This window comes from Natator depressus, chromosome 9 (genome assembly GCF_965152275.1).
Source record: "Natator depressus isolate rNatDep1 chromosome 9, rNatDep2.hap1, whole genome shotgun sequence".
Taxonomy (NCBI): Eukaryota; Metazoa; Chordata; order Testudines; family Cheloniidae; genus Natator; species Natator depressus.
The window spans coordinates 97,144,099-97,288,277 of record NC_134242.1 but is presented as its reverse complement, the minus strand read 5'-3'; the positions used below and the strand labels follow the sequence as shown (position 1 = coordinate 97,288,277).

General features: G+C 43.2%; 3 protein-coding genes across 10 annotated transcripts; all 3 read left to right on the top strand.

The window, feature by feature from the left end:
• The first annotated feature begins 16,457 nt into the window (after positions 1-16,457).
• Positions 16,458-21,998, top strand: CCDC160 (coiled-coil domain containing 160). 6 transcript variants are annotated; one of them, XM_074962741.1, is made up of 3 exons: positions 16,458-16,531; positions 17,665-17,744; positions 20,289-21,998. In XM_074962741.1, the coding sequence occupies exon 3, from the start codon at positions 20,307-20,309 to the stop codon at positions 21,276-21,278; it is 972 nt and encodes a 323-aa protein (XP_074818842.1). In that variant the 5' UTR covers positions 16,458-16,531; positions 17,665-17,744; positions 20,289-20,306; the 3' UTR covers positions 21,279-21,998. The 6 variants fall into 6 exon arrangements, with proteins under 6 accessions (XP_074818842.1, XP_074818845.1, XP_074818844.1 ...); XM_074962744.1 differs by having other exon boundaries at positions 16,502-16,531; positions 17,681-17,744; XM_074962743.1 differs by lacking the exon at positions 16,458-16,531 and adding an exon at positions 16,892-17,035 and having other exon boundaries at positions 17,681-17,744.
• Positions 21,999-42,515: 20,517 nt separating this feature from the next.
• PHF6 (PHD finger protein 6) lies at positions 42,516-78,396 on the top strand. Of its 3 annotated transcripts, XM_074962737.1 has the most exons (12): positions 42,516-42,676; positions 43,082-43,204; positions 48,724-48,906; positions 49,124-49,225; positions 52,903-53,036; positions 53,313-53,356; positions 67,475-67,641; positions 67,813-67,956; positions 72,018-72,122; positions 73,342-73,475; positions 75,787-75,916; positions 76,202-78,396. In XM_074962737.1, the coding sequence occupies exons 3-11, from the start codon at positions 48,769-48,771 to the stop codon at positions 75,914-75,916; spliced, it is 1,098 nt and encodes a 365-aa protein (XP_074818838.1). In that variant the 5' UTR covers positions 42,516-42,676; positions 43,082-43,204; positions 48,724-48,768; the 3' UTR covers positions 76,202-78,396. The 3 variants fall into 3 exon arrangements, with proteins under 3 accessions (XP_074818838.1, XP_074818837.1, XP_074818839.1); XM_074962738.1 differs by lacking the exon at positions 76,202-78,396 and having other exon boundaries at positions 42,519-42,676; positions 67,478-67,641; positions 75,787-76,140; XM_074962736.1 differs by lacking the exons at positions 43,082-43,204; positions 76,202-78,396 and having other exon boundaries at positions 75,787-76,144.
• Positions 78,397-97,734: 19,338 nt separating this feature from the next.
• HPRT1 (hypoxanthine phosphoribosyltransferase 1) lies at positions 97,735-127,877 on the top strand. The gene is made up of 9 exons (XM_074962735.1): positions 97,735-97,866; positions 104,962-105,068; positions 106,727-106,910; positions 113,342-113,407; positions 116,520-116,537; positions 120,002-120,084; positions 122,794-122,840; positions 125,682-125,758; positions 126,370-127,877. The coding sequence occupies exons 1-9, from the start codon at positions 97,840-97,842 to the stop codon at positions 126,415-126,417; spliced, it is 657 nt and encodes a 218-aa protein (XP_074818836.1). The 5' UTR covers positions 97,735-97,839; the 3' UTR covers positions 126,418-127,877.
• Positions 127,878-144,179: the final 16,302 nt, after the last annotated feature.

Below are 144,179 nucleotides of genomic sequence, written 5' to 3'. Positions count from 1 at the left end.
AAAGGCCCCTGATTGGATGGACAGGCAGCACTCTCACTGGGTACCTGGACAATATAAAGGTCTCAGTAGGAAGAGGATGCTGTCTGAGTTACAGACCCGAACCTGCTGGTTGCTCCCCAGATTGCCCTGCATTGCTGTCTTGCCTCCCCAATCCTTGACCTGGCCCCTTGGATTGGATCTTCTGGCTACTGAGCCCTGTGAGAACTCAGACCATTGCCTTAAGCTGCCTCTGAAACAGACTGACCTGTTAGCCACCCAACCACCCGTGCACACTTGGCTACTTGTTCTAGACTGTGCCCTAATCCGCCTCGGCCACCAGGTATTACATTAGCACAATGAAGAATAGGAACATTTTATCTGAGCCTACTGGAAAATTTCCTTTCTTTGCATAATAAGGTCCATAGATTTAGCCCAGCCTGGACACAGAGATGGAAATTGACATCCAGAGATTCAGATTTATTTTATTAGTGGAAATTATCACCTTCCTCTGCAACAGGAGAGGCTGTTTTGTTTTTCTATGTAAAGTGACACAATCTCTAATTTAGGAAAGTAGGATGAAATTGTCCGGCTGCCTGTAGAAGTTGTCTCTATAGATGGGAACTTCAGCAGGTGGGCTTCAAAGTCTTGTTCTGAGCCAACCTGCAAGCAGGGTGAAGTGCATCATTAAGAAAAAAGTGCAATGCATTCCAATCATTAAGTGACATTGAGCATTTTTTTTCTTAGTAAATACCTCAGGAGAAAACATTTTGGATATAAGCTCTCGGTGCCGAAAGGATTCCCACAAAGCTGGGGTACATGGAACTCCATGAGCAATACGGGCGATGGAGTTCAACCTCCAACCTGTGAACATGCTGCAGGGCTGTAGTACAGCACTTCTGCAGCAGATAGTTAAAACTATTGTCTGGAATAGAGGCAACAACTCCTCTGCATCTCCTTGGGTAGGTGTCCCCAGCCACTGGGGCCATATAAGTTCAGATACAGTGCACTCCTGTGGTCTGTGCTGATCTGTTCAGAGTTGGTGTAGAGCCTTCCTGCTCAACATTCAGAGGGTACAGAACCGCCTCCATCAGGTGGAGAGACTGGCTGCCATCATTCCCCGCACAGCCCCATCCTGAGACTTTAGTTGTGAGGATGGTCTTGGGCAGCCCCTCAGTGCTTGTATGAATTTCATTCATTTTGTATTAATAAACCTACCTGTCTTATTTTAAAACTAATTAAGACTTGTACATGATAATCTTGTTAACCCAAATAGGACTGGAGTGATGGGATTTATTTGGATAAAAAGTTGGCTTTTAATTTAAGTGATATACAACAAAGACCATGTAAATTCCAGCGATTGTTAAAGGTGGGTTTTACGTACAGTATACTAAATTTGTTTCTGTTGATAGTTAAAAATAAGCTGGATGTGGCTAGCCAAAGCTAAGCTGCAAGTAGCGTATGGAAGTTATGAGACTTTGTAAAAATGGTTTTAAAAAACATTTGATTATTACATTTCAACCACTGAAACAAATGCAGATACATAGTATAAAAATATATTTTTTAAACATAAGATTTTGCCCTCTTATACTCCAGTGGATAAAGCAGTGGATAAAGATTATTCCAAATGTATGAGTTCCTCAGAAGCAGTAATGTTACCTACTGAGAGTTATTGCTTACTAGAATTAATAAACCAATCAACTCATTCGCACGTCTTACGATTATGTATTTCTCTTAAGTAATGTAGTTAGTGAAGAAAAGTCATATGAGAATAGTTTTTGCTTAGAATCTCATGGACACTCTGGACCAGTCCTGCAAACAGTTAAACACATAAGTAACTTTATGTAGGTGAGTAAAGATGGGACTTGTCATGTGAATAAAGTTAATCACATGAGTAAGTGTTTGCAGCTTTGGGACTTAAGTGTGTAATTTATAGCGGCTTCCGAAATTTCAAATTGTTCAATAAATAAACAACTATAAAAGGTCTGTGTATATAACTTTCTATATTCCAGCAACTACAGGTTAATTCTTGGCAGTACTGAGTCTCAAAAACATGATACTCAATAGCTGCAATGTTTTCATGCCTTGTAAAAATAAAGGGAAAGATTTGTTGACCTCTGCTTTCTACATGATTCATAGAGAAGAATGTTAGGTTAAGTATTACAGGGGTGACCCAAACTGAAAATGTCATACATTCTGCAAAATACTTAATTATAACCGTCAAACTTTACTCTTAGAAATACGCCATGTTCTAATATTTCAGTTAACTGGCAACATTTTATGTTTTCTTCCAAGCAATCATTAGAAGGAGCTTAAAAGAATCAAGAAAAAAATAATTTAAAATGAAATACTCATTATTAAATTTAGCAAATTACAGTTGCTGATGATTTTGAATGCCTCATAAAACATTTTAACACTACTTAAAGATAATGGCAGCAGCAATTATTAGCAATGAAATCATGCTTATCATAGTTGTGAATAAGAATAAGTTTATAGCAAATCATAAGATTTTATGGATCCTGCACAGCAGTGAAACTCTAGCTGGAATATATATTATACAAAACAAACTCCTCACCATTTCAGTAAAGAAATGCTTTTGAGGTATCTTGTGGCTAGGCACTGGGTCATGACCTAGGTCTTGAGAAGCTTGAGTTAGTAGATGTTAGGTCTTTGTTTACCATGGACTTAGACATTTTGTATTATTAAGAATCTGTGGCTTATGAGAACATTCTATTTATCTTACCAGTCTTTTTTGATGGAAATGCCTGAATTTTCTTGGAAACAGGGATTTTATTGTGGATTCTTGGTGCCCCTTGGAGAGGCTTATTTTTCTGGACAATAGTTTTCCTTAGTGTCACCACCCTTTTGATTTCCCAATGGTCACAGGCTCCCAAGGTCGTGCAGAGTGCATCCTTTTGTTATAATGAACCTAGAATTGTATATAAAAAAGCACCAAAAAACTTTCGTTAGTAATTTAAATATATTTACAGTCATGTATCTCTGTATTAGAATTTTGCTGGTCTGACTAAAAACCTGAAAAAAAAAGGAAAGGTGTGAGATGTAAAGGCAAATTGCAAGAATACAATTAATATAGCTATATCTTAAAGTCACCATATGTGCTCCCATATGTAACTGAAATGAGAATTCCGAAATAGGACTTTCTAAATAAACTTCTGTACCATGTAAAAGTTCAGTGTAATCAGTGATACTGTATCTTAAACATATTTACAATGTAAATATTAAAACAATGTTCCTTTCTTTTTTGTTTTTTTCTTCTTTTGATTGTTTTTACCCCAGAAAATGTGGTCATTTAAATGATGCTTCTTCTTTTAAATCCTTGTTGTGGTTGTCTGTAGTACAAAGTGTTGATCATTGCTGTGGCTCACTGCATTTTATGAAGATGCTTAACTTGCCTAGAAGATGAATGGCTTCTCTCAGTGCTGATCGGAAAAAACAGAACTCTATGAAGGTTGAACACTCAGTGAGATTAATAAGAATTTTAACTTGAAAATTTCCCTTAAGATTTGCCTGTGTTTGCAATTTCCTTTTGACCTCAGTAGCATCAACTCTTGATTAAATGTGAGAAAAGTGTGTCATCCTTCAGGAGTATTTCCATTCTTTATCTTTTCCTTACCCTTTCTAGCAAGATTACATAGAATTCTCTATAAACTTTTTCTCTGCTTAGATGGGAAGTATATTAAATCTACTAAAACACTATCTGAAAAGATGGCTAGCAAAAGGTGTAAGCACAGTTCTTCTTTAATACATTTTTTGCCTGCCAAACCAGATTAAAGTGTCAGTTGCTTAATAGGTCATTTTTGGGTATTATTACTAAGTTTTCATTAATTATGGTAGACTGTACTTTCATGTTATTTCTTCTGTTTTCCATAATCAATTCAACCATTTTTGTATACTGTAAAATGGATTGCCAAATAAATATAATGCCATTCCCTAATCTGCAACAGAAGAATCACCGCCATCATAAATACAAAGAATTCCTGTTCCCAGGACAGGGGTATGGATTTCACCTTTAAACTAACAGTTTTACTTGTTTCTGCAGAGATGGCCAAAAATTACAGCAGAGTTTATAAGTGTTTTTTGCAATGTCTTTTCCTTGGCATTGTTCCTCAGAAATAAAATTAAAATGACCATAAATTATTTTTGTGTATTCTTTTTAATTTTTATGATTACGTCTATGTTGTGTAAAGGGAAACTGTCAGGTTTTAAATCATGTGTTTCAAAAAAATACCTTTCCATGTCACCCTATTATGTAAAACTAAAATATTTTATGACTACTTTTCACCAAATATACTTTTGTTTACTTTTTTGCTATTACTTCACTAGGCTTTGAAACTGTGAAGACAGGTTTCAGAGTAACAGCCGTGTTAGTCTGTATTCGTAAAAAGAAAAAAGAAAAGGAGTACTTGTGGCACCTTAGAGACTAACCAGTTTATTTGAGCATGAGCTTTCGTGAGCTACAGCTCACTTCATCGGATGCATAGCATATTGTGGAAACTGCAGAAGACATTATATACACACAGAGACCATGAAACAAAACTTCCTCCCACCCCACTGTCCTGCTCCTAACAGCTTATCTAAAGTGATCATTAAGGAGGGCCACACTAGTCAGTTTCACTTTTGCTTACAGCATCAGATAATTTTCATTTCCTATAACTAGTGAACTAGCTGTTAAAGCTGGAGGGGACTGTTTATATCCAAATAAAACTGTTTTAATTTAACATTTTTAGCTGTAAACATTTCCAGGAATAGATTTTTGCTTCATTTAAATAGAAACCTAAATTTGATGCATAAACTACCTGGCAATGTCCCTTTAATCATATGGGTCTTATCCAAAGCCCACTGAAATCAATAGGAGTGTGAGTATTTCCTTCCATTGACTTCCACAGAATTTGAATAAGACTCTTGAGAAACAATTTTGGCAGGTTACGCTGTAAGATTTTCAAAATGACAACACCTACTAACATATTTTGAAACTACACAAAACGGTGGCTTATTCTGTGAAAATGTAGGGTGGGAGTCACACTGATTTCTTTTTTTAAGTAAAAAGAACAGGAGTACTTGTGGCACCTTGGAGACTAAGAAATTTATTTGAGCATAAGCTTTCGTGAGCTACAGCTGCATCCAATGAAGTGAGCTGTAGCTCATGAAAGCTTACGCTCAAATAAATGTGTTAGTCTCCAAGGTGCCACAAGTACTCCTTTCCTTTTTGCGAATACGGACTAACACGGCTGCTACTCTGAAACCTTTTTTTAAGTATGGCTCTTGTTCCACATTACTGCTTCTTGGGTCCAATTTTGCAGTCCTCTATGAAAAAAAAAGCCATTGGTTTCAGTGGCAGCTTTGCCTGATCAAGATTTTCAGGGCTGGTCCCTCTTTTTGTATTTGAAATGTTTTCAGGTCAAAGAAGAACTCATTCAGTAATTAAGCTCCTAGGGTACTAGTAAGGATAAAGATACAAGACGATGAATTCTGTAAATCCTCCATTCCTGACAAACCAGGTTATTCCCATCTGCTCCTATTTGCTAGAAGCACTTATTTAATTTACCTCTGTGATTCCCACAGAGCAGCAATTAGGATTTTATTTACCTTGGATTTACACATTTCATATGTTAAGAGACAGTGGCTTCTGAAAACATTCTCTTTAATTTAGTTGGTTTTGAGGAAATGCTGAACTTTCTTGGAAACCAAGATTCCTTTTCAATTTTGAGCCTTTGTTGAGCTTTTTGATGATCCAAGACATAGCCATAAACAGCCACACAAAGGCAACTGGGATTTTATTGTGCATTCCTGGTGCCCCTTGAAGAGCTTATTTTTCTAGACAATAGTTTTCCTTAGTGTCACCAACCTTTTGATTTCCCAATGGTCACAGGGTTCCAAGGTCGTGAAAAGTGCATCCTTTTGTTCCTCCTAACCTAAAATTTGTATAAAAAGGCAGCTAAAGGACCCTAAAGTTGGTTAAGACCTGGAGGAGTGTATTTTGTATTGCAAAACTTTGTATGAAGAAATGTTTAAACAATTCCATGCAATTAAATGTAAAGTTAATATTTTTCAAATATGCAACTACTGGTGGAAGAGTCTTTTTATGTTATCTCTTGCAGCACTTCTAAATATCTGATCTGCTTTAAGTGCAAGAATGTGCATGGCTTAAAGAAAAGCTTTTAATATATGTTTGGTTTTAGTGACAATTTTTTTTGTTAAAATACAGTTAAGGTTGCAATTAAAGAAAAGATGTCCTTAAATATGTTCTTTAAAAAACCCAAATTTAAAAAAAATGGAAATTACATGCAAAGGTTACAGAAGCAATCCTGACACAAATGCACAAGACCACGCAACAAAAATAACTCACTGAGCAGCACCTAAGCAACTTTAGCCATAATTTTTTTAAAAAATTGTTATTTAATTTTCTAGGATTATTGTAGAAGTGTTTTATGATGTTGCACTTTAAATGCTATTAAGATGTGTTAAAGCGATGAGAAGTTATATCCACGGCTGACAAGAGGGAATGAAAAAAGGGACAATTATACCAGCCACAAAATGTCAGTAACATCTGTGTAAATAAAGAGAAATAGGAGGGAGTGGGCCCCAGAGAACATGATGTACGAGGCCCCCAACTTTCTCCCAACAGCCCTGGTTATATCTGTTCTCTAGCCATTTAGGGTTGTAGCTCTTAGAAGCCCTTCTGTTGTTTCAAAAAGAAAATGGAGATTCTTATAGGAATTTCAGCAGCCCATTATGGAGGTTTTCTAAAAAGACATCAGTGCTTTTTCTTACTTAGGTGTACCCCATGCTGGGAATAAAGCCAATTGTTCTGATTTTGAATATTTCTGTGCCTAATATTACCTATCCCTCTAACAGGGATACCAATCTCTCTTTAATAGTTCAACAACACTTTTCTGTAGGATAAGTCAGTGGCATCTCTCTAATACCATCTCTCTATGAGTGACAGGCCTTTCCATGGGTGGCCATTTCAGGGAGAGGGTACAGGCCTAGTGGAGACCGTTCTAATTTTCAGCCCAGAACATCGGAATTCTAGGGGGTGTAATTCTCAGAATTCATGGAAGTTGAAGGGTTAGCAGCATGCATTTTGAGAAAGGGGGAAGGTTATCAAATAGCTCCTTCCCCCTTGCACCCTGAGAGAGAGAGCTGGATAGATGAGAAAAAAAAGGACTGGCTATTGGTACTCTCCAGCCAAAGGGCCTGGGAGAGGTTTTTAAAGAGCTTCAAAGAGACCTGGAGAGAGCAACAGATGCTGGTGGTGACCCTCCTGTGAAGAGACCACAGTGGCCATGGAGAGTTATGTGGATAACAGTCTGGAATGGCAATGTAGAGAAGCCAGGGAAGGTCTGGGGAGAAGGCCTAAGAGACAGAGAAGTAAAGCAAACCTAGGGAATAGCAGAGAAACTTGGAGAATGGGGAGAGAGTGAATCAGGGATGCTTGAAGCTGGAATGGACAGCTGCTTCATTGTTTAGGGTTTCAGGACTGGAGCTTGCAGTAGAGGAAGGACATGGGCTCTCTCTTATGCTTCAGTAATAGTACTGGTCACAAATTTATCATCAGAATTGTTTTTTGATGGAAAACTGTTTTTTTGACCAAATGAAATGTTTAATGAAAAGTGTCTGCTTTCTATGGAAAATTTCCATTTTTTTCATTGAGAAAATGAACACGTGAAAACCAAAATATTTCAATTTGGAGATGTTGCCAGGGTGCCTCATGGCCCCCATTCCCCTCTCTGGGCGAGGCTACCCTACCAGAATTCAATGATGCATCATGGTCAAGGGCTCCCACGATGTGCCATAACTCCTCTCCAAGAGTAGAGACTGTGGTGCATCATGGGAGATATAGGCTGACCAGCAGTGGCGAAGGAACTGGGGAGTCAGGGAGCCATGGTCCTCCCCACTTCCTCCCCCTGGCCAGGCCAGCATGGAGCCCAGCCGGGACATGGAGCCTGGGCAGTTGTGGGAGCTGCACATGCAGACACTGCACCTGCCGGCGGTGCGGGAGGGGCTGAGAGCAGCCTTCAGCCCATATCCCCCACCCCCTAGGCTCCTCGCTCAGCCCAAGGCAGGTGGAGGTGGAGGGTCCATGACTCCGCACTGGATCCCCAAAGCTGTCCACGTGGCTCTCCCTGACCCGGCTCCAGCCTGGGGGGTGGGGAGGTGCTTAGGAGCCTCAGCCTGGCCATGGTAAGAGCCGCGCCATGGGCAGCACCACAGGCTGGGGCTGCTCTCAGGTCCCTCACCCAGGGCAGATGGAAGGTCCACCGCGGCTCCCCACAGCTGCCTCTGCAGCTCTTATCATGGCTGGGCTCCAGCACTGATGCCCCACTCCCGGCCAGAGCTGGATCAGGGAGAGCTACGTGGGCAGCTGTGGGGAGCCTGGGTCCTCCACCTGCCCTGGGCAGGGGACCCGAGGTCAGGGAAACGGGAAGGGGGCTGCTTTTGGCCCTCATCCCACCCCAGGCGGGGTGGCGGGGTCGGGCTCCCCGGCCTCACTCCAGCTTCTGGCTTGGCCGGGGTGGGGGCTCTGGAAGTTTGGGAGGGGGACAGGGACTTGGGGGGAAGCTGTGGCCCCCTGCCCTCCCACTTTTGGGAAGGCTCCGGTGCCCCTGCTGACCAGGGAGGCCAGCCTATAGAGGATAATGGAAGCATGAGGCACCAAAACTATGTGCCCAGTTTTCAAGATTTCTACATGCAAAGTTGCCGCACATTCTTGAAGTTCCCTTGCACTTTTAGGGGAGACATAGTACAGAGAGTACAGTGTTTGTCCATAAATACTTTAAAGTGGTTGACTCCATGAACATCCTGCATGATGTCATGAACAGAGAGTTCCAATCAGTGGGCAGAGCAGTGCCAGACAATTACCTTTGGAAAATACAGCTGTATCCGAGTAGCCATTCTGCTTTTCTGACCTCGCATGACTGCAGCTTCATCACAAGCAAGAGCCACCAAGTGCTCCTTCAGGTAAGCCTCTGTGAACCCCACTGCAGCCAACTTTTGCAGCAAGATTCTGGCAATGGTTGAGGCATCAGTGGCTGGAAGCTCAATTAGGTCAACAAACAGGTTTATATGCTGTTCCATCTCCTCCATTGCAAATCATATGTAAACGATAAGAGTGGAAGCCTGGCTCAAAGTAGTTGACTCATCAATCATTACTGTGATTTTGCACTTACAAGATATTATATTTCAAAATATTTTTTCTTCATTTTCTCCGCAATGTGCTGCTGTGTGATACTGCAGGTGACGTTTTGGTTCAGAATTCGCCCCATATTTAGTCCATTTAACTTCAGATCAATTTCTGTTTCAAAATATAGGAGGGATAATTTTGTTTCGCCAGTTTGTAACACAGTACGGAATACTCTGCACATAGCTTCAATATGCTGCGACTGCCCTTGCACTTAACATGCTATCAATTTATCTTTCTCTGCCTCACTCTGAATATTTTCTGCAGCTTTTTGATTCTCTGAGACTTTGTGCTCATATATCTTTTTTCCCAGAGACTTCATTTGTTTTAATTTTCTGTCCCCATATCTTGAAATATCAGAATTAGTTCAAGCTTTAACAATCCTCAAGCCGTGACCTCTGCTCATCTCCAAGAGACAGGCAGTACTTCTGCACCAATGCTGCAACCCAGCTTACCTTTTCTAACATTTAGCCAGGGTTTTTTTTTGCAAAAATTTTTTTTGGGGGTGGGGTGGGGGTGGAGGGTGGGCTGTCTGACCAACACAACAGTAGATCACTCCCACCACATTCTGGTTCGTCACCGTGTTCTTCTTGGTCGTCAGGGATGCACTGCACTGCTTCTTCATCCTTCAACCTACTATACATTAGGACAGAAGATGAATGGAAGACTGACTTTCGAACCCGCTATAGGCATTTTGAATATTTAGTAATGCCATTTTGTCAGATTAATGCTCCCACAACCTTTCAACATTTTGTGAACGAGGTATTTAGAGACATCCTGGACCAGTATGTAGTCATCTATCTCAATGACATACTTGTGTTTTCAAATAACTCTGAGCAGCATTGTTACCACATTTGTTCAATCCTGGAAAGACTATGGAAGCAAAGTCTTTACATGAAATTGGAAAAATGTACCTTTGACCAATATTTCACAGAATATTTGGGTTATATCCTTTCCCCAGAGGGAATTAAGATGAATCCCCCAGAAGTGGAAGGTCATCCACAGCTGGGCAGTGCCCAGATCCTGTTGGGAATTACAGTGCTTCCTGGGCTTTGCAAATTTTTACCAGCAATTCATTCCTGGCTTCTCAAGGCAAACAGTCCCCATAACAAATCTTCTCTGTGAGGCTGTCAAATTTGTTTGAATGCCTGAAACTCACCATGCCTATGACCAGCTCAAAGCCACTTTCACCATCACTTCCATTCTAGTACATTTGGACCCAGACCAAGCATTCACAGTGGAAGCTGATGCATACAAGTAGCCTCAGGGCCCCCATTCTCCTCTTTGGGCAGGTTCCCCTGCCAGACTTCCATGGTGCACCATGGTCAGAAACTCCCATGATGTACCATCTGGAGGATGATAGGGTTATAAGGAATAGCAAGCATAGATTTGTCAAGAATAAATCACGCCAAACCAACCTAATTTTCTTCTGTGACAGGGTTGGCCTAATCGATGCGGGGAAGCAGTAGTTGTGATATATCTTGATTTTAGTAAGGCTTTTGGCACAGTCCCACAGGACATTCTCATAAGCAAACTAGGGAAGTGTGATCTAGAAGTTAATATAAGGTGAGTGCACAACTGGTTGAAAGACTATTCAAAAAGTAGTTATCAATGGATCTCTGTCAAACTGGAAGGGTGTGTTTAGTGGGGTCTTGCAGAGGTCAGTCTTGGGTCTGGAACTATTCAATATTTTCATTAATGACTTGGATAATGGAGTGGAGAGTGTGCTTGTAAAATCTGCAGATGACATTAAACTGGGAGGGGTTGCACGCATTCTGGAGGACATGATTAGAATTCATAACAACCTTGGCAAATTGGAGAACTGGTCTGAATTCAACAGGATGAAATTCAGTAAAGTGCAAAGTACTACATTTAAGAAGAAAAAATCAAATACACAACTACAAAATAGGGAAAAATTGGCTAGGCAGTGATTGATTCTCCCGCCACTTTGACAGAAAAGTGTTCAGCTAATACTGACTTAAGTTCTGGGTTTATTTGTTTTTATATCTTCTCATGTGGGAAACTAGTCCAATCCCGTATTTGCAAACGCAACTGCATGTCTTGCAAATGTAGTCATTGTTGAGGGGAGGCTTTGAGGAGTTGACCTTACGATGTGTTCTCTTCTCCTGCAAAGACCTCATGCACCACTCCTCAAAAGAGGACATGGCCTCATGGCACAGACCTCTTCATCTGGGTCTGTCCAGCGCAATGTGTTTCCAGGTTTTAATGTCTATCTTTCATGCTTTGAGGTTGGCCTTCAAGGTGTCTTTATATCTGAGGTTGACTTGACCTTTAGAGCAGGTTCCTGTGCTCAGATAGCTGCAGAACACTGCTTTTGGTATACAAGAAACCTCCATGCAGACTATGTGTCCAACCCAGTGAAGTTGAGCCCTGATGAGCATATTCTCAATACCAGGGATTTGGCATCTCTCAAAGACTTCAGTATTGGAGATCCTGTCCTGCCACTTGATGTTGCAGATGCATCTTAGGCCGCAAAGTTGGAAACTCTCCAGCTATTTGATGTGACATTGGTAGAGCGTCCACGTCTCACATGCCATGCAAGCTGGCCTTTGCCAGGTGCTGAATGATCTCATCAACCAACATAGCATTGCTGGAATGTATGCTACTCAGGTAGCAGAACTTGCTGACCGAGTTGAGGGACGTATTCTCAAATGTGACAACGGGAGCCTGGTGCTTGTGATGCGGGTGGTCTGGTGCTGGCTGGTACATGACCTCTGTCTTTTTCAGGCTGATTGTGAAACCAAAGCATTTTGTAGCATAGGTAAAGCAGTCCACAATAAACTGAATGTCCTTGAGCATGTGTGCAATGAGAACACAGCTGACAGCAAACAGGAGCTCTTTTAATAGCTCTTTGATTACCTTAATACAGACTCTGAGTCATTGTAGATAGAATAGACCCCCATCCAATCTAAACTGGATGTGTATGCCTCTATCAGAGTCCTGCAATGTGAACAAGAGCAAGACTGAGAAGACAATGGCAAAGAGGAGTAGAGCCATTATGCTTCCTTGTTTGGTGCAGTTGGTTACAGGGAAGGCTTCTGATGACTCCACTCCATCACCCTGGCCATCATTAAATGAGCAGATGACAGCAATCATCTTCTTTGGGGAACCAAATTTATGAAGGAGTTTCCATGGGCCCTCACAATTCACTGTATCGAAGGCCTTGGTCAGGTCAACAAACAAAATGTACAGGTCCTTGTTTTGTTCACCAGCCTTCTCTTGTATTTGTCAGGCTGCAGAAATCTCTATAGTGCCATGGCCAACATCAAAGCCACAGTGTGACTCTGATACATTTGGTGCACTAGGTGTAGGGTGACCAGATGTCCCAATTTCATAGGGACAGTCCCAATATTTGGGGCTTTTTCTTATATAGGCACCTATTACCCTCCACCCCATCCCAATTTTCACACTTTCTATCTGGTCACCCTAACTAGGTGAGAGACAAGCCTGTTGAGGACAAGCCATGCAAGGATGTTTCCTGCTATAGACAGCAGTGAGATTCCACAGTGGTTGTCACACCTATCTATGCTTCCCTTCCTCTTGTATAGATGGACTATGAAGGCATCTATATACTCCCGGGGCACGATACTGTGTTCCCATATAGTCTTGAAAAGACTGGTGAATTTCGTGACCAGGTGGGCACCTTCACATTTGTACACTTCAGGGGGAATGCCATCAGGGCTTGGAGAATTGCCTGTGGACAGCTGCTTGATGACTTCAGTAACCTCATCTATAGAAGGGTCCATGGACAGCTCCTTCAGGACAGGATACTGTTGGAGTGACTCGATGGCTTCGTTGAACATAATGGATTGACAGTTCAGGAGACTATCAAAGTGCTTTGCTCAGTGACAGAAAATATAACTTTTTCTCTGTGAGCAGCCAATTACAATCTGCTGTGAGGATAGGGACTGTACCACTGGATTTTGGGCCATACGCAGCATGGGGGGCCTTCATGCCATGCTTGTCAACCACTTTCTGCAGCCTTCTGCTCCTACCTGTGACTCTTCATTAGCCTTAATCGGGTTTGTAGTATATGTTTGGTCTGATATATCTGGCCTTCTTCATTATTGATTTCTTGTCTTACAAAGCCAAGAACCTTGGATGTTGCATTACTTGTGACATCTCTTAGCTTCTGCCAGGTTGCCTCAATATCTGTGGAGTTCTCTGGGACATCAGCTACCACAATCTCCAACTCTGTTCCAACTTTGTTTGTTTGCTGGGATCTTTCATGGCAGCCACATTGATTTTCTTGGATGGTCTGAGGAATCTTTGGAATGCTTTGGTGAGAAATGTAGCGATGTGATGCTTCTCGCACAAGCCAATGGTCTGACCAGCATTCAGCACTTCTCAAAGAGTGACTGATGTACACATATTTAATGTCTTTAGACCACACAATTACATAATCCAACAAGTGCCACTGTTTTGACCTCAGAGACATCCATCTTGTCTTATATTTGTTTGCCTGTTGGAAGACTGTGTTGGTAACAGTGAGATTGAACTTGGCATACTTGGAAGAAGAAGTTGGCCATTGGAATTTGACCTTCGAATGCCATGATGGTCTTGTGCTGTGCTCCATTTATCAGAGTCAACTCCCACACAAGCAGTAAAGTCTCCAAGCACAACAAGTTTGTCCTGGTGTGGCACCCCTCTGACGACCCTCCTGAGACTTTCATAAAATGCCTCCTTGATTTTGTCTGTATGAATCTTGTCAGCGTGTAGGCGCTGATGAATGGTGACATACTGGTCTCTGGGTAAGTTGATTCAGGGTACCATAAGTCAGTCGTCTCCCTTGGGGAGCGAGTCAAACTTTCAGGCAACATCAGACCATATGCCGAACCCTACTCCCAACTGTGTTGGCTCACCTTTGGCCTTGCCAATCCAGTAGTAGGTGTAGCCTACTTCCACGTCGTCAAAGTGGGACTCATCAGCAAGTCTAGGAACTAGTACTGCTGAAAATGATCTGGGAGTTATAAGTGGACCACAAACTGAATATGAGTCAACAATATGATGCAGCTGCAAAAAAGGCTAATATCATTCTGGGGTGTATTAACAGGAACGTTGTATGTAAGACAGGGAGGTAACTGTTCCACTCTATTCAACACTGATGAGGCCTCAGCTGTAGTACTGTGTCCAATTCTGGGGACCACACTTTAGGAAAGATGCAGACAAACTGGAAAGAGTCCAGAGGCAAGCAAGAAAAATGCTAAAAGGTTTAGAAAACCTGACCTATGAAGAAAGGTTAAAAAAAATGGGAATGTTTAGTCTTGAGAAAAGAAGACTGTGGAGGCACCTAATAATACTCTTCAGATATGTTCAGGGCTATAAAGAGGACAGTGATCAATTGTTCTCCATGTCCACTGAAGGTAGACAAGAAATAATGGGCTTAATCTGAAGCAAGGGAAATTTAAATTAGATATAAAGGAAAAACTTTCTAACTTCAAGGGTATTTAAGCTCTGGAATAGGCATCCAAAGGAGGCTGTGGAATCCTATCACTGAAGATTTTTAAAAACAGGCTGGACAAACACCTGTCAACAATAGTCTAGGTTTACTTGGTCCTGCCACATCACAGGGAGCTGGACTTGATGACTTATCGAGGTCCCTTCCAAACTATATTTTTATGATTCATTTGTCCTTAATAAGGCAAGAAAGGGTCCTGAATGGGCCAGTTGAAGCTGTTAGTGTTTTCCCTTCAGAGGGCTAATATGTTGTAGATCAGATTTGCTACATATTGTTGACCTCTACCCATTTATGTGTATCATTATAATAATACTTGATTGGTAGTCCATTGCTCACCTTGAGTCAACTCCAAGACAACCAGTGCAAGCAGCTGCAGCCATAGTTGGTACACAGCTAAAGCATGTAATAAATCTTAAAATCCCAGTTATTCCAGAAGGCTGCAAAATTACAAACAGGGTACTTATTCTCTAAAAAAAAAGAAGCCCAGGGCAATTCTTGGTATTACACACTGGTGAGCCTTACCTTGGTACTTGGAATCTAAGGATAAAATAGTCCAATACTTGGATAAACCTCACTTGATAAGATCAAACCAATACTGATTTTCAAAGACAAAATTATGCCTCTCTGACTTGATTCAAGTTAATAAAATAGTAACTACTGGAGACCTAGGGGATAAAATATACTCGGGTTTTCAAAAAGCTTTTACTAAGGGCTCTCATAAAAGATTTAGAGAAGATAAACAGATGACAGAGTAAAGGGCAAAGTATTATCATGGATTAAAAAGCTGGTTAGCGATAGGAAAGTCATACAGAATGGCTGCTTCTCACAATGGAGATGAATAGCTTTGCCTCCAGAGGTTGGTATTGAGGCTGGGGCTGTTTAAATATATTTGAAGGAGGATGTGAACAGCAAGATAGTGATGTTTTCTGATTTCACAAAGTTGTTTACATTAAATGGATTGTAGAAAATATAGAAGAAAGTGAGAAGTTCCATATGGAGATGTGTGGACAGGGCATTATGATGATACAAGAACTCCACTAGGAGTTTGTCCCTGTTACAGCCATCAGTGCCACCCATATAGCTCCACCCCTAGTGAAAACAAGATAAACTGCTATAAGCAATTTGCATCAATGCTGTTTATTTCTGATTGAAACTGGGCTAAAATGCACTGGTGCAAATCATAATTTATAGCAGTCTTCCCTGCTTACACTGGGATTTGCACTGGGGCAGCTACCTCAGTGGGTGGCCACTGATTGAATATTAAACCTTGCCTACACAGGATTTCAGCAATCTGAATATTGTGATACACTGTCTTGTATGGTATGTTTAAAAAAACTGCTTGCAGAGCTAAATAAGCAGAGTGAAAGATAAATTAGAAATGACAGGGAGGAAAAACGGGTTCTCGGAAATAAGATGGAGAATCACTGAGGCCGAGATACAAGAAGGCTGTTCTAGATGGCAGAAGCTGCAAACGAGGAGGCCCCTCCAGTTCTAACAGAACCTAGTGAGGTGGGACCGAGATTACCATGGCTAGATGAGCTGAAGTGTGTGGATGAGTAGACAAGAAGTGCTGAGGCCATCTGGAGCAAATCCATGGAGGAGTTTTTAGGAAACGGCAATTACTTACTAATCTTCAAATGAATGTGGGAGCCAGTTGAGCTGTCTGAGCATGGCAGTAATGGGGCTGTATTTCTCTGTAAACAGAGCCCTAGGCAGCTTCGTCACTCGTGGGCCCCCCATTTCCTGACAAAGCCCTGTCAGTGCAGTTGCCCTGGAGCGTTGCTTGGCGCCTTTGGCATCGCCCGCTGCAGCAACGCGCCAACCCCGAGCGCTCAGAAGTCAGGAGGAGAGCCCGGGAGGCAGCGCCAGCCCAGGTGGGAAAGGATGAGGAGGTTAATTGTGGGGTTTTGGAAGCCATGTAGGGTTGTTTATTTTCTTCTGGGTGCTGAGCCCTTGGCCGGAGGGCTAGAAGCCAGCTCTGGGCTTCTCCTCTGCCGGGGCCCCAGCCGCTGGCTTGACACCTCGCCCACGGGGGCCAGGCTCGTGGCTAGGCGGGGATCCTGCGCGTGAGGGAACAGCGGGGCAGCCGGTCCCCGCCCTTGAGGCCCCTCTGGGCACCGACGGGGGCAAGACGAGGGGCCCGGGAGCGGCGTCCCCTCCTCCGCGGCCCGGCCTGGGGGACCTGCCAGCAGCCACCGTCCCCCTCAGAGGGGTTAGTGCGAAGGGAGCCGCTTCCCCTGCCCGCCCCCGGGGGCGGAGCCGGCCGCGAGTGAAGGCCTGGCGACCCCGCTTTTCCAGGCCGCGTTGCTAGGCGGACTCGCGCCGGGCCGCTCGGCCTGCTGCTGCCCCGCGGGAGAGACTCCGCCCCCCGGCACCAGGTAGGGCTGGGCCGGCGCCGTCCCCGCAGCCGCCAGCGGTGCCCGGCGTGGGCAGAGCCCCCCACTGCGCGCGCAACAGGGCCGGAGCCCGCCCCGCGCCGGGTGCCCGCACCCTGAGGGGTTACAGCCCGGGGCGCCGGGTGCCCGCACCCTGAGGGGTTACAGCCCGGGGTGCTGGGTGCCCCCTTCCTTATAGCCTGGGGTGCTGGGTGCCCCCTTCCTTATAGCCTGGGGTGCTGGAGGGTGCCTCAACCGTATCTAGTTAGCTTCTCCTACAGCTTGGGGGTGCTGGGTGGCACTCTGTCCCTTTGATGTTCCTAGCATTATTATGGCTTTGTTGCCTCAGTGCTAGTCAGGTGGGGTGCTGGGTAGCCCCCTCTGAAGCAGTAGTCCCCTTCTCCTGCTGTGGTTAGCCTTTGATGCTGGATGTTGCTGCTGTGACATTGTGTATCCCCTGAACTTGGGTCATTTATCACCCTCAAACTCATGATGGGTAACCACAGGGTGAGGACAAACCCCCATTGAACCTTCTCAACAAGCAGTTTCTGCTTATCTTTTAAAGGGAGTAAAAATATGAACAAACATTTCTGGCTTCTGGTAAACTGCTAATATGAGTCTCTGTCCTAAAGTTTCCTATATTGTTAGAGAAAGGAATGCCAGGAAAATTCACCCCTGCTAGACAATATCATCAAGAATCTCCCAGCTCCAGGTAATATTCCCCCTTTCTCTTTCTTCATAGTTTATGTGGTTTTCATGATCACTTGCTAAATATGACCTTGATCCTCTGAGCAGCCACATGGGCAGACTCTTATTGACTTCAAAGAGGTTTCATATGTGCATGTATTGAGCAGTTTGCAGCATTCGGACCTTAATGATGGCATGAGATTTAGCTCTATCTGTAGCTTCAGGACATCTGTATGGCTTACCTAGATTTTCCCCAACAATTTCAAAAATCACTTAATCGAGTCCAACAGCGTTATTTTGTGTCCCCTTTGTCATCCCTCCCTGCATCTGGCCTATGCACTCTTTCAGTTTGTAAATAATAATTGTTCTTCAGGCGTGTGCTGCATTGATTCGCAGTGGTGCTAAATGTGGGGCGATTTAACACAGGAGTTAAAAAAGAGAGATTTGAAATACCACATAAATATGCATGAAATTAGTACTCCTCATTCTTTTTGCTGATACAGACTAACACGGCTACCACTCTGAAAACTTCATCCTCAGAGTAGGATACAGTACTGTTTTAAAGATCTGAAATTCCCAATTATCCAAAACAGGTTTACATCCCCCAGTACTTATTACATAAGAGCGGACATACTGGGTCAGACCAAAGATCCATCTAGCCCCCTATCCTGTCGTCCGACAGCAGCCAATGCCAGGTGCCCTAGGGAATCAACAGAACAGGTAATCATCAAGTGATCCATCCCATTGCCCATTTCCCATGCTGCCAATCCTGTGGAGATTGATGACTTGTATCTACAGAATGCATAGTAAGTCTACCCAAACTGCCCTGCCACTGTACCTCAACACGGATGAGGGACAACCTCAAATGAGAGGGTAACTGTCTCCATGATTGTAAAGTTCCTGGCCTCTTTGAGTTAATCCCTGGCCCCTCTCTCCAGGTTTTTTTAGTCACTGGCAACAGCTGTAGTGATGGTCTCGCTGTGACATGGACACCTGTCCACAAGGAACTAGACTGAGGCCACCAAGCTCATTTCACATAGGTCATCAAATAGCCATTAGATCATGAGGGTCAAACTTTATTTGGAGGAGGCCTGTTCCATGTTTAATTATGGATTTTGGGCCAGGATAAAAATTTAAAACTTCATACTCTCCTCAATCTATGGCAGATCGCGGCCTAATGTCAGCAGGAGGTTGTACAAAGATCAAGTGTAGAATATAGCCTTCATGTAGTAATTAAATTCAATTTATTATGTATTCAGTACCTTATTGTCGTATTCAGTGTGACTCCATGAGAAAATCCTTGAGACACCTCTGAATTAGGGGGATCTTTCAGTCACTACTGAGCTGTTCTGAATTTGAATCAATGAAATATTAGTGCTTTTACTATTCTCGTATCATTATTACCTCTCTTACTCCACAAACTTATCCCTTGTGCCTGAGACATAGCTTGTCCATATTCAATTTATATTCCTACTTGGTTTTATAAAACTCTTCAATACGTTTAGACAGTCAAATCATTAGAGAAGCTAACTGACATAATCTATTTTCAATATATTTTGCCTCATGTTATTGTTCTTGGATTTCAATGTAAATCCAAATAAAAATGGTCACTGTCTTAAATATTCCTAGCACCATACGTAAACCTAGATTCATTTTCTTAGTTCAGTAATAATAGTGCAGGGAAACATGGAGTAAATAGCACAGTGGACTAATCCATAAATCTTTCACCTTTGGCAATCTTGAGTCAAATTCTGATTTAGTGTCTAGTGAAAAGAATTTGGGAATCTTATTGTTGTCCCTAAAACATTGATTCTCCTAGCAAAACTAACCATTGCTACACAGTTGATAGTCTGTGCTCAGAGAGGATGAGGACTGGAATATCAGGAATTTTGCAGGGCAATTGTCAGAGTTGCAGGACTCTGTGTGTAGTCTCTCCATATTATGTGCAGATTTTCACTAATTTATTCTAATAAGCACTGACATCTCCACAATTTTTAAACACTTAGCATTTACGTACTGTAGTGCGTCACATATTCAGATCCTTGTCTAGATATTAACTGAATAAGCACCTTTAAAGAGTTTGAGTAGTGATACAATTTTAAAAAAACCAATTTACAAGCAAAGAAAATATGATTCAGGCAAATCTCTCATTACAGGTAATAGAAAATTTACCTGGTTTAAAAAACTAGGATTTGCCCCATATAAGAACAGTATAAGCTTTTCTTTAGCAGGATCAATCTGTAAAATGTTTCCTCAAAGCAATCTAGTTTAATTTCATATAGACAGTTAAAACAGAGCAGGGCTTCCGTATAGTTAGTATGTTATCACACTAGTAACTTTGGACCAGTTTCTGATACTCTTATTCATGTTGAAAAGCACCTTACTCCAAAAGTAGGCCCACTGAAGTCATGAGTAAGATGTTACCCAACATGAGTAAAGGTACCTGAAGCTAGCCCTCTAAAATTATTAGTAATTATAATTTGTAAAAATTTAGTTTCTTTCAGATGAAACTTCACATCAAAGTTTAAATGTGTTCCTTCAGGTATTGATTTTACTTTTCTACTAACAGGCAGTGGAAATCTTAGAAATGGAGAACAAAGGTAAACATTGGGTGGAGAAGTTGTTTTCTCCTCATTTTAGTGCACAATATTTTTTTAGTCAAGCCTATCAGCCTGAATCTCTGATGTTTGAAAAATTGGCTTTAGCAAGAGCAAAGAGAGTGGAAGAAATCTACAATAGAGCAATTAAAAAATATCAAGAAGAAAAAAGGCTCAAAAGGAAAGAATGTTTTTCCAAACTCATTGTACAAGAATATGAACCAAACATAGTAAGTGCAAAGATAAACATTTCAAAGAAGGAAACAGAAGGGGATGCTGCCTGCTGTGGAGCTGGTAATTTAGATGTTGGGACTGAAGAAAGCTTAAAGAAAACAGAGGGTCATTGTATCTGGAATGCAAAGGAATTAGCAGATTTGCGACAAGAAATGCACAAGAACCATGTGGAAGGAGTTTCTCTGAAACTTCAGCTGTCCACCTTGAATGCACAGTTAGTGGAATTGAAAGCTAAATGCAAAAAAATACAAGTGGACTTTGAAAATGCTGAACAAGAACTTCTAAACTCCAAAAAAGAGGTTCGCTGCAAAAATACCCAATTACAGCAGATTCAAAAGGACAGCTTAAAAAAAGATTTTGAGCTTCAAGCCTTAAAACAACATTTACATGAAAAATCAGCAAACATAAGAAGCTTAAATGAAGAGCTGCTTCAGGCAAGAAAAGAAATTCAGAGTTTGGATCTAAAGAACAAGGATTTACAACAAGAAGTTAAGAAGTTAAAACGGCAACATGATCTTGGAAATAAGGCCTCCATAGAAAAGGTGAAACTGCATTATGATTTCAAAATAAGAAACATACAAAAAGAACTGGAGGCTGTTAAAAGTGAGCTGAGTGATGAAAAGCTTTTGCATGCTAAGACTGTTAAGGCTTTAGAAATACTTAGGAAACATTTTTCAGCCCAACCATTATCTAATAAATTTGACAACCTGAGAGTAGATTTTCTTTAAAATAAAACAAGGAGAGAGAATCCTTGCTAGTTGTAGTCAAAAAGCCCTAGTAACTATATTTGCAGTTTTACTTGACTTTCTACTTTTCAAACTCTTGCTTTAATGTTGAACTTTTATTTTCAAGTTTTAAGGCAGTCAAGTGTGACACTAAAACACTATCTAGTTTTAAAATAGCTTTGTTCAGAGTTTTGTTTGAGTGAAATTGTACCTTGATTCTTTGACAAGAGCATCCCTGTGAGTCTTCATGCCACTGACATCCATTACACCCTTCTTGCAGTAATATGCATCTCCTTTTCCCCGGAGAACTGCTTTGTAGAGAGGAAACACTAGTTTGTATTGAGATAAATCATGGCTTTGATACTTAATTTGAATGCCGGGTTCTATATCCCTCACTCTTTAGATGTATGAACTGACAAATGCTGAATAAACAAATTCTGACATGTTCCAGTCATCTTAAATGCTAAGAGAAATACCTTAATATAATAGTCCTGACTTGTAGCTCTGATTTTCTTTCCGTTTGGTCAGCTTGTGATCATGTCTGAACGGGTATCCATTGCCACAGTATCAATCCTTTAGACAATACCACATGCAGGTCCTTTGATTACCCAGCAGGGTGTACTGTCTACACAGCTCTGAAGCATAATTCCACTAAAACCTTTAAAATCTGCTGTACCCAGATTTTACTTTCTTACAGTTTGCTAAAAATCATGTTGCTGTTACTAGGGCATCCGGTTTGCAGTTTATATTGTTGCTCATAACTGCTGTAACAAAGTTTTTTCTCTTTAAAATCTCTTGGAAATTCATGTTAAAATTGTGTGTTGATTTTTGGAGAACATTATAAATCTATACCTTAATTTGAAATAATATTACTACTAAATGTTTAATTATTAAATAGTGCACCTGCATGTGAGAGGAGCTAGTGAATTTTTTCTAAACAGTCTGTGTGTTATAACTATGGTCTTTCTCTACTGAGAGTATGAATATGAATGATTTATTTAATAAAGTATCTTGATTATTGATGTGTACGGTATACACAGTCACTTAAAATCTCATTTTAATTTTGGCTCAAAAGGATAACTCTCAAAAGCTGAAAAAACTAAATTCCAGAAACTATCCTGAGAGCGGAAGTGTAGAAATCTAGAATGGTATAGGATAATTCCTATAGTTTCTTTCCTCTTCATTATAACATTTTCTTGAATTTTAATTGGGTAAATAAATGAATCATGCAGTTCTGTTCACTCCTAATGATGAAATGACTATTAACTAATCGTTGCCTTATGAAAAAAGAAAAGGAGTACTTGTGGCACCTTAGAGACTGACAAATTTATTTGAGCATAAGCTTTCGTGGTCTACAGCCTACTTCATCGGGTGCATAGAATGGAACATATAGTAAAAAGATATATGTACATACAGAAAACATGAAAAGGTGGATGTTGCCATACCAACTCTCAGCCCTGGTCTACACTAGGACTTCAGGTTGATTTTAGCAGCGTTAAATCGATGTAAACCTGCACCCGTCCACACGATGAAGCCCTTTATTTCGACTTAAAGGGCTCTTAAAATTGATTTCCTTACTCCACCCCTGACAAGTGGATTAGCGCTTAAATCGGCCTTGCCGGGTCGAATTTGGGGTACTGTGGACACAATTCGACGGTATTGGCCTCCGGGAGTTATCCCAGAGTGCTCCATTGTGACTGCTCTGGACAGCAGTCTCAACTCAGATGCACGATTGTTTGCTGTTGCTCTGACGCAGGGAGGGGTGACTGACAACACGGCTCAGAGAGTTGGCTTACAGGGAGTTAAATCAACAAAGGGGGTGGCTTTACATCAAGGAGTATTTCAGGCAGGACTTCACGGAGGGTTCCAATAAGAAATGGTGCACCTAAGTTATTGTTCTCCTTGTTCCAATAAGGTTAGTCTGGCCTCTGATTGATACATGGCTAGATTTACCTCGCTGCACCTTCTCTGTGAGTGACTGCAGTGTGACCTAGAGGAATGAGTCCCCTAGATGGGGGGGGGGGGTTTGCAAATGAGTACAAAACAAATCTGGTCTATTTCTTGTTTTGATACACTCCATCTATCTTTTACATCTTTGGCTGGCAGCAGACGGTGCAAAAGGACTGCATGCCATCCATATCTCATGGCTGCTCGGCAGAAGATGGTACAATAGGACAGCTAGCCAACCTCATCTCTTGCCTGCCCGGCAGAAGATGATGCAATAGGACTGCTAGCAATCCGTATCACCTGCCTGCTCACCATAAGATGGTTCAATAGGACTGACTGCAGGACTAAAGAGAATGACCTGATCAAGTCACTCCAAATTTAGTCCCTGCGCCCATGTCTGCCCAGGCGCTCCTGATCGACCTCACACAGGCGACCAGGAGCACCTCGGACATGACGATGACGGCTACCAGTCCTATTGCACCATCTGCTGCCACAAGGCAATAGGTTGCAGCTGCTGTGTAGCAATGCAGTACCACGTCTGCCAGCACCCAGGAGACATACGGTGACAGTGAGCTGAGCGGGCTCCATGCTTGCCGTGGTATGGCGTCTGCACAGGTAGACCTTGAGCGGATCACTGCGGACTACGTGGCTCTGGGAAGAAGGATAAAGGAGTTGGAGGCGCAAGTGGTGTTCTCGTCCATCCTCCCCGTGGAAGGAAAAGGCCTGGGTAGGGACCGTCGAATCGTGGAAGTCAACGAATGGCTACGCAGGTGGTGTCGGAGAGAAGGCTTTGGATTCTTTGACCATGGGATGGTGTTCCATGAAGGAGGAGTGCTGGGCAGAGACGGGCTCCATCTTACGAAGAGAGGGAAGAGCATCTTTGCCAGCAGGCTGGCTAACCTAGTGAGGAGGGCTTTAAACTAGGTTCACCGGGGGAAGGAGACCAAAGCCCTGAGGTAAGTGGGAAAGCGGGATACCGGGAGGAAGCACAGGCAGGAATGTCTGTGAGGGGAGGGCTCCTGCCTCATACTGGGAATGAGGGGCGATCAACAGGTTATCTCAAGTGCTTATATACAAATGCACAAAGCCTTGGAAACAAGCAGGGAGAACTGGAGGTCCTGGTGATGTCAAGGAACTATGACGTGATTGGAATAACAGAGACTTGGTGGGATAACTCACATGACTGGAGTACAGTCATGGATGGTTATAAACTGTTCAGGAAGGACAGGCAGGGCAGAAGAGGTGGGGGAGTAGCACTGTATGTAAGGGAGCAGTATGACTGCTCAGAGCTCCGGTACGAAACTGTGGAAAAACCTGAGTGTCTCTGGATTAAGTTTAGAAGTGTGTGCAACAAGAGTGATGTAGTGGTGGGAGTCTGCTATAGACCACCGGACCAGGGGGATGAGGTGGATGAGGCTTTCTTCCGGCAACTCACGGAAGCTACTAGATCGCATGCCCTGATTCTCATGGGTGACTTTAATTTTCCTGATATCTGCTGGGAGAGCAATACAGCGGTGCATAGACAATCCAGGAAGTTTTTGGAAAGCGTAGGGGACAATTTCCTGGCGCAAGTGCTAGGGGAGCCAACTAGGGGGGCGCTTTTCTTGACCTGCTGCTCACAAACCGGGTAGAATTAGTGGGGGAAGCAAAAGTGGATGGGAATCTGGGAGGCAGTGACCATGAGTTGGTTGAGTTCAGGATCCTGACGCAGGGAAGAAAGGTAAGCAGCAGGATACGGACCCTGGACTTCAGGAAAGCAGACTTCGACTCCCTCAGGGAACAGATGGCCAGGATCCCCTGGGGGACTAACATGAAAGGGAAGGGAGTCCAGGAGAGCTGGCTGTATTTCAAGGAATCCCTGTTGAGGTTACAGGGACAAACCATCCCGATGAGTCGAAAGAATAGTAAACATGGCAGGCGACCAGCTTGGCTTAATGGTGAAATCCTAGCGGATCTTAAACATAAAAAAGAAGCTTACAAGAAGTGGAAGGTTGGACATATGACCAGGGAAGAGTATAAAAATATTGCTCGGGCATGTAGGAAAGATATCAGGAGGGCCAAATCGCACCTGGAGCTGCAGCTAGCAAGAGATGTCAAGAGTAACAAGAAGGGTTTCTTCAGGTATGTTGGCAACAAGAAGAAAGCCAAGGAAAGTGTGGGCCCCTTACTGAATGAGGGAGGCAACCTAGTGACAGAGGATGTGGAAAAAGCTAATGTACTCAATGCTTTTTTTGCCTCTGTTTTCACTAACAAGGTCAGCTCCCAGACTGCTGCTCTGGGCATCACAAAATGGGGAAGAGATGGCCAGCCCTCTGTGGAGATAGAGGTGGTTAGGGACTATTTAGAAAAGCTGGACGTGCACAAGTCCATGGGGCCGGACGAGTTGCATCCGAGAGTGCTGAAGGAATTGGCGGCTGTGATTGCAGAGCCCTTGGCCATTATCTTTGAAAACTCGTGGCGAACTGGGGAAGTCCCGGATGATTGGAAAAAGGCTAATGTAGTGCCAATCTTTAAAAAAGGGAAGAAGGAGGATCCTGGGAACTACAGGCCAGTCAGCCTCACCTCAGTCCCTGGAAAAATCATGGAGCAGGTCCTCAAAGAATCAATCCTGAAGCACTTACATGAGAGGAAAGTGATCAGGAACAGTCAGCATGGATTCACCAAGGGAAGGTCATGCCTGACTAATCTAATCGCCTTTTATGATGAGATTACTGGTTCTGTGGATGAAGGGAAAGCAGTGGATGTATTGTTTCTTGACTTTAGCAAAGCTTTTGACACGGTCTCCCACAGTATTCTTGTCAGCAAGTTAAGGAAGTATGGGCTGGATGAATGCACTATAAGGTGGGTAGAAAGCTGGCTAGATTGTCGGGCTCAACGGGTAGTGATCAATGGCTCCATGTCTAGTTGGCAGCCGGTGTCAAGTGGAGTGCCCCAGGGGTCGGTCCTGGGGCCGGTTTTGTTCAATATCTTCATAAATGATCTGGAGGATGGTGTGGATTGCACTCTCAGCAAATTTGCGGATGATACTAAAGTGGGAGGAGTGGTAGATACGCTGGAGGGGAGGGATAGGATACAGAAGGACCTAGACAAATTGGAGGATTGGGCCAAAAGAAATCTGATGAGGTTCAATAAGGATAAGTGCAGGGTCCTACGCTTAGGATGCAAGAATCCAATGCACCGCTACAGACTAGGGACCGAATGGCTAGGCAGCAGTTCTGCGGAAAAGGACCTAGGGGTGACAGTGGACGAGAAGCTGGATATGAGTCAGCAGTGTGCCCTTGTTGCCAAGAAGGGCAATGGCATTTTGGGATGTATAAGTAGGGGCATAGCGAGCAGATCGAGGGACGTGATCGTTCCCCTCTATTCGACACTGGTGAGGCCTCATCTGGAGTACTGTGTCCAGTTTTGGGCCCCACACTACAAGAAGGATGTGGATAAATTGGAGGGAGTCCAGCGAAGGGCAACAAAAATGATTAGGGGTCTAGAGCACATGACTTATGAGGAGAGGCTGAGGGAGCTGGGATTGTTTAGTCTGCAGAAGAGAAGAATGAGGGGGGATTTGATAGCTGCTTTCAACTACCTGAAAGGGGGTTCCAAAGAGGATGGCTCTAGACTGTTCTCAATGGTAGCAGATGACAGAACGAGGAGTAATGGTCTCAAGTTGCAATGGGGGAGGTTTAGATTGGATATTAGGAAAACCTTTTTCACTAAGAGGGTGGTGAAACACTGGAATGCGTTACCTAGGGAGGTGGTAGAATCTCCTTCCTTAGAGGTTTTTAAGGTCAGGCTTGACAAAGCCCTGGCTGGGATGATTTAACTGGGAATTGGTCCTGCTTCGAGCAGGGGTTGGACTAGATGACCTTCTGGGGTCCCTTCCAACCCTGATATTCTATGATTCTAACTCAAGAAAAAAGGCGCGAAACGATTGTCTGCCCTTGCTTTCACGGAGGGAGGGAGGGAATGGGGGCCTGACGATATGTACCCAGAACCACCCGCGACAATGTTTTAGCCCCATCAGGCATTGGGATCTCAACCCAGAATTCCAATGGGCAGCGGAGACTGCGGGAACTGTGGGATAGCTACCCACAGTGCAACACTCCGGAAGTTGACTCTAGCCTCGGTACTGTGGAAGCACTCCACCGAGTTAATGCACTTAATGCACTTGGAGCATTTTCTGTGGGGACACACACACTCAAATATATAAAACCAATTTCTAAAAAACCAACTTCTATAAATTCAACCTAATTTCATAGTGTAGACATACCCTTAGAGGCTCTTAGAGTTGGTATGGCAACTTCCACCTTTTCATGTTTTCTGTATGTACATATATCTTCTTACTATATGTTCCATTCTATGCATCCAATGAAGTGGGCTGTAGCCCACGAAAGCTTATGCTCAAATAAATTGGTTAGTCTCTAAGGTGCCACAAGTACTCCTGTTCTTTTTGCGGATACAGACTAACACGGCTGCTACTCTGAAACCTGTTGCCTTATGTGTTTTTAAAATGTCAAATATTGGGGTACTGCTACATCTAAAATCTAATTTATTGTAGCATTTTACCTGTTTTGGCTAGGAGTTTCTATAAATCTAATCACCTAAATATGATTTACTCTCCCTGAAAAGTCTCATGCTTTGTCTGGTTATAAATGTAACTTACATCAGTCAAGCAAGTGGTATGTAATTTTAACTGAGCTTATTTAAACCTTCAACCAAACAATAAGTATTACTTGTTTATATGTTATAACACGCAAAAAGTTAGAACATAAGAACAGCCATACTGGGTCTGACCAAAGGTCCTTCTAGCCCAGTATTCTGAGTGACCAATGCCAGGTGCCCCAAAGAACAGAACAGGTAATCATCAAGTGATACATCCCCTGTTGCCCATTCCCAGCTTCTGGCAAACAGAGGCTAGGGACACCATACTGGTCCATCCTGGCTAATAGCCACTGATGGACCTATCCTTCATAAACTTATCTAGTTCTTTTTTGAACGCTGTTATAGTCTTGGTCTTCACAGTAACCTCTGGCAAGGAGTTCCACAGGTTGACTGCATTGTGTGAAAAAATACTTTCTTTAACTCTACCCATTTGTTTCTCAAGTGTATCTGCATCCCAAAATATTTTGCTGCAATATATAATAATACACACTATAATAAAGTGTGAAGTACTTTATATTGTGTATCTCCAACACTTATTCTTTTGTAATAAGTAGGTTTGTTTCCTTGTAGGGAATGGGCTTGTTTCATAGAATATCAGGGTTGGAAGGGACCTCAGGAGGTCATCTAGTCCAGCCCCCTGCTCAAAGCAGGACCAATCCCTAGTTTTTGCCCCAGATCCCAAATGGCCCCCTCAAGGATTGAACTCACAACCCTGGGTTTAGCAGGCCAATGCTCAAACCACTGAGCTATCTCTCCCCCCTCCCAGTTCTGCTGGGACTGCAGAATTCTTGCCATTTTCTGTGTCCTATCATCGGTAGAGCCAAACTTCAAAGGGGAGGACTCAGAAGCTGATTGACAGAAAGACTGCTTCTAATCTGCTGCAGAGATAAGCACTAAAACTAAGTTTCGTTTACACAATTCATATTGGGCTTCTGTTCAGTGGTTTATATTTATATGGGGGATACATTTAAATATAACCCATTTCAAAGGTATTGGCCAGGTTTTGCCTGTCCCTCAGATCTAAGAGTGAGTGCATTTTCACTAAGGAATTTAATGGAAATTAAATCTCTGTTGGAGTGGTCCATTCAACTCCCAAAGTTTCAACACAGTTTTGTACCTTGGATGAATGCTCTACTGAATAGCTTAGAGGGGGTGCAGAAAGCCACCTTAAACTAGGGAATGTTTCTGCTAATTGACTTAAGTACTAGTATAACTAGTTTAAAATAAATAAAATTGTAAAAATATAGTCGCAACCCATCCTAAGGGTAGAGGCTATGTCTTTGTTAATGGGGGTCTGAGTGGTTTTCCCAAACTTCCAAAGCAGGCTGGGAAGAACCCTTTTATCCAGCGGATTGAGAGAATCAAAAACCTGGTCCAGGAAAGTGACATTTAATCATGTAGATTCAAATATTCTGCCTGATGGCTGTCCTGAATAGTCAAGTTTGGAGATGGTTGCTGTCTAGGAAGTGGGAGGGAGAGTGCGGAGTGAATATGGATGTGTTCCATGGGCCTTTGTACTCTGTCCCACATGTAAGCCCTGTCCCCTGTGTGTTGCTGTGCAGCAAGCTTGCACGGAGCTGGGTGCTGCTTCATCCAGTCTCCAGCCCTCATTTTGTGCACCAAAACTGCACCTGTTCCAGTCCAAAAGGATCCTTTTTATTGTCTCTCTCCTTCCTTTCCTACTCCCTACCAGGCAAGCTCTTGAAGTGCACTTAAATTTGGGTACATTAATTTAGCAGCATATCCAACTTGAGGCCAAAAATGAAAATTAGCCTTCTACCTTGTAAACACCACTGAACAGCAGAACTCGCTGACTCTGCCTCTTATCTTCCAGCTGTACAAAAGTTATTTTCTGATCCTTTTTGGCCAGAGTGCTCCATGCCGCACTTTGGGAAGAGTGTTAAGTGTGAATGTGTTTTATGAGGGACAGTAAGGATCCCAATTTGCTTGCATGGTTTAAAGGACATGGGAGGCCAGTTTTAATTTTGAGTCCCAGATCAAAAGTGCCTAGTATGTACTCTGTGCAGGATTTTTAAGGATAAGTTTCATGTCCCTCCAGCAAGCTTGTCCTTGAGGGAGGGGCATGAAACATGCATATAATCCAACTTAATTAAAAAGGAAGTAGATCAATTTGTAGCACTGTGCTATTTTGTTCATGGACTGGGTGTCTTAGCAAACCAGTCTTGATAAAGTAGCCAGGATGAACACATATTTAACATAAGTTACAGTATTGCTTTCCCTATATTTGAGGGAAGGAGAGTGTGATGGGGCATCTGCCCCACACTGCCCAGTAAGGGGTTAATAGAGCCAATAGGAGAGGGGCTCTGAGGAGTGGCCAGTCAGCCCAGCAGGCCAATATAAAAAGAGCCTCAGGGTAAAGCAGGCTTAGTAGCTGCTTGGAACTTGAGGAGGGAGGATTGTCTCTGGAGTAAGCTGTAACCCTGTAGCATCTTGGACAGGCAGGAACCCGGGGAGAAGAGTAGGTGCTCCGGACGGGCTGCTGAGACTGAGAAGGGTGCTGTGGCCACAGGGAAGTGGCCCAGGGAAATGCAGTGATAGTAGAAGCAAAGGAATGCAGTAAGTGACTGTGATTTGGAGGGTACCTGGTCTGGGAGCCTGGGTCCCCCCCACTCACCACTGGGGAAGTGGCAGGACAATCAACTACAGTTGCTACTGGGGAAGTGGCTGGACTAGGAGCTAAACTCCCCTGGTCAGGGGAACATTGATAGGGACATGGCCGAGGGCTGTGTCACGAAGAGGATGCTGCGGTTCCAAATGCTGTAAGAGGGGCTGCAGGCAGACTGCAGAGAAGGAGTGATGGTGTGCAGACTGCAGATGTGGGTGTCAACCTTGAGCTAATCCCCAAAGTGAACAAGAGGAGGTGCCAGGCTGATGGTGATTGATGTGCCCCATGACGGAGGGTAAATATTTTAATGCAAAATGCCCCATGTTTTGCTTAGCCTAATAAGCTGAAGTCTTCTTGTGGCCCTGTCTGAGTCTGCAGGTCTCAGAGGAGCAGCTCCTCTGCTGAAGTCAGCAGGGCTGTGACAGTTTATAACAGCTGAAGATCTGCCCTCCACTCTTTAAACCACTATCAATCCTTGATTAGTATTGGATTAACAATTGAAAAATTAATGTTAACATTTATTCAAAATGCTTCACTTTTGAAAACCTCCTTTATAGTCTTCCTATACAGGCCTTTAGTATGCTAAACTTCCTTACAGGCCTCAGGCTAGAGTATATTGAGCTTGAATATTGTCAGAGTCCCAAATGCCATATTTTAGCATGATTGTTATTGCTAGAAGTAGGCTTATAAATGTCACTTGTAATTGGTACATTGTTTTTCCACATCTATTTCACAGTTTATTTGCATTGAGTGGGTTTTTAAAAAAAAATCTTTTAACTTTTGTCTAGTGGGCTTCCTAAACTATAGTGTTCTTATAGTATGTTGGAGACCTCATTGAATTATTTGACGTGACGTATATGATACTGCGTGTGAATATCAGTGAGCTTTAGCCCAAAGACTGTTATTTTGCTGTTTATGGACTTTTGTCAGAGATGACTGAAATCACTTTAGCTGCACCTTTTATCAAAGGGCTGGCTGCTTGCCGGACAGTAGTTCGTGATGATATCCACTTCTGAATCTTTCTACATGAACAGAAGACTGAAGGCTGCCCCTTATTTTAGTTTTTGGCCGTTCTGCTTAAGTGCCCTTTAAAGTGGGGAAACATTTCAGGCAAAGATTGGAAACAACAGTTCCGTCAGCATTGTATTTCACAGTAAATCGTAAAGGTATACAATAGTATTGGTACAACACATTAGAAAGTCCAGTGCTACAGTTACGAAAACCAAACATTTTACATGCTACTTACAGAAGTAAAGACCTGTGTCAGAAAGTGTTTAAAATGTTATGACCATACTCCATGACATTAAGGTGAATAAATAAAGGTATAATACATTCTGTCTAGGTTTAGCATAAATAAAAGGAAAAGGTACAGTGAGGTTAAAAACACAGCTCAACAATAGTCTGATTCTCCAAGAGGATCCAGCGTTGCTGAATTACGTAGCTGCTGAATATTAAATGGCTTTAGAACTCTAATCCTCAGTGATACACTTCACACTCATACAGCACTTGCACCAATCAAGGCACTTCTGAAGCACCTACCATTGTCCAATCCAGGGGACATATCTGCAGCTGGAGGTATGACAGTTTATACTAACTGAAGATCTAGGTGGTAGCGGAGGACAATATTACAGAACTAGATCCTCAACTGCTGTCAAATGCAGTAACTGCACTGAAGTCAATGGGTCTACAGCAGCTGAGAATCTGGCCCAATGAATTTTGCCTCAGAGCATTCCTATAAAGTAAGTATTACACCAGTACCAGAAGTGGGAACATTGAGGCACAGAATTTAAGAGACCTGCCCAAGGACACTTGACAAGTCTATGGGAAAGCCTAGAAAAGAAATGGGACTCCATTGCTCTACCTGCTGGACATGGCCCTTTTGTGTGGGTGAAGGTTCTAGTCCCATACTAGTATACAGTAACTCTTAGGATTAATGCAAGAGTTGGGACATGTGGGAGCAGATCTTCAACTGGGGAAAGTGATCATAGGCTGGAGCTATGATCATTTACATGAACTGAGGATCCGCCCTCTGGATTCTAGTCCCAGATCTGTGACCTTGAGCAAGGTGCTTAGACCAAAAGTTTCAGAGGTGTCCACTAACTTTTGGATGGTTAACTTGAGGCACTTTGGGTCTGATTTTAATTTTTTACATCAGTGCTGCTGTCATAATAGTCTGTCTTTATTGTCCTCACTGTAAGGTATGTATTTTAATAATTTTCTTAGTACTTTTAAACACAGGGCCCTGTACATGCCACAAATTCACAGTGGTAGAATCCATCCCTTGCTGCAGATATAGTCTCCAGAATCTAAGCTTTAATTAAATAATTTCCCCAGCCCTTATGTTTGTGAAAATAATCCTAACAATATGTACCACCCATAAAATGATGCAATGATGTCCTTTTGAGGCTATAGATAGCTTGAAACAGTAACTCTGAGAAGTAAGAACCACCAATTAATTTCATTGGATTGATAACTCTTAAACCTAAAGATATTTACAATATTGTTGTTTAAATTAGTTCATTGCTGATCATTTTATAAATGAGTTCAGGATTTGGGAGGGGGCTCTGGGCTGGGGTGGGGGAGTGGGGTGGCGTGGGGCTGGGTATGAGGAATTTGGGGTGTAGGAGGGAGCTCTAGGCTGGGACCGAGGGGTTCAGAGGGCAGGAGGGGTGCAGGCTCTGGCTGGGGGTGTGGGCTCTGGGCTGGGGTGCAGGAGGGTGCTCTGGGCTGGGATCAAGGGGCTTGGAGGGCAGGAGGGGGATCAGGGCTGCAGCAGGGAGTTGAGGTGTGGGGAGAGGCTCAGGGGTACAGGCTGTGGGCGGCGCTTACCTCAAGCAGCTCCCGGAAGCAGTGGCATGTCCCTTCTCCAGCTCCTATGTGGAGGCATGGCCAGGTGGTTCTGCGCGCTGCACCACCTACAGGCACCGCCCCTGCAGCTCCCAGTGGAGCGCCGGAGGGGACCACTGGAGCGCACAGGAGCCAGAGGGAGACCATGCCGCAACTTCTGGGAGCCGTGTGGAGCGGCCCCCGACCCTGCTCTCCGGCTGGAGCGCTGGAGGGGGGCCATGCCACAGCTTCCAGGAGTCATGTGCAACCGCCCCTGCCCCTGCCCCCTGGCTGGAGTGGGGCCATGCGGCTGCTTCTGGGAGCCATATGGAGCGGGCCCCGACCCTGCACCCCAGCTGGAGTGCTGGAGCGGAGCAAGCCCTAGACCCTGCTCCCCAGGGGGAGCTCAAGGGCCAGCTTAAAACAGCTGGTGGGCCAGATGCGGCCCGCGGCCCGTAGTTTGCCCACCTCTGCCATAGGCCCTCACCCACCCACTCCCATAATAGGCCTATAACCTCTGGATGAGTTACAAATATTGATTTAAAGACTTCATGTTACAGAGAATCCACCGTTTACGCTGGTTCAAACCAGCAAGTGACCTGTATCCCACGCTGCAGAGGAAGGCACAAAACAAAACAAAACCCTGGGTCTCTGCCAATGTGAGCTGAAGGAAATTCTTTCCTGACCCCAAATATAGCAATCAATTAGACCCTGAGCATGTGAGTTAGACCCCTCCTCCTGCCCAGCCACACACCTGGGAAAGAATTCTCTGCAGTAACTCAGCCCTCCCCATCTACAGTCCCATCTCCAGCAGTTGCAGATATTTGCTAATAGCAGTCACGGATGGGCCATATGCCATTATAGGCAACCTCATCATACCATTCCCTCCATAAACTTATCAAGCTCAGTCTTGAAACAAGTTAGGGTTTTTGCCCCCACTACTCTACTAGAGGCTATTCCGAAACTATGCTCCTCTGATGGTTAGAAACCATTGTCTCATTTCAAGCCTAAACTTGTTAATGTCCAGTTCGTATCCAGTTGTTCCTGTGCCAACACTGACCCTTAACTTAAATAACTCCTCTTTCTCCCTGCTGTTTATCCCATTGATGTGTTTACAGAGAGCAATCCTATCTTCCTTCAACCTTTGGTTAGGATAAACAAGCCAAACTCTTCGAGTCTCCTCTTGTAAGAAGATTCTCCATAGCTGTACTGTAGTCATACCCTAAGCAAAGACACTATCACTTGTTTTTTGGTGCTTCCTGCATTTGGTGAAACAGGACTTTGTACATTCCTTGTAAATAAATGGGACTGTATAAAAGAAAATACCAGACTCAGTGAAATTTAGTGAGGGTGCTTGTCTTTAACTTGACCTCCTAAATCATTTGTAAACTACAAACTGGCTTATCTTTACAAGGATTTTACCGTGAGTTAGTTAACTACGCTTGTTAACTCGAGTTAGCTCACTTGAGTTAAGAACACACCTTTTCTGGCAGGAAAATGGTAAGTGAAGTTTGTTGACTCATTATTGCATGTCTGTTGATACTCATACAAATATAAAGGATGTAGAAGTGCTTTATAATGAGGACCTAGGGTATGGGCTGAGCAGTTTTTGAGGAGGATCCTTGGGAGCTGCCAGCCTTGGAGAGAAGGCTTGGCTGGATTTGATGTTTCATTTCAAGTTCCTCTTGTAAATAAAGCCAAATCCCAGATGGGGATAAGATTTGATCCACTGCCATTTATGTGTACTGTATTTGAAACATGGTGGGGAAGCCAGCTGCTCACAGAGTTTTATTTCAGTTAAGTAGATCTATAGTTGTAACTGTTTCAGGCTGATTGAACGTCTCAGAATATCTTTTAATAGCTCTTTTGGTATATTCTGAAGGAACTGTGTAATGGGGTTTTCTTTAAATCAACCATTACTCTGAGGAAAATAAAGTATGCGTTCTTTCCCATTGTTGTAATCAAAAGTTATATATACACACTGGATTTTCTGTAAAATGTATTCCCCTACAGCTGGCCTATAGAAAATCCAAAGAAACTGATCATGTCTTTGATGGAAGATGAATGTTGTTCATACAAATCTGTGGTGTATAAAGCAACTGGATTAATGCTATGTCTGTGAGCAAATGACAAGCTCTGCCTTATAATTTAACTTGTTTTAGATGCTTGATTATGACATTTGTTCTGCTGAAATGGGAGAGAGTAAATAAATGAGTTTACGTGTAATGAGCTTGTCAAACAGACTGAGAAGTTCTAGAAGATCCCATTGTTGTTAATGTTCACTGGGCTCCTGGCCAGTGTAGTCAGTGTATGTTAACATAAAGTTAGAATCTCCTTGTGTTGTCATGTAGTCATTATGATCAGTCAGCCATAGTCTGGTAGCCTTAGCAACTTAAATATACCTTTGTTAACACTATTTCACGTGACCATCACTCTCAAAATCTCTGGCTCTGAAAATGTAGATTATAAAATATCAATTCATTCTCCTTGCTGAGCTTCTCAGAGAAACTGTCAGAATTTACTACTCATGGAAGGCTCAAGTCCAAAGAGAGCTCTTAAATGCTGCACAATAAGAAAGTAAAGCAAAATGCTACATTCATTTCAAGTTCCTTTAGTAGCAGAGGTAGAGACACTAGTGTTTGCAAAATTTAAAATAAAATAGGGCCAAATATCAGCCTGAGATCTGCACATAAAATGTCCCCTTCACCTTTGGATCTCATCTTTTGAACTGGAATGAGAAATTAATTGACTCCATGGCACCATTTTTCTCCCCAAGTTTGCCTGGACTATATAGCATCATGATGTATAGTATGATCTTGTGCAGAACTTGAAGCAGAACATCAAAACAACTGTCATCTCTGTCTTATATATTTTAAAGGTTTTAAGACTACTTGTGCCAGAGAGAGAGAGAATGGTCCCTTGAAGTATGTGTTACCTACTTACACTCAACAATCTGTTCCACCTTGTATTTAGCTGTCTCTCTGAGTACGTTTCCCAGACCTGAAGAACTCTATGAAAGCTCAAAAGTATTTCTCTCTCCAACAGAAGTTGGTCCAATAAAAGATGTTACCTCACCCACCTTGTCTCAAGTAAACCGCCATTCTGGACAGTTGTTTGTCCAACCTGTTCTTATGAAACTCCAATGATGGGGATTCCACTACTTCCCTTGGAAGTCTATTCCAGAACTTAACTCCCCTAATAGTTAGAAAACCTAAATCTTCCTTGCTGCAGATCAAACCTACTACTTCTTGTCCTGCCTTCAGTGGACAGGGAGAACAACTGATCACAGTCCTCTTTATAACAGCCCTTTACATATTTGAAAATTGTTATCAGGTCCCCCCTCAGGCTTCTTTTCTCAAGATTAAACGTGCTCAGTGTTTTGTTGTTTTTTAGGCTTTCCTCATAGGTCTGGTTTTGTAAATGTTTTAGTATTTTTGTTGCTCGCCTCTGGACTCTCCAAATTGTCCACATCTTTTCTAAAGTGTGGCACCAAGCATTGGACACGGTACTCAGCAGAGGCCTCACCAGTGCTGAGTAGAGCAGACAATTGCCTCCCATGTCTTATTAATACACACCAGCATGATATTAGACTTTTTTGCAACTGCATTGCATTGTTGACTCATATTCAATTTATGATCCCCTATAACCCTCAGATTCTTTTCAGCAGTACTACCACCTGGCCAGTTATTCCCCATTTTGTAGTTGTGCATTTGGGGTTTTTTCTTCCTAAGTCAAGTACTTTGCACTTACCTTTATTGAATTTCATCTTGTTGAATTCAGACCAATTCTCCAATTTGTCATGGTCATTTTGAATACTAATCCCATCCTTCAAAATACATGCAATCCCTCCCAGTTTGTCACCTGCAAATTTTATAAGCATACTCTCCACTCCATTGTACAAGTAATTAATAAAAATATTGAATAGTGACAGACCGCTGTGGGACCCCACTAGATATGCCCTCCCATTTTGACAGGGAACCATTTATAACTACTTTTTGACTGTGGTCTTTCAATCAGCTGTGAACCCACTTTCAGTAATTTCATCTAGACCACATTTTCCCAGTTTGCTTGTGAAAATGTCATATGGGTCTCTGTCGAAAGCCTTCCCATGGAGAATTAACCTGTGCTCTAGGATAGTCTCTATCCATCTTCCATGCATTTTGGAATTCCAGGCTCACACCCAAAACCAAAGCAGCAGTTTGGGTTTGCCTCAGATTCCCCTCTTGCCCAGCAAAATTAATTTACTGCTTCTCCTTCTCTCTTTGGAAAAGAATAACACCCTTAAATAAGTTGAACCAAACACATACTGTGGGTCTCTTCCCTCATAAAATCAGAGAAAGGCCTGTAAAAAGGCCAAAAACAAACTTGGTCTTTGCTCTGAAGAAGAACTGAATCTCAAAGTAAAACAAAGTCTGTAGGCAGACGATAAACACAAACCCCAGTGAATGATGTACATTTCAAAAAAGGAGTGAGTGAGTAATTAGGAATAATATCATGGAACTTTACAGGGATAATATCAATGCAGAGCAAAAAAATGGTTTAAATTTCACTGGTTGAGTTAGAAATCAAGCATGACCTCAAGTACAGTAATGTCTAGTGGCATTTGCATTAACCACTGCGAATTTTTGTAGAATAGTTCTATTAGGCAATTGCATAATCACCAGGAGCCTCCAACATCAGCTGGAATAAGATTACTGGGCTCTGTAGTTGCAATTACACAAGGGAGGGAGTTGCACATGTTTCTCCGTTCCACCCCAAAGTGCCTGGAGATGCTGGAGTATAGTAGAGGCATCTCAGGAATCTGAGCTATATAATCTAAGCTCATAAAAACTTTGCTTCTGAAGCAACTATAAAATATAATCATTCAAGGCCTCAGTACCACACATGAGCCCTCCAGGACATCCTGCTCATAGCAACCCATAACATGGAAAGGTCAAGAAAGAAAGGGGTTTTTAATTGACTTTTGATAGCTCTTTGGCTATTGTTTGCAGCTGCAGGAGGGCGAGGAGTTCACTTTAGTCTTCATTAGAAAACAGTTTTAGGGGACTGGTGGAGGGAAGCTAGGACTTCATGGCAAGTCTCAAGGCAGCTCCGGCTATGCCTGATTTCAAAGTTCTTCTGCTTGATTATAACCAGCTATGCCAGCCCTCTTTACTCATGCTCCTGAAAGAGACAACAACCCTGGGGGATTTCACATGGAGTCTTTCTTTATGACAATGTTATGATGGAGGGATTGTGATGCCATAGTTAAGGTTGCAGCATCATTTTCATTTTGACAGGAATGTTGAACCTTTATTTTTAAGAAACGCTTTAAAAGTGGCAGTGGATGAAACATGCACATTAAAATTCACATAATATTTGAATTTTTTTTATCTTGATTTGCTGCACCTGGGGTTAATATACACAGAATAATTGTAAATGACCCATGACAGATGCTGTGATGCCAATCCAGTGGAGAACCTCCATATGAGAGTTGGAGAAACTGGTGAGTATAGAACTCAAATAGCAAAAGCTGGAGATTTCTTCAACAGTTTCATTATTCAAAGAGATTGGGGTCATGAATGGACTAGGGATGTAAAAGGTTAAATGGTTAACCGGTAAGCATTGGGCTTACCGTTAACCCTGGTGGCTGGCCGGCCTAGCTGGCCGTCCGGAGGAACTCCAGCCCTGGCTGTGCTGGGCCAGCCGGCTGGAGCAGGCCTGGCTGTGTCGGGCCGGCCAGAGGGACACCAGCCCCAGCTGGGCTAGCAGGACCCCAGCCCTGGATATGCCAGGCCGGGTGGGATGGAACAGCTCCAGCCCCAGCTGCGCTGGGCAAGAGCAACCCCAGCCCTGGCCGGGCCGGTGGGACCCCAGCCCCATCCGCGCCGGGCAGGCTGGACTGCCCTCAGCCACGCTGTGCCAGTGGGACCCCAGCTCTGGCTGTGCCATGCCAGCGGAACCCCAGCCTTGGCCGCAGCGGGCAGGCCAGTACAGCCCTGGCCGTGCCAGCCGTACCCCAGCCCTGCAGATGCGGCAGGACCCCAGCCCCAGCCTCTGCTGCACCAGGCCAGCTGGAGTGACCCCAGTTAATGATTAACCAGTTAAACAATATAATTTTAATCTTTTAACCGGTTAACTTTTTAAACCAATATTTACATCCTTAGGGTGGACCTGATCCTAGATTTTGCAGCTTTGTCCTTTACTGCAAAATGTGGAGGCCAACCTTAGCTGACTCCTCCATTTGCTGGAGTGCCTTGCAAAATCTGTCAGGCAGTGGCAGTTTAGCCACTGGGCCAATGGGGCCCGTGCCCAGGGGCCCCGGCTAATTGAGGCACCCTCGTGCCCTGACTTGCTCTGCCCGCTTGGCACTCCTGACAGGAGTAGGGGAAGCTCCTGCGCTGCAACCCCACTTCCTGGTAGGAGTGCAGGGTGCGTGGGGCAGGGCAAGCCCCCGTGCCCTGACCCCACTCCTTGGTAGGAGTGCTGGGTGGGTGGAGTGAGGAAGCCCCCATGCTTTGACCCCACTCCCTGACCCCCTGCCTGCCCGGCGCTCTTGTGGGGCAGTGGAAGTCCCCGTGCCCCAACCTTGTTTCCCAAGCAGGAGTGTGGGGTGGGGATTAGGGGAGGGATTGCAGGTGGAAGGGATGGGGAGGGGCCCCCACTTGCTCTGGCCCAAGGCCCCACAAATCTCTAATCTGCCTCTGCTGTCAGGGCTTCGTACTAGAAGAACACCATCTGCATAGTCAAGGTCTGAGAGCGAGAGATCACCGGTCTTAATGCCTATGGATCTGACAGAATGCTGCATTCGGAAATCCATGGGGTGTTTCACCTCTTTTAAATCTCTTTTAGCAAAAATGGGTAACCTTCTGGGATCTGATCTTTGTCTTACACATTACTGCACTTGTGCTATTTAGAACAATAATGGTTTTGAATGCACTTTCTCTGCCCTGTGTTGATTGGCTGTTTGCTCCAACCCTCTTCCTGCTCCTCCCTCACAATCTTCTCCATTGGCCAGGAATGGGGAACTGCAGCCACTGGGAGCTGCGAGGGGCCGTGCCTGCAGATGGTCAATGTCAGCAAAATGGGTTTCAGAGTAGCAGCCGTGTTAGTCTGTATTCACAAAAAGAAAAGGAGTACTAGTGGCACCTTAGAGACTAACCAATTTATTTGAGCATAAGCTTTCGTGAGCTACAGCTCACTTCATCAGAAAATGTCTCATGGCCCACAGTCGGATTACCTGATGGGCTGCTGGTTGCCCACCACTGGCTTAGCACAATGGGACCCCATTCTAGGTTGGTCCCTTAAGCACTATGGTAGTAAACATGATTATTAATAATAAATTGGGAATACAGCTCAAGTTTCTGAGGTCTTGTATTAACTGTAATGTCAGCTCAATGTATAATTTGGGTGTCACCCCCACTCTGACTCCTGTCTACACACAAACATCTCCAGCTCAAGTGAAGTGGTGCTTTAAACTCAAGCTAGCAGGTCTGTCAAGGGATATGGACTGATGTTTGAGTGCTAGCAGTGCAGTGAGGATGTAGCTACTGGCTGTGAGCTGTTAGCACATTTGTGTTTCTAATCCAATCACTCTGTGTAGCTTTGCAGTGTGGATTCTCTCACTCCAGGTGGCTAGCTCAAATGGAGTAACTTGAGCTAACCTTTGCCGTGAAGACAAGCCCTGAAGGGGGTTAGGCCTGACTTTTAGCTATGTTGCCTTTAAGATCAATTCATCCATATGTAGGTGCTTTGGTTCTCTTATCTCTAACCACTACTACACCACGTTGTCCTCCCAGAACCAGGGTAGAGTCCAGGGGCCAGATCCTCAGCTGGTGTAAACTGTCATCGTTCCATTGACTTCAATGCAATGTACACCAGCTGTGGATCTGCCCCTAGGATTCCTGACCTCCATTCTATTACTAACAAATAGCTGTGCAACCAACCCACTGAAAGTGTATCAAGTCCTCTAGCAGATAGTTCACGTACTAGTAATTACTCCTGTAGTTCGAGTGTACTGATCTGAGTCTCAAACGCCAGGGTTAAACCCTGTTAACAGCCCACAGTGGGGGATGCAGTAAGAAAACTTCTTTTTTAACCTAAAAACTACTATAATCTGTGTATTATGGTGTGATGCATATTGCATTTCACTTGTTTGTCATACATTGGCAAGTCTGAAGGTAGGCTTCACACGGACAGACACAGGTGACCCAAATACTAAAAAATATTATTCCAGCTTCATTCAAGTTTGCACTCTAAGACCAAATCTTAGTGGCAACCTCAGCAATGTTAATGCAGAATAACTTCCCAAATACCCAGGAAATGTGATCATTAAATGTGCTGATCTGTTGATGCAAGGGTGTTTTGAGGTCACTGTTAAGGGTTTGTATCAGAGTGCAAGTTTAATGGACCTCGGCTATGTGTTGTTGTTTTTTTGATAGCTATTGACTGGAGATGGAAATAAAACCTTTACCCAGTATTAGACCGTGTTACCAACAAAACAGGAAGCAGGCAAGGCAAGCAGATTTTCCCTCTAGACACGGTTTTAAGAGTTGGGTGGGCTGTGTCCTGAGACAATGGATCTGTCACTAAGCAAAGCTATTGTATTAATGTAACTAGCAGCAGCAGGTGACACAAGAGCCATGGTGGGTGGCAGGTTGTGAACTCCTTGAGGCAGGGGCTGCCTTTTTGTTCTGTGTTTGTACAGCACCTAGCACAGGCCCTACAAGTAACTGTACCCAGGAAGAGCACAGCCCCTGCCCTGGGGCCCTAAGGGGGTCTGGTGGTGTGAGTGCCACAAGCAAGGCCCACCTCTGGTGCATGAGGGACTATGCCCTCCAGCCCCTCTTCAGAGCCAGCTCCGCCATGCGCACGCGCAGCCTCCCAACCTCCAGTTCATTCTACCCACAGCAGCCTTCAAAATGATCTGTACGCATGCGCGGATCACCCTCCTTGTACCCAAAATGCATTCTACGCACGTGCGGGTTCTCCATTTTCCCCATCCCCACCAGCTGTCAGGGAGAGCTGCGCACGCGCGGGTTCTCTTGTGCGCGCGCTCCCCCCACCGCCCTCTCCGCAGCCGACGACTTCGGATGCTCGTGTGCGCCTGCGTGGGCACCACAGACCGCTCCGGGACCAGTTCTCCTCGGCCGCGCCTCGCAGCCTCGTGCACCAATCAGGCGCCGGTTGGAACGCCGTGACGTCTTGGCGCCAGCGCGAAGGCGTGCGTGCGTGCGGCGGCGGCGGCGGCGCAGCGTCCCCTGCCCCGAATGAAAGGGAAGGTACCAGCGCTAGCGAGCGAGCGGTTCTGAGTGCCCAGCGGCGCGGGGCCCCCGAGTCCTTGTTCCCCGGCGCCCCGCCTACCTGGGTGAGTGAGTGAGTGAGTGAGCGAGCGAGCGAGTGAGCGGCCGCGCACACTTGAGGGCGGCGCTGGCCCAGCCGCCTGCGGGCGGGCGGGCGGCGGAGGAGCCCCTGCCCGGCCCCTCCGCCTGAGGAGAGACCCCCCCCCAGCCCGCCCCGCCGAGCGCCCCTTCAGCTTGGGGGGGGCAGCCGGGGCTCAGGCCTGAGGCGCCGGCCTAACCGGGGAACAGCCGCCCAAGCCTGGCGGGGGGCTCGCCCTTCTGGAGGGGCGGACCCCAGCCCGTCCCGGGGTAGCGCCCGAAAGGCCCAGCGGTCCCCCTGCGCCCGGTGCGATTCGTGCCCGTGTTGTAAGGGGACCCCCAAAGCCGGGGGCCATTTTCCTCCAAGCCTAGACTGTTCTCCCGTCTCTCAGGGCCCCCCGTCTTCTCCTGGCGTTAATAATCCAGCTGGGAAGCGCCCCTGCCTTGCAGGGAGCCGTCGGGATCGATTTCCGCGTGAGAATCCCACCCCAGGGACGCTGCAAGCTACGGCAGAGGTAATTCTTCCCTCTGAGAGGGGGGACCCCACTCAGCTGCCTGCCCCACCAAACTGTTCAAGCCAGGGTTGAACCCTCCTCCTACTGTGAGGTGGATGCCCCGCATCATGGCTTGATCAAGCCCTCCACGCCCCCTTCATGGGTGGGAACCCCAGACTTTCCTGAAAGTAAATCCAAATTATCTGCTGCAGGCTTGTTACACCAGCCTTCGGTGTTTTCGCTAGGTATGAGGTACCTGGAAAATCTTCAAAAAGAAAAGGAGGACTTGTGGCACCTTAGAGACTAACAAATCTTGTTTGCATATGCCTTAAAACCGAGATTTTCATGTGCTTAATGATTTTGGATGCTCATTGTTCAACTAGATACTTTAAAGAGGCTTATTGGCAGAGGATCAGTAATCTGCATTTTCTGAAGATTAGGCCCCTTCAAAGTACTTCAGGTTGAGTACCCAAAATCACCAGTCACTTGTAAAAATACTTGCCTAAATATTTTTTTTTTTCATCTGAAAGTATCCAAAATCCCTTTTCTAACAAGTTTAAATGAAAAATGTCTAGGCATGTTTCTCTTGTGCTTTTCCCATGTCTCAAATTCTGTTACATGTTTTTTTAAAACAAAAACAATCCTGTGTTTGCATAGCACCTCTAATCCTGAAGAATCCAGAGATTTTAGCAAAACAATTAAACTTTACTGTAGAGAGCCTTGCATATAAACTGTAATCCAGTATTCTATGTAAGAAATAGCAAGCTTGGGCCTGACTTTAGCTAATAAATAGAGCATGAAGAAAAGCTCTTAAACTTCCTTTCTTATCTGTCTTTTTCCTCCCTCAGTGCTGAGTAATGTTTCATATATTGAGAGAGTGCCCTCCTTGTTTTTTCCTGAGAGATGTTGAGTATTGGAGAGACTAGATGGATGAGGGAATATCTTTTATTGGACCAGCTTCTGTTGGGCTGAGAGAGGCAAGATTTCAAGATACACAGAGCTCTTCCTCAGGTCTGGGAAAGGTACTCAGTGTCACAGCTAAATGCAAGATCGAACAGATAGTTTACTGTAAGTCATTAGCACATATTCTAAGGGACCATTCAAGGCGAAGTGGCCTGTTAACATCCTTGAAGACATAGGATAAAAGGAGGGGTTAGTGAGTTCCAGATTGTTGTAATAAGCGGTAAATCGAGCGTCTTTATTAAGATCATGATTTTTAGTGTCTAGCCAAGTTATGAATACAAGCTCCTAAACTCATATTTTTTTTGCAAGATTTCATGTGAGGACAAGGAGTATGCCTGTTTGTTGTGCATTTAGAATTAGTCCTATAGAAGATGGCAATAAAACTAGAGTGCAGGGCTTAACATAGTTTGTGTGGAAAAACTCTTATAAAAATAAAAAAGATATCAAGAAGGAAAAGATGACCTTGAGTACTGTCTTAATATGCATCAATTAAACTGTACAGATGAACAAATTCTGAAGGGAGAATTACAAAAAGAATCCTTTTTTGTAGCTGAGAATCTCTTATCACAGCTTTCATTTTTTCATGGTTTGTGTGTATAAAAACATCTTCTGTATTTTTCACAGTATGCATCCGATGAAGTGAGCTGTAGCTCACGAAAGCTTATGCTCAAATAAATTGGTTAGTCTCTAAGGTGCCACAAGTACTCCTTTTCTTTTTTCATTTTATAAGAGATTTTACTGTGGAATTAGGTACCCCTTTAGATAGGATCTTGGAAGATACTGACATGACCTTAGTATTGTCAGTACAGCTCCCAAAAAAGACTCATTTGTCTCTTTTTTAAATAGGTTGCTATTACTGGTACAGATGTCCATAGTCAATGTTTCTATGATATACCTCTGTTTACAGGGTTTATAGCATAATTGTAAATCTTGTTTCTGACTGAAACTTGGCGACTAAGATTTCAGTCCAAGGATATGTGTACACGTCACTTTTTTTTTTTTTTTAAACAACCCAGTTTATTTTAAAAAGTGGATTGGAAGAATATTTTGCCGATTTTGAGTTGTGCCTGTTTTGGTCAAGTGAGAAGTAGGTTGGTGTTTAGTCAATAATCTGGATTAGACATAAACTATTTTTCAATAAGAAATTAAATGGCAAGATTTTAAATGTTTGCATTCAGGATTATGGATCTGTAATGTAGCAGGGCAATTGGTTCTAACTGTTTTCAGAAAATGTAAATTAGTTAAAATAGAGCTAAATATAAAGGTTTCTGCTTTTCTGAAACACTGTCAGATACACTTCTTATTTGTAAGTACTCTTATCGAAAATCTAAACCTAGCCGTTTTTCTCTACTAAGTAGCTTACTCGTTCTTAACCTATGTTAATATACATTCACTGCAAGCCATGGTGGTTTGTGATGTGAATTTATGAAAAAAATATATACATGTGAACAGGATGCCACGTGTACCCTATGATATGAAGGAAAGAATTTCCAGTCCATACCAGATTGTCATATGTAATGAAAATGCATTAATATACATCATGGGTGAACAAATGTAACTTAAAGTCAGTAGTATAGATAAAATACTTCTGGTACTAATCAATTTCTTTTGCAAGCATTAACAATGTATAAATAATGTACAAATGCCTAGGTATACAGAAAACACTTGCAAACAAAAAGCACAATTAGAGAGCATTTTTAGGTTTCCTTTAAAAAATGCTTTGGGAATAATCAAATCTGATTTTGTTAGGAATGTGTTTCCTTTCTGACCTAATCTTTGCTTTTTAGTTGTACTTGCATTTTAAAAATATCTGTATTTGAATAATCATGCCAAAACACAATTTCAGCCAGTTAATTGCATCTTTTCATTGCTATGCTAACAGAGACCTGCTCAATGGAGCACACATTACCATCATTTTCTAAGTTGTAAAAAATACCTCACTCCTTGAAGTAATTTTGTAATATAAACAATAGTACAAACATACCCTTTTAACCATGTATCTTATTACATGTGTGTGTCTTAGATGCACTGTACAACATAATGCTGAAGGCCAAGTGACCTGTGAACATATTTCTTTATCAGTAACTTCCAAGAAGCAGAATATTAAAGTGAGCAATCATTTTGACTTCCGTGGTTGTTATGAATTATTCAAATCTTCCAAAATCTTATAGTTTGCCATTCAGATAAAGATTAAAAGGGAGAGTCTATTGATGTAGCAGCAGGAGCAATTGACATACCTAAAGCCAAATTCTCCATATGATTGTGTGTATAACTCCTGTTTTAGTCAATGGGACTTTGTGAACACACATCCAAGGACAGAATTTGACTTTAAATGTCTTAAGTTACTTTTATTAGGACTGTCATTGTTGCTGCTACAAGAATTAGTTCCTGAATAAGAAAAATTAAATAAAATGTAAAAAAAAAAAAAAAAAAGAAAAGTCAAATTAAAGCTAACCCACAGTGAATGCATATAGCCTCTTGTACGTGTGTGTATATATAACTACTGTAATATTAATTATATCAAAACAGAAGTTGTTCTTGCATTTTAAATTGTTACAGTATTTCAACCCATTATTGCATGATTTATGTGAAGCTTTTGAATGTGACCTAAGAACAAAAAATCTTTTTATATAGTTTCCTAGTGTTCTTCTGAAGCCCTTTTCCCTGCTTCCAAATCTCATTTAGATTTTAAAGAATTAAAGAACATTTTGAAAGTCTTTCTTTACTTTCTTCAAAAGCCAGCCATTCTTTCTGTTTAATAAATGGAGTGCAGAGTTATCTTATTTTGATTTCTCTTTAGAAGAATATAGTAAGTACCTTTTTTTGTGCTTAATGTTTAAGGGCTCTCTGTTGCCACTGCAAAAGGGTGTGACTCATTTATTCACATGGCATGCTTTTTGTGTGTAAATCAGCTAGATCTAGAATATGTGCATTCTTGTTACAAGTGTGTGTCACCAATCTAGTAAATTGCTTTATACTTAAAAATGGAAGTAAATGAAACAGTAAAAAGAACAAGCACTAGAGATAAGACATACATTTACATTTTGATATACGAATCTTGTATTAGCATGGCAAGAAAAAATGTTTTTAAATTATATCTATGAAAATTTGTGAATAACACCACATGAGAATTAAAAGGATCTTCATTAACTCTATTCTGTACAGAGGTATATAAACTTAAGTGTTCCTCAACATTCTGTTATAAAAATAGGGAGTGATATTAGTGGCTAGGAAAGTGAGGAACTTGTAGCACTTTCAAGAACCATGCAGAGTTGGACTATACAAATTTCACCAGTCAGTTGTACCATTGCAACTCAATCCTGACCTATGACGCCTCGGCCACTGTAGCCAAGGACCTCTTTTTAGCAGAAGTTCTGAACTGTGTAATGGTCTTCCTGATTTAGATGGGCGTCTACTGGAGACGAAGGCTGAGAAACCCATATTCATTGCATATGTGACCAGAACGATACTGAGACCCAGCTCTTCAGAGAGGAAAAGCAGTAAACAAGCATACTACTTAGGGTCTCTAAATTAGACCATTTAATTATATAAATTATAGCATGTTTGTTCTTTTAGAGATGTAAAGGTGAATGGACGCAAACCTCAACTTTAAAATGGGTCCAAAAAGTGTGTATCCTTGAATGTTTGGGCCCTAAAACACCCAATTTGTAATGAGATCCACATAGACAGATTCATGTATGAAGCCTCATTGAAGTGGATCTACCTATGTGAATCTCATTGCTGAACTGGGGCCTTGGTGTTGTATTTTTAACTGTTCCTTTTTATGTTTTACAAGCATGTGATTTATGTGGAGTTTAATTTTAAATTACTTTTCTTAGGATAAGAACAGCTGTTGTCATGCACATATTAAGGATTAGGGTAAGATTGCGAAAAACAACCCTGGATCTTAAAGGGTTTTTATTGCAGCATATTAGTCACAAATATTCACCTCTAAAACTTTGTTCGTGACTTTAACTAGCCACATTGTATCTGTGTAATACCTAAAATGGTAACATTTTATCTTCTCATCTCGTAAGGGCAGTTACTCATATTTGTAAAGCTGAAGATGAGTATTTTTAAATTCAATACTTATTAGTTTTTATGGATGGTAGCCCAGTTTTTTTTATTGCTGATTCTAAAGGAGTTCAGTAGAATGGGTTTTATTTATGCTAAGGTAAAGCTCTCCCTGTGCAGTGTGCTTCTGGAATGAATGAATGAATAAATGGAATGAGAGACAATATTGCATCAGGATTTCCCTAAATGATTCCTGTACTTGTTATATTTTTCATTTTCCCCCTTCCCCTCCCCTCTCTCAGCCTTTACATTTATATAAATTTTATTACTTCTCTTACTTTGGGGATCATTATATATCTTGTTGCCACATTCTTAAAGATTTTGGGAAATACATCTTTTGCGATATACTCTAGCTGTGTGTATGAGACAAATTATATTCTACTCTGAGACGTAGTGGATGTTTCGGGTATTTTAAGAGAAACACAAAGTAACTTGAGTAAATATAATTTAAATTGATTTAAGCTGAAACTAACATCACTGTTGGACATTTTTATTCCCTGTAGCATTTGTGAGGACTGAAGTGTCATTCTAAAGCCATTTTAAAAATCATGACAAGCTCAATTGGACAGAAAAAAGGGTCTTCAAGACAACGGAAGTGTGGTTTTTGTAGGTCTAATAAAGATAATGAATGTGGGCAATTACTGATGTCTGAAAACCAGAAGGTGGCAGCACATCACAAATGTATGGTAAGTAATGGAGGAAAAGGAAGTGAAAGCTGTGAGTTATTAACTGCGTTATGTAAACAAATGAAATCCTGAATAATTTCAGCCCACTTGTGGCAGTGGTATATAAGTTACTAATACCACTGTTTGTATTTTGAAATTGTTCCTTATTACTAATATAATTATTCCATATTACGGGAAACCCTTTAAAATTAAGTTTTTGTTTTTACACAACTTGCAGCTATTTTCATCTGCATTGGTATCTTCACACTCTGATAATGAGAGTCTTGGTGGATTTTCTATTGAAGATGTTCAAAAAGAAATAAAAAGAGGCACTAAACTGGTAAGTCTGTAATTCTGCCTCTTGAAAATGGAAAAGTAGCATTTTCTTAACTTCTGCAAAGTATCTAATGAACTAATTCAGTGTACTACTGAAGTTAGTTATTGTATCATATCTTTTAAAAAAAAATATTTTCCCTTTGTCTGTGACCTCTAGTGTAATGGGTAATTAACCCGTGTGAGGAGTCATTAAGATAAAACTGGTCACGCATTTAAAAAAAAAAAAAATGGGGGGGGGGTAAATCTTAAAGAAAGGGTAGGGTGGTAGCTAGATGGATAGCCACCAATAGGTGTGATCCCTTATTGAAATCAATAGGAGTTTTGCAGTTGATTTCAATAGGAACAGGACTGAGTTCTAAATGTCAAATGACTAACAGTGGGAAGTGTCTTTAAAGCAATCAGTTTGTTTTTATTTTAATCATAATGTGTATAGTCTAATTCAAATATATAAATAGGTTATTTTGGAGATTGTGGAATACTTTTGGAATTAAAATGAACTGCAAATCTTAATATTTTCACTAGCACTGTACTTATGTTATCAACAAATAAAGATGGTTATAGTGAATATATGGCATAATTTTTCCAATCAAGTTTTAAAACTCATAAACAAAATAAACTACGTGTTCTTTTTAATGGGCTGCATACAAAGAGAAACCAGCATTTCTTAAATTTACTTTCCTATTTAATATTTTCAGACAGATTTCACAATGGAAGCACATTCCAGCAGGGCTTTGGAGCTGTGCTCCAGCTCCAGGCAAAAACCTGCAGCTCCGCTGCTCCGGAGCTGCTCCGTGGGCTCCGCTCCAAAGCCCTTCATTCCAGGGAGCTATGCAAGTGTAACACTGCTCCTTTACCAGCACTTGGTTTTACTGCCAAGATATTTATTGCTTCAGTTTTTTTAATGATTTGATAGAGCCTTGGGATGCAGATTTTTCATGAATGCACATACTGAAAACTAGTTTAATCATAGCCTCGCCAAACTGCTGTGGAGCTGTGTGATATGAAGGGCCGTTTGTTTGCAAGGCATTACTCAATTTTTAAGGCTGATTTCAGTTTGATATAAGAGTTAGGTATTATTACAGTCATCTTTCTTAGCTGGGAGATGACTGCTTTTGCAAATATTTTCTAACAAGTGATATAGTATAACTAAAACAGTCCTTAGACACTTTCAGTTGTGTTTTTTTTTTGGGGGGGGGGGGGGGGGGCTGTGTCTGGGAAGAGGTTCTACCAGGGATGCTTTATTTGGAGGCTGAAGTTACATGATGCACCTCATTCTACTTACAGCCTCATCACTAAACAGTACAGTACTTTTTCAGCGTGGAGTTTTATTTGCTCTAATTATATTATGTGTTCATTGAGCTATAGCAGTTGGAGACTATAGGTGTGATTGGAGATTTGATATTTATAAAGAGCAGAGTAGCATATGGCTATGTGGGCCAACGAGAAACTTCTTGACGATTAAGTCTTTTTAAATGGTTTTACAAGCTTTGTATGTTTGGGATTCATGAGAATATAGATTTTTCTTTGTGCTTTTGAATCTTTTTTGTTCTATCAGTAACATGTTGGAAGAGGATGGATTCTTAAAGCACACCATCTAGAGAAACCAGGCACTTGAACTAGGTCCAAGTTTTATATGAAGAGGCTAAATGGTTTTGTCCTGATAAGCTTGAATGTGCACTGTCTGTCTTTAAACGTTTTGCACTTAGTGATTGCTTTCCATTCTTGACTGGTCCTTTATAGGAGAAGCAGTAAAGCACTCAATGTGGTTCTCCAAATCTAATAGTCATATTGGTAATTTTTACTAAATTCTGTTTGCTGGCAGGCAGAATTTAAGTAGTTGTCCTCTTTTGGTAGATGTTATTACTTAGCAAATGGGCACTGAGGACTTGAAGCTACTTCTGCATATTAAAGCAATGATGGGAGAAATGCAGAATATTTCTGGTGATAGTTGAGGGGTTAAGCTATAATGATAGGCCAGTAATATCAGCTTGTTATTAATTCCCAGTAATGCACTGATCTGAGGTCATTATTACTTCTATTAGCTGTATGTGAGGAGAAACCCTTAAAATGTGGTCTTTTTATTGTGCTTAGAACTTTTCATGTGCCTGATGTACCTAGAGAATTAAACATGTTACAAGCCAATCAGGTAATAAAAATCATTCCAACAAATTTAAAAATTCTTTTCAAAGGGAAATAGATCAATAAATCAATATAAAGCTTCTTCCAGTTTGTCATTTCACTAGAGAGATTTCACAGCTTATGTAAGAGTAAATTGTTTGTCTAACCTATTAAAATATATGAAAGAATTAAAATAGTGGATAAAAGGGAACGGATAAGTTTATTTTGAAAGTGTAAATACATTTTTATCAAGTTGCTCACAAGAAGTTACTTAAGAAACTTGAAATACAGAGGGTTGATTAAACACCTACCATGGATTTAAAAACTGATTAAGAGCAATGGAACAGTATGAATAGAGCCGTTTTTTCTCAATTTGTAGGGAGGTAAATAGCAGGATGATCCAAGATTCAGCTCCATTTTTTGTTTTGTTCAGTTAACTTTAACATTATGAAAGATGGGGTAAACTGTGGGGTTACAAAACTTGCTGGTGGCAGGTTTATTTAGGTTAGTTAAGCCAAAGAAGAATTGGAAGAACTGTAGAAAGACCTGATAAGCAAGGCAGTTAGGCATGGTGGATGCGTGGGTAATTTTTCTCTTCGTAGCCTTATGCAAGGTAATGTATATTGTAAGGAACAATATATACTGATTATTTGCAGGGAACAAATAAATATATAGCTCAGTAAACATACCTCAGAATCAGTCAAACTCTAAGTTTGAGCAGTGTTAAGAAGCTAGAAAAATTATGATGAATATTCATGGCATTATATACATTGACTGTATGTTTTTCCCCTTTAATTCAATACATGAAGAAGGGCCATGAAGATGTTAGAAGCGTAAGAGGTATTTCTCAAATGAGAGAGTGCCTTTCCTTGGAAAAGGAAGAGTAAAGCAATTGCCCTCTATGTAGCCTTTTCTACAGCATAAAAACAAAGATGGTGGTATTAATACGAATGAGACATTCCTTTTGTGTACCATAATGTCATGGAATATGACTGAAGCAAATTATTTGAAAAGAGGATTAGACATTTATAGGGGGGGAAAAAAGGCAGCTGCAGTTAACGAAGGTAAAATTTCAAGCATTCAGTCCTTATGCTTCAGGGAATAAACTGATTTGCCAGCTGAGGTCAGCAAGAAAGTCCCTTTTTCTCTCCTCCTTTCATTGTATAATCCACAGTTGATCAGTGTTTGGTATAGCCCACTCTTGGAAGCATAACATCTAAGTGAAAAATTAAGTTTGTTCCAGCATGGCACTTCTTACTTAGCTAAAGTTATTGGATTATTTTTCCACTGCATTAATAATTAAGATGATAAAATTATCTTACTGTTATATTTTATAACGGAATAGCTGACACATCTATCTCTCCTTTTAAAATTAATTTAAAATGACACTTGGGGAAAAATGCGGATAAAGACCGTATGACTAAATACATTGCTCTCAGTAATGCCATCTGTTTGGTGAGGAGGGGAGTTATTTTATGCCTGTTAGTTCCAATTATTTCCAAAGCCAAAAGTATTAAACTGCTGCTAGCATGAATTCTGTTTTTCTCTTCCTTTCTGTTATAGATGTGCTCTTTATGCCATTGTCCAGGAGCAACCATTGGTTGTGATGTGAAAACGTGTCACAAGACATATCACTACTACTGTGCATTGCATGATAAAGCTCAAATAAGAGAGAAACCCTCACAAGGCATTTACATGTAACTACTATTTATCTACCATGTTTCTGCTTGTATTTATATTTCACCCTCTTTTTAAAAGTATCATTGGGATACAAACATTTTGGGCTTTACAAAAAAGTTGTAATTGTGTACATTTTTAACTGCAGTCTAGCACACTGTTATATTAAACTCCATATTCACCAAGTTGGAACTGTAAAGTCTTGTAAATAGGGTGAAATGTACTGCTATTTAAATTAAACTAAATGAGCTCTAAATCATGACTTATCTGACAGCTTTCAACTACTTTGTTTATAGGATTTTATGCCGAAAACACAAGAAAACTACACATAACTCTGAAGGTAAAACTATTCAATGTAATTACCCGCCCCCCCCCCCCTTTTTTTTTTAAGACGGATACTTTTATGTTTTCCACAATTTAAAATGCAATCAATGTTTTGGGCAAATTAGACTAGACTAGAATTAGATGCATTTCTGAAAGAATGAATCTAGAAGCTGAACACATATAGGGCATTTGCATATGATAAGATGCTAAAAGGTAGGCATCTGGTTTTTAAAAAAAAAAAACCCAACTAAATCCCAGAATGCTCTGGAGTTCTGATATTCCGTCATAATAAAGATTCTGTGAAGGTAATGTGTTCCCTCTTGGGGAACAGAGAGTCTCTTTTAGGAAGAATCTGATTTGTGTGTGCAGGTAAGTATTCTACATCTTAAATGTGTCAATTTTGTCAAGCAATGGCTAGATCTTACGCTGTTTGTAAGAAAATCCTACAAAACCACAGTATTTCTTTTAACTGTTGCAAGGTTAAGCTTTAGGTCTTCCTTTCGTAATACTCCTGATAATTTTTTTCATAAATTAGAAAAGAGCTCTGATATTATGTATAAGGGGTTGTGATCAGATTACCCTTTGAAATGCTCCCTTTGGCTATTTGACCAATTGAGTTGATTAACACAAGTAATTGTATGAAAGCACTCATGCAACAGTCTCATAACTCAGGGGAGACTGTTGGAATGGGTGGTGCAGTTGGGCAATGCATTAAAAATAGCTTTAATATGTTGTATGGTCTTTTCACATTCAAAACCATTTGCACAATTGTGTGGTGGTGGTTTTTTGCCTTTTTTCTATTGTATTTGAATTTGGGTAAGTAGAAATTAGTTTACCTTTGCATCTTTTGAAATTGAAATGTAACCTCAAATTGAAACAATGAAGAAATGCGTTACTGTGTCTTTTAGTGATATTTTTGTAAATGTCATTTTGTTTCTGCCAAATGCATTTTATTTAGCATATACATATTATTTTGTGCCATTCATATTAAATAATTATTAGAGACTTGATTTAATCACCCCTCAAATCTTTTTGCACAATGTAAATCAAACTCCAGGCTAAAACTGGATTTTTGTTATCCAGTTATACCTAAATATCATAGAGTGCAGTGCATGTAACATGCACTGCACTATGACTTCTTTAACTAACAAGGCTTTATTTAAGGAGAGTGGAGAAACAGCACAGAATTTGTATTAATAGTTAATGGATTTAAAATAGACTAGATCCAGTTACTTTAATGTAGTTTGGTATCTTAATTTCTGTGTTGTGGTTTTTTATAAACAGTATTATAGGATGAAAATTTGTTATGGAAAGATTTTGGAGTGAAGGACTAGACTAGTCTCTCATCTAAATAGTTATTTTAGACAGACACATAATGTACATATACTCACTGTTGGCACACAGGTTTTTCAATAGATGGCAATAGATAATTGTGGTCCTAATCCTGCAAATTGTTCGATGGGAGTGGACCTCTGTTCCTTTGTGGAGCTCCTTGCAAGGCCAAGGTCTGTGCTAGTATTTGAGAGTCTGTAAGAGCTGTTTCTGCCTATTCTAATATGTCACTCTTTACTGGGAGGAGCTCTGTATTTTAATATGGATATTTGTATTGGAAAGGACATGAAAAAATTATTGCAGAAGAGCAAGAGCTGTTTGTTCAAATATTAATTGCAGTTTTTTTAAAAATACAAAAGCAGTATTTTGTACAACAGACTTAAACCTATCTGAGTTGTTGAAGACAAAAAACCCTATATATCTTGTTTAGATTTTCATTTTCACTCCATTGAATTGAAATGGAGGATTTGGGCCAAAGTATTTATTTTGCCATAGTGTGTGCTCTCTTTCTAGCTAGGTTCCCAAGTTTGAAAATCAGACTCTCTTCTCAGGCTTCTGGGGACTGAGTATGATATACTGAGAAAACAGTACTGTTTATAGTTTGTATTTTGGTAGTGCCTACTACACTAGAAAAGTAGAGAAGAGTAAGCAAATTGGACTGAATAATCAAATGCTGTTGTAACTTTTTTGTCAGGCATGGGGCCCATTTTCCTAGGCCATATACAAATGACCATAACAAAGCAAGCACATTTAGTCTCTGGCAAAGAAACACCTTACATCGTTCTATAGAGTAGCTGCTAGATAGTTATATCCTGAGAGAGAGTTGCTGTGTCTTGAAAAGAATGAGAGATCAGGTGGTCCTCAGCACTCTGAGAAGGGGCTTACAGGATCTCCTGTGTTTACTATTTAAGAGCTGACGTGCTCAAGACTGGAACAGGCACATATAGAGTCTGTCACAAAAAGACATGGCATACTGAGAAGCCCAGAGGAGTTTTTCTTACATATTTTGTTGGCTTATTTTTTGTGGCCAGCATGGAAAAAGTGAGTGTCAAGGAGGGAGTTGAATGTGTAGAGTGAAACTAGGGCTTGGCACACTAGAAAACTAGAGAAGAGTAAGCAAATTGGACTGAATAATCAAATGCTGTTGTAACTTTTTTGTCATTTATTATTTTGTTTTCATGAATTCCACTCTTGGGGTGGTTTGCATACCAGAACAGTTAATGCTAATCTGTGGTCATGTGCCTTAGAGCTTATGTGTAGGGCACTGGGACTGAAAGTCAGATGTGAAGGAAGGATATGAACCCTGCCCCTCGGGGTGGGTTTTTGGGGGAGAGGGGTTTAATCAGTGTAGAGCTGTTCTGGTTGTGTGTCCTAATCTAATTGCAGTAGTTCAGTTATTTTTATTTTAGCTCTTTTGGAAGCAGCTGTTGGAATATAATTTTAATAGAATAATAGTTTCTCATTTGGGTCATGTCCGGTTTAGACAATCGAATGATTGGGACTTAAATTCTGTGGACAGTGCTGCCCCAAAATATCTATTAAGACTAGCATTTATTCTTCCTCCATTATCTACAAAATGGTTGTTCTCTTTGGAGTTCTTGCTAAAGCCTGAGAGGTACGTATTGTGGTGTCTGTTAGCAATTCCAGCTTAGTGGGCCAATAGCTGTTAGAGACCAATGTATGCTCCTGCTACCAAGTCGTCCTCTCCTTTCTGGAGGAATGGTATGCCATCCGGTACCTGTTGAGGAAACTTTCAGTGTAGTGCACAGAGATTTGGCTAAATTACCTTAATTAAAGTTGAACAGCTAAAAACCTGTTCACCCTAATGAATATTTACTCTTTGATGTCCAAATCTCTCATGAAGCCCAAGAGGGCCAAGAATTCATTATGCTGAATGCTTCCCTCCTCCGGACCAATCCATGAGTTAATGTAATATCTTGTTCATTTAATGTCTGGGAGGAGATGCTGAAGTTACTCCTGAGGGCATTCGGCACCAAAAAAATTCTGCACACAATATTTTAAAATTCTGCAAAACTGTAGAATTTTAATTTGTTAAATGTGGAGGTTCGAGCATGGCATTGGAGAGCACATAGATCACTGTAGAGGTGGTAGAGACACTGACTCAGCAGTGAGGCTACACCCAACCCTCACATGGTGCAAGAACTGGGCCTGCCCCAGAAACACCCCAGGACCCTGCCCCTCCATGCCAGGTGCAGCAGGTGTGGGCATGCAGGCTCAGCAATGCAGGGTCCAAGTGTGGAGGGTTTTAATGTGGGGGGATCCAGATGTGGGCTGAGGGTTCTGTGGGGGGCAATCTGGGTGCAAGTCGTTCAATAGGGGATTTGGGTGCAGGGGAGATCTGGATGCACAGGGGCTTGTTGTGGGGTTCTGGGTGCAACAGTAATGATACTCTACAGGGATGTCCAGATGAAAGTGTTTGGGGCTCAGTGGAGGGTCCAGATGCTGAGGCGGTGGGGATCCAGGTGTGGGTGTCTCATCTGGGTGATCCAGGTGCAGGAGGAGTCGGGCTCATGGTTGGGGTGCTGAGTGCGGTGGGGTGAGGCTCGGTGGGAGGGTCTGGGTATGAAGGGGTTTGGATGCACAGGGGTTGGGCAGATGAGGGAGCAGCTCCCTGTGCAGGGATCCCTCCCGCTACAGCTGAGGAGCAATGGGGGGGGGGGGGGGGATTTGCAGAGCTTCCTGCAGCTGGGAGAGAAATCTGGAAGTGGGTCTAACCCGGCCCTGGGTGTCATGCAGGGGAAGAGGAAGCCCTGCCCTGCCCAGCCCAGCCAGGGCTAGCAGCAGAGACTGGCACAGGGTGGGAGCCACCAGCTGGATCTTCAGTAGTCCCACCCCCTGCCCACAGTGATTTACCTCTCTGCCTGCTGCTCTGGGTACCTGAAACATACTGCTGGGGAGGGTCGCATGACTGCTTTTGTGGCTTCCCTTTACTTCCCTGTCAGAAAGTCATTTTTCTGCGGGGAAGCAAAGAAATCTGCGGGGACATAAATTCTGTACATGAGTAGTGGTGCAGAATTCCCCCAGAAATATGAAGTGTCTTCTGTTTGTTTTTGAATTTATTAAATTTAGCTTGGTGGCACAAGAAGCTATACATAGTCATTCTCTAGTTTTGCAGATTGTTGACCTCCTTTAATATTTCTTTATGGTCCTGCATTCACATGATATCAGAGCTATATGCGATGAATCTATTTTTCTTCTCTTCACTCAGATGCAGAAGTAATCACAATAAAATCCAAATGGTACACCAGATAGTTGCGTGCCTCTGCACAGTATCTTTAATCTAACAACTCCGGGGTTAACTAGTTGTCACTGCATAGGGATAGAGACCAAGCTGGAATCTTACGTGCTGTATTCCAACTAACTAGAAGAGCATGTCAGTTAAAGTAGCTTGGAGGCAGCTGTTCAGAAGAGCAGACTGAGAGCTATTTGAAGTGCGCTGTCCTCTAAACTGGCTAGATTCTTGTTTTCATTTCGCTCACTGCTTAGAAATCTTTTATCTAGGAAATAAAATAAAATCCAACCCCATTAAGCATTCTGTTCAGGAAACACAGTGGACTTTTTTTTCTTCTCTCCCCCAGCATCATGGGGGAGTTGCTATCATTGTTCTGTTCGGCTTGTAAATGTTATCATAGTATTTCATTAGTCGAATTGTTACGCAACTTGGCACAATTGTATTTATTTTTTGAGAAGTTTGGAGCTGAAGTTGACTCGAACTTATTTTCCTTCATTAGTTGCAGTTTTGGTCAGTCATTTTGGTTGTTTCTATGGTATGGTTCAAAAATAATTATTCTTTAGTACCTTGTATTTGCAGATCCCCAAGTGAACTGGGGAAACTAAGGAACATAATTGGTGATGTGCTCAAGGTCACTCAGTAAATCAGTGTCAAAGGCAAGAATAGAACCAAGATTGTCAGTTGTATACTTTACTCTCAGGGCAGTTACAGGTCCTTCAAATGTTACTTTTATCATTCTTAAATTAATGGAATTATTGTCGATACTCTACTTCATATCGGATTATCAGTCTGATCTTCCTGCAAGCTTGTTCCTTATCTGTGTGGTGGTTTTGTTTTTTGGCCATTGGGGTAGAATCCTTGACAGCCTACTTCTAGAACCAGTTAATACTTTCCGGGCATTAATGTAGGTGTCCACTTTTTGTTTGCTACTGGTATTCTAATTTATGCAACCAACCCACAGATATCACTTCTTTATTGCAGAGAAGTACCTGGTCTTGCATAAAACCAGGACAATACTTATCTGAGGTGCTTGTGTTCTGTTCCAGGAACGTTCCTAAAGTAAGACTTAAGTACTGATATTCAGTAAGCACCTTGTTGTGAATATCCTCAAGAATAAGAAAAGAACTTTCAGTAATTTAACTCTCTCCTTTCTGAATGTAGACAAGAGCTTTCTCAGAGGAATTCCTTGCCAATAGCCTTGATTGCTAGCATTACTATAAAGATGGTAAATTTACCTCTTCATTCCAGAGTATGGACCAGATTTTTAAAAGTGCTCAGCATCCCAATTAGAACAGTTGCTGCTGCATGCTGAGCTCTTCTGAAAATCTGGCCCTATACCTTTGATATGTTGTTGAGTTATGATTTTAAATATATTTGTTTATTGGGACCTATTGATGGGCAAAAATGAACTCTGGTATCCTTCAGTTCCCCAATGGATTGTCTTAGCCCTTCCAAACTGTACTTATTTAACTGATGAGCAATATTTCAAGAAAGAAACAACTACATCTCATTCCTTTTACATCTGCTACATAGTAATAAAACGGAGTGTAATAAAAGACCCATATGACTGTACACATTGGTAATGTTTGGAACAGATGCCTGGACGCTGTGGGGTCAGAAAATGAAGTGTCCATTATTACCACTGTTGCTGCACCCAAAGCTCTCAGGGATTTAAGGGGAATGGTCTTTCCACTAATGGAAATCTAAATATTCCCTTAGTAGTCATGCTTTTTTATTTCTTTGGATCAAATATGAAGTTTGTAATCTCACGTAATTCAGGGAGTTGAGTGAGGACAACATTTCTGTAGAAAACCCATTCAGAAATAGCACATTCTGTACCAAAGCAATTATTTTATTCCATGCTCGGCATAAACCAGATGCCAACAAGAAAAACATCAGACATATTGGCATCAGATTTAGGCAATGTTCTGATTCATCTGGGATGAGATTTGTGTTTTAGTTAGAAGTATTTCTTGAGACAGCCTTATTTTCTTTAATGTCAGGTGCACACTACACTTTTCACCCCATATAGTTGCCTCACTATGCACGCACTTCTCTAGTCACATAAAAACTACAATGGCATCCTAACTCACAAGGTCAGGTCCTCTTGTCTTTCCATTCCTACTGCAGAGAGGTTGCATAGTCTTTCTGCGGAAGACAGATTAGGCCCAACTAACCAGAGCCACCTTGTTTTGTATCTTTTGGAGACTGTTCCTCTAAATATGCCCCCAAAATGTCTACATGTTCTTGTATCAAAAAGCAGTTACTGCATCCTAGAAGTCTGAACAAACATCCTCATAGCAACTGTTTTAATAGTCTGATTTGCAAAGACTTCTCCCTATGGAAAAAGTCCACTCGATAACTAGAGGAAAAGAAGCATCTTTTACTGTGATATTGGAACAGTGCATTGTGTTTATGGAAGATTTTACATAATTCTTTCAGTTCGAATCTGTGACACTTTTTTTACACTGCATTCATCACTGTAGTATCTGAGTGCCTTCAAGTAGTGCATTAAGCAATGAGATTCCACATTTGTCACATGCTGTTTGTCCTCTCATCCTCTCCTGAGAGGAACAAGCGAGTGCAGTGGAGTGTCTTGTTTTAGTAGGGGCTCTAAAAGTTATTTTTAAAAATACCTGTTAGGCAAGGTCAAATAAATGTGTGTTGCATTTGGATTGGGAAATAGGGAGATTTGTGATTATCCTTAGTTTGTGGGAGAGTTCATTCCAAAGTCTCCGAACTGTCCTAGTGAAGGATCTGTTTCTCACACAGATGAGCTTTACTCGCTTATTGCTGAGAGGTCCATTGTGCCAGAGGAGCAAAGGTGTCAACCACAGTCTCTTAATCCCAGACCTTTAAACAATCTTTTAGGTACAGTAGAACCTCAGAGGTAGGAACAGCAGCATTACGAACTGACCAATCAACTATATTCCTCTCATTGGAACCGGAAGTACACAGTAAGGCAGCAGCAAGCGCGCACACACACTACAGTACTGGGTTAAACATAAACTACTTTTAAAAAAAAAAGAGGAGGGGACGGAAGCATCATTTCTTTTGCATAGTAAAGTTTCAAAGCTGTATTAAATCAATGTTCAGTTGTAAACTTTTGGAAGAACAACCATAATGTTTTGTTCAGATTTACAAAAAACCTCCATTCCCAAGGTGTTTGTAACTCTGAGATTTTTTTTGTATCTTGAGCCCAAGCCATGGAACACTTTGAAGATAAGGACCAATACCTTGAACTTGACTCAAAATTCTATCCAGAGTCAGTTTAGAGAGTAGGATGTGTTCATAGCAGCCTGTGTTGCTGAGGAGACTGCTGCAGCATTTTATAGTAGTTGGAGGTTCTGAAGTGCTGAAGGTTTCATGCCCAGGTATATTGCGTTGTAGTCCAGCCAAAACATGATGAAGGTATGAATAACTGATGCCAGCTCTTCATCTGCCATGATGAGATGGAGTCTCTTGGCCAACTGGAGATGATAGAAAGCATTACTCACAAATGTTGCAGTGAGAGCGCTCAGGGTCAGTGAGAAATCCAAGAGTACTCCGAGACTATAGACTGAAATGACCATTTGTGGATGTGAACCTTCAACCAAAGGAGACTGTACGGTGCCTGCAAACTCCTCTAAATACTTCCGTCCAGCATCACCTCTATTTTGCTCAAGTTCAACTTCAGCCAGCTGTACTTCATCCATGAGCTGATCTCACTGAAGCATTGGGCCATCATGTTGGTAGTGGTGTGGTTATATGTGATGAAGGGTAGGCACAGCTGTGTGCCATCTGCGTATTGCTGGCACTCGAGTCTGTGAGTGACTACTAGTTGTATGTAGATATCGAAAAGGACCAGAAAGAGAACTGATCCTTGTGGAAGCCCACGAGTGAGGGGCCTACTAGTGGAGGTCCACGGCAGCATTACTGGTTGGGAGTGTCCTTTCAGGAAGGACTCAAATCACTTTAACAAATTATCCTAGTCTGCTGCCACCTCTCTCAGGTGAGACAGCAGTGTCGAACTTTACAAAAGCATCCTTAAATTATACGTAGAAATAGTCTCAAACACTTCCTAATATAAATGCTGTTCAGGCTATAAATTATTTTGATCAAGGTCCATGTCATTACTGGTTGCTATGAGGAATCTAGTATACTTGAAAATCTAAAATAGTAATTGGACTTGCAGGTGTGGAATTTTAAGCCTTTTCCCCAGAAAATCTCTCTACACTTTAGAATCATATTGATAGACCAGAAGAAACTTTCCATTATCAAAAAATTTCCTGAAAATAAGCAGTTGAACATTTTCATCTGTAATTTAGCATCACTTATAGATGTAACCTGGTGATTTGTGTCTATGCATTCAAATACATACATTCCACTATTTTTAGGTCAATCTTTCCTAATTTATCCTCACTAGTATCTGTGGATGCAGTCAGTCTCATTATCAAATACAGCTGCAAAGAAACTGTTTAGTTTTTCTGCCATTTCTTTTCCAGTAAAAATAATTACATTGCCACCTTGTGGTTCTTTTATTTTTCAGTCCTCTGATAGATTAAAGAATATCACATTATTATCCTTGGCTATCGTTTAGTTTATACTTTTCTTAATTTAAACCCCTTTTATTTTGTAGAACTTAATACTGACTTGCTCTGATTTCTAGAAATCCTTCTTTACTTGTAATGCACTTTAACAATTTTAAACCAAAATGTATATACTTTGTGTAGATTTAATAAAAGTAAGCACACTCAGACATCTCCACAATATCTAACTTGAATCACATATCTACAATACCACTTTCTAAAAACTCTACCAATCAGTTTTGCTTAGTACCATCCTTATTTTATCATCCTGAGTCTTTTTTCCTCTTGTGTAACTTGCTCTGCTGTGCTATGTATTGCCGTGCAGAGACCCCCCCCTTGGTAGTTAGATATAGTAGCGTTAGCCTCCACTCTATATGTCCTCCTTTATATTGGTTTGTGTCACCATCTTAAAATTACTTTAATATAGTTATCTGTGTTACTTTGCTTTAACAGTAGGTTTTAAAGAAGGGGAGGAAATCCCCAACATAACTAAGGATGACACAATAAAGAATAAACTAGTGGATTTCAACCTCTTCAATATCATGACTCCACATTACAACAGGAAAAAGTTTCAGGACCCAGTTTCCTTCTACCCATAACAAAAGGGACACTCCCTCAACCGCTTAAGAGTTGGGACCTCCAGGCTGAGAACCCAGGGAGTCAACTGTGTTATAAATCCGCCTTTTATACTGCTTTGTAATGATAGTGGAATTCTAAGCTACAAATATGGGACTCTCTCACTCCTGGATTTAGCCATAGCTGATCTGAAGTTAGTATGTTCTTGATTAAAACATTTTTAAGTGCATCTGAAAAGGCACTCTCTCTTCTCTGGAATATGTTGTTCTGAGAGCACATACTGGATCAGGCATGTAAGAATCACTTCTTCAGATACAGCATTTTAGGTACTTTTGAGGGCAGTTTATCAGACATAAGAATTTTTGTTATGAAAGGCTAATGGGGCAGGGAGGGGGGCAGGTGAAGAACATCTAGGGAACCTTAGGGGATTTCACAATATGGGTGGGGCCCATTATAACACTTCATATGGTCAGGGAGGTGTTGAACAACTTTTTGTGTTTCCCTTAGTTCAAGCTGACATGAGAAGTTGGAAACACCCAACCATCAGATGCCAGGGAAACAGGGTAAGCTTGGCAGTGGGCTTGAGGGGAGGGATAGGGCACAAACCAAATTGTCTATTAAATAGTAAAGACTGTCCAAGGCGCTGTTGTGTTAAACCTGGTTGCAGGTTTTTATTTTCCATACTGTTAAACTAGTTCACAGTGCTGTTAATAAGCGAGAAACTGTAATTTCCCAAGGAATCAGTCCTGAAACTAGATGTGCTAGCACAAGCCCCTGCATCTGTGTAGAGTCCCTTCGAAATCAAGCCCCAGGTTCACACTATTTGTAGGATTGAGACTTAAATCTGTTTTGGATTTTTTTTTTTTTTAATTTACTTAGATCCACCTTCAGGAAAGGGGGAAACAATGTATGGATTTCAGTGAATTCTGAACTTTGTTGGAGATGCTAGTTTGGGGCAGAGAGGGCTTGTTTTTTGAGGAAAGCTGAGGATTCATATGTTATAATCATTTTTTAAATGTATCATCTATTTACTGTTTAAATGTTTAATATTAAAACAACTATTAAGAGCAAATAAAGTATAAAATAAGTATTTCAGGAAGGATTCTGTCACAAGCCTGTGACAGTTATTTATAAAAAGTTGGTTTTCATCATGTATGTTCATTTTCTTCTAATTATTGATAGTCCTATTTTCAGCGCTGGAAGTACTGAGCAGAGCAGTGTCCCAAGAATGTTTTATCAGGACAAGTTTGTTAATTATTGGGGCCAGAGGGTGGATGTAGAGGTGGAAAACATTGTGGCTGACAAGCAATTATTGAGGGTAGTCAAGACTGAAAAATATTGAGGTACTCTGGTAAAACTTAACAAAGCTAGGTGAATGGACTGCATGATGGCGGGTGAAATCCAGTGTAGACAAATGCATGTTGGAAGGAACAGTTTGAAACTTTCAAACACTGATATTATTAAAGGGACACCAGTTTACACATCTGTCTGAATTTTTTTTTACATACTGTTACAAAAAACACCTAGGATTACTATAAATGAAAGATTAAAGGCTAGGATTTGAAAGACTTCAGTATTTTAGCAGAGGACCCAGAATTATATGCATGGGAGAAGGGACACAATAAAATAAGGTTCTACTCTTTTTAGAAGAGCTTCTCAAATGTATAGGACTCAGTTTGTCACACACAGTCTGGAGCGTGATGTTTCCTTTGGGTTTCATCTCTGCACAACCATATTGATTGTGGATATTTAACAGTTAATCTGAAATGCAAAATAAACTAGGCTAATATGGCAGTCATCTTTTGTGGCTCTCAAACTGTTCTTAACAATGAAATTGTTAATTTTATATATAATATATATATATATATATATATAATATGCTGCTCCGTTGCCCCTCTGTATCTTAAACTCTGGAATGTGGCATATATTCTTGCTAAAGAGTAGTTTGCAGTGTTGCTGTATTGGGCCTAGAAGATGAGGCACACAAGGTGTGGATGAGGTAATATCTTTTATTGGATCAGCTTCTGCTGGTGAAAGAGACAAACTTTTGACAAGCTGTGTAGCTTGAAAGCTTGTCTCTTTCACCAACAGAGGCTGGTTCAATAAAACATATTACCTGCTAAAAAGTAGGTCATGTTGAGCTAGGTTGACTCATTAAGTTTACATAGAGGTTTTGAGAAAAATGTGTATTGTTGATAAACCTGGCAAATCTAATCCAAATGGATTTACAGAAACTTGTGAGAATTACATAGCTTCTCAAATTTTGACCTCTTTCAGAATATACAACAGAAAAATGCTTTTTAGGCATTATATTTGAGCTTATATTTAACCTGTGGTGGAAGCATGTGGATTAGTCTCTTCTCCTGATTTAAGAGAAGTGCAAGTGTGTCTAGTTTTATTGGAGACTGGCAACAGCTACAGTAGGAAGGGTAGGATAGGAATGGTTTAATTATATGTTAAGTCTCAGGCCAATGACTGTCGTCTATGCTAGATTATGATAGCAATGGGATACGATGATTGTAAGCCTTGGTTAAGTACATTCGGTTAGCCATCAGGGTAGAATAACATGCAACTAGGTTTTGTCATATCCTAGGACTGGAAAAAACAAAAGTGGTGTAAATTGGAATCTTCTGATTTGTGGTACAGTGTTTAGTCCTGAAACAGGAATATCCTGCTTAGATATTGAGGCTAGAGTACCCTGCTGATAGGCACCCACATAATGCCTAAATAAAAAAACACAACATTTGTCACTATTGTAAAAAGTGGGAGATCAGACCTTCTGACTTTGGACTCCATTCCACTTAGGGGTTTATCTACATCTTTGTTTTTTGGATTGTGAAGAGTAGCTTGTCTAGCAATGGTGACAGGTTTCAGAGTGGTAGCCGTGTTAGTCTGTATCAGCAAAAAAACCAAGGAGTACTTGAGGAACCTTAGAGACTAACAAATTTATTTTGGCATAAGCTTTCCCTCAAAAGCTTATGCCCATATAAATTTGTTCGTCTCTAAGGTGCCACAAGTGCTCCTCATGTGGGGTGTTTTTTGTTTTTTGTTGTTTGTTCTTTTTGGTTGTGGTTTTTTTATATTTTTTTTGGTCTAGCAACGTGTACAGCGCATGGTTTCACAGAAGTCTAGATGTAGAATCTCCATTTTGGTCTTTTATAAAAAAGACTGATTTTTATCAATGGCTGACTGTCAGGAAAGCTCTTAGCAACCAAGTACAAGAACTGGCTATTAAATATTAAATGCAAGTCAGTTGGGCAACAAAGTAAACAAGCCCGAAAGGGTTGCCCTAGGTCTGTGTTAACTACACACTTTGAATAATCAAAGGGATGTTCAGTGTTTGACTACAGCTGGCTGAAGCAATTAAACATTTAGGCTTGTGTTTTCCAAGGAGCCAGAGGAAGTTGGATGGTTAACTCTTTTAGGCCCCTTTGAAGAACCCAGGCTTAATATATAAAACATGATTTTTAAAAGTTTAGTACTTTATCACTTTAAGGGAACCTTTCCTTTAAGTTCTTCTGGTAATGCAGTTATAAGATTGTTGAGCTGCTTAGAACAGGCAGTACCCATATGTCAAGAGAGGAGGATCAAAAAATGTGAAGACTGTGAAAATCCAACAACATTAACCAGCTTTAACATATTTGTGTTAAAATATATAAAATGTCTATTTATAGAAACCACTTAAGTCTTTGGGCTGTAATATTTCCAGTGTCGGGAGGTTGCTCTCCAGCTAGCTGATTGCTGCCACTATCAGTAGACTTAAAAGTATGTTGTAACTAAAATGTTATGTTCAAATTTGTTTTATAATTTATTCAGGGAAATAAATGATTTTTACAGTTCTAAATGGTCATTTCACTGGAATGACCAGAATGGATGAAATTTCCTTTTAAACAAGCTGTGAAGATTTCAAAGATTAAAGCAAGGAGAGAGGCATTCCTTAGTGAATGGCTTAAGATAAAATGCGACTTACATTGGTGTTTGTTTCATTCTGGCAAAGAACATTTGTTGGTTCAAAGTAGTAGCTCAGCTGTTTAATAGAGGGCAGCAGGTTACCTTGAAGAAATTAGGTTACCAGTGGACATGGTCAATTCTTGCTTTCAGATACTTGTTCCGCTCCCATTACCTTCAGTGGGAGATTAGCATGTGTACCTAAAATCAGATTTTAGCCCTGAAATGGTATGTTGACATAATGTTAAATGTATTGTGTATGATTGTAAAGAAACTTTAAACATTTTAGACAGTAGTTCTAAGAGCTCTATTCGATGACATATATATGGTTGAAGATTGTAAAACAATTTTAATGAATTGCAAATAATTTTTATAAACATGGGTAAGAAATGGTGAGAATCTTTTTGTAAAACCGTTTTCATTTTTGAGATTTACTTGACGTGTTCTAATTTTTAAGCAGATTTAGAAGAAGGTGTCAATGAACACGAATTGGAGCCTTTACCTCCCAAAGGAAAAAAGAGGGGTCGGAAGGGAAAGCCAAGAAAAACAAATCTCAAAGGGCAGTCAGAAGACACTAGATCTACATCCTCACATGGGACAGATGAAATAGAAAGCAGTTCCTATGTAAGCAGTAAATATAAATATGCTAAACTTCTTAGGAGAAAGTTTGTCTTTGAAATCAAAGATTTTGATTAAAACTGGCGTTTGAGTATCCAGCTGGTGGCCAGAGACTTGTTAAATTATGACCTTACTTGGAACACAGCAGTATATTTTAGTAAAATGTTTTTCTTTCAGAGAGACAGGTCTCCCCACAGAAGCAGTCCCAGTGATACAAAACCTAAATGTGGATTCTGTCATGCAGGTGAAGAAGAAAATGAAGCTAGAGGAAAGCTTCATATATTTAATGCCAAAAAGGCAGCAGCACACTATAAGTGCATGGTAAGTAGAATATTGGGTTAGTGTTTAATTTTTTTAAACTGTCCTGCTATGATACATTGTTAGTACAGTGCCCTAACGTGTAGTTATGTATTAATACAGCCTGTGCTTCCAGTAATCTCTCTGACCCACTAAAGTGTTGTGAGCTGAGCAGTTCATTTATTTTCACCAGAGGCACTGTTGATGAAAGTTGACTATATGTTTAGAGAAGGAGGAATTAGCTCAGGTAGACTCTCCATCTTATTACGAATCTCACTGTACCTAGGTGCATGTACGTACAATGTTTAAACAACAAAAATATAACTCCAATAACATTAAATAATTTTAAATAAAGATTACACCCCAAAATAAAGTATTACTAATGCCCTCTAACCCCAGGCCGCCTCCTCCCCCCCCCCCCAAAAAAAAAAAAAAAAAAGCCTGCAGAAACAGATGAGCTTTGCACAATGCTTCGAAGATCAGTTGATTCAGGCTGTATCAAAAGAGCAAGGGAAGTGACCTCCAGAGTCAGTGGCTCCCCACTGGAAACTCTCTGCTTCTAAATGATAACATCTAGGGAACTATTAGCTCATGTGCATCGACTGATCTCAGGGGCTCTGAAAGAATGAGAGCAGAGAACGCAGTTTTTCATTTGGCTAGGTCCTTGAAATTAGTGGGCATCAGGTTTAAAACAAATAAAAGGAAGTTGTTCTTCTTCACACTGCGCACAGTCAACCTGTGGAACTCTTTGCCTGAGGAGGTTGTGAAGGCTAGGAGTATAACAGGGTTTAAAAGAGAACTAGATAAATTCGTGGAGATTAAGTCCATTAATGGCTATTAGAGGCTAGGGACACCGTTCCTTACCCATCCTGGCTGTTTGTCAGAGGGTGGAGATAGATGGCAGGAGAGAGGTCACTTGATCTTTACCTATTAGGTTCACTCCCTCTGGGGCACCTGGCATTGGCCACTGTCGGAAGACAGGATACTGAGCTGGATGGACCTTTGGTCTGACCCAATATGGCCATTCTTATGTTATGTTCCTGATCCAGGTGGGGCTGTACAAAACAAAGTCCACACCTTGAGTTGTACTTGGAAATGAATAAGTAGCCAATGCAGCTGGTAGATATTTTTTTGATATAATTTTCTCCTTATGGCTAGTCTCAGTAAGCAGAGAGCCACACCTTTTGTAGCTTTTGAGAATTCTTTGCTCTATTGTATGCATGACTTTGGGGAAGAAGAGCTGCAATGCTGAGAAGCAGATTAAACTGAAAATAGTGATATTTTAACAATAATACTGACATTCATTTATAACTGAGTAGATGTGTGCTTTAAGTGCAAAACTGGCACCTCCATACTACAGTTCACTTCATGCAAAAGGATCACAAAACACCACATAAAGGAATTGATGCATCCATCTCTGAAGTGAAAGCCGCTGTTTTTAGTAGCATACAGTAGTAATAGACCATACATTTTCCCAATAGGAGATTGGCAGGGGTAGTCAATTGTTGTTTTGGTCAAGGTCCAGACTCCAGAGAAGCATTTTTCACACCCCAATAAGTAAATAAAAAAATTTTGCAGTCTGTTCAAAAGCATCTGATGGTCCAAATTTGGCCTGCAGTCTATTGACAACCTCTGATCTAGGTAGTTCTGTGGCCTCCATCACTAGCCATCGAATCTGAGCCTTTTATCCCTCTAAGTTTTATCCCCAGTTTCACAGATGGGGAACAGAGGCAGGTAGAGATGAAGTGACTTGCCCAATGTCGCAGAGGTAGGAATAGAATATAATCCTGCTGCATCCCATTCTGCTGCCTTAAACATAAGATTGCCTTTCTTCCCAAGAGATCTGAGACCCCTCTGAGATGCTGCCTTTTACCAGCACCTCCACAGGACCCAGAAGCTAGTTTCAGCAACTAAGTCTGTAGCAGCTACTGAGGGGGAATACCTCCTGGCTTTTGAGCCCCTGGTACACAACCTCAATCTTCATGTACGGGGTGTTGGAGTCCCCATTGATGCACCAGAGGCTGGTCCTGGGTGCTGTCACTAGAATCTGAGACCACCTGGGCTAGTTGGAGGAAATGGGTATAGCCTGTGGTACTTGGCCAGCACATGGGGTTGCCCACCCTGTGCATACCCTGTTGCGTGCTTAAGGAGGTGAGGGCAGCCTTGCCCTCCATCTCCCTTCTCGCTTTTCTTGGGCAGATCTTGCAGAAGGGCTCTCCACACCCTTCACCCGGCCCTCTAGAGCTTGTCATGAGGCCCCTGCCCTGCAACCCCCAGATGCTTGTGATATACCACCTGAGTCAGCTGGACACCATCCAGCTAGTCCATCTCCAGACTGTATCACATGAACATCTCTGCATGCTTATGCTCTGTACCATCCACTTCTTCGCCCTCGTGTCCTGCCCTGACACCAAGTGGCAGGACCTGCTGCAACCTGTGGAATGGAGGGGAACTTCGGTGGCCGGCTTGTACTCTAGTCTGGTCTTACAGCACCCATAAGATATGAGACTCGGTGGCTCTTTCATGGTGTTGTGAGCACGGGTGTGTAGTTGGTATGGTTTATCAAGTCCCCCGACATCTGCGTCTTCTGTGGCAAGAGGGACACTGGGTGCATATCTACATAATGTGTCAGACTGGAGCCCTTCTTCTGGCTCCTCTGTAACCTCCTGTTGAGGTTCTGGTTGCACACTTCCCCCCCATTCCTGCTTCTATACAAACATCCTATCCAGGGCCCCACAGAGTCACGAGACTTCGTCAGCCTACTCCTGGCTCTGGCCAAGGTGGTCATCCACCAGACCTGGAGGAGGAAGCTTGCTTGGATGGGGATGCTCTGCAACTGTGTGATCTGTTTTCAATCCCTTGTATCACATATCTGGGCAGAGTTCTGCCTTCCTCTGCAGCATGGGGCACAGGTCACTTGCGGATTTAAACTAGTATAAATGGTGAATTCTCTGTACCTTGAAGTATTTAAACCATGATTTGAGGACTTCAGTAACTCAGTCAGAAGTTTGGGGTCTATTACAAGAGTGGGTGGCTTGCAATGTGAAGGGAGTCCGACTATAAGATCAAAAAGGATTATCGTGATCATCAAGTCCATGAGAGTTCCTCTGGATGGCTTTGAGCGATTCCTTGGACTTTGAGGAGCAGTGGGCACTGCCCAGGGTTCTCTGGTCAGTGTCTCCATCCAAAACTGTGATTATGAACCTTCAACCCCCACTCCTGTTCCTGTTTTTGCATTTGTTGTCCCCCAAATTCAGTTGTGGCCAGGGTTTTGTGGTTCCTCCCCCTTGGTTGGGGGGGCTGGTCTTTAGTTTTGAATGGGCTTGAGCCTGCTATCCCAGTACCCGCAAAAAGACTATCTTTCCTGCCCTACAAATAGAGGCGCACATCCAACTGAGATAGCAGGTAAGCAGAAAAGAATTACCCCATCTGAAAGTTGAGCTGGACTTTTGCATTACCTCTTTTCCACCTCTGTTTGAATGTCCAAATTAGCTGAAGTCCTCCTCCAAGAGCTTTTACTGCATATACTATATAGTTACGTCTTGTGAGTGATGTTAGTGTAACTATATAAAAGGAAATGCATTCAGCCAATAAAAGCTGCAGGTAATGGAAACATATGTGGTTTGCAACTACTTGGAAATGTCCCATTGTCACCATTTCAGGCTTTCCAGGGGCACTGATATTGGCAGTGTGAGTAAGCTGAATTATTTAGGTGGGGGTAGTGAGTGGGGATGAAATATCCTTAACAGAACCAAGGCATGTCTTCAGTGTCTTAATTGACTGCAGTACTCATTTATTGCTTCGTATATTCCATTATCATCATCCTTTAACTACTGCTTTCTCATTCAAAAAAAATCCTCTGAAACGCAGTCACAGATAATTGAAGCAATCAAGTGGGCATTGGAAGGAATATCCAAATTACTGATATGCTCAATCTGCAGTTTTTTTCTAGTTCATTGGCAATGCACAGTTTACCAGCAGATAACTGAGTACAGTGCATCCCCTTCTGTTGCTCCTGCTCCTTAATCTTCTTATGGCCTCATCTGTAACCTCCTAACATTATTGTGCATTTGTTTGCTTTACAGTTGTTCTCTTCTGGCACTGTGCAGCTAACAACAACATCAAGGGCAGAGTTCGGTGATTTTGATATTAAAACTGTACTCCAGGAGATCAAGAGAGGGAAAAGAATGGTATGTTTGTAAGGAATGCTTCAGTGATTTCAGTTGGGAGTATATGTACGATTCTCTCTTTTCCTTATCTGAACAAATCTTTCCACTTTCTTAGATATCAGGATATAAAGTGTCTCAACAATTACTGTGGTGGTGGTGGTGGTTTTTCTTTTAACTACAGCATACTTTATGAATGCAGTATGTTGGCTCTTTGGGGACCATAATAGAAAGGAAGGAAGGAATTGACGGTTTGTTTTCCATACCACAGAATCTGTATGGCATGAAATTGCTAAATAGGTTATGGGAGTCAATTTGTGTAATTATTGACTTGTTTCATTTTTTTTTTTTTAAATGATGGCTAGTTCATTCTCAACACTCTTTAAAAGGACACTGAATCTCTGTATTGCCAGTTAAAGGAAGATGAATCTCATGTGTATCTCTGGTAAATTGCATCTTTTAAATACTTGTTTTGGGGTCTCAAAGGCCCCAAAAGTATTACCTTATTAAAGTCTTCAGCTAGAGGAGAGAGGGAGCTACTAGCATGGCTCTTGGATTCAAATTCACATCCCCTTAGTCGGTCCAGGGCCAGATTTGCTAATCTCTTGGGCATGGGGGTGCAAGGCCCATCTTTTCTCCCATGCCTCTGGAAGGACTTTTAATTATGATGAGGATGCCTACTTGGGAGGTGTCTTGTCAGTTTGTCTGTTGGTTCACATATTTATTTTTGAGTGGTCTGAGCAGTATGTCATGACATTTTAGTGTGGAAAATTAAATCTTATATACGGGCCCCAGAGTATGTGACAGGCACTCAGGTATGTTTTATACGTAAAATATGGCACACAGTTTCATGAATATTAGAATTCATTAATATATGGAACTCTATTACCATCTGAAAAAATATAATACTTTACTATAACACAATATTCAATGAGTTTAGGTACTTGGAAAAGCTAGCTTCAACTTCAACAACAGCAACAAAATAGAACTTAGAACTGCAGCAATGTGTACAAATCATGCAGTTACTTATTTTTGCAGCAGACAGGTAAAACAGTTCTCTGTTCATATATATTGATGCAGATTTAAACTGTTTCTGGCTTACTATAAATTAAGATAAATTTATGCTACAAGAAAAATTACTTCATGTTTATGGCTAAAATTTGGGGACATCAAAGTGAGCATTAATCGAGATTAAATGGATTAACATCACAATTTAGAGTACTGTCCTCTTTCTTCTCAACAGAAATGCACTCTTTGCAGTCAGCCTGGGGCTACTATTGGATGTGAAATTAAAGCCTGTATCAAGACTTACCATTACCACTGTGGAGTACAAGACAAAGCTAAATACATTGAGAATATGTCACGAGGCATTTACAAGTAAGAACCCTAGCAGTTAAGTCTGTAATGACCATTTTTTCTGATGTCCTCTGTGAACTGCTTTTCTGTTCAGATAAAACATTCCGATCATGCAGTAATGCTGACTAACACCTCACTCAGCTGCATTGCAGGCACTAGGCAAAACTATCGTACATCTTTGGAAGTTCAGATAAGGTGACTATTGCAGTTCAAAAGCTGGTAAGGTAAAAGCCTGTGCAAGATCAATTTTGTTACTTCAAACATCTTGTTCAAGTTGAGTGTCATAGAAAAATTAAATCAAGTTCTGTTATAAATGTAGAGTTTTTAGAACTTTTTTTAAAAATCCTGTCCTATAACACAGAGGCAAAAATAGATTTCTCTGCACAGAACTCGGAGAATCTCTTCATATTTTTCCCACTTTAATTTCCATTTCCTCTTGTTCCAAGGCCCTGCATCATCACTCTCAAACAAATTAGGAGAATTGGATGGGTGCTCCTGTCAACAGACTTTACTGGCCAAAAGTCTTGCTGTTTGACTTCTGAGGCTCTTCCTCTCCAATGAGGCTCAGCATACTGCTGTCGGAATGCTCTTAGCCCTTAATAACCCAGGGAGCAATAGAGTCGGACCACTAATTGACACCATGGCTTTTTCTGGCATTGTAGATCATTGACACTAAACCACTGGACTGACTTCATATTCTTTCTCTCTAACCTGAAGCTATTTAAGCTCATTTTACCAAGTCAGATGAGGATAAATACATATGCAAAAGTGGAAGTATTTCTGTTAAGTTTATCATAAACATGAAAAATATTGTGCAAATGAAAATAACTGTCATATAATTTTCAAAATAACTTTCACACATAGAAAATATTTTAGTGATCCTACTTAATTCAGAACCTCCATATACCCACTTGAAAGTACATGAAATGTTTTTTAAAAAAAGCAAAAAAAAATTTTTCTCCCTGATTATTAAAATCTGTAACTCAAATTGCTGAAGTCACAGGTAAACTCCTGCCATGTTTATACTCTTAGGGATAACTGTATCTTTTTTCATATTTCTGTACTGTTCCAACCTCCTTTCCCAGTTGCTACCACAATCCTACTCCAATTGAAGTTGACCGGTTGCATCTCATTTTGGCCACAAGGGGGCATTCTATGAGCAGTGTGATAACAATCCTGCTTCTTGAGAACTAGAAGTGATCTGTTTTAAATAAATTTCTGCTTATGCTAGTCTATAAAGACTGCACTGGAGCCTGGCTTTCCTCTGCTTATCTCAACTTATTTATTGGTTTCAGATTGATAGCTTAAGATCCATGAACAAATGGAAAGTGATTACAAATTGACACACACAAAATCATACTTTTTTTTTTTATGAGCGCCCATGCTCCCTTGGAATGTTTATTTGTTTTTGTTATGTAAATGTTCATGAGAAAGGAGTTTCTGATCCATTTTATGTAGAGTTTAGACAATCTATCACAAAACTTCTTAGAACTCACTGGTACTACTAACCATGTTCATTCTCTTATGGTAGAGCTACGAGAAAGTAGGTCTTTACATATGCAATCATTAAACACCTAGACAGTTCATACAGCATTTTAAAATAACATCAGTTTGATTCTTGTCTAAAGTGGTTTTTTTTTTTAAATTGTCCCAGGCTTATGCCTTGGTACATCTCAGTCAGTTTTCACAGGCAAGATGTAAACCATTGAAAGTAATGAAAATGCTGTCACAGCCTTATCTATATTGGAACAAGCTTGCTATTGTAATAGGTAGTGGTTACTTTTTAGGAAAAAAGAGTAAGTAGGCTTTGTTAGGATCTGCTAATGCTATCATAAACTAAATCTTTCTCTCAACCTAGCTGTTACGGTTGGTTGGCACAGGTCAATAGAGCTTTCTCAGTCTAAGGTTCTTGGCGGTGGAACTCTCTCAGAAGGAGGTCTGCTGGTGTTCTTCCTTGGTTGCTTTCTAGGACATGAGGCAGTGGCTGTTACAGTAATGAGTACCGCTGACTGTTTTTTGGGCTTCTGTCTTTGTTTTTGTGCTTAACCCCTCGTTGTTAACTTTTGTCAGTGGGGAACTGTTCCCTTTTTTGTTTGGTTAGTGATCTTGGGTTTGCCCCGTAACAGGAGCCCTTGGTTCTAGCCAGTGATCTAGTAGCCTAGCTAATCTTTATTTCTAATGTCAGATGTCGGACAGGTGCCTTATACATTAATTCAGCAACATTTTAAAATGGAGCATCTTCACTAGTGGAGAGAGCCCAGAATGTTCTAAAATATATATATCTGTTTCTTGTTTCCTGGTAAATCCTCCATTGTTTCTTTTATTGTCTTAGACTCTATTGTAAAAATCATAGTGGAAACGATGAAAGGGATGAAGAGGATGAAGAAAGAGAAAGCAAAAGCCGTGGGAAATCAGGCTCTGACCATAGTAGCATTCCTCAGCAGCAACTCAATGGAAACTAGGTATGGAAGTTACTCCTGGCAGCTCTGTTACTGAGACTGAGACACAACATACATTTGATGTAGTTAATCACAGTAAAATGTTTAAATCTAGTATATGCAGATCAGTGCTTTTTATTGGTGTACTGCAGAAGAACGGGGAACTTTTTTTTTAAACTTCAGCTGATTTTATAATAGAAAGGAGGCCTCATGTCTGTTGATAAATGTAGATGTAATGTCAGATCTGTTAGATGCTCTGCTCTTTATATGATTTTAAATTTACTATTGTTTTCATCGTTTTTTAAACAGGTTCAAGGGACAGAGTTAGAGAACTGGGAATGAATAAGACATCCATAACTACTAATTCTTTTAAATTGTTTTCTAAGATCAGAAAAGGGTTAGTAACTTTTTACGGCCTGATTCTGTTAGAAATTTCATTGAACTGCCTGAAACGTTCATGTGTGTGAGCCTTCAATAAGTGGCAGAGTTTTACATGTCAATATTATGTAGTTTGTAGTCTGCAGTGTCTGGAAAAAAATTGAAACACTATATAAATGATATGTAATATGTACAGTGTCAAAAGTTAAGGCAGACATTGAAATGAAGTAAGCTCTATATTTCTGGACTGAATAAAAATCTAAGATTTGGAATGTGTAAGTTGTTTAGTGGATTCATGCACCAAGGGAAAGTCTTAGTAAGATAAATTCACAACGTGGACAGACAAGTCCATGGTGGCAACAAACTGGTAACTCATGAATTTTGCATTTTCTTATACAAAATATGGAGGATAAATGTGTGTGGGGGCAAATTGCTCTGTTTTTGCTTGCAAGGCATACAGTAGAAAAAGAACTCCGTGCATGCAGAAGCATGCTTCAACCTTTCAGTTTGTTCCTGTTGTGATTGTTCCTACTGCCCAGCATTCCTTGCTGGAGATTTACTTGAGCAGCTGTTGGTTAAAAGCTGCAAGCTTCAGTACTCATGCCAAAGGGCTGTAGTTTGTTCTTTCCCCAATAGTCCACCACCTCTATATTCCTAACGTACCAAGTGACTCTAACTTTTGGAAGCTGCAACCCGACGTCTTTAGATTTCGAAGAGGGTTACTACTTTAACGTCTATGGAATTTAGTCACCTTATCTGACATCCAGACCTCAAGTGCTCTGTGTTGTGTGGAGCACTTCATCTTTTGTCCAAAATACAGACACCGATCCCGCGTGCTGTAAGGAGGAGGAGGAATCAACTTTGTTTTCTTTTCTTTGGGGTAGATCAGTATTTATTTTTGAATCTTGTGACCACTATATAAGATTTACTTACCATTCTTAATGCTTTTAGCATTTGATTTTTTTTTTCTTGTCAAATCAACGATCATGCCATGGCACTTCATATGTCTAGAGGTCGATGTTCCATTAGAGAATAATCAGGTTTAGATTATACCAAATCTTCCAGCTCAGTTCCCTAACTTTTTTCATACAGCTCTGGCATGTCTAGTTGCTAATAAATAGCTGCTTTTGCTGGTCCTATTGAAGCACATTAGCAGATTCATTTAAAATAAAATCAAAAACTTAACCCAATAAGTAAGTCTTTCTAATGCTTCCAGGGCACCTTGTTGCTTGGGAAGGGTTCTGGCTCTTTCTGAATACCCAATAAACCACTTAGATTTGAAGTAAAGCAGGAAGCAAGATACTCTGACAATTTGACTAAAAACAGTGAAGGTTCATCTGCAGTTGATATTAAGAAGCAGTTCATTTGAAACAAGTTTCTGTAGCATTTTTTACTTGTATTTTTAAAAGATTTAACATGTCATTGTCTTCTCATGTCTTTCCTTAATGTCTCAAGGGACTCAACTGTTGTATATTAAATTTCTAACATTTTACCATGTTAGAATTCAATCTGTTTTGGGGAAGAATGCAGTTTTAGTAATATTACTGTGTACAGAAAATATTCAGTTACTGCTCTAAACATGCCATTGATCATTCTTATTTTGTATTTGTAACTTTCAAAATTAAAGGCATGACTTGAATTGCAATGACAGATTGATTGAGATTGTTTATCAAGGTGTTTGCTTTTTTTTTCTAGAATATGAAAATTTTTCAGCTACGCGGAAGGGTTTCAGAATGCAAAATGTCTGTCACACTGCCTAGATTAGGTTCTAGGTTGCGTGCCTCAAACATGGCCTTCCCATGGAATAAAGGCACTTTATTGTTTGCAACTACTGTATTTTTGGTTAAGGAAGAATGAAAGGTACAATGGGGTAGATTTGCCAATATAATCATTGTATTTTTCACTGAGTTCTAATTCACATTGTGTCAATTGTTGGATTTAATATTCAGTCTAATAATTCATTATGGATAAAATCATTTATCTCTCCGCATGCCACTAGCAACCATAACACTTTACCTTTGAGTAGCAGAAGAGCAAGTGGCTGACTAAACCATCATTAATTCAGAACTCCATGGAAACTAAAAGTCAATACCGAAAGCGTTTTTTGGTACAAGCTTCAAATTCATGTTATAATTTACTTCATCTTGTCATGTATGCTGGGTAAAAGTGCCTTACAATGTAAAAATTGTATTTATACGTTCCCAAGTAGTATCACTTGCTGGGGAGTAATTCTGTTGTGTTAATATTTAGAAAAAATGGACCTCAGCAGTGTATTTACTGTACATATCCGATGTTCTTAACTGTAGCTTTAATAGGCATGGAAATGTATGACAGGTATACAACACTTACACTTTTTAAAGACAAAATACTGCCATTACTGTCTCTCTTTATGTGCATTTTAGCTTGAAATTTTGGACGGTTTGTCTTTTTTGTAAAGCAATGTAATCTTTTGCAAGCATATATTGAAGATTATTCTGCAGCATTTACTGCCTTCCCAGAAGTTAAAAGAAACGAATGTGCTTTAGAGGTAAAATAGACTTGTTTAAATTAACTAGTTAAATTAATAAGGTTTATTTGTTCCTGGCAATTTTTTTTTAAATAGGCAGCTTTTGCTTTCATCTCACGATCGGAAAACAATCTTGAATTTAAGAACTTGTCTTATGAAACTGGTCTAACTGAATTTAGTTAATTTAGGCCTTTATGGCATTTCTTGCTCACAAGAACAGTGTGTCTCTGTTCAAGAGACTCATGGAACCCTCCTATAATGGAAGATTTTTTTCCACAAAATAATATATTAAACAGTTTCATTATATCAGCAAAGGGCTTGCCTTTAAAAAGATCCTTTCTACTGCTCTTTTCCCAGGGAGTGCTGGCAGGGCCTGTCTACCTGAGCAGTTGCAGGATACTGGCAGCTGGGGGAGGAAGGGCTCTAGAAGGCTATTGGCAAAATTCCCTGAGACTCTGGTTTATGCACTTTGGAAGAGGTTCCAGGTAGTAGCACAAAGTGGCCACAGATTTATTTGTGAGGGAAGCCTAGCACCAATGTAGGTGACATGGGCACTGTGGTTGAAGGGTTCACTAATTCAGCAGGTGTTTGTCAACAGGAGAACCTGTTCCTAGAGCCCTGGTGGGAGTTCCACTTGCCAACACCCATAGAGGGCAGCAGGGACTATACCACTTACACGACACAAAGATGAATCTCCCTTGCATACAAGCACTTTGCTGATTCAGGGAGGTATAATTACACCTCCATGTGCCAGCTTTGCTGAATTTGGCCCTAAATCTCACCTTCTAGAACAGTGGTTCTCAACCTTCCCAGACTAGTGTACCCCTTTCAGGAGTCTTGATTTGTCTTGCATACCCAAAGTTTCACCTCCCTTAAAAACTACTTGCTTACAAAATCAGACAGAAAAATACAAAAGCGCTTGCTTTCTCATTTTTACCATAAAATAAATTACATGTAATATAAATATTGTACTTGCAGTATAAACAAGTCAGTACGAAATTTTAGTTAGTGCTTTTATATAGCTTACTGTAAAACTAGGCAAATTTCTAGATGAGTTTGATGTACTCCCTGGAAGACCTGTGTGTATCCCCAGGGGTACACCTACCCCCAGTTGAGAACCACTGTTCTATTGGACAGCAGCTCTAGCAAGACCAGCAGCCAGTAATTGCTTCTTACTGTTCCATATAGGAAGGAGTAACTTCTCTTATACTAGACCAGAGCAGAGGAAGTGATGATCTCTTCCTCCCCCCACCCCCCCGGAAATGTCACACTTCTCTGATGTGATAATTGCTATACTCCAAGAAGATCAGTAAAGTTGAACCAATATTCTAGTGGAATTAACCTTCATTATAAGCACAGTGAAACTTCTCTATTAGAGGACTGAAAGTATATTGCAACAAATAGTAACTCTCCTTCCATTTCACTATAAACAGGTTCCACCATAGTAATGATGGAGATTAACAGAGCACAGCTCTTGATTTTATATATACTTGCTGAAGCAGTTTCTATGTGTGCACACTCATTAGTCAGCAGAGACATCTCAACCCTGAAAGGATTCTGGAGGACTGTTGCTTATTGAAAAGCACTCCAATTAGACCAGCTTTAGCATACATTTACATCAGATGTCAAGACAAGGAATGTATAAAGAGGGCAAACCCATTCCTATTTATAATGTATATTTTGTTCCTGTTATATTGGCTTTACTTCCAAAGTTGTAGTTTGCAGTATTAGTTTCTTTTATTGGTATCGTTGCCTATATATTCAATAAATGAGTTATGAATTTCATATTTGTGTGGCTCTCCTTTTATGAAAGCATAATGTTAAAACTGCACACTTCCGCATGTCACTTTCATGCATAACTGCAATGGATCTCATTAGTGATATATTATTTCATAATGAGAGTCTTAGAGGACTGATTATTGTAATTAAGTCTCACTGCAGAAACTAATAGCTCGCCATGTGCAGGGGGAAACTTCAGCTGCAGGATAACAGGCAAGACGCAGCAGCATCAATGGGGGTTTATGTGCCAGGATTTGTGGAGTTTTATAACTGCCTGGAGTAAGATGACAAGAGTGTTCAGTGGTCATCCTCGCATTAGGCTATTGTAGGCAAATTGCATATGAGGGTGATTTGCTAGATGCAATGATTGCATATGTTTTTGCTGAAAACAAATGTTCAAAAGTTGCCAAAACAGGTGGTAAGTACACAATGGGGGGAAAAAGAGGCTTAATCATGAAGTTCTTACTGAGGCAATTGTTGACTTAAATCCAAGTAGAAACTATTACTCCTGTGGACTTCAGGGTTAGCCCAACAATATCTATCCATTGTGTTTTAAATTTGGTGGTTTATTTAATTACCGTTCAGATTTGTGAAGCTGAATATATTTCAAACGAAACTTGTTCCTAAATATTTACCGCTGGTGTACATATGCCCAGTGAACTCCCGTTTGGATTCTCCTGGCCAGCAGCATCCATTGTGGCTGCCCATCGGCTCTGAAGAGGTCTCCCTGCAGCTGGAAGTATGAGTCCCGACGCAAATAGACAGACTTGCACTAGCTCAATGTGGATATTGCAACATGGGAGGTGGCTCAAGCTAGCCTCTGAAGTCGAGCCCACCTGATCCCTTGGGTTCAAGCTTGATGGGTGGCAGCTCAGACTAGCCACCCATCCTGCTACATACACGCTGCTATTTTTAGTGCACTAGTGTGAGTCTATCCATGCTGCGAATCACACCTTGCAGCTGCAGTGAAGCCACATCCTGAGTGGCCTTGTGGCAATTATTCACTTTTTTTTTTAAGCCTGTAACTGCAACACAATATTAACACACAAGTAAGGGAAAGCAGTCTGAGCATTGCTGTCACATCCAGGCACCCTGAGAGTGGCCAGGGTTGGATTAACACAAATTGGGCCCAGACTTGGGGGAGGGAGGGCCCAAAATCAAAGGCCAGTGCCCTTTCCTGCCTCCTTGCCCCACAAAGCGAACACCGACCTCCTGCAGCAACATGCTCAGCCCTGGCACCGTAACCCTAATCCCAGCCTGGTGCAGTGGAGATTTGGGGGGGAGCCCACCTCACAAGGGTGGCTCCTGTCCCATGGGGCTAGGGGCATCCAAACCAAACCCGAGTGGCACTGCAACCCCATGTGCTAGGTTGCAAAGCACAGAGCTAGGCTCAGGGCCATGGGACAGGAGCTGCTGCGTACAGGAGAGGGGGCTTGCTTTCCAAACCCTCCCTGGGGCCTCCCTCTGCACCGGGCCCATGACCAATGGGGTACACTGGCATAAGGTATGGGGTGACCCCAACCACCCCTTGGTTCGTTCGTTCTTTTTTTTTCAATTGCCTGAGAGTTTGCCCTGGTACCAGGATCATTCATAATGACTGAGCACAAATCTGCGAAATTAAAAATTGCTTATCATAGGAGGCAGCAATACTTCTTAATGATGGGGAAACCTGCAGCTTACTGTGGCGTGGCCTACATTTTGCTGGTATGGCTGTCTCTGTTTGGAGTGTGTGGGGGGAAAAAAATCACCCTCATAATAACACGGCATAGAGGTGCTCTTTTCCCAGTGTAAGCTGCATCTCCATTTGGAGGGTTTGCCCGTAGAGCAGTGCCCGTCGAGCTCTACCAGCAAACCCTCCCTAGTATAGAAAAGGCATGTGTATGGAGGAGGGCGCACAAAAGATAATGTGCCACCTGTAATGCTTTTCTAAGAGAACCCGAAGAACTAGGACGTCTTGTCTAAAAATGTTCCTGCTGGAGAGGTCAATGCATCCTTCTTCAGACATCAGAATGCCTGGGGCAGAGATTTCTGAGCACTCGTCATCAAGAAGTATTCTTGCTGTCTCCTCAGCTTGTGGAGTTGAGATGGCTGCTCCTAAAGAACTGTCGTCCTGACCTGGTAAATCCTCTGGCAATGGGGGAGGAAAGAGCACTGGGCCCAGAGGAGGAGACTATCTAGGTCGTCCTCATCAGGTTGTTCCTCAGTGAGGCACAAAGTCTCTCAAAGGTCAGCTGAAAAGTGTAGCACAAAACCCAAACAGTCCTTGTGGCACCCAGACAGGCACTGGTCACTGTGCCTCTAAACTGGTTTCCTAAGTACCACAAAAATCTCCAAGTGCCAACCGTTTAGCAACGAGAACCCACCATACAGATATGCCTGAGACAGTCAACAGCATGTAGTCCTCTGACTTCAGCACCAGCTTACTCAGTACTGAAATCCTGTGCAGCATCGAAAAACCTCCTGGTCTCTTTGGTACCAGACTCCTCGCTATTGGCAGTAGTGAGGTACCATCACCGGTAGCGACTGCTGTTCCTACACCAGTACCGAGCACATCGATGGTAGCAATGAGAGTGCCTTTCTAGAAGGTTATTAATTCTTATCTTCTTGCTCTGAGGAGCAGAGGGAGGTTTCACCACTGCATTCCCTGGGGTCTAGGTATTCAGGCCAGTACACACCTGAGAGGCAATTGCGGGCTGAGTTTTATTACTCTAGACTTAGGAGCTCAAAGAAGGATAGTACTCTCTGGTATTCTTTGCCCACCTGCCCTTTATGCATACCAACACCCTTGGCCTCATGCTAGAAGACCAGTCACTGCATTCCAGTGCAGGGCTAGATTCTCTTCATCCTCACCTCACAAAGAGACTTCATAACCAACCCACTCTGCTCCACTGCCAGCTGAACAGGCTGGGCATGGTTTTGATGAAGAGTCACAAGCAGAGGACCATCTCATCACCCTCTCTTAATGAGGCTGTGGTATTTGTCTTATCCACCTCAACCTTAGCTGACTACAAGATGTTGCACAGAATGACTGACACAATAGAGATTCCACTAGAGGTAGTCCAGGAAAATTTTGCCAAGCTCCTGATCATCCCACAATGCCCATCAACAAGGGTCTTTTAGAGCCAGCTGAATTGCACTGGGAGACACCTGCTGCTTTTGGCACCAACATCAAAAAGAGCACAGTCGTTACCAAGTGCCCTTCAAGGGCTTTGAGCAATTTTATATGTGCCTGGGTCATTAGTTATGACTGCAGGAATGAGAAGTCAACAGAAAATGACATCTCAAGACAAGGAGCCCAAGAAATTACAATTGTCTGACTGGAAAAATTATTCTGCATCAAGTCTGCAAATGAGAATCACCAATTGCCAGGTCCTGCTAGTAAAGTATGATTATTGTAATTGGGATTCCATATCTAAATGTACAGTCAGTCTTCCTCATGATAATGGAGAGAATTTTATCTGATTGCTGAAGGTCAGCTTGTGACACATGCATCTCTCCAAGCAGCCCTATATCCATGGCTACCTCAGTTACCATGAGGAGATCTTCTTAGCTTCAGTCATCAGGAATCCCTAAAGAGGTACAAGTTACAACTGAGCATCTTCCATTTGAAGGATATGAACTTCTCAATGTGAAAACAGATGAAGTTTTACACTCTCTGAAGGACTCTCAGGGGACACTGAGATCCTTAGGAGTCAATATTCCTGCACCAAAATGGGAACATTTGAAGTCTCAACTCATTCTGTACACAATGTAGGCAACCTGAACCATCTACAAAGCACCAAAACATTCCATAGGAGGAAGTCCTCTGCATCCAACACCATGTCTGGTCATGAGCCCTCATCACCCTCAAGGCAGCAGATTTGACTCGTTGGCCAGAAGCAGAGTACAAATTTTGTTCATCTGGTTATCCCCTCTACTTGGGAATCATTTATTTCATTTTCATAGGGCCTGGCACACCATCACTGTAGATCGTTGCGTCCTGAAAATCATAGAGTTGGGCTGTTCCATCCACTTCCAGACCTTCCCTGATCTCCACTCACCTTCTCCATCCATTTTCAGGGACGCCTCTCATAAAAACCTGCTATATCAGGAGATGCAATCACTTCTGAATCTTGGAGCAGTGTTAGAAGAACCTCAAAGACACAAGGAGAACTCGTTTTACTGTCATTACTTAGATTCCCAGAAAGAAAGTGCTGGTCCCTTATACTGGACCTGAGACAACTGAACAGCCGGTATCAAGCGGAGTGCCTCAGGGGTCGGTCCTGGGGCTGGTTTTGTTCAACATCTTCATTAATGATCTGGATGATGGGGATGGATTGCTCTCTCAGCAAGTTCACAGATGACACTAAGATGGGGGGAGAGGTAGATACGATGGAGGGTAGGGATAGGGTCTAGAGTGACCTAGACAAATTGGAGGATTGACCAAAAGAAATCTGAGGTTCAACAAGGACAAGTGCAGAGTCCTGCACTTAGGATGGAAGAATCCCATGCACTGCTACAGGCTGGGGACTGACTGGCTAAGCGGCAGTTCTGCAGAAAAGGACCTGGGGATTACAGTGGACGAGAAGCTGGATATGAGTCAGCAGTGTGTCCTTGTTGCCAAGAAGGCTAATGGCATATTGGGCTGTATTAGTAGGAGCATTGCCAGCAGATCAAGGGAAGTCGTTATTGCCCTCTATTCGGCACTGGTGAGGCTACATCTGGAGTGCTGCGTCCAGATTTGGGCCCCCAACTACAGAAAGGATGTGGACAAATTGGAGAGAGTCAATGGATGGCAACAAAAATGATTAGCGGGCTGAGGCACATGACTTATGAGGAGAGGCTGAGGGAACTGGGCTTATTTAGTCTGCAAAAGAGAAGAGTGAGGGGGGATTTGATAGCAGCCTTCAACTACCTGAAGGGGGGTTGTCATAAATATAAAGGGAAGGGTAAACCTCTTTAAAATCCCTCCTGGCTAGAGGAAACATCCTCTCACCTGTAAAGGGTTAAGAAGCTAGGATAACCTCGCTGGCACCTGACCAAAATGACCAATGAGGAGACAAGATACTTTCAAAAGCTGGGGGAAGATTACTTACTAAGTTCTAAGACTCCATTCCTGTTCTGCATCACACAGACAGACCCTTTGTTTTTTCCTCCCCCCAGCTTTTGAAAGTATCAATAAGGACTTATATCAGACTTCTAGGTTTCCTGCACGTACATAATTCAGCACGCAGAGTTCACTTCCATCCTATGCAAGGATAGTTGAAGCCTGTATGTCAGCCAAGCAAGCATCACCTGGATATGACATTGCATGTTCTTCCAGATGTCTCATCACCAAACTGGTGGCAAAGACCCTCTGAAATTTTGCAAGAGAATACCTTTTTACCATTATGATCAAAGATGTTGGTGACAAATGCTACTACGCTGGGTTGGAGAGCCCACTTAGACAACCTTCAAACTCAGAGCATGTGGACTATTCATATACGAAATGTCTTGGAGCTAAGGTCTAGTTGTCAGGGGAGCACAGGTTTCCTCGCAGGTTTGAAAGATCTGACCATTCAAATCATGACAGACAGCAGTGCAGACATGTTTTATATAAACAAACAAGGGAGAGTAAGATCCACCCCTCTGTGTCAGGAAGGTGTACATCTATGGAACTTGTGTGTCAGGCATGGCATTACTCTGAGAGCAGTGCACTTACCGTGGTTACAAAATCTGCTGGCAGATGATCACCTCAGTAGACAATCTGCGTGACCATTGAATAGGAAGTAAAGGACACTATTATCCAAGACACATTCCTCAATTGAGGTCATGCAGCCAAAGATCTCATTGCCACCAAAGAAAACAGGAAGTGTCAAAAGTTTTGATCCAAAGTAGGGTGGAGTTGGGGATTCCCGTACAATGCATTTCTGTTCCCCTGATCCAGTGTATTCATACCTTCCAATTCCATTGAATCAAGAGTACTCGGGAAGCTCAGGGAGATTTCAGCCAGCTCCAGTATGATGGAGTCAGTTCTGATTTTTGGACCTGAAGAATGAATCTGTCTCTTCCACCTCCCGTTGAACTGCCTCTCCAGCCAGAGGAGATATCTCAGAGAGATGGTCAGTTCCTTCATCTTCCACGTTCCTTGCACTTTTCCATCCACAGTGGAAAGAATTTTATGAGACTTACAGTATTCTGCCAAGTGGATGAGATTAAACATCTGGTCACACTACCAGTTCTCTGTTTCTGACTCATAGTACCTTCTATCACTAAACAACTCTGGACTTTCTGTGAGCACCCTTAGGGTCCACCTAGCAACCATCTTGGCTTTCCACCCTCTAGTTCAGAAGTATTCCAGATGTCCATGCTCTACAATAATTTCCCTTTAGAAAGGCTTTATGCAAGTATATCCCCACTTGGGGAACCTCCACACCCTGAGGATCTAACTATTGTACTGATGGGGTTAATGGGCCTGCCCTTTGAGCTACTAGCTATATGTTCTCCGATTATCTCTGTCAAAACAGGCTTTCTAGCAATAATATCTGCCAGGCGGGTAGGAGAGAGACAAGGTCTCATGGCAGGGCCCCCATATATGTTTTTTTATAAAGACAGGATGACTTTAAGACCTCACCTGAAATAGCCCATGACAGTCCATTTGATTATGCTGATACGCTGATGCCCCAGCCAGGTGTCTTTTGTCTCAGAAGAACTGGTTTGGACATGCCTTTCTAACTTGGAGCAGGTTACAGCCATGTTATACAGCAGAAATGTATAACTTTTCTATACATTTATAACTTTACATACAACGTTGTTACACACATTCTAGAAGGACAATAATGTTTCGCATGTTCTAGTGATACCTCACAGGCGTACTTTGTATAAAATTTATCATAGTCTTGTAAAAGTGGTGAACGTGGGGTGCTGTTTGTCACATTGCATAACTGATCTCAGCCCAGCTGCTTTGCCCACTGGAATGGATCTCTGGGCCACTCATGGAAAGGAAACCAGAATATGTGAAGTGAGATGAGTTGGGTGGGTAAGATGCTCAGTCTTAGCCTTACTATTCATTTGTATTTGTCAGAGTTTAACACTCTACATGATGATCTCTCTGCTAAATGCTGGCAGCTCCAGCAAGTGAGTCAGCAAGAGTTCTGCACAGACTTACAGCAAAGAGTTAGCACTGTGAAATCTCTGAAGGATAACTAGCCGCATGAAATTTACCTTCATATTATAAAAGCAACTGTCTTGTCTTCTTTTAATATACAGCAAGCATGAAGCTAGCAACCCAAACAGGCCCAATAGTTGACTGAGGCTGTCTACACTGGCACTTTTGTTGTTAAAACTTTGGTCGTCCTCCTTGGAGGTGGTTTTATTTTGTCGCCAGGAGACCTCTCTCCCAGCAATAAGAGCGGCTACACAGAGCACCTTACAACGCTGCGGCTGCAAGGTACACAGTGCAGACATAGCCTGAGTCACAATGGATCTGCTAAATGCTGGATTCCGGTTGGAAAACACTAAGCTCAAAAAGAACTATTTTAAACAAATAGATAATTGCTTTCCAGACAATTAAATCACTCAGATTTCAATCTTAGTATCAGAGCTGATTCAAATGTAGTGCTCCTTGGGCAGGCTTCAAGATGTAATGTATACTTCTGTCTCCACACAACCTACCTCTATTACCTCTGCAATGCCCATCAATTTTAGTTCCAGAGAGTGGGGAATGAACAGGGAATACATCCAGAGCTTGAGGCCCTTGGGGAGAAGATATACACACCAATTATCTCCACAGCGCTATGTCGTCATAAAGCAGCTTCGCCTCTACCTGGGTGTGACTGGACCATGAGCGGTAAATATCCCCTTACTGCGTAGGCTAACAAACTCCCTGTAACTTTAGCACATATTTCTGCTTTTGTATATCTGTCCTTTCCTCCCAAATTTGAGCCAGCAGCACCAGGAATGATTGGGATCTGGAAATTTGCTCTTTGGCAGGAAAAACAAAGAAATTATTCAACCAGAAGTGCAAAAGACAACTAACTCTTTTGTCCACTCGAGAGAAATTCCACAGAACCAATGCCAACAATTTTACATGCAATCACAATAGTTTCATTTTACATTTTTTTTAATAAGTGACACATTAGCTATTAATGAAAACTTCATCAGTCACTAAAATAAAAGTAGCACCTGAAGTCCTTTTGTGGTTTAATGATCACTCTATGAATGCCACCGACTTTCCAGTGTAGTTGTAGCCAGTCCGGTCCTAGGCATTAGAGAGAAAAATGTCTAACACCCACTCTCCAGCACAGTCAAAGCACTAGGCAAGCTTGCCAGGGCAGCTGCTGCTGCTACTGCTCTGGCAATGAGCCAATCATGATATACCCCTGGTGTTAGTCAGCTACAGGGCCCACTTCGTTCTGCTGTTTTATTACAAATACTCACCCCTGTCAGGCCACAGTCACCCACACAAATAGTTACTGGACATGTAGCTGTTATTAACGTTACTGAAACATGGGTCCAAGTCCAGCGGGTTTGGTTAAATTGGTTATTCAACAAAAGTTACAGCCAATTTGACTCAAGACCATGCAGCCATCATCTTTCATGAACAGACGTAGTAATAATGCTGAGGATACACTACATGTTCTCCTTTTGTGTGGCTTGGGAGTGAAGGATTATTTTGGCAATTCGTTAATAAAAATTTGAAAATCAGTGCTCTGCACTGGCATTTACTCTGCAAGAACGTAATACTTGGACTCTGTTCCACCAATTAAAGGTTTCGAGGGGTACATGATAGTTTGTTTAAGTATTTTTTAAAAATTGTAATTTTTCCACATCATGTTGCACAGTTCTTAACCAATCCCTCACTTATTTCCAGACCCACTGAATCAAATTGGCGTTGGCTCTGCATTTCCAAAATCCATTCTCATTTCAGACCCTAGAACCCTACAATTTTTTAAATCTTTGTTGCTCTACTTCAAGAGCAGAATTTTCATTCAAACACTTAAAAATGTGAACAGTAATTCCCTCGTGCAAGGATGCTATGGAAATACATGTGTATATACAGAATCTTCACAAAAATGCAATGACAAATGTCATTTTAAAACTTATGCAATGGTGAGGGATCAAGAGGACCAATTTTGTGGCTTTCCCATCCTCATCCCCACCCCGATGATACAGTAAGGGAAAGTGACAACAAAAGCCAAGTAACTCATTCTATGTGGTATGCTATCGCAAGAGGCACATGGCAACCACTTAGAGCAAGGGGTCAGTTTGAGCCTGTACTGGGCAGTACAACATACCAGCTCTTCCCCGGGGACCAAAACCATTTCTGTCAAATTCACATTTATGGAATTAAGGGTGTAATTGTTCCCAGCTTCTACAAAGGGGTGCAAGATTCCTGTGCAGGGATGGGCACAGCCTCAGTCCTTATATTCCCCTGTCCACAAAACTGGTTTTGCTAACCTCTGCTGGGGACAGAGGGAATCATGTCCCTGCCCTGCCCCCTCACAACTCATCAGTACTGCCCCTCATAAAGGATGCAGGGCAGGTTACAACCTCTTCAAGGATGGCACAGCCACTGCTCTGTCCCTGCTCTCATGGAGGCATTGCTCTGGCCTCATACTGTTCATGCACCTAGTGTCCAGATAGACTTTAATAAGACATAACAAATACCTATTCCGTTGGTCATGGGGGCTGCAGTTCTCCATCGAGGTGGGCTCTGGGCCAAGCTCAGCACAGAGATCCTACACCTCCCATTAGCTGCAGACAGCCTGAAACACTAGTTCTGAAAGTGTGAACTGAAAAGTGCAATTAAAGTAAATGTGCTGTTACCATTACTCACACCAACCATCCCCTTCTTGAAAACTTAGGCTAGCTACCATGTCATTCTCAAAAAAACCAAAAACAGCTTTTTATCCTTGGGCTTGTCTACATGGGGACATTTACCAGACTTGCATACTTAGACTGTTGTTCTGATATAACTTCCCCTGTGAACACTCCTATTCTGGAATAAGAGCATCCACAAGGGAAGTTATATTGGAACTTCAGCCACTCTGTCTAGGTACCCAGCACTATGCCATCCCATTTTCAAGCAGATTGGGGCCAGCCCAAAACAGTCTTCCCCTTGGCCGGTGTTCAGGACTAGAAAGTAAAATTAACTTTAATGTCAGGTTATTTAGGCCTAGCAGTAAGCCCTGTATATGATGGGAGAGGGGGAACAGACACCTGCACTGGCAGCCCTGTGCTCTGCAAGCGCCAGTACAAATAGCGAGGGGCATAGCTAGCTCCTGCTCCTGGGTTGGACAGTGCCAAGAAGTGGTGAAGTGCTACCAAAGAGGCTCCTGTCTCCTATGGCTACTCCCTGTTCTTTCCTTCCTCTTCCCAATCACAGTTCCCACAGCTTTAATGTTTGTTAATCAGCAGGTGATTAACTAACACAGGCCTAAAAGGGGGCGGGGGGACACACACTTGATCCAGGCTGATCATTGAAATTCAGATAAATGGGCTTCACCTGTAGTTGTTTCCCCTTTATTAACCAGCACAACTCTACACTGGTGGGAGCTATGTCATAAGAGTACTAATATGGCCACCTACATCTACTGTTGTTGCATGGCTCCATGAAAAGTCGACTTGTCTGGTAACCGTTGACTCCACTGCCCTGGGGTCATACTGACCTGAAGTCCACCCTCGCTTTAAAAGGTCTTGCTAAGACACGTGCTTTAGAAGCAAGCTACCGACACTGCTCACAAGCTTTCAAAAGCATTTTGTTTCTTACCAAAGGTGCACTAATGCCCTGTGCGTCTACCTGGCCTGAAGGGAAGCCATTGACTTTGCTGTTTCTGAAGCAAGGAGTGTGTGCAGAAACAACTAAAGCCAGCTCTGCATTCGAGGGCTTTGCTAGTGTAGCTATCCTGTTATATGATACTGGCAAAGCATCCCTCGTGTAGACACAACATACCAGCAAAACTGTGCTTTTGCTGAGATAGCTTCTTCCGGCCCCCTGAATGTAATAAGCTAGACTGGTAAAAGCATAGTTTTGCCATATAACTGTGTCTACACTAGTGGCTTTTGCCAGCACAGCAATGTCAGTCTCAAACCATACCTCATCACACCCTGACTGACATAACTATGCTAGCAAAAGTTTGTAATGTAGATCTGGCCTAAGAAATTCACACAGGAATCAGGATATCTAAAAGCACCTCTCAGAGTAGATGGTGTCTCACTCTGGGCTATTTAAGAGACAACACACAGTGCCATTCAAAGGGAAAGGAGCTGACACGAGGTGCCAGCATCTTAGGAACAGAAACAAAATCTGATGCATCACTCATGACTTGTGCCTTCTATTCAGCACTAGATGCGATATTCACAAGAGATCCTTCCCACCAGCCAGTCATGGACATTTCCTGTATTACTGGGGAGGCAGGGAGGGTACACAAATGTCCCCATGCTCTTTTCACTGGGATAATCCACCATAGTTCTGTCATTCCAGCATAGCATTGTCTTACCTTGGTCACCCAAGTAATGATCTGAGACACATACACCCAAGTATTAGCAAAAACATCCGTAAGGCTTACAATATCTAATACATATATTTATCATTACATGTTGGCACAGACCCTTATGTTTAGGGCCCTACCAAATTGACGGTCCATTTTGGTCAGTTTCATGGATTTAGGATTTTTAAAATAGTAAATGTCATGATTTCAGCTATTTAAACCTGAAATTTCACAGTGTTGTAATTGTAGGGATCCTGACCCAAAAAGGAGCTGGTTATTGTAGGGGGGAGCTGCGGTACTGCTACCCTTACTTCCGCACTGCTTGCTGGCGGCAGTGCTGTCTTCAGAGCTGGGCATCTGGAGAGGGGTGACTGCTGGCCGGGAGCCCAGCTCTGAAGGCAGAGCCGCTGCCAGCAGAAGCGCGGATGGCCTGGTGTGGTGTTGCCACCCTTACTTATAGAATCATAGAATATCAGGGTTGGAAGGGACCTCAGGAGGTCATCTAGTCCAACCCCCTGCTCAAAGCAGGACCGATCCCCGACTAAATCATCCCAGCCAGGGCTTTGCCAAGCCTGACCTTAAAAACTTCTAGGGAAGGAGATTCCACCACCTCCCTAGGTAATGCATTCCAGTGTTTCACCACCCTCCTAGTGAAAAAGTTTTTCCTAATATCCAACCTAAACCTCCCCCACTGCAACTTGAGACCATTACTTCTTGTTCTGTCATCTGCTACCACTGAGAACAGTCTAGAGTCATCCTCTTTGGAACCCCCCTTTCAGGTAGTTGAAAGCAGCTATCAAATCCCCCCTCATTCTTCTCTTCCGCAGACTAAACATCCCCAGTTCCCTCAGCCTCTCCTCATAAGTCATGTGTTCCAGTCCCCTAATCATTTTTGTTGCCCTCCGCTGGACTCTTTCCAATTTTTCCACAACCTTCTTGTAGTGTGGGGCCCAAAACTGGACACAGTACTCCAGATGAGGCCTCACCAATGTCGAATAGAGGGGAACGATCATGTCCCTCGATATGCTGGCAATGCCCCTACTTATACATCCCAAAATGCCATTGGCCTTCTTGGCAACAAGGGCACACTGTTGACTCATATCCAGCTTCTCGTCCACTGTAAACCCTAGGTCCTTTTCTGCAGAACTGCTGCCGAGCCATTTGGTCCCTAGTCTGTAGCGGTGCATTGGATTCTTCCGTCCTAAGTGCAGGACTCTGCACTTGTCCTTGTTGAACCTCATCAGATTTCTTTTGGCCCAATCCTCTAATTTGTCTAGGTCCCTCTGTATCCTATCCCTACCCTCCAGGTATATCTACCTCTCCTCCCAATTTAGTGTCATCTGCAAACTTACTGAGGGTGCAATCCACACCATCCTCCAGATCATTTATGAAGATATTGAACAAAACCTGCCCCAGGACCGACCCCTGGGGCACTCCACTTGACACGGAGCCATTGATCACTACCCGTTGAGCCCGACAATCTAGCCAGCTTTCTATCCACCTTATAGTCCATTCATCCAGCCCATACTTCTTTAACTTCCTGGCAAGAATACTGTGGGAGACCGTGTCAAAAGCTTTGCTAAAGTCAAGGAACAACACGTCCACTGCTTTCCCCTCATCCACAGAGCCAGTTATCTCGTCATCGAAGGCAATTAGATTAGTCAGGCATGACTTGCCCTTGGTGAATCCATGCTGACTGTTCCTGATCACTTTCCTCTCCTCTAAGTGCTTCAGAATTGATTCCTTGAGGACCTGCTCCATGATTTTTTCAGGGACTGAGGTGAGGCTGACTGGCCTGTAGTTCCCAGGATCCTCCTTCTTCCCTTTTTTAAAGATGGGCACTACATTAGCCTTTTTCCAGTCATCTGGGACCTCCCCCGATCGCCATGAGTTTTCAAAGATAATGGCCAATGGCTCTGCAATCACATCCACCAACTCCTTTACACTCTCGGATGCAACGCATCCGGCCCCATGGACTTGTGCTCGTCCAGCTTTTCTAAATAGTCCCGAACCACTTCTTTCTCCACAGAGGGCTGGTCACCTCCTCCCCATGCTGTGCTGCCCAGTGCAGTAGTCTGGGAGCTGACCTTGTTCGTGAAGACAGAGGCAAAAAAAGTATTGAGTACATTAGCTTTTTCCACATCCTCTGTCACGAGGTTGCCTCCCTCATTCAGTAAGGGGCCCACACTTTCCTTGACTTTCTTCTTGTTGTTAACATACCTGAAGAAACCCTTCTTGTTACTCTTAACGTCTCTTGCTAGCTGCAACTCCGGGTGTGATTTGGCCTTCCTGATTTCACTCCTGCAAGCCCGAGCAATATTTTTATACTCATCCCTGGTCATTTGTCCAATCTTCCACTTCTTGTAAGCTTCTTTTTTGTATTTAAGAGCAGCAAGGATTTCACTGTTAAGCCAAGCTGGTCGCCTGCCATATTTACTATGCTTTCTACACATCAGGATGGTTTGTCCCTGTAACCTCAATAAGGATTCTTTAAAATATAGCCAGCTTTCCTGGACTCCTTTCCCCCTCATGTTATTCTCCCAGGGGATCTTGCCCATCAGTTCCCTGAGGGAGTCAAAGTCTGCTTTTCTGAAGTCCAGGGTCTGTATTCTGCTGCTCTCCTTTCTTCCTTGTGTTAGGATCCTGAACTCGACCATTTCATGGTCACTGCCTCCCAGGTTCCCATCCACGTTTGCTTCCCCTACTAATTCTTCCCGGTTTGTGAGCAGCAGGTCAAGAAGAGCTCTGCCCCTAGTTGGTTCCTCCAGCACTTGCACCAGGAAATTGTCCTCTAGATTTTCCAAAAAATCTTCTGTGCTGCTGCCTGCAGAGCTGGGTCCTCAGTCAGCAGCTGCCACTCTCTGGCCACCCAGCTCTAAAGGCAGCAGCGCAGAAGCAAGGATTACATGGTATGGCGTTGTCAGGCTTACACCTAGGCTGCTGCTGGCAGGGCGCTGCCTTCAAAGCTGAGCACCTGGCCAACAGCTGCTCCGGCTCTGAAGGCAGCGCAGAAGTAAGGGTGGCAATACAGTGACCCCCTAAAATAACCTTGCAACACCCCCCCCCCGCAACTCCCTTTTGGGTCAGGACCCCCAATTTGAGAAATGCTGGTCTCCCCTGTGAAATCTGGTCTTTTGTGTGCTTTTAACTTATACGATACAGATTTCACGGGGGAAGATCAGATTTCACGGTCCGTGATGCGTTTTTCATGGCCATGAATTTGGTAGGGCCCTACTTATGTTCTGCAGCCACCGAATTTGTCCTTTGCTACAAAATTGTGTTCCAGAACATACATGTTTATTATAAAATAAAAAAAGCCCTATCTGTCTTGCTCTCCTGGCTGTGAAAATAACCTTGAAGATGTGAACCAATGCCTTTTCTACACTAGGAATTAGGCCCAATTCAGCCATTGGTGGTCAGTAGTAAGTGTAGCTGCACAGATACAAACCTTTAACGTAAACAAGGAAAGATGGTTTTCCTGCAGCCCTTACTGACATAGTTATGCCAATATAGGTTTTAACTGTAGACCAAGCCTGAGACAGTAATGCTTCTGCCTTTACAAGAATTCTGGCTGTGTGTGTATGTGAAAAATATATGATTGTGTCTACATTAGGGTGTTAGCAACAGTGGGAGGTCTTCCAGTGCAGTTCGGCTGCTGGCTGCCATCACCATTTTTGTGGCATATAACGCTGCTCCAAGCTGGGCTACTCACCAGTGACTAAAACAGTGTCCGCAGCTAGTAGCCTATGTTAGGGCTCCCAGCATTGCTAACACTGGTGGAACTTTCCCCCTGCACATGTGTAATGTGCATGTGGGGTACAACCCATAGCCTCAGTGGAGTGTGTAACCCCTCGGGGGGGGAAGGGGGGGATTACCTGGTGTGGGGGTGTGCCCCTCTGGGGGGGCATTGCATGAGGGGAGCATTACCCAGCTTGGGGGTGGACTGCCCCTCATGTGTGCGTGGAGCCATTACCCAGTGTGGGGGTGGGGTGACCCCTCCACGTGGGGGCCATTACCTAGGGTGGGAGTGGGGTGACCCCTCCGTGTGGGGAACCGTTGCCCAGTGTGGGGGTGTGGTAACCCCTGTGTGTGGAGGACATCACCCAGAGAGGAGTGGGGTGACCCCTCCTTGTGTGTGTAGGGCCATTCCCTGGGGTGGGGTGACCCCTGGGGGGAGCATTACCCGGCATGGGGTGGGGTGACCCCTGTGTGTAAGTCGGGGAGGACATTACCAAATACCCGGGGTGTGGTGACCCCTGTGTGTGTGTGGGCCATTACCAGCGTTGAGTGGGGTGCCCCCTGTGTGTGTGTGTGTGGGGACATTACCCAATACCCAGAATGGGGTGACCTCTGTGTGTGTGTGGGGGGGCATTATCCAGGCTGGGGGTGGGTAGGGTGACCCATGTGTGTGTGGGGGCATTACCTGGCATGGGGTGGGGTGACCCCTGTGTGTGTGGGGGTCATTACCCGGGGTGGGGTGACCCCGTGTGCGTGTGGGAGGGCGGCAGTACCTGGCGTGGGGTGGGGAGTGGGGTGACCTGTGTGTGTGTGGCAGGGGGGCGTTACCTGGGGTGGGGTGACCCCTGTGTGTGTGGGGGGCATTACCCGGTGTGGGGGTGAGATGACCCCTGGGGGCCGTTACCCAGCATGGGGGGGTAACCTCTGTGGGGGGAGGGCTGTTACCCGGTGTGGGGGTGGGGTGACCCTAGTGTGTGTGGGGGCGTTACCCAGCATTGGGGTGGGGTGGGGTGACCCCAGTATGTGTGGAGGCCATTACCCGGTGTGGGGGTGTGGTGACCCCAGTGTGTGTGTGGGGGGACCATTACCCGGCGTGGGGGTGGGGTGACCCTAGTGTGTGTGGGGGGCCATTACCCGGCGTTGGGGTGAGGTGACCCCAGTGTGTGTGTGTGTGGGGGGCATTACCCGGCGTTGGGGTGGGGTGACCCTGGGGGGGGCATTACCCGGCGTGGGGTGGGGGTGGGGTGACCCCAGTGTGTGTGTGGGGGCCGTTACCTGACATGGGGTGGGGTGACCCCAAGGTGTGTGTGGGGGGACCGTTACCCAGCGTGGGGGTGGGGTGATCCCAGTGTGTGGGGGGGGCCGTTACCGGGCGTGAGAGTGGGGTGACCCCGGGGGGGGCCGTTACCCGGAGTGGGGGTGGGGTGACCCCAGTGTGTGTGCGTGTGTGGGGAGCTGTTACCTGGGGGGGAGTGGGGTGACCCCAGGGGGGCCATTACCCAGCGTGGGGGTGGGGTGACCCCAGTGTGTGTGGGGGGGGGCTGTTACCCGGCGTGCGGTGGGGGTGGAGTGACCCCAGTGTGTGTGTGGGGGCCGTTACCCGGCATGGGGTGGGGATGACCCCGGGGGGGGGCCGTTACCCTGCGTGGGGTGGGGCGATCCCAGTGTGTGTGTGGGGGCCGTTACCTGGCGTGGGGGGGGGCATTACCCAGCATGGGGGTGGGGTGACCCTGGGGAGGGGCCGTTACCCGGCGTGGGGTGGGGTGACCCCAGTGTGTGTGGGGGGGCCGTTACCCGGCGTGGGGGTTGGGTGACCCTGGGGGGGCCGTTACCCGGGGTGGGGTGACCCCAGTGTGTTTGGGGGGGCCGTTACCCGGCGTGGGGGTTGGGTGACCCTGGGGGGCCGTTACCCGGCGTGGGGGTGGGGTGACCCCGGGGGGGGGCCGTTACCCGGCGCGGCGGCGCGCGGTTCCCGCCTGTGGCCCGCCGGCCGGCGGAGGGAGGAAGCGGGAAGCGGCGCCGGGGCTCCTCCCTCGAGCGACGCGGCCCGCGCCCGCCCCCGGCCTCCCGCAGCTGGCGCGGCAGAGCCGAGCTCAATGGCGACCTCCAGCCCTTGCGTCGTGGTGAGTCCGACGGGCGCACCCTGCCGCGCGCCTGCCCAGGGCCTCCCCGGAGCTGGGGCGGGAAAGGGGCCCCGGAGATGGAGAATGTCCCGGGGCGGGGGAGGTGCCCCGGAGATGGGGGGGGGGTCTGGGGCCAGTGCGGGGAAAGGGACCCCGGAGATGGGGGGCAGGGTCTGGGAGGGGGAAAGACCCTAGAGTTGGGGGGGCTCTGGGGCCGGTGGGGAGAAGGGGACCCCAGAGATGGAGAGTGTCTGGGGCCGGAAAGGGGCCCCGGAGATGGGGGGGGGGCACGTTCTCGGGCCAGTGGGGGGGGGAAGGGACCCCAGAGATGGAGAGTGTCTGGGTGAGGGGACCCCAGAGATTGGGGGGACCCTGGAGATCGGGGAGGCTCTGTGGCCAGTAGGGCAAAAGGGACCCTGGAGGTGGAGGTAACCTGCACTGACATGAGGAATAGCCTGTTTTCAGTTACAGACAGGTGTTTTGCTAGAGACCTTAAAAAACCAAAAACAAGAGTAACCTCCTGAGGATAGTCAAACTCTTCTTTCCTTCCCAAATTATACAATGAAATAATTTCGGGTGTCCCTCCCTGTTTGTAATATGGAAACTAACATATATTGGTATAATATGCTGGAGGGTGGTGTGTTACTTATAATGATATAATATAGTCAGAAATTAATTATTTTATTTTGAAGGGACTCTAGGAGTATCTTGTCCATTTGGAATGTATTTCTGCTCAGGATATTACAGATTCTTAAAAAAAGACAACCGCTGATGTCCATGAATGACTACAGTACTTTGCAGCTTGTGTTTTGTTCCATGCTTTAAAATTCTGCTTAGCCGTAGGGGTTGTGACCACACCTCTCCACCCAACTGTACATAATTTGCTATCTCAGTAAGAATCTGTATGCTAAATTTGTAGGAACGACCCATTCTTTCTCTAAATACAAAAAAAAAGGGGATTGTCAAATAAGTTGTTAAATAAAATGTAAGGGTTGAACCCTAGGAAAAGTCCGTAGCTTTTTAAAGAGAGTTATCTCACTAATTGACAGGCTCACTAAAGTTTCCAGAGATCTGTAATCCAGTAACTAAATGTTGAGTCTGGTGTACAGGTTAGTCATACAAATTCTACTCTTTTACAAGCTGTACTAATTCCTGTGTGAAATGATCCTTAGATGATAGCACAGCAAAAACTTGCAGCTTCATCTGGCATTGAAAAGATATTGGGTATTCCATAGGAATAACAGTAGTGAAGATGGATCCTGCAAATGAATACACTGGTGAATTACCAGCAATAGGATTCCATTTCCTCAGTAGACTCCTACCTATGCTTTACATATAATGGTGTTAAATTGTGAAAACAAAAATGAGGAGATAATAAACTGTACCTTCAACTTTTATTAACTGTATTAACTTCAAGACGCATATGGGGTGAGACTTGTGAAAGCCCAGATCTTGATGCTGTCATAAGGATATATCCTGAACCTAAATGTAATGTCTGGTCTAATGATATACATATACTAATCCCAAATCCTAATCAATACCATACAACAGTTTGCCTGTGAAAAACAGTTTGTTAAATTGGGGCTTTAGGATCTGATCCTGAGAAACACTGAGCACCTGCAGAACCTTAGAAACTTGCCAAACTTTTTCTCTATGTAAGCATAACTAGTCATATTTGTAAAGCTGTTTTGCATATATTAGAAGTTGGGTCCTGGATTTGGTATGACTTCTGGTCTACACTACGAGTTTAGGTCGAATTTAGCAGCGTTATCTCGATTTAACCCTGCACCCGTCCACATGACGAAGCCCTTTTTTTTAGTTAAAGAGCTCTTAAAATCGATTTCTTTACTCCACCCCCGACGAGGGGATTAGCGCTGAAATTGGCCTTGCCAGGTCGAATTTGGGGTACTTTGGATGCAATTCGATGGTATTGGCCTCCGGGAGCTATCCCAGAGTGCTCAGTTGTGACCGCTCTGGACATAACTATCAACTCAGATGCACTGGCCAGGTATACAGAACAAGGCCCGCAAACTTTTGAATCTCATTTCCTGTTTGGCCAGCGTGGCGAGCTCACCTGCATAGGTCACCATGCAGAGCTCATCACCACAGGAGACCATGCAGTCCCAGAATTGCCGAAGAGCTCCAGCATGGACCGAACGGGAGGTACGGGATCTGATCGCTGTATGGGGAGACGAATCCGTGCTGGCAGAACTCTGTTCAAAAAGACGAAATGCCAAAATATTTGAAAAAATGTCCAATGGCATGAAGGACAGAGGCTATAACAGGGACCTGCAGCAGTGCCGCGTGAAAATTAAGGCTACCAAAATTAAGCCTACCAAAAAACCAGAGAGGCAAACGGCCGCTCCGGTTCAGAGCCCCAGACATGCCGCTTCTATGATGAGCTGCATGCCATTCTAGGGGGTGCAGCTACCACTACCCCAACACTGTGCTTTGACTCCGTCCAAGGAGTGGGAGGCAACACGGAAGCGGGTTTTGGGGGCGAGGAAGATGATAGCTCACAGCAAGGAAGTGGAGAAACTGGTTTCCCCAACAGCCAGGATCTGTTTATCACCCTGGACCTGGACCCCGTACCCCCCGAACCCACTCAAGGCGGGCTCCCGGACCCTGAAGGTGGAAAAGGGACCTCTGGTGAGTGTACCTTTGTAAATATTATATATGGTTTAAAAGCAAGCGTGTTTAATGATTAATTTGCCCTGGCATTCGCGGCCAGTACAGCTACTGGAAAAGTCTGTTAACATGACTGGGGATGGAGCGGAAATCCTTCAGGGACATCTCCATAAAGCTCTCCTTGATGTACTCCCAAAGCCTTTGCAAAAGGTTTCTGGGGAGGGCAGCCTTATTCCGTCCTCCATGGTAGGACACTTTACCACGCAAGGTCAGTAGCAAATAGTTGGGAATCATTGCAGAACAAAGCTTTGCTACATATGGTCCCGGTGTTTGCTGGCATTCAAACAACATCTGTTCTTTATCTCTCTGTGTTACCCCCAGGAGAATATCATTCACGGTCACCTGGTTGAAATAGGGTGGTTTTAGTAAGTGGATATTCAGAGGTGCCCGTTCCTGCTGGGTTATTTGCCTGTGGCTGAACAGAAATCTTCCCTGCTGTTAGCCACATGGTGGGAGGAGGGGTGAATCCATCATCTCAGAGAATTGGGGTGTGTGGGGGTGGGGGGCTAGTTGGGTTTCTGCTGCAATGAACCCGGAAACCGCAGCCCCTCCTTTTAAATTGCCAACCCATTTTTAATGGCCAACCCAATGGCTACTTCGTACGGGAAATGAGGATGCTGCTGTTTGAAGCCATTTCCACGTTATGAAGGTTAAAGAAGCCAAAAGACTGCGGTTTACCTGGCTGCCTGCAAGCCAAATTCTGCTGCCCGGCCCTGCGTGAGTGATCTCTCACACCAAACCGACATACCCTCAATAAGAGGCAAAATGCGACCTTGTAATGAAAGCACATGTGCTATGTAATGTTAACAGCAAGGTTTACCGTGAAAGAGTGTACCCATTGTTCTATAAAATGTGTCTTTTTAACTACCACTCTCCCTTTTTTCCTCCACCAGCTGCATATGTTTCTCCTTCCCAGAGGCTAGCGAAGATTAGAAGGCAAAAAAAAACCGCACTCGTGATGAAATGTTCTCTGACCTCTTGCTGTCCTCCCACATTGACAGAGCACAGCAAAATACACGGAGGCAGACAATCTCAGAGTGCAGGAAAACACAATATGACCGCGAGGAGAGGTGGCAGGCTGAAGATGGTAGGTGGCGTCAGCTTCTGAAAGAAGGCAGGAGTCAATGCTCAGGCTGCTGGAGGATCAAACTCATATGCTCCAGCGTATAGTGGAGCTGCAGGAAAGGCAGCTGAAGCACAGACCACTGCTACAGCCCCTGTGTAACCAGCCGCCCTTTTCTCCAAGTTCCATAGCCTCCTCAGCCAGACGCCCAAGAACGCGGTGCGGGGGCCTCCGGCCACCCAGCCACTCCACCCGAGAGGATTGCCCAAGCAACAGAAGGCTGGCATTCAATAAGTTTTAAAGTGCTGTGTGGCCTTGTCCTTCCCACCTCCACCACCCCACCCAGTGCTTCCCTCCTCCACCACCCCTCCCGGGCTACCTTGGCAATTATCCACCTATTCGTGTGATGAATAAATAAAGAATGCATGAATGTGAAGCAACAATGACTGTATTGCCTCTGCAAGTGGTGATTGAAGAGGGTAGGGGAGGGTGATTAGCTTACAGGAAAGTAGAGTGAAACCTGGGAGCGGGGTTTCCATCAAGGAGAAACAAACAGGACTTTGACATCATAGCCTGCCCATTCCTGAAACTGGTTTTCAAAGCTTCTCTGATGCGCACCACGCCCTCCTGTGCTCTTCTAACTACCCTGGTTTCTGGCTGCACGTAATTAGCGGCCTGGTGATTTGCCGCAACCTCCCACCTCACCATAAACGTCTCCCCCTTACTCTCACATATATTGTGGAGTGCACAGCAAGCAGTAATAACAGTGGGAATATTGGTTTCGCTGAGGTCTAACCGAGTCAGTAAACTGTGCCAGCGCTTTTAAACGCCCAAATGCACATTCTACCACCATTCTGCACTTGCTCAGCCTATAGTTGAACAGCTCCTGACAAATGTCCAGGGTGCCTGTGTATGGCTTCATGAGCCATGGCATTAAGGGGTAGGCTGGGTCCCCAAGGATAACTATAGGCATTTCAACATCCCCAACGGTTATTTTCTGGTCTGGAAAGTAAGTCCCTTGCTGCAGCTGTTGAAACAGACCAGAATTCCTGAAGATGCGAGGGTCATGTACCTTTCCCGGCTATCCCACGTTGATGTTGGTGAAACGTCCCTTGTGATCCACCAGTGCTTGCAGCACTATTGAAAGTACCCCTTTTGGTTTATGTACTCGCTGTCTTGGTGCTCTGGTGCCAAGATAGGGATGTGGGTTCCGTCTATGGCCCCACCACAGTTAGGGAATCCCATTGCAGCAAAGCCATCCACTATGACCTGCACATTTCCCAGAGTCACTACCCTTGATAGCAGCAGCTCAGTGATAGCGTTGGCTACTTGCATCACAGCAGCCCCCACAGTCGATTTGCCCACTCCAAACTGATTCCCAACTGACCAGTAGCTGTCTGGCGTTGCAATCTTCCACAGGGCTATCGCCACTCACTTCTCAACTGTGAGGGCTGCTCTCCTCTTGGTATTCTTGCGCTTCAGGGCAGGGGAAAGCAAGTCACAAAGTTCCATGAAAGTGCCCTTACGCATGCGAAAGGTTCGCAGCCACTGGGAATTGTCCCAGACCCGCAACACTATGCGGTCCCACCACTCTGTGCATGTTTCCCGGGCCCAGGATCGGTGTTCCACGCCATGAACCTGCCCAACTGACACCATGATGTGCACATTGCAGGGGCCCGTACTTTGTGAGAAGTCTGTGTCCATGTCCTCATCACTCTCGTCACTGCGCTGCATTCGCCTCCGCCTCGCCTGGTTTTGCTTTTCTTGCAGGTTATGGTTCTGCATATCCTGCTGGATAATGCGCACTTTGTTTATAGTGCTCATAATTGCCGCGGTGATCTGAGCGGGCTCCATATTCCCAGTGCTATGGCGTCTGCGCTGAAAAAAGGCGCGAAACGATTGTCTGCCGTTGCTCTGACGGAGGGAGGGGCAACTGACAACATGGCTTACAGGGTTGGCTTACAGGGAATTAAAATCAACAAAGGGGGTGGCTTTGCATTAAGGAGAAACAGAATGGCCCCCTCAAGGAAGAATTCAAAACCCTAGGTTTAGCAGGCCGTTGATTTCACGGAGGAAGGGAGGAGAAAATGAATACAAAACAAATCTGGTCTATTTCTTGTTTTGATCCACTTCATCTATCTTTATACATCTTGCTGGCAGCAGACGGTGCAGTATGACTGCTGGCCATCGTCATCTCCTGGGTGCTTGGCAGAAGACAGTGCAGTAGGACTGCTGGCAGGACTGAATCACCATGAGACGAAACTTAAAAGGGAAATGACCCGGCTGAGTCACTCACATGTTTGCCCAGGCGCCCCTTGACCAACCTCACTGAGGCTGGCTAAAGGAGCACCCTACAGTACGGCGATGGTGGCTACCAGTCATACTGCACTGTCTGCTGCCAAAAGGCAATGAGCTGCTGCTGTGTAGCAATGCAGTACCACGTCTGCCAGCACCCAGGAGACATACGGTGATGGTGAGCTGAGCGGGCTCCATGCTTGCCGTGGTATGGCCTCTGCACGGGTAACCCAGGGAAAAGGGCGCGAGATGATTGTCTGCCATTGCTTTCATGGAGGGAGGGAGGGAAGGGGTGCCTGACGATATGTACCCAGAACCATCCGCGACAATGTTTTTGCCCCATCAGGCATTGGGATTTCTACCCAGAATGCAAATGGGCGGCGGAGACTGTGGGAACTGTGGGATAGCTACCCACAGTGCAACGCTCTGGAAGTTGACGGCTGCCTCGGTACTGTGGATGCACTCCGCCGACTAAATGCTGACTAAGTGCACTTAAAGCATTTGTGTGGGGACACACACAATCGACTGTATAAAAACGCTTTCTACAAAACCGACTTCTATAAATTAGACCTAATTTCGTAGTGTAGATATGGTAGTGTACGGATTTGGAAGCTGCCCGTGTTATAAAGTGTACTTGATCTGTTGCTTATATTGTTGAAATACTGAACTTGTTAGAAATGAAGAATTTTTTTCCAAAAAGATATGATTTTGGGTTTGCAGGGAATTGAGACCCAACTCAGGGTATAGTTTCATTTCCTGTTCTCTGATCCAGAGGAACATTGCTAGAATTTTAAATAAATGTCTCCCCATGTTTGATGTTTGATTTATTAAGTAACTGCTCATGCAGTATTTGAGGAGACTCTCATGCACCGTAGATGATAACTACTAACCTATACATTGCATTGTGTTCAATATGATTGGTGTCTTTGTAGTGAGGGAAGGATAAAATGATCCAGATCAGTGTAGTGTCTGAATGGTTCCAGATCATGTTTCTCTCTGCAAGGATTTTTGCATTGTACCCAATCTCATCTTCTGTATTTCTTTTTTAGATTGGTGATCATGAAAAAGGTTATGACCTGGACTTGTTCTGCATACCTAAACATTATGTAGATGATTTGGAAAAAGTCTATATTCCTCATGGACTTATTATGGACAGGTTAGTTGGACTTCAAACAATACACTGCAGCAACTGATTACGTGAAAATCATAGTTTTTAAAATGTTTCTATTCGTAACAGTCAGAATGCCGTTAAGAGAATTGTAGCTCTCTTGATTTCTAGTGGTGGAGATGGTGTAAGTGCAGGACCACATGGAAGACCTTTAATTGGGACCCATATGCTCCTTTCTAGAGAGACGTGCAAGCACTAAGAAATATTTAAATTACTTTCTTATGGCAGACCCTAGGAATTGGCACATTTGCTGTTGTACTCTGTTTCAAAACGACAGCATAGCTATCAAGAGATCCTATACAATATACAGTGGTACATGACCTCCTTCAGAATAGTTCTAGGGCCCTTTGCAGTCTAAAGAATTAAGTAAAAGGCACATTATGTTTATCACGTTAGTTTAGACTGAAAATTGGAAGTGTTGTAGCCTCCTGAATTTCATCAGAAAATTAATCTAACCGCATGAACATAAGTTATTGAAGACATTTGTTGTCTCAGATCTTCTTGCAAATTAGTATTGTTGGCAAACTTAACATTCTCCATTCTCTTCCTTGCTATGAAATGCAAAATACTAGTTCTTCATTTCTGTACTTCCTGAAAATCCCTGGTGAGCTCATGAAGTTTGTATCTTGCATCCGATCAGAGAAGGGTGTAGTATAATCATGAAGCATTTTGTTTCAATGAGTACAGATTCAATGGAGTGACTACCGGAAAAGGCATCTTTAAATAAGTAGTTTGTAGTTCTGAAAAGATCTTTCTGATTTAAAAGACTGAAGTGAAGGCAGGGATGCACCTGTAGTATGCATTGTGGTTTTGAATTCTCAGTGATGTGACTGGGTTTTTTCAATATCTGTCCCCAGCATTAACATTAACATTACTGATGGGCTTCCAATATGAAATAAAAGCCAGAAAAAATACATGTTGTTTGAGTAATATTTTATTAAATGAAGTGCTGAATTTATAATCTTTTCCTAGGAAGTGTGTTGCTGGATGGTGTGCTGTAAATATACAGAGCACTTTCCAAAACAAATTAGAAGACAAATTATGAATGAAGATTACATTACTTTTAGTAGTAATTTTTCAAAGAAGGTATCATTTGTGTGATCTGGTTTCTTTGTATTGTCTTTCATTTTGGAGTTAATGTAAAGTCTTTCTCTCTAGTGTTTTAACCTGGCTATAAAGGACTAGTTTAAAATCTGAGTAATGTCTTGATCTTTCCTGATTTGTCAAGGACTTGCTGTATCTGCTGGGTGTATTAGGAAATAAGTTTATACTGCTCTGTGTCTGAGAAACCAAACCTATCTTACTTAAAAAACAAAACAAACAAAAAAACCCCAATGTGTGCTTCACATCTCTGGCAGCCATCCAGTAATTGATTAAGATTTGCTTTGGCTATAGTAACCTATGAAACTGAGGAAGTTTGGCAGTGTTATTGTTACATTAACCTTGAAAAGTGAGAAAAGCCTTGCTGACCAGTAAACAGTAAAATTGGCTGTGAAGTGGTATGCAAGTATTACTTGGAGCAAGGAAGATGTTTTCCAATTTGGTGTGTGTGTATTCCCCACTGTTGGCGCCAATACCAAATGCTTCTGCTGCTGTAGTTAGAAAACAAAACAGAAGAGTAGTAAGTAACTTTTTTCTTTCTACAGGACAGAAAGATTGGCACGAGACATTATGAAGAGCATGGGGGAACATCATATTGTAGCCCTCTGTGTACTGAAGGGTGGCTATAAGTTTTTTGCTGACTTACTGGATTATATCAAAGCACTGAATAGAAATAGTGACAAATCTATCCCTATGACTGTGGACTTCATCAGGCTGAAGAGCTATTGTGTAAGTATATCTGCTGACACAACATGACTTCGTATAAAATTGATTAACTAGAAGTTATTAAACAAATATCAGAGGGGTAGCCGTGTTAGTCGCGGCTTTTATTAAACAAAGGTAGTTTTAAATCTATTATTATTATTATTATTGCCTAAATGTGCTAGGTATTGTGTGTGTGTGTTTAAAGCTACAGATTCAGTCTCTTTAAACATATTGCAACATGGTGACAGCAGGGAAATAGGAAGGAAGGTGGAGAAGAGTTAAAAAATAAGGTCATGTGGCTATTTGTTCACACATCTTGCTAAAAATGTTCCATTATGTACAACCCCCTTGTCTCCAACACGCCAGCTCATGAAAATCTCCTTCCAGAGCTAAGTGACTCCTTATGTAACTCCCAGCTATCCAACTTCCTTCCCCCCCAGCCCCGCTGCTATCCAAAATCCAGAGCCATGGTTATAACATAATCTTCCCTCAAGTTATGGCATCATTTACAGAAAGTTGTATATGGCTAGGACCCTACTGACTGGATAGGGAATATTTGAAAACTTCAAAAATATTTAGTGCCTTGCATAATGACAGGTTTCAGAGGAGCAGCTGTGTTAGTCTGTATCTGCAAAAAGAACAGGAGGACTTGTGGCACCTTAGAGACGAACCAATTTATCTGAGCATAAGCTTTTGTGAGCTACATGAATGCATCCGATGAAGTGAGCTGTAGCTCACGAGAGCTTATGCTCAGATAAATTCGTTCGTCTCTAAGGTGCCACAAGTACTCCTTTTCTTTTTTCAAAAATATTTACATCTGGTATCCATTGATTTGCACTGAATATACTGAGAGCCACACCATCACCTGCCCATCTTTTATTTACCTGAATCAACCAATAGGACTAAAACTAGTAGCATTTTTAGCTTTGGAAAAATGTTAGGGTTATAAGTCTTAATTTGCCATCAGTTGCTAGGGAAGGGCACTCTGCCCTGTAGCTGATTTTTATTTTTTTTTTTTAAGACTGTTTTTCTACTGACATTTAAGCGTTTAAGTTTTTTAGAAAACGGAGACTGCAGCACTGCACAAGGTTATGTTTAAACTTTAGAAAGCATAAGACTAAACTACATAGGTCTAATGAAGGCGTCTACATCCACAAATGCTAGGTGTTTTCTGACTTAGCAAAAGGCTGGTTTTGTTTCTTCAAAATAAATCAAAAAAGTGCTTTTTGGATTGACTCCACAAGACTGCAATTGGTGTGGAAATAAAATCATAAAATGATGAGACTCCGAAAATCATTTTAAAAATAAATTATTTCAAGAGGTTAGCTCTGTGTCCAACGAACTTTGCATTCCAATTAGTAGTCCAAACTATTTATCATGGATGAGAGCCCATTCCAGTAAACGAGAAGAAAAAAACCCATGGAGATTATTAAATTGAAAACATAACTTTCTCATTCATTTGATTAGACCATGAAGCCAGAGATTAAACTGCAACATTAGGAGTTTTGGCTGTGGAAGGACTTTATGAAGTTGTACACTGATGTGGCATTATCCGTTAACATCTTATTTTTTTAAAAAGCCAGATCTAAGTGCTTGATTCTGGATTTGCCCCATGAGGTTATACAGTTGGGTGAGAGAGCACAAGGTGTTTTCTTCACCCCCCCCCCCCCGGGCCCCCGACTGCTCCCCTCCACCACCTTGTGCGCACATGCAGCGGGCTGCCAGAACATTAGCCAGGATATATGCCCTCACTGAACATGAGGCGTGGTGGACTCCTCAGCCAGGAAAGCAAAGGAGAGGCATGGCTGGGGAAAGTGGGGGATGTGCCTCCTTGTCACCCTGCCCCTTAATGAATGAAGTAGTGTACAAGCTGCTTTTATATGCTTTTCTCCCAGTGCCCATGGAAAGATTTTGGCTCTCCCACCACTACCACCAACACACACGCTCAGCCTATAATAATTTAATTTCCTTGAACTAATGCAGTTACAGAAGGACATATAAAAGAAGAAAAAAATAATGATTCTCAGCTCTTCTGAGCAAAAACCAGCAACAAACCCTCTATTTTACACTTAGTCCAAGGGACAGTTTCAGTAAATTTCTGTGGTTTGTTTAAAAAACAAGATTGCAGTTGAAAAAGCGAGAGTCAGTAACACCACTTGGAAAGCTTCTGCAAAAACAATCTGTTGAAATATGGTTGGTTTTACATAGTGTGTTTTCTTTATTTCGCTTTCCTAGTTTATTGGGCATATTTACATCTGTTCCTTCTGCTTATTCCGCTCCAGAATTTTAGGGAATTCTGCTATATCAGTCCTTTGACATTAAGAGGGGAAAAGCATCAAGAGGAATTTTAAATAAATGAAGATCCTATTTTTATGCAGATTTTCTTAGTAATAAATAATAAGAAAAGAAAAGTACAGAGAATATCCTGGATGGGAAGCTTTCTAAACAGAATGCTTTCATGGGGTGTTGGCTCTTTGTGGGATGGGGTGGGGGTTATCAGGCAACCATACAAAAAATGATGTCCCGCTCTGTATAAGTGCAGAAGTCTGGTCACTGATGTACAGGACTAATACAAAATTTACAAACATTTTACTTCTGCAGCACTGTAAGATGGTGATTAATATCCAGGGCTAGGGTCTTTAGATTAAAACACTATGGACTGGAGAAGATTGTCCTAACACAGACATCCATGGAACTGGCTGACTAGACTTTTTGTTATTAATACTGCTACTACTCAGGACTTAGAGTGCTTTTTTCCAGTGATTTCAAATACAAAAATGAATAAATACTATCCATATTTTGATGATGGGGAAACTGAGGCCTATGAGCTCTGTAACTTGCCCATGGTCACATAACAAACTAGTGCAGAGTTGCTAGTTGAACCCCGGTCTCTTGACACCGAGTTCTTGGATACAATTATTAGACCACACAGCCTTCCTCATTATACAGATTTTACAATCTGGAAAAAAGGAATCAGAAGTGCCATGATTAGCTAGGCAAGACAGCTGAACCTTGTATAACTATTCTGGAATTCTGAGATCACTTTCTTATATGTCTCATTGACTGTTTCAGTGTTTAGAAGCATACAGCTACTGAATGTTGGAACAGGAAGCACATAATGTGATCGCAATTAAACTTCACTTGCAACTTCTGCTTTCACAGTTTTTACAAATGAATGCTTCCAGAATGAGCTGGCATGCCATCATGGGATGGAAAGGCAGCATTTAAGAAATAAGAACTCTTCCTTCCTAACAGACTGTGAAAAAAAAGTTGCATAGGGGCGAAGAAGAGCCAAAAACACTAGATGTTTTGGCGGGAGGGAGGAAAGGCGGGAGGGGTGTTACCGTTACTACCAATCAGTGTTTTAGGAAAACTGTCAGGGTTTCATCTTGGAGGTTAAAATGGCTTTAAAACTGAATGCAGTCTGCTTAGTGCATTGTTCTGAAAAACAGTTCATGGTAAGTATTTTACAGCACATATACTTTAAATTGTTTAAAATTAAGTTATTTAAAGTTATTTCTGAGCCATTAGCTAGTGGCCTCCATCATATAAAATACTGCTATCATTTGGCAGTGGCCAGAATGGAGTCTGGGAACAGTCTTAAAGAGTAAATCTCTGCTGAATGTTAAATCAATTTTGAAACAAGGTAGAAACTGATTTCACTGTCCATCACTGGGCCCTTGCTGCTACTAATGTCACAAATAGTGTCCTTATGTGAAATGAAAACTCATTGTTTAATTATTAAACAACAAAGTTCTTAACACTGGAGAAGACTGGAAATTGGTTTATAGTCTGAAACTAGGTACCAATACTGCCAGTGTTTCAAATGCTTTAGCTTTTTTATCCTTAGGTTGTTTAGAAATTCAGTCCATGCATAGTGAAGAATACTGGTTTACATGCTGGTTCACATTTGTACTTAGCATTCTAAAATGTAGGAATATTTGGATTGAAAGACAAAGCTTTTGAGAAACTGTTAAAACACTTGTGTGCTCTGCTGGTTGTCATGTTTGAGCTGGGGTAAGCCAGAAGTTCCTCGTAATATGTGATGAATGATGTTCCTGTTTGATGGGCTGTGTGCTGCTGTGTACCCCAACATAGTATTTTCTGCATCAAGACCCTGGTCTTGTACATGTGCTGAGAATACCAGTCTGAGGGAAAGTTTCCAATCAGCGGTTGATGCTCAGCAGTCTCCTTGTGACCTAATATTTAAAAAGGGAAGAGCGAGGGGCTAAGAGAGAAACCGCAAAGAATAGAGCTATTTGTATCTTGAAATGGAAGAATTTCTGTAGGTGCACCTAAGATTCTTTTCTAAAGGTGAACTCCAAAATCTACGTTAGTTGCCAGAGCACTGGTGTAATTTATGAGTGGGCAAGATAGCTTGCTTTTGGACATTTAAAAATCTTGTAATAATTGTCACACATGTACATGCTTTCATTTTTTTTAAAGGAACAAATACTGATAATATCTTCCCCCCGCCCTTCCTTTTCTAAAGAGTGAAAATTTTTCATCTTTCTTTTTGGAAGGAGTATAAAATCCTTAGTATAGGAATAGATGAAAAGATAATTATAATAGAAGATAAACAATTGTAAGTATAAAATATACTAAAAATGTGTCAAAGAAAACTTGACAAGAAGAAGCTATCATCTTAATAGCCTAATGCGGGGTGAACACAGGAAATGTACCTCAGCATTTTGAATATAGAAGTCTTTCAAGTGTTCTCACAAACTTAAACATGTTTTTGTGGTTTAATTTATCCACTTTCTCAAACATTCAGATACTAAGATGAATATCCTCTGTCTTAAGCCACATCATCTTGGGCATCGTTTTTGGACCGTTTCAGTAAAATGGCTGTTCTCGTCGGGCAACTCTGTCTCTGGTCAGTTATGGAGTTTCTGAGACAGTGACTGGTATTTCTAGATTTCTTATTCAGTAAATATGTAGCTTTTCAAGGTAGCATAACTACTGTTTTCCCTTAAAATATATGAAGTAAATCTATCAAAATATTTGAAAAGTGAGACTATTTCTGTTCTTTCTTGGCTTGAGACTGTATCCTAAAAATTAGAGATGGATGATTCTATTAGATCATCCCATCACATTTTACACATCCCCAGCTATTGAACTTTCAACATTTCTTTGTGGAGAATATTCCAGAGCCTAACAGATCTTAGTGTCAGAGAGTTTTTCAAATAATCTTAATTCTTAACTTCATCCCAATACTTCTAATTTATAACCCATTGTGTGTCCCTAAATAATTACTTTTCCTCCTTTGGGTTTACACCTTTCAAATACTCTTTTGATGGATGAATTGTAAGTAAGAACTTTTGAGGCTAGTGAAAAACAGAAAAGCTAAAGTAAAAAGGGAAGTCCATGTTTACAATTTCAGTTCCGTTCTCCATCCTCTCCCTCCTCCCCCCAGTGATGGGTTATGATGGCAAGTCTGTTTTGTAGTCTGCACAATAATGGGAGTAACACATATTTAATGTTGGCTGCTGGAAAACTGAAGGTGATCAAAGTCAGTTGGATGCCCAAAATTAAATTCAAAGGTCATTCTTGAGCACCTGCCAGTTTTCATGTTAGGTTGTACGTTCTTTTTGTAGTTTGAGGTTCAGTTGTTTCCGTAATTAATTAGTATGGTAATACCCAGTGTTACAGTTAAATCACTATCAACAATATATGAATAACTGTTGCAATGAAAGTGTAACATTGCTGCATCTCAGGGCCGGGGTGCCCCCCTTTGACAGCCTCAGGGAATCAGTGCTCATGGCTGGCTAGTCTGTTGGGCATCCCGGCTTACAGCTGAGCAAGTGAACAGTCAGTGGCTCAGTTCTTCTGGGTAAGCGTTGAGCAAATCCATACTCTGTAGCTCCAGCTCCCTGGTTGAGGGATGCGCAAATCCACAGTTTGTAGCTCTGGCCCCCTGACTGATGGCTGAGAAAATAAACCACCAGTTGCTCAGGCCTTCTGGTCTAAGCATTAGTGCTTATCGCGCCCTAGGCTTGCCAACAGTCCCATATTAGAAGGGACATCCCTTATTTCTTCCTCTCTGTACAACAAAATCTGGAGTTACTGAGTGCTGCAAAAAGCAGTGAGAAATACCCCTGTCAGATATAGGTGGGTACTGTTTAGTAGTATTATTATTAATGATGATGATGATATTAATATTGGGAGGAGGAGTGGGGCAGGTGTGCTAAAAAACCAGTCCCTTATTTTTGAAATATGTTGGTAACCCTATCCAGCCCCCAGTGCAGGGCTGGGGACAGGGTGACCCAAGCCCACCCTGCTCCACCGCATCCCAACCCAGGTCCTCCCAGCAACACAGTAGGACCAGTATCTCTTTTCCTTGGGCTACTACCAACCGGCGTCTGGTGGGGATGTTCCATGGCTGCTGGAGCCTGGTTCCTATTTTAATTACTTCTAATCACACTAATACTTTGTTTTTTCCCCTTTTTAACTAGAATGATGAGTCAACTGGAGAGATAAAAGTAATTGGTGGGGATGACCTCTCAACCTTGACTGGAAAGGTATGTCTTTTAGTGTGAAACAAAAGAAGTACACAACACATTTTTAAGCTGCTCTGCATCATTTTTCTAACTAAATTTTGCAAGATGGCTTTATTTTTAAGACTTATCTATGTTCATATAGTACTATTCTAATGGTCTAACTTAAGGTAATGGCGTTCCAAAGGCTACCACTGTATAATTGCTTTGTATTATGACTTGTTGCAAGGGCAGTTCTGTGTTTTCTGGCATTGGCAGAGATTATTGCCCAGCAGCTTTCCAGTACTCAATTTTACATCAGCACAGACTCTATCTGATACTGTAGCTGGATTAAAACTAGTATCCTCTTCATGTATACCCCATAGCAGCTACAGTATGTGGTCAGTAATCAGGATACTGTGCATTACCTATTGTGAAGCTGGTACCATGACAATATGCAATATTTAGTTGTGAAATCATGAGGCATTAGCATTATTGTTGTCACAACAGTTCCATAATTTTGCATTTATAATGCAGGTATTCCATGTTTGCAATAGTGGTCTTTTAAAGTGTTTTTTAATACCCAAAAGGTGTATGGATTAATCATCTACAAAATTTCATATTTAAAAATGAACTGGCAAATTAGTGGAATGCCAAAAAGGTTAAAATATTCTGAGTGTCAAAACACATTTATTCCCATACAGCTAGACATATAACCAAATCAGTCGTCAAGGCATGTGTGTGTTTTAAATGAAAATGCATGCAAAGATTCAAAATAGAGGAGATATTAATGCCAGAATCATAAGCCCTTGAAAAGTGTGATGCCATTTCCATAGAATCAGAGAATATCAGGGTTGGAAGGGACCTCAGGAGGTCATCTAGTCCAACCCCTTGCTCAAAGCAGGACCAATTCCCAATTAAATCATCCCAGCCAGGGCTTTGTCAAGCCTGACCTTAAAAACTTCTAAGGAAGGAGATTCCACCACCTCCCTAGGTAATGCATTCCAGTGTTTCACCACCCTCCTAGTGAAAAAGTTTTTCCTAATATCCAACCTAAACCTCCCACACTGCAACTTGAGACCATTAGTCCTCGTTCTGTCATCTGCTACCACTGAGAACAGTCTAGATCCATCCTCTTTGGAACCCCCTTTCAGGTAGTTGAAAGCAGCTATCAAATCCCCCCTCATTCTTCTCTTCTGCAGACTAAACAATCCCAGTTCCTTCAGCCTCTCCTCATAAGTCATGTGTTCCAGTCCCCTAATCATTTTTGTTGCCCTCCGCTGGACATTTTCCAATTTTTCCACATCCTTCTTGTAGTGTGGGGCCCAAAACTGGACACAGTACTCCAGATGAGGCCTCACCAGTGTCGAATAGAGGGGAACGATCACATCCCTCTATCTGCTGGCAATGCCCCTACTTATACATCCCAAAGTGCCATTGGCCTTCTTGGTCCTTTTCTGCAGAACTGCTGCCTAGTGATTCGGTCCCTAGTGTGTAGCGGTGCATGGGGTTCTTCCGTCCTAAGTGCAGGACTCTGCACTTGTCCTTGTTGAACCTCATCAGATTTCTTTTGGCCCAATCCTCTAATTTGTCCAGGTCTGTCTGTATCCTATCCCTACCCTCCAGCGTATCTACCTCTCCTCCCAGTTTAGTGTCATCTGCAAACTTGCTGAGGGTGCAGTCCACACCATCCTCCAGATCATTAATGAAGATACTGAACAAAACCGGCCCGAGGACCAACCCTTGGGGCACTCCACTTGATACCGGCTGCCAACTAGACATGGAGCCATTGATCACTACCCGTTGAGTCCAACAATCTAGCCAGCTTAAAGATGGGCACTACATTAGCCTTTTTCCAGTCGTCCGGGACGTCCCCTGATTGCCATGAGTTTTCAAAGATAATGGCCAATGGCTCTGCAATCACATCCGCCAACTCCTTTAGCACTCTCGGATGCAGCGCATCCAGCCCCATGGACTTGTGCTCCTCCAGCTTTTCGAAATAGTCCCCAACCACTTCTTTCTCCACAGAGGGCTGGTCACCTCCTCCCCAGGCTGTGCTGCCCAATGCAGCAGTCTGGGAGCTGACCTTGTTTGTGAAGACAGAGGCAAAAAAAGCATTGAGTACATTAGCTTTTTCCACATCCTCTTGTCACTAGGTTGCCTCCCTCATTCAGTAAGGGGCCCACACTTTCCTTGACTTTCTTCTTGTTGCTAACATACCTGAAGAAACCCTTCTTGTTACCCTTAACGTCTCTTGCTAGCTGCACCTCCGGGTATGATTTCGCCTTCCTGATTTCACTCCTGCATGCCCGAGCCATATTTTTATACTCTTCCCTGGTCATTTGTCCAATCTTCCACTTCTTGTAAGCTTCTTTTTTGTGTTTAAGATCAGCAAGGATTTCACTGTGAAGCCAAGCTGGTCGCCTGCCATATTTACTATTCTTTCTACACATCGGGATGGTTTGTCCCTGTAACCTCAATAAGGATTCTTTAAAATACAGCCAGCTCTCCTGGACTCCTTTCCCCCTCATGTTATTCTCCCAGGGGATCCTGCCCATCAGTTCCCTGAGGTTGTCGAAGTCTGCTTTTCTGAAGTCCAGGGTCCATATTCTGCTGCTCTCCTTTCTTCCCTGTGTCAGAATCCTGAACTCGACCATCTCATGGTCACTGCCTCCCAGGTTCCCATCCACTTTTGCTTCCCCTACTAATTCTTCCCCGTTTATGAGTAGCAGGTCATCATTTTAATGATGAATATTTCATTAAAAGCACGCAAAAATGTGTAGGCTCTTATATTTTGATCTATTGTTGCATACTTATAATGCTGTTTTTCAAAGTTGTAAGAATTCTACAGACCAGTTAGTATTCTGCATGTGCCAATAGACTGTTATCAATGAGAATCTTCTTGCCAACACTTCAGAAATGTTAATTAAATAGAATTGGCATTGTTGCATAATGTCTTTGAATTGGATGTAATAATATTACAAATTCTTTTTCTACAGTTTTCAGCTTTTGAGAATGTGAAATTCTGTAAATGGTGACATTAGCATATGTCACTGCATTGATAATATAAGTAATTTAACAGAAAACTGCTAATGGAATCAACATAATCGCCAACTAAATATTCATGGATTTTTTTTTCTTTTTTTTCCCCCACAAGAACGTCTTGATTGTAGAAGTAAGTATTATGTTTCGCTTTGGGTTCTGTAATGTGTGATTTGTGATAACATTTTAACAGGAGATGGTCCTGAATCTGAACACCTCTATATTTCAGCGAGCTGTGAAACCTGAATCTAGGCCTGAATTTTGCAAATGGCCCCTAATTTTCATAATGAGCTGACCCACATACCCTCAAAGTTAGGAATGTGTGAAGTCCGGATCTGAATTCTCAGGTTGGCCCCATCTCATCTTTCTTAGCTGCAGGGAGAGAATGTCCATGTCAAAGTTTTGCAATTGTTACTTTCAATTTGCTGGGATCCTATTTAATCATACTGGTTTATATACTAAAGGAACTTGAACTAAGTGAAATTAAGGATCTCTGTCACTTTATTAATGCACAGACAAGAATTTAAACTGCAATAGTTATAGAAAAAGATTCTTATTGGGAATATCTTAAAATATATAAAACACTCAACAGTGTCTGATGTTTGCACGTATCATTTATATACTAAAAATAAACAATAAATACATTTGTGTTGCATAAAGAGTCTCACTTACCACTGATTTCAGAGTAGCAGCCGTGTTAGTCTGTATCCGCAAAAAGAAAAGGAGTACTTGTGGCACATTAGAGACGAACAAATTTATTTGAGCATAAGCTTTCGTGAGCCTACAGCTCACTTCATCGGATGAGCTGTAGCTCACAAAAGCTTATGCTCAAATAAATTTGTTCGTCTCTAAGGTGCCACAAGTACTCCTTTTCTTTTCACTTACCACTGTGGCTCATCATGCACCTCTGGATATTAATATGCAGAATACAATTTAATCTGACTTCCTAGCTGTTAAGATAAATTAGTTCTTACATTGATACCTCCTTTTATTGATGGACGGAGGCTTGTTCTAGCCAGTCAATATTAACTCCTGGGGGAATTCTGCGCCACTGCGCAATGCAGAATTTTTCAGAAATTAATGTTATACATGCAGAATTTCCTTTTCCCCACAGAAATAGGTTGCAGTGCTGCTGGCTGCCTCTAGGTGCTGCTGGACCCAATAGATCCCAGCTCACACATAGAAGACACTGCCAGGGGGAGGGGGAGGGAGCTAAAGGGCTCCTGGCAGCTACAGTTCCCAGCATGCCCTGAGGGAAGGACTGGGCAGCACGCAGGAAACTCCATGCAAGCCTGGGACTGAACATCAGACTGTTTCTCCCTCTGGATCCCTGGGCTCTGGGGGCGAAGGGGGCGGATGTCTCGGCTGGACTCTGGGATGGAAGGGGGTGGGTATCTGGGCCAGGGAAAGCCCCGCAGCTGGACTCTGGGGAGGAGGGGGTGCGAGTATCTGGGCTGGGGGAACCCACAGCTGGGCTCGGGGGAGGGGAGGAGTTGGGGGAGATTTAGGTGTATTGGCTGATGGGCGTCCCTTCAGCTGGGTTCTGGGGGGAATGGGTTCTGGGTGTCTGGCCTGCTGAGCTGGGCTTGGGGGGAGGGCAGAGAAACAGGAACTGGGTTGTTGTAGGGGTTTTTTTTTTAAACTCTCTCCTCCTGGGGGAATTTTTGTATGTTTCTGTATTGTTACAGACATACTTGCTGACAGGTATTTTGAAATAAATTACCAAAATAATTGAAACTGGTGTGATTATTTAGCGTTGTTTGGCAAATAAAATTTGGAGAATTCTGCAGAGTGTCCCCCAGGAGTAAACATTGATTCATTTGCAGATAATGTTCTTGAACAAGGTTTATAACTAAGGCCCTACTTACAGCGTGGGATGATTGTAAAATAATTGCAGCTGAGTTGCGGACAAGACATGCAAAATCTTGGAAAAGTAATAAAGGTCTTTTATTAATTGCAGTAATTTGGAAAAGCCAGAGAAGACCTATTTGTTTAAGAAAAATTTGCTGGAACAATATAAGCATTCAAGTATTATGTTATGCCTGCTAATTTTTTTGATAACCAGATATTTTGTTGCAACTGTATTACAGTCATTAATGCACGAGACTAACAGCCGGACTGCCAGCCACCCAGGGCTGACAACCAGGGCTCCCACTGTCAGCCCCAGTCAGATGTCAAAATTGTGGTGGAAGCCCAATATCCGTAATTTCCGCAGTATCGCAAATTAAGTAGGGCCTTATTTTTTAACCCTAGGATAGAGAAGTAGTGGCAATAAACAATTAAACAACTTCCTATTTACACAAACAGTATTTTGAAACCTAAAATCATATTAACTTCTTTTCACTTAAATAAACTATGATGATTATGTCAGGAAGAGCCATTTCCTGAAATTGGTCCTATTATGGCACAAGGGAGTGACAACTTCCTTTTGTCATCCCAAAGTTCCTACCTTGGAAATCCTGGGTTTTTACACAGGATCCTGCTTTGATCCAAGAAAGCTAGTCTAGTCTGTGATTTATATATTCTATTTTAGTGCACCCATCGTCAAAGTGTGTGTGCACCAATTTTTACTTCCCTGCTTTTTTTTCCACACAAATATTTCAGTCACCTATGTGATCATTGTCTCCTTTGAAGTGGATTTTACTTCTGAAGGGCAACTATACTGAATTTTATATGGGTCCCATTTGAAATTAATTTATGTCTTTTGAGTACCAGGCAGCTAAATAAATTAGTTTCTCATCTGTTCAATGGCCTATATCATCTACATGGCAGGTTCTTGTCAAACATGAGCCCCATTACAAATCACCATTCTGCTTGTCAATCAAACAATAAAAATAACTTTACTATAACTTATCTCCTTATGTATGATAGTACCATCATTTTTCATATGATGCCTCCTGTGACTGGCAAAAAAGACTCTAGAAAACTCAGATCTGTCACCTGTAACCACAGGGTCAAACACTGATAGGTCAGTGATGTAGCTGATTTCTGCCTTGACTTTAAAAGCTACTGACATGGCAGTTAGGCCTGGTTGCCTTTGTCCATGCATCGATCTATTTAGTGTGCATACCCACAGCCCTTGTTCATACTTGTGTTAATATCCATGATTTGAAGCGCTGAACGGTTAAATACAACCTGGCATAATCCTTAGGTGGTTTGGGGTGTTTTAGGGGGAAGCTGTATAAAGATAAGATGCAGCAATCAATTTTGCCTTTCAGTGACACCCACTTCTTTATTTCATGTACACCAGACTTCAGACCAGATAGAAGAATGTTCCGCTGAAGGCTTTGTGTTAATCCAACCCAAATTAGGAAATTAAGAGTGATTCTGATGCTTCAGTGCTAACGCTTTCATTGCAGTGGTTATTAATATGACTATTGCTGATAGAAATTATCTCTTACACATAAAGGATGGCCACAACAGTGCAATAGGGAATAACACCTATATTTGTTTATGTGCAGGAAAAGCCTGATTTCCACTTAACGAGTTATTTTCATATTATTGAACTCAGTATGACATGGGCTCTTTGATTAGAATCTGGAAGTGCTACTTTAACAGCTTTTATATAGTTTTCTGACGTGGCTTTTTTATCATCAGGATATAATTGATACTGGTAAAACAATGAAAACACTGCTGTCTCTGCTGAAGCAGTACAATCCAAAGATGGTAAAAGTAGTCAGGTGAGTTTTTATTACGGCTGCTTGTGTTGTATATTACTTTTTTAAGAACTATAAAAATAGTGAAATAGGATTATAGAATACTTTTATATTTGAAAGGAATTTTTTTTTCCCCTTGACTCAAAGGTGAAAACACCCTTCATAGTATTGTACGTGGTCACACTTTCTCTAGTATAAGGTCTGTTCATTGTGAAAAGGTGCATTTATTTAGACTGACAGGAGCACTTTTCTATCATTTGTGTTCCGACTGCTTAAGGGATTTTGTAGTGAAGAACGATGTGGGGGCTGCCTCTGTGTGTATGAGTGTGTTGGGCATGCATTTTGTCTTGATTACCCTAGGATTTTTTTAAAAAGCCTCCTAATATTTCTGCTCTGAGCTTTCTCAATAATCTTAAGAGGTATTTTTTAATATTATTGGATGCAAGCCTGATTGCAAAATTGGAACCCTGGTTAGCAATTTTTAAAATTGCCATTAGCCTGCAGTAACTGTGTGCAACTCGGCTATAACAATCAAATGTCCAAGAATAATCTGGCCATATCATCTGCTGGGTTTTTACTTTTTAGGATTTTAACATTTTTAGTCAAAATATTTTTAAAACACTTATTTTGTTTAAAAAACTTATGACTAAACAACCAAAACTGATGACGATTTAATGTTACTAACAAAGTAGCTGTCAAGCCTAATGGTTTTTACACTTCATATCGCTTGTTCTCTTTCATTATGAAACTGAATCTTATTTGCATTTTACAATAAAGATATATTGACTTATAGGAATTATAGATAAGTAGGGGGTGGAGGTGGCGTCTAGTCAGGCAGCGTTACCATACCAATACTAAAACAGTTGTTAGACGTGTCTCAGGTAGCTCCTTTTGCTGGTAATCTTGGAGTGACATGTCGAGGGTGAGACGGTTACAGACTTCTTATTGGTTTGTTATCTCTGAGGTCACGACAACACATTGGGGAGTTTGAAGAGTGTGTCAAAGGGCTGTATGTCCCTGATAGGGGCCTTTTTTAAAGGGCTTGTGGGCCCTGCCATTACATTTTACATCATATACATATAGCGTAATAGTAAGTGACATTCTGGTCACATTATGTAACTCTGAAAAAAGCTTTTTGTAATACTGAAAATTTGTCAAAAGATCGAAGCCATAAATATGCATAAAGGTGAAGATGCTGTACATTTTTATACCTGTAAACACTTGCCTGTTTGTGTGTTTTCCATTGCTTTGTGTTGCAGCTGTTGTGCAGAGGTTCCAACAGATCCCAGTATGGATTTGAGGTTCCTTGGTCAAATCCCAAACTGGTAGCAGCCCCCCAAAATTAAGTCATTCAGCCAAAACTTCCGTAAACCTCAAATGTCAACGAAGTCTGAAAGCTGACAAGTTTCCAGAAACCCAGCTGAATGCTGGGTTCAGAGATACAAAGGGATTTAGTGTTATGTTGATAGGCAATGGCAGATCCTCTTCCACCCTTAAGGGATGCGGCTGTCTTGCAGGTAGGGAAAGTCGTATGGGGGAATACAGAGAGGTTGTGAAAAGTTGACCAGAGGGCAAGTATCCCTGAGAGAAAGGACAAAAGGCATCATGATACCAGGCAGTGGGGCTTAGCAGGGCTGCTTCTTCTTCTTCTCTTCTCAGAGAGCCTCTTCCCTTAAGTAGGTGACACTTTTGAGTACATAATCAGCTTGAGCTGTCTCTAGTGTTCATCCATCAGACACGGGACTTTCTCTCTCCTTTTCTCCACACAAAGCCTTCCCCAAACAATTGCAGCCAAACACGAGACACCACAATGGCCCTTTATGTGGGTGTAGGAGCATCCATGGACTACCTTGAGTCATTGGAATGATACCTCAATATATGGTGATGGACAAAAAGTATGAGAACACTCACTCTGTTCTCCTTTCTCTCTACTTCCTGGAAAGTGCAGTGTTGTTCTGAAAAGTGACAGTAAAAATGGCACTGTCTTAACCTGGCAAATCTGCTCCATGTTTGTATTCTGTTACATCTGCTGACTTTAGTGATAATACTGTTAGCTCTGCAGAATCAACACAGCTGAGAAAGGGGGAGCTGGATTCCATGTTCCTGTGTGCCTCATCAACAGGAATGTTTATTAAATTCCACTTACAGGGATAATCAGGAGCACCTGTGCAAACCTGTTGAAGACATACTGTTGTAAAGGTGGATGCAATTTGGCTTGCAGAACTTTTACTTACTAGTGATGGTGCATAAGAAGGAAGGAACCCAGTTTGGCTCTCAGCTCACAGGCTGAATTTGCAGGTGTGATAACTAGAAAAGCTGTCTCTTTTCTTGTGAACAGAGCACTGTACCTGAGGTTTCTTAGACAAAATGAACATGGAGTCTCATTATGCCAGTTTACAGAATCACTTTTCAGAACTGAATTATACTATAACTTCTGGCTGACTTTTCTACTCTCTGCGTCAGGCGCATGTTTGACTCTTGTCCTTTTAGCTAGACTGTCAACTGTTCGTGATTCAACCAGAAGTCTTGATCCGATCAATCTGATTGATTGCTGGGAGGTGCAATACAGGATATATTTAATTGATGAAATTCTGCCTTCAGTTACACCCATTCAATATCAGTGAAGTCCAAGACTGGCTTGGTTTTTAGTAATTAATTCTCTATCTAGTTTTTTTGATCATCTTGTAGCTGCTGATTTCCATATTTCAAATTTCTACTGGTTCTAATTGACAGCTTGTTGGTAAAAAGAACTCCTCGAAGTGTGGGATATCGGCCTGACTGTAAGTGACCCCTTTTTGCCAGTCATCAATAAATATTTTGAAATTAACAAAGAAACACATTATCAAAGTATATAGAATGTTTTTAATCAAACTGTAAGAATATTCGGAATGTTTGTCTCCAGTTCACTTTTTTCTGATGATTCTTGGGCAATGTACTCTGATTTATCTAGTGCATTACAATACATATGGGCAGAATGTACCTTATTTTGACACCCTTTTTATATTAAAGGGACATTGTCTAGTAGGTATGTCCAAAATACAGGTGGTTTTTCCAGCGATTGTCCATATAGGTTCTACTTCTGATGCACACGTGCCCGATGCACACAAGATTGGATTCTTTTGGCCAGCAGTGTCTGTTGGGATCACGCCTGTGCCCAAGGGCATAAAGGGAAGAGTAGGTCCAACCATCCCTCAGTTCTTGCTTGGTGCCTGTAGCCACAAGCCAGACCCCTAGATAGGGTCTGCTTCTCTTGCATACTGTGCAACCTAAAACCTGATTTATTTTATAAATAATTAGTATAGACAGGGTAGTGACAGTTTAGTGGAGTTAGTAGTAGTATTTGATACCTGTGGACTAAAAGACAAACAAAGCAACAAAAAAGTCTTCTTAGAGTTAGGGATTTACCAAGTACAAGGATCTAGCCCAGCTTCAAAACTCGCCCCTTTTGCAATGCAGCTATCCCGCTGCAGGATAGACACCCGAGGCGTCTTTGTGCCTCAGGGAGGGGTAAATCTGATGTACTGTGTATTATCGGCCATTTTTTCCTAAAAGAACGCACAAGGCAAGAGGCTTGCCTTGGGTTAGAACGATCTCCTTGTATCTGGAGAAAAAGGCCCTGCTAGGTCTGAACAGCCGTCATCTTGCAGCACTTCTGTATGCTCCGGCTCAGCTCCTAGTTCCCAGGCTCACTGATCTAAGAAAGTGTCAGCCAAGACCAGCAAAGTAGCTAAGTCATCTGAGAGAGGTAGGGAAGAACATGGCTCCTGTAGGCTCTAGAGAGCCCAGATATTGGTCACCTTCAGAGGGACCGAGTAGAAAGAGGCAGAGATCACCTCAACCTGCTTCCTCAAAGGGTAGGGTATGGCCCAGAAGGGATCCCTCTGACATCCATCACAGAGACCAATCACCAAGCAAGAGTACTATCTCAAGCAGAGCTCTGTGCTTCGCCCAGCACTGATCTCGGTCCACCTGGTGCTGACAGTGTCAGCATCTACGACTCCCGTGCTGATGACCACAGTACAGCTCTTCTTGGTACTGACCTGAGCACGGAAGCCAGTTTTGGTAGCGAGTGATCTAACTGACTGCTCAGCCTGAATCACCACTACTGTCTTCAGTGGTGCGAGAGTGCCTTCTGCAGTGCTGACCGCTAGTGCCATTACAGTACAGAGCACTTTCTCGATCCTGGCAAGAGCGGAGCCCATAGCTCACCCTGGGAATCTTGTTAAAGCAGCCCCACATCTAGAAGAGGAGTACTCGCTTCCTCAGCTTCTGAGCACAGCAGGGAGGCATCCTCTGCCCACCAACCCTGGTCCCGTTCGTATGACCCCTATTTGTCAGACAGGGCATCTAGGACCTATTATTACACACACAAACCTCGGGGATCTAGGGAAGCGCATTCTCCATGGTGCCCACCCCTGTAGCCCCTTACTCTTACCAGGGTCATACCTGGCTCTGCTTGGGCCCCTTGGGGCACAGCTAACAAGAAAGCCAACTTCTACTGCTGCTTTTAAGGCTAGGTCTCCCTCCTCTATGAGATCCCCTAGGGTTGTAAAAAGGCACAGGTGGCTCATACTGTCAGCAGCAGGAACGTGAAAATGAAGAACAGCAGCTGTTTCCTTGTCCTTACCAGACAAGGCACATTCCTTCTTCACAGCCTGACAGCCAAAAGATGTTCCAGGAATTTCTGTGCTGAATGGCAGACACTCTTGAGATCCTTGTAGAAGTAGTGCAGGAAAAGTCTATGGTTTTACAAAGCACTGTTCCCGCATGGAGGCATCAAGATCCGATGCCCACTTCGGCAACGTTGCCCAGTCGTCTTTATTCAGATGCAATTCAAGCACCCACTTCCTATCTACCATGGCACTGCTTGAGTGTCACCAGAAGTGGACTGCACATGGACTGTTGCTTGAGGAGGAAAAAACGGTTACTTACCGTACAGTAACTGTGGTTCTTTGAGATGTGTTGACCTCATGTATTCCATGACCCACCCTTCTTCCCCACTACAGTGGAATCCTGTAATTACGTGCATTCTGTATGGGCGAAGGAACTGAGGGACGGTTTGACCCACTCTGCCCTTTATGCCCTTGAGTGCGGGGGTACAGGCCTGGCCACAGCAGACTCTGCTATTCAAAAAAATCTGATCTTGTCTGCACCGGGGGCATATGCACCAGAAGTAGAATCCATGTGGCCAATACATCTTGAAGAACCATGGTTACGATAGCGTAAGGAACTTTTGCATGTGAAACTTTTAAAATGAAACCTAAATTAGTAGAAATGCATTCATGAATTTCAAAAATTTCAATACAAATAGATTTTATTTGGCGCAAACATTTGTAAGCTATACATTGCAGCATTGTGCTACTGCATGAAAACCAGAAAATGAAATTAACGAGTCTGTTTTCATTTCTAAGATAAGTGAAATGAATGAAGTTAACGGACTAGATAGTGAAAAGTAAATTAGATTTGTAAAATAGTTTAGAAACTGAGGATGCTTGAGGAGAACAAATAAGGACATTTGGGTTTTTAAAAAAAATATGCTAATATGACAGTGATTTTTAAAAAAACAAAAAAACCACTGGTACATGAAGTCTAACAAGACAATGAATTATGGTCCTTTTCAGTTGTTGGATTTGAAGTGCCGGACAAGTTTGTTGTGGGTTATGCCCTTGATTATAATGAATACTTCCGAGATTTGAATGTAAGTAATGTTTTCCTTAATACTTTTTACTCGTTCAAAACTAGGGAGGAGGAAATAGGATAATTCATTTTTTTTCTACTTAAACTGTACTTTCATATACAAGCCTGATCATTTTGTTAGTGATGTAGTGACCAGGGAAAAACTTTAGCAGCAGAGCAACCTTTCAACTCTCATTAGGCAGGCCAACATGGATCTTCTGCTTAGCTCTGGAGAAAGGAGGCTTACATGCTCCTTATTGACTAGATGGGAAAGAATGGAACAGCTGTAGTGGTTTTGTCTCACCAGGTTTTTTCACAATTAACGACAGAAGGACAATTTGGAATAAAGAATGAATTGCCCTTGAGTTCCCACCCATTCCTGAGTCTTGTTCTCTGGGTGGCAACAAGTCTCTTAGCAGGGATAAGGTGGGATATGGGGGAATTAACATTTTGATACAAAAAACAGACTTTAAAATTATTCTGTATAAATCAACTAATGAAATTAGCGATAAATAACATGGAAATGTGTGATACCCTTTCTTTTTTTTTTCTCAGTAGAATTGCATTATTGAATAAATGTCTAAAACTTCATAGATGTTAGTTTTCTAACATGAGCTTTCTGTTTCGTTTCAGCATATTTGTGTGATTAGTGAGACTGGGAAACAGAAATACAAAGCGTGAGAGCATAGTTCAAGTGCTGTGACAACAGAGCTTTGCAACATTTTATTTTCTGAGTTCTATGTTTTAACAGATTCAAGTCTGAAACACCAGCTAACTGTGTAGAATGTCCCAGCCTCATTGTCATATGCTCACTATAGCTTATTGCATGTACAGTATAAGAAACTTGTCTTGTTCATTTATAGTTTTGAAATGTCAAATAATTAGTGCAGTTCTGATTTTTATCTGCACAATGAATCTATCAGCTATCGCTACCCCTCAGTGGGTTGTGTTGTTTGTGAGCTGCACTCTTGAAGTGGTGAATTGCTTAAACCTAATCAACCCTGAAATAATTCAAAGTACTGTTAATGTAAGCCATTTTAAGATAGGGAAGTCTATTAACAATATTTTGAAATGTGTAAATTATATTTTAATGCACAATTGTGATTATTGATACTTGCACTCTTGGGGTGTTAGAAAGCATGAGGAGCAGCCAGTTATAGTACCTGTAATCGCCAAGGTGTTAACCGTAAAAAGAAAAAAGAAAAGGAGTACTTGTGGCACCTTAGAGACTAACCAGTTTATTTGAGCATGAGCTTTCGTGAGCTACAGCTCACTTCATCGGATGCATAGCATATCGTGGAAACTGCAGAAGACATTATATACACACAGAGACCATGAAACAAAACTTCCTCCCACCCCACTGTCCTGCTGCTAACAGCTTATCTAAAGTGATCATCAAGGAAGGCCATTTCCAGCACAAATCCAGGTTTTCTCACCCTTCCTCCCCCCCGCCCCCACACACAGACACACATACAAACTCACTCTCCTGCTGGTAATAGCCCATCCCTCTTTGAAACCTCTCTTTATAATGCGCATGATAATCAAGGTGTTAACCACGGGGCTCGTGGAGTAGCCTTATTGCCATTAAAGGAAGTCTGAGTGAAAAATGTCAGTTTGGGCCGAAAGGAGAAGGACTGACAAAACTGAATGTTTAAAAACTAGTTCTCACGGAGCTGCCCCTTTCTTGTAGGTTAATATTTTCTTCAAAATATTTATCACCCACTGGGAATTGCCTTTTAAATCTAAACAGTTATAATATATTTTACATTTGTGGAAAAATATGGTAATGTTTATAAGAGCCACAAAGCAAAGTACTTTAAAGACTGTTTCTTTAAAATAAAACCTATACACCTGCACCCTCATGGTATACATTAAAATGCTCTTGAAATGTGCTTTTTGCTAATGATATTTGGTCCTAAGTCTTTCTAACAGTGAAGGCAGACTCTCTGCCTTTGCAAGTTTCTCAAAGACTTCAGTAAATTCTAGTATACCATATGTAGAAAAAATATTGCACTGGGGGGAAAAATATAGAAATGCTTCCATGCACTATACCAAACTAGATTCACAGAATATAGTGTTTATATATTGGTGGTTTGATCTGCTTTGACAAGGTAAATAGTGAAGATAATTGCTTATTAAACACATACATATGGAAATATACAAATATTTTGTGAGTGATCCTTATGTTTTGTCTTGTTGACTTGTCTCTGCTCTGGAGATACCTTGAAGAATGCTGGTATTATTCTGGACATGGTGCCTCACACAGAGTCCATCTTGGTCACATTTTTTAGTCTCTTGACTTTCACAGTTCCTGTACAACATACTTAGATTCCTGCCTTGTTTTTCAGGACTTCACATAATTCAGGGCGTAATACATATTGTTTTCTTGCCAGGCAAGCTACTCTAACTGTATGAGCATATGTTGGATCATTCTGTTTTTCTTTTTGAAGTTTAACTTGTTTCCATAATTTTTCCTAGTAGTGCACATTCTCTGAGATATATTGTCCATGCCTAGTGTGCTCTGGTACAGCTGTATAGGTAATTGGCCTAACTACAGTATGCATTATTTACAAAATTTAGTTTAGTCTTAATAGTCATAATCAGTAGAAGGCTTTTGTTTGTGAATCTTGTCATTACAGAATAGTATACAGGTCGTGTGTGACTGAACCGCATTTTTAAATGTTTTTAGCATTATGAGTTTTATATTTAATATTCCAAAGAGTTCCTCTAAATCCACGATGCAGTAGCTGACTATTTAGCATTTTGTCTTAGGTTCTAAAATGGTGTTTGCATATGTCTTTTCATGGTCAGGCCTTGGCCCTTGGACTTTACTTTTGAGTATACGTGGTATCTGGTATACTTGGCAATGCCAAGAAAAGGAGAGAAGGAGCAAAATAAATATTTGAAGAGAGAAATGCGTAAAACCCTCCAAAATCAGTTCACCTAGTTGGCCTTTGACTTAGGCTATGTCTGCACTATGGACTTTACAGCGACATAGCTGTACCGCTGCAGCGTCTCCCGTGTAGCCGCTCTATGCCAGCAGAACAGCATTCTCCCACCAGCATAATTAAACCACCTCCAACAAGCAGCGGCAGCTATGTTTGCATGAGAGTGTCTCCTGCCGACATAACACTGTCCACAGCGGCACTTTTGTTGGTGAAATTTATACCAACCTTTATATCAAATTTATACCATTGGGGGAGTTTTTTCACACCTATGACCGACAAAAGTGCTAGCGTAGACAAAGCCTCAGTCCTGGCTGCATTTAGGGCCTGATCCTTCAAGATACTGAGGACCCACTGACTTGAGTAGTAGTTCCCTACTTCACTAGGGGTGCACTGAGAATAAATCCATTCATGTGTCTAAGGCATTCAGATACTACAATGGTGGGCTGGAGGGGCATAGATGTACCTACCTTGATAAAGGACAAAAAATGAGAGTCAAGGATGTTTAGCACATTGTAGGATTAGGCCCTGAAGTATTCTGTCTCTCTAGGTACTTGTACACACCCCATCACTGTGGTGTCTGAGTGCCTCAAACTGATGAATCTGCTATCCTCACAATACCCCTAACAGATGGGGAACAGAGCCATAGGAAGATGAAGGGTACGCCTACACTACAGCCAGGGGTGGGATTTGCAGCTCATGTAGACGTACCTGCGCTGGCTTTAATCCAGCTAGCTCCCCGGAAATAGCAGTGAGAATATGGCGGCGCAAGCTGCATAAACAAGGACATATCCAGAGAGGGTCAAGCAAGCTGAAGCTGGCACCACGGCATCCTCACCACTCTTTTAGGCAAGCTAGCTGGGGTAAAGCAAGCCGGGGTACATCTATACCCTTGGCTGCAGCTTAGATGTATCTTAAGTGCCATGCTCGTGGTCATGCAGGAGGTGTGGCAAAGCTGGGAATTGCTCTAGTTCTCTTGACTTCCATTAAACTGTCTTAACCACAAAACCATTCTTCCATAGGATCAAACAGCCTGTAGGCTTTAAAAAACAATGTGATGTGTGGACTGATAAAAATTATAACGGTTGTGAAACATTTTGTTCTGAACAATGCTTTGTTTAGTTTCTCAGTATGTAAAATTCTGGGAAGGAAGAGACCCTTCTTTTTTGCACTTCATATATAAAATCTTGTATACATCACAGATGAACTTTGTTTACCCTTCAGAAGCAGTGCTCTGATTTAAAAGTTTATTTATATTAAAAATATTGTTCACAGTAAGAAACTTCATTGTACACTATTGTGTCCTAGCTAGGTTAGACTGCAATAATTCAGAACACTTCTGAATTACTGCAGTCTAATTTTAAACATTAAAATGTACTACATTGATACAAATTACATAGTCATCGCCTGAAAATAAATAGAAGATCATTTACTGTGTAGTCCTGGTATAAAGGACTGGGGGTTGAGTTGCATTTTTTTTAGGTTAAATTCTCTCTTTCTGTAAGTCAAATATACATTTGTCATAGGGTAGCCCTGCCTTGAGCGCCCTCCTATGGGTGGCTGTGGTACAGCAGGCTCAGCTGCATCAGATTCCACTTTGAGTTACCTGTGATTCCACTTCAGGCTCTCTTGCTTAATACCCCTCCTTGCGGCTGGTTTAGTCCCAAAACATAGTTCAAATAATCTCCAACAAAAGGCCATTTCTCACAGCCGGTGTACGTAGTCCTTAAAACCCCACTTTTCCCAGTGGGGAAACCCCTTCCCCTGTCTCAGTCCTTGGAGATCCTCTTACCAGGGAAGCATCCTTCACTCCCTTGGCTCTCACGTTCACCTGGGTCCAGGGTGGAGGTGGCAGCAGATAAGCCCCTCTGCTGCTCTCCACCCCTCTGGCCCTGGATTGGGGAGGTCAGCTGGAAATCCCCATTGCTGCTCTCCTGCTTTCCCCCAGGAGCCACATACTGTCTCCTGGCTCTGGCAGCTCTCACCTGCCAACCACTCACTCCCAGGCAGCTCTCACCTGCCTCTTTCCTGACTTGACCCTCAGACAGCCCTGACTCTCCAGGTCTCCCTTTCTTAGAGTCTCCCTGATTTTTATTACAGCCCCAGATGCTGCCCCATCTTCTTGAATTGGCAAAACTGGGAGCACCTGTTCTGGCACAGGGGCACTCGACCTGCTTCATTTACAGGAGCCATGTCTTTACTGGGGGGGAAATGCTTGGTTTTGAATGCTTACAGAAGGTGATACGCAATCCCTGATGCATCTGTAATTTTACACTGGATAATTCAAACCATGGAACATATTTATTTTAGCTGCCTAAATTCTACAAATTACAATTCTGTTGTGTGGAACTTTGGTTTTTTCAGCATCTTTGTTATTAAGTGAAGCTTAAAGTAGTCTAGATAAATAAAGCATTAATGAGGCTGAACTAAAAGTATTCTAGAGAACACATCGATGAAGCTTGACTAAAAGCCTTGATACAGTTTGAGTGCTTGCAGTTCATTCAGTTTCATCTTTGTATAATATTGCAATAGAAAATTTACTGTCTGAGGATCCAGCCAAACAAAAACATTTAAATTGCCTTGTAATTGTACATTTCACTGATTAACTAGACATTAGTTGCATTGCATCTTAAATTGTGCACTAAAGTCCCTTTATGCTTCTATATTAGTAGATCAACAGTGCTATCTGACGCTACTAAGTAGGTGCCCAGGGTTCACCAAAGGACTGTTCTTGTGTGGTGCAAACTGCTTATTCCCAATTGCACCTTGCAGGATCAGGTTTCAAAAGTGTGGGTACCCTCTTTTATTAATGAAAGAAGAAGGTAGCACTTTTGTTTTGCGATAGCTTCCTGACTCTGTAAAGGTACCAGGATCCACCATAATCACAACTGTTGCAGGCCTGAAAATGAAGACAGGAGGAGCCATGTGAAGAGTGGGGCAAAGAAAAGGACAGAGATAAAGGTGAGGGATTTTTTACTAGGGGAGCTGCTGTGGGACGGAATGTACTAACAGTGGTCAGGTAACAAAAGTATCTGCTGCCACTGTCAGGCTGGTGAAGAAAAAGCTACTTTGGATGGCTAGGGTGGACAGGTTTCTTTAAACTTGACTCCGCTCTGAGTTAATCAGTCACTGATGCTGAAAAACCTCTCTAGTATTACACTAAAATGAATGCAGGACTGGCAGCGGGCCCTCGGCCGCCAGTGTCTGTTAGTTCAGATGTAGCTGGATCCTCCCCTTCCTTGCAATTGCTATTATTTAAGTAACAAAAAGTGATTCTTGGCTTCTTCCCTTCCAGCTACAATCAGAAAAAAACCTGCTGTGATTGTCAAGTGTCTTCAGTTTGCTGTCAATCAGTTGCCTATTGGTGAACTATAAACTGTGGCATTAGGAAGGGCCTCTTCCCAGGAGAGAGCCACTTCCTGTGAGAGGGCTCGGTGTTGATTTTTTTTTTTCCTTTCACAACTGCAGCAGAAAAAGAACCAAATACACAGCAAGTGTCCTGCTAGGTCCCTTTTTAACTCCACATCTATGTCCAACTTTTACCACACGTATCCATGGTAAATTGGCCTCTGCAATTAGCTAATTAGTCCCCAACCTGTCCACTGCCCAGTTTACACCTTCTGTTGTTGGGATTGCCACAGGATATCAGTGGGGTCAGAATTTGGCCCCATTTCTTTTTCTTGCTCTGTCAGTGGTAACCAGTCACCAGTTTCCATCGGAATGTTGATTATTTCTGTGGTAGCTTTTTCTATTTTATATGACAGATGTTTAAACACCTTTACTCCAGAGTCAAATAAATTGCGTGGGTGCAGTAAATGCTGTTAACTTTTTGAACCTTGCTGTTTAGGGTCTAGGACGGGGTTGGCAACCTTATGGGCAGCCGTTTTTTGAGGGGGGTGTGAAGTGCAGGCTCTGGCCGGGAGGCGCTTACCACAGGCGGCTCCCAGCCGGCAGCACAATAGGACTCAGGCAGGCTGCCTGCCTGCCCTGGCCCCATGCTACTCCCGGAAGCGGCTGACTGGCTGCTGGCATGTCTCTGCAAGCCCCTTGAGGGGAGGGGGGCAGCGAGTTTCCATGCGCTGTCTGTGCCCGCAAGCACCACCCCTGCAGCTCCCATTGGTTGGCTCCCAGCCAATGAGAACTGTGAGGACGGTGCTGGGGGTGGGGGCAGTATGCAGAGCTGCCTTCCACCCCCACCAGGGGCCGCAGAGACATGCCAGTCGCTTCTGGGAGCAGCGTGGGGCCAGGGCAGGCAGGCAGCCTGCCTGAGCCCTACTGCACTGCCAGATGGGAGCCACCTGTGGTAAGTGCCTCCCGGCCAGAGCCTGCGCCTTGCACCCCCTCCAGCACCCCAACCTCCTGCCCCAGGTCAGAATCCCCTCCTGCACCAAACTCCCTCCCAGACCCCACACCCCAATCCGCTGCCTCAGCCCAGAGCCGCCTCCTGTTTATAATCAAATTCAAACAGCTCATTACCAAGGCAACTGTTGTCGACCAATAAAACTCTTGGAATTTCTTGTGAAAAGGAACTGGATGTGCTCTGCCTTTACTAGTATGTTCCAATGTCCAACAGTGTAAAAAGTCTAACGCCAGAAATGAAATAGATCAGATAAATACCTTCCATCAAAAAAAAGGATTGGTGAGTAGTAATAACTTTAATATGCTCAATTATTATTAGTTGATAAATTCTAACTCTACAAGTAGCTTTGTGTGTGATGTGGCTCTCGAAATATTTTGATCAAAGGCAAAAACCAAAAAATGGCTCTTCTTTGGAAGGAGGCCGACCCCTGGTCTCGGAGGTTTTCGTCTTGACCCTGCATTTGGTAGAGGAGATCGCCCTCTGCTGAACAGTGCCTGTTGTAAACGTGCTCAAGCATTTGGTCAGGCTTTTCACAGGGCTCCGTGTCCGCCTAACTCTGCTCGAGAGAGCGTGAAACTCCCACTGACTGAAATGGGAACAGATTTAGGCCAACACGGAGCCCCTCTGAAAAGCCCATCTTCACTGTACAACTGCAAATAGCATTAGGGCAAAATGGAGGCTATTTACCTTCCAAGGAATGATTCTCCCCCAGACAACATTGGCTGCCAAGTAATTTTCAATTTGGTGTCTAACCACTCCACTTTAGAAGCTGCTGCTGCCACCCAGTGACAAGTAGGCTTCATTGTGCACTGCAGACTCAGGTGCTAAGGGTCACCTTTAAAAAATGTTGCAATATATTTATTTATCAGACATTTGTCCGTTAAACATCTCTTCTTGGCATTTCTTCCTTCTCTCCCCCCTCCCTGTCCCAAACACACCAAAAATTACTTACAGGGATTTGACAAGGAAAGGTTATTTAGTATTAGAATGCCATGTGCAGTATATGACTTTGTAACTTTTTTGGCTAGTAACAGCACAAGTTAGTTAGCTTTTCTGTCTGCTACAGAGCACCAGCCTTTGTGCATCTTCCACACTCCCCTCTCTGCATGTCTGATACACCTCCTGACAGTTATGCACACTCAAAGGTAATTGTTTTCATTTTATGGGTAAGGCTATAGGCATGCTCTTATTTGGTTTAGCACAGCATAGATTGAGACCTGAGATATTGGATAGTTTTTATATAGAGACTTATATTGAACTTGAATATTGAATTGTATTTTGAGGAGTTTTTAATACCCTCCTTTGTTATTTGAGCATGAAAACCATTCCCTCATACGTGCAGGACTCTGTAAGGTAAGTGCAGTCTGCTGCTTTCATGATACTTGACAGTTTTCAATCCAGAAAAGTAAGGTTTCAAGTTGTACTTTTTTTTTTCTTTTTCTTATAGTGAGTTAATTTCCAAGACCCCTGCAGTTACCACTGCATCCAGCAGACCCTTCACCACTTACTCTGTGGATAGTTCACTGGAGTCTTGCTGTAGGGGGCTCGACTTTATTGTTATTAGCTCTGACTTCCATTCTGTTTTGCCTGATGCTTGTGGGCCTTCCACATCTTTAAGCCGTGATGCTGTATCTCACTTTGCAGCTCTCATGGCTTCATGTCATGGACACTGTCATGCCAGCCTGAGAAAACTGGATAGGATGCCCTCTTGGTCTCAGCAGAGGTGGTACTGTTAGTAAAAGGAGGCACTTCTTGCATCCTCACTCTTTCCAAGCACTTTTGCAGCACTCCCAGCCCCACTGGTGCAAGGAATAAGGCCCAATTAATAATCATTATTTGTGTTCCCGTATTGCCTAGCCATGGACCAAGTTCCCAGCATCCTAGGCACTGCACAGGCACAGAACAAAAAGCGCTTCTGTCCCAAAGAGCTTCCAACTTGCCTATAAGACAAGAGATAACAGATGGATACAGACAGGTAGATGGGGGAATGCAATGAGACAAGATAGGTCATTATGATAGACAACGGTATCAGCGCATCAGGAGCCTAACCACAGTCAAGTGTGTGGGGTGGGCGGGGGGAAGGTTATAGGTATCCCAGCAAAGGAGAGTATTATCGAAGGAACTGGAGGACAATGAGACAGCTTGGCATATTGGGGGGGGGGAATCTAACATGGATCTCAGAACATAACCTTGTTAAAATAAGCAGCAGCGGACGTTGGGTGTCACTTGGTATTCAGTCTAGATCAAAGACTAGTGAAACCGTGAGTGGCAGATCGTCTTGTCTAGACCCTACATCCTAAACCCAGCAATTAAATGGAAGTGGGATGTACATTAACCTATCATAAAGAACCTCAGGTTTGCAACTTTATAAACTGATCCCTAAGACAAATTGAAGAATCTTATTCCACAGCCATACAATTGCATGAGTTTATGACGTTTCCATGGCATCAGACTTACTATTTTTTATAAACCTGTATTGGGACTGTTCCACCTGATTGATTTTAATGAGCATATGTGCATTAAAGACAAGTATTGAAAAAACTATGTATAAAAGCAAAGATTCCTGGGGCAAGGCCTTTTCTTATATAAGCTCAGCCTGCTGCAGCACTGTGACCATGAGCTCTTCATAAACATGATGCTGGATCAACTCTCACTTTGTTCAGGGTGTGGGAAGGGGCTCTGGGCTGGGGTTTGAGGTGTGGGAGGGGGTCAGGGCTCTGGGCTGGGGGTGCAGGCTCTGGGGTGGGGCCAGGGGTGCAGGAAGGGGTTCCAGGATGCGGGGGGTCAGGACTGGGGGTTGGGGTGCAGGAGGTGGTCAGGGCTCTGGGTTTGGGGGGGGCTCAGGTCTGGGGCAGAGGGTTGGGGTGTGGGAGGGATCAGGGCTCTGGGCTGGGGATTTGGGATTGGGGGGCTCAGGGCTGGGGTGCAGGAGGGGGTCAGGGCTCTGGGCCAGGGATGAGGGGTTTGGGGTGCAGGAAGGGCTCTGGGTTTGGGGGGGGCTCAGGTCTGGGGCAGGGGGTTGGGGTGTGGGAGGGGTCTAGGCTGGGGATTTTGGGGGGCTCAAGGCTGGGGTGCAGGAGGGGGGTCAGGGCTCTGGGCTGGGGATGAGGGGTTGGGTGCAGGAGAGGCTCTGGGTTGGGGGGGGCTCAGGTCTGGGGCAGGGGGTTGCAGTGTGGGAGGGGGACAGGGCTCTGGGCTGGGTTACGGGGTTGGGGTGCAGGAGGGGCTCTGGGTTGGGGGGGGGGCTCAGGGCTGGGGCAGCGGATTGGGGCACAGGCACGGACTTACCTCCAGCGGCTCAGCCAGGGTGCACTGCGGACTGCGCTGGGCCCCAGAAGCGGCCAGCAGCAGGTCTGGCCCCTAGGTGGAGGCGCGCAAGCAGCGCGGTGTGACTTTTGCCCATAGGCACCCCCCCCCCCCCGTTCCCATTGGCCAGTTCCCAGGCAATGGGAGTGTGGAGCCAGTGCTTGGGGCAGGGGCAGCGCCTGGAGCCCCGTGGCCCCTCCTACCTAGAAGCCGGACCTGGTGCTGGCCACTTCCAGGGCACCGCACGGTGTCGGAACAGGTAGGCCCTAGCCTGCCTTAGCTGGGCAGCACCATCGACGGGACTTTCAACGGCCCGGTCGGCGGTGCTGCTCACAGCAAGGCGACCCAGCACCTTACTGGGTCGTGACCCATGGATTGAAAAACACTCTTTTACAGAAATATGGGTAAGGGTTTCCATTCCATCCCTTTCAACAGAACAAAGGCACAGAAACACATCCTTACGTTCTCCTTGCTGTGACCATACAAATATTCTTATGCTCAGAAATACCTTCAATCCTTTGAAGCAGGTACTATATATAGTCCTATGTGTCTGTACAGTGCCTACTTCACGGCGAAGTTACAAGTATATAAATAATACCCGTGAGTGAGCTATCCTGATGTAACAGTTCTCCTGATTTGCTGTGCTCACGGCAGCTAACACCTCCACTCTGACAATAGCTAACATCTAATTTCTGACAAATCATGCTTCCACTCGATTATGCACTATTCTTTTAGATAGAGACTTGCCATGTTAATTGGGTAAACATCTTCCGTTAAATTGGTTTTTACGAGGGCCGTAGTGTACTAACTATGGTACAATATTTCCTGGTGGCTTGATTTATCCACTAAAATTGCCTGCTTGTTCAGAGTTCTTACAGCTTCTTCTCCTTTTTGTTCAGCACAAGTGTAATATCACTTTAACCCTGTAACATCCCCTAGGGGTAGACTACATTGAGTGTTTGCAGCAAGTGGACGTAGCGACCTAAAAGGACCCTTATATTTTGTAACATTTAGACTCCATGTGAGTTAACTTTAAAATGTAAAGCTTTAATTTACCAGTTAAAGTTGGACCATGGTCAGAAAAGTGACGATAAAAATGGCACCACACTCTTCCCTGTGCTTGTCACAGTTGCTGATAAATTTGTTGCTTGAGTTAATGCTGTGAAACAACTACAGCTGTAGAAGACTCAAACAGATTTTACCTCCTACATGTTGAACAAAATTGTCAAGTTCTGATTGCAGAATCTTATCACTGGTGATTATTTAAGAAATCCGGACCCAGTAGGTAGGACTACCAATTCAAAACATTCTTTGACCTGAAAACCAAACAAATCTGATGTGCAAGTAATGAAGAAATATGGAAATTCAGAATTACTTAATCACTTTTCTGACTAATTCCACTTTAAATTGGTCAGTTCTGTTTGCTATGTTCAAGTGAAATGACTAGCAGGGAAATACGTTTTTCACCGTGACTGATTTTCAAAAAGTTTCTTATTTTGCAAATACAAATTAAAGACTAGACATATCTGCCTGATTTGCTGTTGTAATTAGGTAGCTAGATGTCCAATACTACAATTTGTACCTATAACTAATTTGGGGCACAAAACTGTGCCTGCAAAATTGTCAGGTGAGGCCTCTATAAAATCAAGTCCCAAATGTGTGCATTTATTTTGATTCGCTATTGTACTGTAAGCATTACTTACAGCTTTGTGGCATTACCAGAGTTTACACTCAATAGTATTAAGACTAGCAATGTAAAGTGAAAGAGTTAATCTAAATGATAATACTTGAAGAGCGCGCACGCGCGCGTGTGTGTGTGTAAAGAAGAGAATTACATCCCCCCTTACCGTTATGAAGGTTTCTGCTTATCCATTATTTAACTTGATTTATTAACACTATGCCACATATTTGAAAAGTGTTTTAGGGTGGTAATTTACAAGCTTTAAACTAAAGCTTTTAAATAATGAATGTGGTATTATGTTATTTCTATCAGTCAGACATTGTATGTAAAGAATAAGTTATTTCACTTCAACCACAAATCTGAGTAGGAAAATATATCTAAAGATTATTACAGCCTAGACTAAAGACCACTTACTTCATGCAAGTAATCCTGTTGACTTCTCCCATGTGCACTGTGAGGAAGAGTCAACCCCCTTATCTTTATGGCATGATTCACCTACTGTGAAATCACTGCCAACCACTCTACTACACTTACACATCTCTTACCATAACGGTACCTGCCATGGCTCCCAGCACATTTTCTGCCTTTGAAACTGGATTCTAAAGTTATCAGCATAGCTTTAACCCAATGTTTGACATGTTGAATTTTAACTGCTAACCTGTCTAGTGATTGCATCCGATGAAGTGAGCTGTAGCTCACGAAAGCTTATGCTCAAATAAATTGGTTAGTCTCTAAGGTGCCACAAGTACTCCTTTTCTTTTTGTCTAGTGATTGTGGTCTTCCAGTTAGAACTACTTGCATTTTTCAACTTTATTTTACAGAAAATTAAATATTTAGACTCTCTCACAAGCATTTCTTAACTATTCCCCCCCCCCCCGTAACTGTGTCCTGAGAGGTGGGTGTTATGAAGAACAATCAAGCTGTTGCTTTCATATGAAAGCTTTGCAAGTACTGATTATATTACAGCAGCTCCCTCAGTTTCTGATTAATAATCTAACATCATTATAGAGGTACATTTATACCACAACTTTGCCCCATCTTGGACTGAAAGGGAATTTTCAAAAGTCACAGAAGGGTAAGGTAGCTAGATCCCACCAACTTCTACTGGGAGATGGGTGCTTAACTGCCCTTTATGCCTTTGAAAATTCTCCCATTTATCTCTTACTTTCCAGAGTGATTCTCCAGGAGTGGAATTGCATCAGTACTGTCAAAATCGCTGGACACATGAAAGTTAACTATACCATGCTGTCTGCGCTGGTTCGGACGGCTATTCGACTTTTCAGTAGCACCCCCGCTGCCACTCCTGCCCCACCCAGATCTGATCTCACAAGACCACAGATGTTTACTTCACCCAAACCTCGGGGCCTTTCACCTGACCCAGTACCGAGTTTACAGTGGTGTCAGGCCAATACTAAGAAGGGGCCCCAGCACCCAGACTGTGGCGCCAACCCTCTCTGCTCTGCCCCCTCCTCTGCTTACTTCTTCCCACCCTCCCCTCCTGGGCAAGCAGCAGGCGGGGCTCTGGGGGGAAGAGACTGAGCACGGACAGAGCTTGGGCAGAGCAGGGGGTGGGCACTGGGGCCCATAAAAGATTAATTTGGCCCTGACCTGACCATGTGGAAGCTCCATGATTGAACTCAGAAGAGCAAGCCTGTTAAGAACAAGTCCATCAGGGCTACTTACCTGGCTAAATGGAAACGTTTCTCCGTTTAGTCTTCCCTTCAATCTATGCTGGAAAACCTGCTCCATCTGAAGGAACAAGGTCTGGCCCTCGCATCTAACAAGTTTCATCTAGTGATGATCTCAGCGTTCCATCTGCTGGTGAGCAGCAGATCCGTCTTCTCGCACGACACGTCCATACACTTTCTTAAAGGGTTAGAAAGGCTTTACCCTCAGACCCATGAGCCAATTCCACAGTGGAACTTAAACTGGGTCCTATCCAGGCTCACAGGCCCTCCCTTCAAGCCACTAGACCCGTGCCCTCTGCTGTTTCTCTACTGGAAGTTTGCTGTATTTCAGCTTCACGCTCCCAAAAGGAGTGGATGGCTGGGATGAGCGGTGCCTCTGAAAGAAAAGGCTGCAACCTCCTTGCCAAGTGCAGGTGATTAAAGAGCAGCTCCAGCAAATGCTAGTCTGAGCATGGGATTTGGAGATCCAAGAAGCCCCTGAGATTGTGAGCCAACGTAAAAGAGCAGCTACCCTCCCACAAAAGAGGACCCTGAGCAAATCACCATTTCCTTTGGAGGGGTAACATCACCAGTTAGCTCTCAGTTACACTGCAGGCTCTGCGTTCCTGTGCTCTAAATATAAATATGGATAATTTGTAGGAATGGGTTCTTTGGCTGGCTTCAGGGCTGTATTCTGCAGAGGGAACCAAATGTAAACTGTGGATAACAGATCTTTAAATCCAGCAGGAAAGATTAGACTTCATAAGCTCTTCAGGGCAGGGGCTCTTTCTTTTGTCCGTCTGTACAATAGCAAATACAACAAAGCCCCAACCCTGATGGTGATGCCTGGGTGCTACTGTGGTACACATCAAGAAAGTATGACCCAGTTAAGACAAGCCATCCTCTGTATATTCAACAGCCTTAGCAATTTCACTTATGGAACCCACTGCATTGCTTACCTTGACTTTCATGATTAGTATGTGGCTAGGTTTCTTCAGAAATGACTAAAGGAAAAAGCAAAGAGAATTTACAAAACTGTCATAAGTGTGTGTTTGTTGGAAGCTGCGGGAGGTTTAGAAAATCCCTGTTCATATGCAAAGCTAGAACTTAGCCAACCCATCTTAAAGCCTGAGAAAGAAATGGTTGAATTGTGAGAAGTTAGAATGGCAAAGCTGCTCTGCTGGAATGATGTACCCACGCTGCAGCAAAGAAGCAGGGAACATTTGTCTTTGACAAATGAATTAATTGAGGACAAGTGGGCGACTGCACGGAGCGGGAGTCCTGTAGCGGCTGGACCTCTCACTGGTAACTGTCTGCTGACCCCAGCCTGGATGTTAAAGAGCTAGTTGTGATTTTCCCCACCCTAGCAAGGGGAGATCCCTTCTCAGAGCCGCAAACCACCAAGGGGACCAGCTCCTCTTGTGACCAATCACTTTCCGACAGACAGGATGGGAAAAAGAGAGGAAAGAACCATCAATCACAGGTGCTAGTCACATTACTTAATGCACTCATGGGAAGTGCTCAGCTGCTGCCCTGCTGGCTACAGGTAAAAGCATCATGCCAGATGGGAAGCCTAGGAACCATGGAGGGTTGAGAGGTGCTGGGCAAGGTATTGGTAGGTTGAAGGTGAAAGACTGCAACAAGTTGCTCCTGAAAGGTGAATGGCTAGGGTGCTTCAAAAAATAGCTACATAAAACGGGCTTGAGAAGGCAGGTTGCAGGATCGGGCTCCAGATCTCATATACTCTCTGTGATAAACGGTATTTTTCTGCCAGCCCAGCAAATATTACCTGGGGTCTGAAAGCCAAGCTGAGTTATTCTCTACCTATGCCTCATCCCCAGCCACACAGCTTGTACTGGCAAAATGTCCATGGACTTGAATAGGAGTTTGCCAGAGACGGGCTCTTAGGACTGGACACTTTGACCAAATTTTCAAACACGGGTGCCTAAGAGGGGTCCCGATTTTCAGAGGCACTGAGCAGCCCTGACTGCTATTGAGGGCTTGCACTTGGGAGGAGGCTGCTGCCTTTTCTTTCGGACGCGCTGCTCACCCAAACCCTCCGCTCCCCGGGCCTTCCCCCCTCCTCGACAGAAACTTCCCAGCTTCACCCGCCCGCACCTCAGAAGCGGCGGCCCCTGCTTTGCTCTCCACCTTCGGGCTCCGAGACCAGCCCGGAGCAGGGATCGCAGCGCCCGTCGGAGCTCCAGCACTGGCCGCTCCCCGGGGGGCTGGAGAGGCGAGGCGAGGCGAGAGCCCCTCTGGGAGCTGCAAATCAGAGCGATGTAGCCCGGAGCAAGCCGCGGGCGGGTGGCAGCCTGCGCCGGGCTCAACCCTTCCAGGGCGAGGAGCGAGTCCCCGCACCGTGGGGCTCGGGGTTCAAGATTTGAGCGCCTAGGGCAGGATCCTGCCCGACGTCTCTGCCATCGGGGCTGGGCTGTCCCGTCCCTCGCGGTCTCCCCCACGCCCGGGGCCTCCCACCGCCCGGGCCCGGCTTGGCGGGCGGCGCCTCTCCCGCCGCAGCGTCGGGTCGGGTCCGCACCCCGGCTGGAGGGGGGCACCTTTGCCTCGGACCCGCCGCCGGCTCCGCTCAAATCTCCGCCCGCTTTGCCCGCCAGAGCGGCTCCAGCCTGAGCGAGCCGCGCCCCCCGGCCGCAGGGACCCCGCAGCGGTGGCTCCTGGCGCCGAAGCCCGGCGGCGGCGAGCACGTGGCGAGTGTGAACGGGCGGGCAGCGGAGCCGGGACCTGCCGCCGGAGCCGGCGCGACCGCCCCCTGCCGCGGGCAGAGCGCAGCTGGCGGAGACTCCCGCGGAGCCGGGGCCCGCGCCTCCGGCGGGAGGCCGCTGAGCGCCGGGTCGGCCCGTCCCCCCGAACCTCGACTGCCGCGCGGGGCGCCCCCGGCAGAGCCTTTGCCCGAAGCGCCGGCGCCCACCGGGAGCGGGGCCCGCGCTTTGGCCGAGCGCCCCCGGGGCAGGACCCCTGGAGGTGCCGCCGGAAGGACGCAGCGCCGGGGAGCTCCCAGCCGGGCTCGGGGGGCCCCCAGGGCGGCTGATGGGCAGAGCGGGCTGGGAGCCGGCAGCTCCGGGGAGGCCGGGCCGAGCCCCCCGGGACACGCGTTCGCTCGCCCGCCCGGCCCCCTGCCGGCTTCGGGCGGCGCTGCAGGGCCCCGCGGCGAGACCAGGGGCCCCAGGCCGGGGGCGTAGCCGCCACCCCAGCCGCTCGGGGCATTTGGCGTTAGCAGCCCGGCCTAGGAACCGATCCCGGTACGGACCACCCCCCCAGCTGCGGGGCGGCTCCGCGGGAGCGCGCAGCCCCGTTTTCCCAGGTAGTCTCCCCAGCGGGCCAGGACACTGCGCCCAGGGCTGATGGCGGCTGCCCCAGGCAGCGTCCGCCCCCGCAGGCGCTTTTGAGCCCAGGCAGCTTCCAGGGAACAGCCAGCTGGTGCCATGGCACAGCTCTAGGGTTCAGCCCCCCACCCCACCTTATAGCGGATGATGCCTACCCAAGCCCCCGGTGAGCCGCCCCAGAGCATGGTCATTACCCTCCCTCGGGGCTACTGCCCAGTCTAACCCACCACAGCACCTCCAAGGAAGAGCCAGGCCAGTCCGGGGCCCTGGCTACTGCAGCTTTTATTCTTAGCAAGTGGGGGCCAGGCTGAGAGGTGGGTCTGCAATGACCCCCCAGCCCCGGGAACGGCTCCACCAGGTGAGCACCCATGGCTCTGCCCACCCTCAGCGAGACACGAGCCAGCCCCAGCAGCTAGCCCTTGCCATCGGGACCCTCGTCCTGTTCTCGTGCAGCTGGCCCACAGCCTACCCAGCCAACGCTCCTTGGGTCCTTATTCTACTGCACCAGTGTCACCTGGAGCCCCTTCGGAATCTGGGGGCTGCTAATAAACCGAATTAAGATACCCGCTGTTCAGACAGTGACGTGAACGTATGGGCTAGATTAGGGTGCAAAGAGCTCTGCAAACAGATCTCTCCCTACCCATCCTTCAAATGCCTCTGGCTTCCCTCTCCGGCACCCCTAGCCCATTAAATAATTACACAGCTCAAGAACAATTTTTCCCACCTTCATATTATTTTGTTCTTAAGTCAGATCTACAGACCAGGAAACCTCTTAATACCCCTCTTAAAAACCTGATCATACAGCATCTCTCCAAATTTAACAGTGCGATAACGTTGTTTTGTTGCCCTAGGCACGACCATCCAGCCTCACTAAAGCAGCAATGCAATACTGGAGAGCAGCTGTGCAATCCTAAACTCCAGTATTTACGTGCTGCTAGAGCACTGCTGACATGCTTCCAATGTAAAGAGGTCTCTTGACTTCCAGAACCCCTTTTTTTTACAATCCCTGATGGTTGTCATAGTACCTACAATTTATTTGTCTTAAACAGAGGAAAGAATGTCGAACAAAACAGGAAGCAGGATTACTTCAGGCAACATGCAACTGGTGTAAGTCAACTGAAGACACAACATTAAAGATGA

What these genes read in the sequence shown, in the direction of transcription:
- HPRT1 (XM_074962735.1), top strand. Translation starts at nt 97,840, where the DNA reads ATGGCGACCTCCAGCCCTTGCGTCGTG. An exon ending in TCAGGCTGAAGAGCTATTGT is followed by an intron (nt 106,911 to 113,341) that starts GTAAGTATATCT and finishes CTTTTTAACTAG; the next exon opens with AATGATGAGTCAACTGGAGA. An exon ending in AAGATGGTAAAAGTAGTCAG is followed by an intron (nt 120,085 to 122,793) that starts GTGAGTTTTTAT and finishes TCTAATTGACAG; the next exon opens with CTTGTTGGTAAAAAGAACTC.
- PHF6 (XM_074962737.1), top strand. Translation starts at nt 48,769, where the DNA reads ATGACAAGCTCAATTGGACAGAAAAAAGGGTCTTCAAGACAACGGAAG. An exon ending in CAGCACATCACAAATGTATG is followed by an intron (nt 48,907 to 49,123) that starts GTAAGTAATGGA and finishes CACAACTTGCAG; the next exon opens with CTATTTTCATCTGCATTGGT. An exon ending in TAAAAAGAGGCACTAAACTG is followed by an intron (nt 49,226 to 52,902) that starts GTAAGTCTGTAA and finishes TTTCTGTTATAG; the next exon opens with ATGTGCTCTTTATGCCATTG.
- CCDC160 (XM_074962741.1), top strand. Translation starts at nt 20,307, where the DNA reads ATGGAGAACAAAGGTAAACATTGGGTGGAGAAGTTGTTTTCTCCTCAT.